This window comes from Leuciscus leuciscus (genome assembly GCF_965113295.1).
Source record: "Leuciscus leuciscus genome assembly, chromosome: 9".
Classification (NCBI taxonomy): domain Eukaryota; kingdom Metazoa; phylum Chordata; class Actinopteri; order Cypriniformes; family Leuciscidae; genus Leuciscus; species Leuciscus leuciscus.
The window spans coordinates 14,332,872-14,439,422 of record NC_138733.1 but is presented as its reverse complement, the minus strand read 5'-3'; the positions used below and the strand labels follow the sequence as shown (position 1 = coordinate 14,439,422).

The following is a 106,551-nucleotide window of genomic DNA, read 5'->3' as shown; positions in this document are numbered from 1 at the left end:
GTTTTTTCCTTAATTCAGTGTCTAAACAATATCAGTTCTGCAGTAGCCGACACTACACAACACAGTAAATTTAACTAGTAGCCTAGTTAAGGATCTTTTTTGCTACTTTTACTGAGTATCAAAGATATTGGCAACTTTTACTCTCTACTTGACTACATTTTTGAATAAGTATGCGTACTCTACTCCAATACATTTGTAACTCGTTACATTTTGCATGACACCCATAGACAGTATATGATGACACCCATGATGACACCTAACTTTTTCTGCAGCCGTTTATTTCTGCAACAGAAGTTGTATCGCCATCTACAGGCCATTGAAGGTACTGTATCTTGTGTGTTTTGACCACACTTGTCAACAAGGCTACTTTCCACGAATGTGAGTGCATTAGCGTGTAGTTGCCGAATTTCATAATATGAGATGAGGACGAAACCAGCACATCCAGTGCAAGTAGGCATTGACTATTTCATTTTACTTATTATTTTAATATTATTTTATTTATCCGTTGATATATTGAAGAGACCTTTTTGATGGATATTGGTTTACTTCTGCCCTTTTTGAGCACTTGAGCTTAACTGAGACTTGAGTGTTTGTAGAACTTTAAGAGGTGTTTAGTTTTATTTCTATTTTAGAAAATAAACATGTGATTGCTCTCTTCACAAATCAGCTGATTCTTGTTTTTTTCACTGGCATGTATCTTCGGTGTAGAAGACTAGTGCATATTTGAGCCTACATTCAGTATGAGTAAAACAATATTTAAAGTGTTAGTTCACCCGAAAAAAACCGCTGGAAATTCTGTCTTTAATTACTCACAATAACTTTCGTTCATCTTCAGAACACAAATTAAGATCTTTTTGAAGAAATCTGAGAGATTTCTGTCCCTCCATTGAGAGCAACACAACACACTTAGATACTTCACGAAGTTCATAAAGAGATCGTAAAACTAATTCATATGAATTGAGTGGTTTAGTACAAATTTTCGGAAGAGACTCGATCGCTTTATATATGATGAACAGATTGAATTTAGACTTTTTATAAACATTCATCAACTCATACATAAGTTACGATAAACGGAAGCTCAAGCATGTTTGCTTGATGTGAGAACCAATAAGGTTCATTCTCAGAAATATTTGAGCTTCTGCAAGAACCAATGAGGTTTATTCTCGTGTTACGCAGGACGTTTGAGCTTCCTCAAGAACCAATGAGGTTCATTCTCGTGTTGCAGGACGTTTGAGCTTCAGCAAGAACCAATGAGGTTCATTCTCGTGTGACGCAGGACGTTTGAGCTTCGGCAAGAACCAATGAGGTTCATTCTCGTGTTACGCAGCACGTTTGAGCTTCAGCAAGAACCAATGAGGTTCATTCTCGTGTTACGCAGGACGTTTGAGCTTCAGCAAGAACCAATGAGGTTAATTCTCGTGTGACGCAGGACGTTTGAGCTTCGGCAAGAACCAATGAGGTTCATTCTCGTGTTACGCAGCACGTTTGAGCTTCAGCAAGAACCAATGAGGTTCATTCTCGTGTTACGCAGGACGTTTGAGCTTCAGCAAGAACCAATGAGGTTCATTCTCGTGTTACGCAGGACGTTTGAGCTTCAGCAAGAACCAATGAGGTTAATTCTCGTGTTACGCAGCACGTTTGAGCTTCAGCAAGAACCAATGAGGTTCATTCTCGTGTTACGCAGGACGTTTGAGCTTCAGCAAGAACCAATGAGGTTAATTCTCGTGTGACGCAGGACGTTTGAGCTTCAGCAAGAACCAATGAGGTTCATTCTCGTGTTACGCAGCACGTTTGAGCTTCAGCAAGAACCAATGAGGTTCATTCTCGTGTTACGCAGGACGTTTGAGCTTCAGCAAGAACCAATGAGGTTCATTCTCGTGTTACGCAGGACGTTTGAGCTTCAGCAAGAACCAATGAGGTTAATTCTCGTGTGACGCAGGACGTTTGAGCTTCAGCAAGAACCAATGAGGTTCATTCTCGTGTTACGCAGCACGTTTGAGCTTCAGCAAGAACCAATGAGGTTCATTCTCGTGTTACGCAGGACGTTTGAGCTTCAGCAAGAACCAATGAGGTTAATTCTCGTGTTACGCAGCACGTTTGAGCTTCAGCAAGAACCAATGAGGTTCATTCTCGTGTGACGCAGGACGTTTGAGCTTCAGCAAGAACCAATGAGGTTCATTCTCGTGTTACGCAGCACGTTTGAGCTTCAGCAAGAACCAATGAGGTTCATTCTCGTGTTACGCAGGACGTTTGAGCTTCAGCAAGAACCAATGTGGTTTATATTTCGTGTCAAGCATGTTTGGTTGAGCTTCTGTTTATGTTTGCTGATTAATGTTTAAACGTGAATAAAAGACTAAATTCAATCTGTTCATCATATAAAGCGATCGAGTCTCTCCAGAAAATGTGGACTAAACCGCTAAATTCATTGACTTTTTGAAGTGGTTGTTGCGTAGCTGTCAATAAACAGAAGCCTCTTAGATCTCATCAAAAAGATCTTAATTCGTGCTCCGAAGATATATATATATATATCATTATTATTATTATTATTATTATTATTACACACTCTTCTACATCACGTACTGTAGATCATGCTGTATATCAAAGTCTTGGTCACTGCCTTTACGGAAGTAAGGAACTGCAGTTAGACCAACAGAAAGAAACGGAGAGCTGGAGAAGAGCCAGCGCTCAGGAAGTTTGAGGTATTGTTCTGCAAGATGACAAAGAGCATTAATCACCGCTCTAGGCCTGAGCTTAATTATGCTTGAATAAATAAGTCATTAAAGGCAGAGACAGGGCCTGTCAGGCGCACTCCTGAGCTGAAGCACTCTGCTATAGCGACACCTTCATCTTTCTCCTTCTCTTTCCCCTCTCTCATTCTCTGTCTTGTTTCTTTTTATATTTCATTAACACAAAAATGAACAGCATTGTTTGTCCTCATAATGGGTTTCCTTCAGAAAATTGTGTATGTGCATAAAGAGTTCAACATGTTTTTTTTAAAGTAATTTTAAGTATTCAAAGCATTAAAAGTATTTTTTTTTATAATTGATATAATTGTTTTTCATTATGCAAAAGTTAGTTCCAGTCCTCGAATCACCTTATTTATTTTATTTTATTCATATTTATATTGCCCTTTTATATGCTCTTCTATAACTTTAATTAATTATGAAATATATTGAGGTTTTATTTCCCAAAGGACAACTCAGGTGCTGCACACTTAAGAAAATTATACTTTTGGACCAATTTGTTACAGCCAAATTTAAATTATGTTCTCAAATTATATTTATGGTTTGGTTTAAGCCTTAAACTTTGACTTAATATTAATCAAAAATACTTCATCTCACCCCTCTCTCCCCTATGTAAACCGAAGCTGAAAACTGAGCAAAGCAGAATTTATGCATTTAGGCATAAAACCAGGCATTGATGTAGTTTAGACCCTTATGTTTTGTTGTTGGTTTGAGTATATTTTCAGGTCATTAGATATCAAGAATACAATAGACAATGAATAAGGTTATAATTAATATATATATATAAAATAATTTGGAAAAAAAATTATATTGAAGTTATCTTTCTTTTTTGCATTTGGAAATAGGATGAAGTATATTAACCTTGTGCTGTGGTGTTAATGTGATAAAAATCTCAATAAGCTTGCAGAATAAAGTGTAAATAGTGGTCTGCTTACAGGTGCACTTAATGGTGAGAGGGTCAGTACTGGTAGGTTCCCACACATGGAGAAGTGTTTAGGCCTGTAGGGTATACATGAGTGCACTGGGTCTTGTTGCAGTTGGTCAGCATTTTAACACCCCTGCTTAGAGCTTAAGGATATACTGGTTTAACTTGTCGTGAAAATAAATCCACTTGTTTGGCTTTGTTAATTTGAAGCTGGGGGTGACTGTAGCGTGGGAATCGAGATACAATCTGGACACACAGGTCTGGATGGAAACTTCAACTTAAGAACAGAACAAACAACATTGTACTGCAAAAGTGGACTAGAGTCTATCATCTTCATAGAAGAAATAAAATGAAGGTGAGTGAATAAATAATAGTATTATTTTGTGTAAACTCTTTTTTAACCCTTGTCTGCATTGTAAGATCTTCCCACTAGATGTCAGTAAGTATTCTAATTGATTCAAATGCACTGCATATCATTATCGCACTCTCATATACACACCCAAGTCCAGGGGAAAATATCATCCCGTTTTGACCTCATGAGCGTTTGAGAGAAATATTTCATTTTGTGATAGGATCATTTGGATTGAATTGAGTTACAAAAGATCATACACTATGTCATTTGTGGTCAGTCCGTACAAGCACTTATTCATTTAGAATGAAGAATTAATCAAGGTACAATCAGCTCATTCTCTGCTGATATATTTTAGTCTTTAGGAATACACAGTTTAATCATATATATTTATATATTCTTTAGAATTTATACAGCATATACATATATATATATATATATATATATATATACTGATACTTATCACATTTACATCCTTCTTAGCCCTTCACAGATTGCTTATCCATAAATTCCCTCCTTGTTTCACCTTTTCCCGACTTTTCTCCTCTCTCCAGTTCCTGCTCCACTGTTTCTTCCAACCATAATGGCGAGAGATTCTCATAAGATAAACACATGAAAAAAAAAAAAGAGGAAGATCAGGAGATGAGAGATTTGCAAAGCGAAACAACCAACCCCCCATTCCCCTCTTTTCCTCTCTCTCTTTCTTTTCCTCTCTCTTTCATTATCCTCCCCTGCTCATTTGAATAAATTAACACCCCCCTGACGTCTCGCTTCACCACCTTCCTCTTCCCCCCGATTTCTCCCCCCTCAACAGGCTGCAGGGAGAGCGAGAGCTCCAGAAATATCCTCCTGTTTCCACACACGTTCATTCACTTACTCCCTCATGCACATAGACACAATCACACCCACCCTCTAATACACCAAATTCATCCCGAAAGCTCGGGGTTCAACAGTCTCGTCTCCACTAACGCAAAACAAACCCCCTCCTCAGCCTTAAAAAAAAAACAAAAAAAAACATAAATTACGAAATAAAACATTTGGTCTTGTAAAAAAAACAGACTGGCGCACATGCGCAGACGCGGGTCCCTCCCTCAGCTGACTGACTTGGTGCAGCTCACTGACTCATTTGACTAATGCTGGCGAGCGTAACATGGCGTACAGTTCTGTATCAGGCTGGCTAATTAGCACCAGTGCAGCTCCAGCGAAACTGGGCAAGTCGTGCGCCGTCATGCTAAACCAAAGCACCATCTGGGCCTCCTCGGCCGCCATTTTGGATCTGCATGGCGCTAGTTTGCATAGAGCACTGTAATAAGCGGCCATACTGCAGGGGGAGCTGGGAGAAACGGTTAGCCACCATTACAGAAGGCTAGTTTTTAGTGCCCTCCCGTTACCTGCGTGTGGTTGAGGTGGGTAGGCACCAACCCTTGCTCCCTCGCTTCCACTCTGTTACCACCCTCTACCCTCAGTGACCTTGCAGGCATTTTGGTTGGGGAGGGGGGCTCTCTGCATTAATACCAGATACATTAGCGTTAATATGATTCTACCATGTAGCCATGGCCTGAGGGGGACTCTGATTGTCTGCGTATTAGCATTACCCTTCTCATTAGCCCACCCGCTTCTGCCTTCTCCGCTCTCTCTCCTTCCTTCTCCTCATTGGCGGACTCTGTCCCTCTCTCTCTGTCTCGTTCTTCGCTTTTCTCCAGGCAACAGATGAGAGAGAGTGATGCAGATGATTTGTATTAGCAATGATTTCAACAGTAGCTGCCTGCCTGCAAGTCAGTGGTCACTTCCTCTCTGATGCACATTGTTTAGATACATAGACAGTTCTAGATTTCTTTCAGCCAGCGTGGCTTGTACTTTCTTTCAGAGTGTTTGTGTGTCTCCATAAGTGTGTGGGAGGGTAAGGGTAGCATTCCATCTTCTATATTTCCACTTGTTACATAAGTGAGTTGAGAGGAGAGGAAGAGAGAGGCCTCTGTAGGAAACAAAGAGTCGGGCTGATCTGCTCAACTGCTCGTTTCTCTGCTTGTTCTTTTCCATAGAAACCACTGGAGGAAAACAAGTGTATCTGTATCAGAAATATTCAGGAGCTTACTGGTGGGATAATCCCTATGTGTGCGACCACTTCCACGTAATGGCCAAGTGTAGAGTCATAGTCGAGACCAGCTTATTATAGTCATAGTCTTGGTCCAGTCATGGACTCAGGAGCATGTTGACTGTCTTGACTTGGACTCGAACCTGTTCTGGTCTAGACCTTGACTTGGACTCAAATTAGCTGGTCTCGAATACAACACTGGCCAAGTGACCCCCTAAAGTTATCAGGGGTCATCCCCCTTGACACCAAAGAGTCATATGAATTTCACATCAGTGTGCCACTGTGCTTGACCCTATTGGTCATTCATTTCAAACTAGATTGGTTGCTCTTAGGGTGTGCTCACACTTGGCATGTTAATTTGATTAAAACAAACTCTGGTGAGATTGCTCTGAACCCTGGTGCGTACCAAACAAGTTGACAGAGACCACTGAAAAGAAGGGTCTATAGGTCTGCTTCCAAACGAACTCTGGTGCAGTTCGACTGAAATATGCAACACAGACCAAAGACATGTAAACGAACCAAAAAACAGGGTGTGACGTCACAAGATGCGACCCTTAAAAGACAGAATTCTCAAGCATACCTGATTTCTCTCATCATAGTCGTGACGTTGCCCATTAAAGTTTGGTACAGGCATCAGTACCGCTTCTCCTTGCAGCAGATCTTTTTTGTTTTGAATCTTCGGTGTTAAATATGACTTTGATGGCTAAGCGAACCAGGACTAAATGTATTGTTTTCTTTTCTTTTTTTGGTCTGGACCTACAAGAGTGAACACATCGTTAAGATTAACCCAACCCCAAACTAGGGCCGTTGTCAGGTGAGGACAATCAGGAACATTGTCCTAGACACATTACTCTCCGAAAAATGTTTAGCTTGTTACTAGGGCTGCACAATATATCGAAATTATCGAAATATTGCAAATGTATATATCGCGATATGCATATTGCAACGGCTTGCAATAACTGGGGTCATGAACAAAAGACAAAGAGAAAATTACTCACTGCTCTTGGCTAAATAACTTTTGTAGCTTTAATAAGAATCAGTATATATTTAATTCATACTGTGACAACTAGCAGTGTTGTATTTTAAAATTTGCTTATTCAGTTTCTGTTGTTAAATAAACCTGTTGTAGGCCTTCCTGAAACCCTAAAACCTGTGGTTTACACTGATGTTAAAGGTATAGCGGAGGATGTTTTACTTCCTGGTGGGTAACCTATACTATTGGTCCTCCTAATTGTCAATCATTCTGGTGAATCAATCAAACTTTTCAAAAAGTGGAGAGGGCGGGTCTTATCTAAAATTTGGAAAGATCCTCCGCTATACCTTTAAAATAACACTTCTTATGCTACAGTAAAACTCTGCTGTTCACTTTCAGAAGCTGTAGGGATATTTTCTTGTCACAAAAAGAATGTGAAACACGCATGTAGGTTATATCATTTTAAAGATATTTTAAAGATAATTAAAGTTTATTTTTACACACTTGAAGCATTATCGTATCGTATATCGAATATCGCATTATTTAATGAGTTATTGCATATCACAATTTTCTTCAATATCGTGCAGCCCTCCTTGTTACGGGGCAATATCTTGAAAAGTGCATCTTTGTTCTTTATCTACCCTAAAAGTTACATATTATTACATTATGGTACTCTTAAGGTACTAATATGAACCCTTTAAATGTGCTGCCCCATTGACAAGTGGTTCTACCCTTAAAAGGTAAAAAAAATAGCTTGGGATTTTTTTTTTTTTTACAGTGATAATGTTAGGGGCTTGCAAAGATCCCTTATGGTATAGTCAGTGCAATATTGTAGAAGGGGCTGACCCATAAAGATGTTATCTCAAGCCCTGGTAGCTTTTGCAGTGACACTGTCCCAAAGCAGACTGCAAGAATGTCAACGTGAGGTCTCTGGCTTTGTCCGGAAATTTACTGTCCTCTATCCATACCAAAAATGTATTAATTAATCCATTTTAATGCAGTGAATTGTTGCCGTTTTGTACTCTCTGAAATGCAAACTTGTCCCTTAATAGGGACACAAAACTTTGCAGAATTGGATTTAACGTGGTTAAACTAAGATGAAAATACTATACTCGTATTGGTTGCTGAAAGCATAACCTTAACCTAAATATTATTATCTAGAGTAGTCAGAATTTACATATAATGTAAATCAGGGATGGAGGATTCTGCTATGAACATAAATTCACTAATGATTATTCCATTGAAATGATCTGAAATGACATGACATGATATGAACTGGTGTGTTGCTGACTGTCCCAGCATTGTCTGGGGTTGGGTAAGGATACGTTGCTGTCAGCGTGTGTAGAATCACATGTCGGTGTGATGGATTTCTGTATCGGTTTATTCTCTGACAGGGCTGCACATAGCCTATAATCAATAGCAGTACAGCATGTTACAGATCAATAATTACCCGAAGAGAGAGTGTGTGTGGGAGTGTGAAGCCAGAGCGCTGGAGCGGAACCATCAAGCCAAACACTGTAACCATTGGTTGCAGACAATCACTTTACACATTGTTGTCATTTCTTAAGTTTTCCCGGGTGGGGAGGTAGTGTACCATACTGTAATTTTACACCCAGACATGCACTCTAGCATTGTTACATATCATTGTCAAGATATTCCATATCCATCACTGCTTTATTCTTTATATGCTGAAGATTTTGCCAATTTCCATAGAGGCTATAAAAACTGTCAAATAGATTTGTTGTTGTTGTTGTTGTTGCTTAATCTGAATTATAAGGGTTAAATAATGCTAATTACAACTCCCACTGTTTTATCAAATCTATTCATATAAATATTTGTTTTTTCAGATGTTGAAGGTGTAGAAAGACTCTATAGTCACCAGACGATAAAGCCAGGGTGGTCTGTGAGCATTATCCGCCACTCTAGACAATACACGATACGCCCTTCGCATGTCATTCCTCTCATTCTGAGCGCAGAACAATGCCGGCGATTCAGACACTCTTCGGTGCGCCTCTGAAGCACGCGTTCTCCCTCATTCACATACGTTAATGTATGGAGAGAGCGTGACCGGGTCTCGTGCTGTTTCTCTTAGGACGCACGCGTGCCACTCAACGATCAGTGACATAAAGAACGTACGCGGAGCGTTTTGCGCGCAACATTTACACGAACTTTACTTTAAAATGACTCTCAGTCCTGCCGGAAAAAAAACACATGCACACATGGTTTGATTTGCAAATCTTGAGTGGTTTAAGGTGGTCCCCCAGACTGGTCGTGCTGTTTTTTCCGTCCTGGTCAGTTGAAAAGTGCCTAAAACCAGCAAACAGGTCTGGCTGGGAGACCACACAAGGTTTAAGCTGTTTTTCTCGGCAGCGTTGCATCAATGCGAGATTTCTGACGATAAAAGATAAGCCGTTGACATCGCGAAAAGTGATCCGCCGTGCGTAAAAAAAGCAGTAATTTAGTTCCCAGGTGCGCCATGGTCACATTGAGTGCCACATAATGCCCCGGCTGACTCCAGCCACGTGGACCGCTCACAACAACAACAACAACATGATAAGTCCTGTCCTCTCTGATGCACTCAACCCACCCCCACCAACAAAACTCCGCGCGCCGTCCTCGCCGCGTCTCTCTCTGGCCCCGCACCAGCACCTCTCCATCTCGCCGTACCATTAGACTACCGAAGGAGGGGCCGTTCGGATGACGGTCCCGCGGAGGGGAGGGTACGAGAGGCGGGACCAAAGTCTTCCCCGCTTCTCGGCGCTGACGAGTACGGGACTAGGGCTGGAGAGATCGCCGGGGAGCATCGTCACCACTCCTGCACGGAGCCTCGCCTGGCCGAATACTGCACAGTGCACACGTCGGGATTGCAAAACATTCCTGAGAAATATACCTGCTATTTATGGCATGTGGCTGGTAACTTTACTCCTGCTGTATTCTTTTCAAGAAGGTATGTAGTCAGTTTATTTATTCATTGCTGCTTTTTTTTTTTTTTTTTTTTTTTTTTTTTACTTGCAGTGTGGAAAAATAACTGCACAATTAATTAAATTAAATTAAGTGGTAATTTGTTTGCACAAAAATTGCACTGTTCCAAGTTCAGTGGAGGGAGTTTCAACGTTATTTTATTGTGCGCTCACATATCTGGATTTTAGGAAGTTTCTTTCCCTCTAAAACTAATATACAACTTCGTGCAAAATGTGTTTAGTTGCTTAAAATGGGGAAAAGTGTTTCTCTAGTCGGCGATTAACGACGAACAGAAGATTGTGAGGCTGTAGGATCTGCATGTTCCCGTGCGCAAAGATGGGGGAGATAGCATGATTTGTATGCAAGATATGAATATGCTGTTGAGTTATGAATATGTAGAACGGGAGCAGATTTTTTGCATCGGTCGTGTGCATTTGCCATACACTTTTGGCCTTCTGTATGCTGCTTGTTGGGAAAAGTAGAGTTGGTCAGTGAGGTGTAATTTTTCTGCTTGTGATACTTTTTTTTTTTTTTTTTTTTTTACTGCGCTAGAATAAGAATGTTATTTTCTTGGATTTGAATAGGTCTGTTCGTTGTTTATAGTAACATGCTGTTTTATACCTTTAGGGAAAATAATAATTGGTATTTTGTAATAAAAGTGCATATGTCTGTGGTAGAGGGTGAATATATCTGCATAGATCATGTGAAAAATAGAATGGCTTATGCAGCCTCATTTCCAATTAGCACTGGTGCAATTAGTGGTCCTCCATTTTCTATGCCAACAGATTCCTGGTTTGACTGTGCTGATGGTGGGTTTGATATGGCACATATGAATTTGTATAAATGCAAAACGAAGATGTGGTTTATTTTGATCATAATTAAGGTTATTTATTTGCTCATTCAGTTAGTTTTACGCATCAATTTCTGTCATGATGTCTCCTCAACAATTTTGTTTTTGACACCTCACAGCATACATGCCCCTCCTTTCCTCACCCTCCAGCCTTGGAGATATGCTTTCAGTTTTTGCTCATATTTTTTCCCCCTAAAATTATCTTGCAAAATATTTTGGGATGAAACCACTTTTCAAAACGTCTGTTTTGAAGTGTTCTTTATCTGATATTCCATCGTCAAGTATGACTAAATATTTGCCCACAACCAATTCAAATGCGAATGCTTTACCTGGTTATACAGTACTTGAGTTTGGATGCTTTAGAATTGAAAATACATTTTGTTTTTATATTTTAATGTCATTTGATCGGGGATGTAAGGTCAGAATTATTCTGTTTCTCTTCCAGTGTGCGTGTGGGTTTGTGAAAGAGAACTGTAGTGTGTATTAATGTGTGTTTGTGTATGTTTGTGTGTGTTCTTGTATGGGGGAGGAAGGGTGCAGTAGGGCGTAAAGTGCGTAAAAACGGGATATGGAGGGCGCAAACAAACTTATTTTTGTCATGTTCTCTTTTTATTTAATAAGTCTCATAGTTTATATAGAGTTTTCTGTAATTCTCACAATATATATCTTATCATGTATCTTAAGCTCTGATGACACAGTCGATAGGAGATGTAAAACGCACATCAATTATCATACATGCATATGCATTAGGACTGCGTATTTTTCCGAGAGGGCCGCGCCTCCATCTTTTTCACTTTCAAGGAATGTAGAGACATTTCTCCTTAAAAAGCTTTTTTCCACCTTTCCAGAAATAATTGTATGTTATCATAAGAACACATTTTAGTCGTTTTTGTTTAGAAATCAGCAGCCATTTTAAATGTATTATTATGCATTATCGTGACCCGGGCAAGTTGTAACATATTACCCCCCTGCCTCACACCTGAACCCCGGGCTGGGAAACCGAATCCAGGGTAAATTGTCGTCTCGAGGGTCAGCTTGTCTTTTTATGGAAAGGCAACTAAATGAAATGGAAAAATGCACCGAGGGATGCTGCAGTATTGAAGGTTGAAATGTACTTTGTTATTTGCATGTGAGTTATAATTTGATAAAACATTATTAAAAATTATAATTATTATTATTATTATTATTATTATGAACAAAAATAATAGCAAATAGTATAACTATTATTATTAAACTAATTAATAAAGCCTTAGTTTATTGGAAGGATTTTTTAATTGTGTTAATAGGGTCTATAACATTTTAGAATTAATCCATGTTATTATCCAGATGTTGTATACTCTTTGTGATGGGTCTCAATTATTATTTTTTTTATATCAAACAAATGTTTTTTTTTTAGCTTTAATAATTTTTATTTATGACATATTTGCTTAGATATTAAATAATGAATAAAGGGATGTATAGACAGTGTGTGCTCGCTTGTGTGTATCTGTGTCTGTCCAATATTTATTTTAAGGATCAGCAGTCGTCAGGTCGTCAAATTTGTGTGGTGGCTGCGATATTATCCGGTCTGATCCGATTTTCTGAACATTTGCCTAAATTAAAATGTGATTGAAAGGAGCTTGCCATGCACGTCCAACACATCAGGCGCTTTCAGAGTCAGACATATTATTATTATTATTAATAATGGCCATGTGTATGTTTTACATCAGCCATAACAGAAATATCTGAACATTTACACACACAAAAAATGCCCACTTTCAAGAGATTTCACCTCCAAACTGCTCGCAATGTCAAACCGGCTCCTCACATCAGGACACCTCCATCCCACCCGGTCTCCCCCTCATAGAAATATGCAAAATTGGTTTCCTTTCTCTTTTCACCCCCATCAAATCCCCTGTTCTTCCCAGCTGCGCAATTAGTAGGAGATCTGCCGCATCCCCCACTCCAAAAGTAAATCAGGTCATTGGCCATAAGGACTCCATTTATTTCTCTCTCTCTCTCTCTCTCTCTCTCTCTCTCTCTCTCTCTCTCTCTCTCTCTCTCTATTTCGTTATACTCGTCATATAAACCTGTTCCTCTCTTCTTTCCATGACACTATGTTCATTATAATACGAAACTTCCTCTATAAAAATAAAGAGTAAAGCCATGTGTGACAGCAGCATGAGTCACATATAAACACGTTACTCCCATGAATTATGTAGTAATAGGCCTACTTGAACTTTTCTTCTTCTTGAAAATAAGATGTTTAGATTGAACAGGTTTGTCCCATCAGTGATTTTTTTTTTTTTTTTTTTTTACTCCCCATAGCACGAATTATGAATGTTCCGATTTTTTTTACATCCAAAATTATTCTCAGCTAAATCATTTGACTCACTAGATAGTGGAAACTGATTTTTTTTTCTCATAAAAAAAAAAAAAAGAAAGTAAAATAAATAAATAAATAAAAAAGTTAGTCAAAGAATGTGTTTTATTCCTGTAGCCGATGGGAAACATAGAGTTAAAAATTGCAATCAATAAAGTAACAATTTAATATGATCAGCTCTGGTCATGTGACTATTTACACCAGTCATGTAAAATATCCATTTAAAATCAAGACTCTGAACTCTGTGTAAAATGCACCATTGACTCTTTTTAGACCCTTCAAACTCAAAAGAAAACTGGTGTCACAAATGCAACCGGTGAGATTTACTGGGTTAAGCGCCGTGCTATTCTTCCCTCCACACACCCCGCCGCTCGACCTGCCATTTCAGCTGAAGTGCGGTCAAAATAAAAATCTTTGTGTCACTCTAGCGTTCCGCTTCGACAGGTGACCGCTGTTCTTCTTTCAGAGCTCGTGTGCCGGCGAGTTAAGCGCGTGAACAAACACTCCTCGCCTCCTGAGAGCACCTGCTGCTCGCGACACGTCGGGGCCACTTGTCCATCCAATCGGACACCGCGAGCAAAGCATCCGTTCTATCAAGAGTCGAATAATGTGACGTGCGGTATCAGGGCGCGAACTGTCTGTGAGGGTTTAACTCCGCTGTTTAAAGGGATAGTTCACCCAAAAAATGAAAATTCTGTCATAATTTACTTACTCTGAAGTTGTTCCAAACCTATATGAGTTTCTTCTGCTGAACACAAAATAAGATATTTTGAAGACATATGGGTTACCAAGCAGTAGATGGGCCCCATTGACTTCCATAGTATGTGGGGGGAAAAGTCAATGGGGTTTGGTTTTTAATACAGGTTACAACTTGAGGGTGAGTAAATTATGACAGAATTTTGGGGTTAACCGTCCATTTAAAGCTCGTCTTGAACCCTCCCAAAACACCCAATCAAATGGTTGGAGGAGGTTATAAAACGATGTAGGCAATTAATGTAATAGTCTAAGTATATTGTTTGTTTCAAAATCATTTTCAATCAAATCTTTAGTAACAATAAAAGTTACAGAATCAATTTGTCAGAGCACTAGTCGCTGAGGAACAGAAGTAGCGGTAACCATAGCAACAGTACGCTGCTCGCGCGCTTTCCATTATCTTACGATCAGTGGATGGGAAAACAAAACAACTGTCAATATTTTTTTATTATGATTTTAAATATCACAGATCATAATCACTAACACAAATAAATACTGCTTGTTTAAAACGTCTCTAATAGGAATAGCCTACAGGAACAGTAGGGTTTATGGGAAAGATAGTGTCAATATTCTGTTAAACGTCTTTCAGTTCGATAGAAGAAATGGGTTTGTTAGACCAACCTCTAGGGTGAGTAATGACAATGTTATTTTCTTCTTCCGTTCTTCTGTCAATCGTCTCTTTAGATGGCGGTTAGATAGTGGTGAGAGGTCCTCAACATATTTCGCCCTGAAAATGACTGTCAGACATGACTTTTTAAAAAGTCGACATCTCTGAAAGTTGTTGTTTATTTCGCGTAACGTTACATTCCAGTGCCACACTAACGTATCCTACACAAGTAGGCCTACATACGTGGGTCGTACGTAGCCTACATTAGATCAATTCGTCAAAGGTCAAACGTCTGGTAAGTTTCTGAGTTATAAGTTCGAAGTAGTTCACTGCAATGTTAAAAACCTGCTCCTCCTCATCTCTTAGGATTCCATTCGTTCGTCAAGCTGTTTGTGAACGCAAATGTGGAGTGTTGCCAGTCTCATTATTTATTTATTTATTTGTATTTTTTTGTGCTGTGTCTCAAACTTTGATATAATATGTTCATATCTAATTTACAAATTAAACTAGTTAGAATGTATTTTATAAAATAAACTTTAGATTTGACTAAGATTTTATAATGTCTGTCATATAGGCTTTTCCAGCATCCACTCCACTCCAGGATGATAGTGGCTATGCATTTCACTCATGTAACTTACTTCTTTCTACCTGATGGTGTTACTCACCTTGTGTTACAACACTCCTTGTTCTCCCCTATTGTACTTAGTAAATTATGAGTGGACATGATTTATCTCAGTTCCATCCAGAGAGAGGAATACCTTTTTACTGTGGGTTCATGTTGGTCATTTTAGTATCAAGACAACTTTAGAGCAGTTTAACAAAATAATGATGATACAAAATAAAGGGTTCCAAGTTTTTGCCAAAGAACATTTCAGTGAACAGTTCTTAAAATAAAGATTTTTTCGTAGTGTGAAGAACATTTGGGAAATCTAAAGAACTTTTTTTCTACTTTAAAGAACTTTTTGTGCAATGGAAAGGAACCATGGATGTTAAAGGTTCTTCATGGATCCATAGATGCCAATAAAGAACCTTTATTTTTTAGAATGACATGGGCCACAGAACTGCAGGTTTCTGTTGCTCCGGTTTAAGTTAAAGAGTGCCCAGAAAGGGGTCAGCTTATAAACTATACAAACTACAGTTTATAAACTACCTGAAACACAGGAGATTCAATACATTTTTCTATTGACTTGCATTGAGATGTCTGACACCCAACCTCCAAAAATCATCCCTTTGAAGTCTGAGCTACTTCGGCAAATGGTGTAAATGTTTTCTTTTTTCCCTGACGCTGCAGTACCGCGAAAATAAGGGGGTAGAGATCCCTTACCCAATTCAAAATCAAGATTATAAATGAAGAGACTCATCAGCCTCAGTCTCTTACATGACCACGATCATATCATATATTTGATTCTTTATATAATGTAAACAGGATAGATGAATGCAAACGGCTAATTATTTAAACAAATGTATATATATGCCTCACACTTTTTTCTCTTCCTCTTCTCAAAGAGACTGCCATGCAAATGTGGGAGGTTACATGTGACTGGTTTCCAATCTACTCTAGCTCACTCACGCAAAGCACTGAACAATCACAGGGGCAACAGTGGCAGGCAAGATTTACTCTAATATACCAGAACAAATGTAATCTAAACACCAAGTGTACATGTGTCCTCCTCAGCCTAGCTATGAAGAAATGCTTGACACACACACATACACACTCATTCTCGCTATCATAAACCCATTTATAACTGGATGCAACGTAGGGCTGACTTTAGATTCAGCTGGAAGTTACTCAGCACCTGTAGTATTGATTTTTCCTTGAATGCGCCGCGCATAAATGATTATCGGTTTGATAAGTGGCTTGTCTGAGGAAAGGTATAAAAACAAAGGAGGAAGAAAGTCAGCCTCTCTCTCTCTTAATCTCATGAGTCATTTTAATAGGTTAAAGAAAACATTATGACACTGGAAGCTGTTAAAAAATATTCAGCGTTGTAGCGCGATACAGACAGGCTTGACAGCGGAAATGGCCCTTGAACAATCTGCGAATAAATTAATTGGGAGGCTTGGAGGCAAATGGATGGTTGAATTGCGTTGTTGTCGAACAGTAGCGCGTCCCAAAAATATGTGTCTGCATTTAGACATGTTTATGTAGGTGAGACAGTGATCGGAAGAGAGATTTTGTGCAGATATCTTTGGGGACAGGGTGTGAAGATCTATGCGTGTGCATGCGAGAGAGTGTGTGTCTAAGCAAATGCAGATGAGCGACTGAGAGAGCTGCATTATGCATAGCGGCTCACCATTGGCAATTGCCTAGGATATCCGCAATACATATTCAAATGGCATTTTCATAGCGATTGAACAAAAAAAAGATATGTATGTATATGTTGTGCAAATGTGCAATGCTAGGAGGACCACACATAAAGGGGGAGTTAAGAAAGAGAAAAATGGAAGGCGATTAACAGGGAGAGATGGCGAGAAGGAGGGAAAAACAACATGAAATGATGAGCAAAGACATTTTTTAGCAGGAATTTTTTCGGTTGGAGGAAGTGGGTGGAGAATAACGCGTCCATCTTGAGAGTTAGACAGATAGATAGGGAAAATGGGCATCATTAATGGAGCGTTTCAGCATTCCCATGCAGCCCTTTCCCTCGTTTGGCATATGGCAACGGGAATAGCAAGGAGCTGCAGGGCTTCGTTAGCCCTCACACGGAAGTCATCTCAGAACAAAGAGAGAAGAAATTGGGTTATCCAATTGCCCTTTCTCTTTTCTCTCCTTAAGACTCTCCTAAATTACTGATCATCTACCCATGGACCATGATGGACATCCTTGGACATAGTGGTCAACCATTGTTGCATGCTTTGTGTGGGTACTGCTGTTGATGTGTTTCCATTTTGTTTCAATGCATAGCATCAACAAATCACCACACTAAATTGAATTACTTTGAATACACTGCTTTATGCTGAAACTACACCATTGGTTCTAAAACCCTTTTTCATTTATTTGGTGGCCATTCAAAATTGGCTAACATTTTTTCGTAAGCAACATTGCTAATATATTTCTTTTTAATATAGTGTAAGTTTTTCTAGTGATTTTATTTATTTGTTGGCTCTTAAAAGTGTGTAATTGACAGCTCAGTATAGAAGAGTTTGGGACTGTGCCTGTTTTTGTGGCAATCAGCCAATCAACATTTGCCATTTCCTGCGGCTTTAAAGAGTTAGGCTAGTTCACCCAAAAATGAAAATGACTCACCCTCATGTCGTTCCAAACCCGTAAGACATTCGTTCATCTTTGGAACACAAAAAAGATATTTTTAATGAAAACTGAGAGCTTTTTGTCCCTCCATTGACAGCTACGCAATTACCACTTTCAATCCCCAGAAAGCTAGTAAAGACATCATAAAAGTAATCCATGTGACTCCAGTGGTTTAACCTCCATTTTATGAAGTGTCGCGAGTGCTTTGTTTTGCGCATAAAAAAAACAAACAAATATATTTACAAAATATTCATCTCCAACGCACGTTCGTGCAACTACGTTGTGGTGCTCTCGTGAACGCATGCAGGAAGTTAGTAATTGTAAATAAAGTGCTAAATTATGTTGTTGTTTTTTTTTGCAAACAAAGCACTCGCGACACTTCATAAAATTGAGGTTAAACCACTGGAGACACATGGATTACTTTTATGATGTCTTTACTACCTTTCTGGGGCTTGAAAGTGGTAATTGCGTAGCTGTCAATGGAGGGACATAAAACACTCAGATTTTATTAAAAAGATCTTCATTTGTGTTCTGAAGATGAATGAAAGTCTTATGGGATTGGAACGACATGAGGGTGAGTAATTAATGACAGAACTTAAATTTGTGGGTGAACTAACTCTTTAAAGTTGCCAGCAATTAAAGCTGATTGGCTGATTGCCACAAAAACACTCAATTTCACACTTTTAAAGTGTGGTCACATCAGCAAATGTAGGCAAAGTTTTCCATTGTCAACTGTGTTGCGATCTATGAAGACCTGCTCACTCAGAAGTCACTTTAACCAAGCAGCTTTCTGTTGGTTGGCATGGCGAATTCACATGACCAACTTGAACATGAGCGAAATCTGCATAGGGGACTTTTTTGCCCTTTTAATGAAACTGCCGATCGCACTGATTCCTATCGAAATAATTGGAATTCCACACTTTTAGAGTAATTTATCACATGCCATTTACAGCTCAGCGTATTGGCTCAACAAGTTTTGTGGTCCCATGAGCAGAGGTGAATGCTTTCTCCAGGTAGAATTATATGATAGCATCCCAATAGTGACACCTGTTGATGGGGAGGTCAAACTGCAGCTGTCCTGGTCTCAGGCTTTTTCCTTTCCCCCTCCAATACTTTAGACCCAGACAGTGTGGGGGGATGTGGATATCCTCAGGCCCTCCCTTTTGGATCCACAACCCCTTACCCAGAACCCCACTGTGAGATTATAGATATTGCAATCTTTATTATGGGGGTTTATGCTTTAGGCTATAATCTGCAAAGGCATAAGGGGTGGGGGGGCAGGGGGACTAACCAGTTGACCTGTTTTTCATCCCATATCAGTACGACCATGACCATATTTCCCAGTGTTGCTGTGTTTTGTTCAGATCTACAGTGAACTGATGTGTTGTCATGCAGGCTTTCCGCTATTGTCTATATTTTCTGATGCCATGCGCAGGATAGCGTTTGCTCTTGTTTGTCCAATGATAAGCGAGAGATGTTTTTTTATATCTTTGAAAGAACTATTACAGATTAACAGATGTTTGTGTTTGCTTAGTTTTAAGTTGCATTTCTGCCGAGAGGAGATTGGCGCTGTCTATAGTGCTGAAATGTGTTTAGGGACCTTTCAGTCACTGTCCATGGTCCTGAAAAGAGCTCTCGGAATTATATTTGACACAGCTCAGAAACCAGGATAGAGTGCACTCTGCTCTCGTCCCAAATAGCACTTAAGGCTGACGGCAGCCAGGGACTGAGTCCATTTTGAGCATGTCAGGGATCTTTGCTGTTTAACTCTAATGTTGGATCCCAGAGGTTCTTTATACAAAAGCGTGGGTCAAAACATTTGCTTCAAACCCTAGATTTGTCAGTGCAACTGTGGCACTACATTAAGCGCTGACTTCGCATGCACAGCAAAGCTCAGTCTAGTCCAGCGGTTCTGAAATGGGGGGAGGGTCGTGAACATCTAAAGGGGCTAAAGCATTCTCTAATTATTTATAAATGAATCAATTAAATTAAAAAATAAATTAATTGTTTAAATAATTATAAATAAAATGAAATGTTTATTTGTTACATTTATTGAAATGCTACTGTGAAATTGACTGCACCACCGAGCTTTTTATTTATTGCAGCATATAACCTTGGCAAACAAAACTTTTTAATTCGTCCTCTCAAAAATGGACATCTATTGGATCACAATTGGATCTAAAACATTTGCATTTCCTCTTCTAAGAGATATATACTCATGCTGTCTTTCCTTCAAATGGTTATTAAACAGGTTAAACAGTTCTTTAAGACAGTTCATAACTTTTTTAAATCAGTTGCAAAAAAAACGTATATTTTACATGTATATTAAACGTTGTTTAATCTGATACCGAAAAGTAAGACTGATTACCCCTAACTAACTGCTAGTTGGTCGTACTTGTTCTTAAAGTGAAAGTTCACCCGCAAATGAAAATTCTGTTATCATTTACTCACCCGCAAGTTGTTTCAAACCTGTATGAATTTCTTTCTTCTGCTGAACACAAAAGGCAAACTTTCCTTTTTGAAGATACAAAAAAGAAGATATTTTGAACAGTTAATGGGATTCTGGGATTCTAGATTATGTTAAGAAAATAGTTCGAAAATAAAATACTTGTGTCAGTTTCATAGCTGTGACGGCAGTCTTTAAAAAAATAACCTTGACTGTAGGGGACTTTTGAGTAATAAAGGGGGAGAACTGCCAGTCTACACTAATGTAATCCAGCACATTTTTATTTCATGCGAAGCGTGAACAACGAAAAGCATTTTATTTCATTCCTTTGCAACCTGTGACTCTTGACTCCTCAAAACCATTCACTGCAGCCCCCCATCTAACCTACTCCTCTGCTCACTCTAGACCTGGTCCTGTCTGGACTCATGCCCCCTGGCTCGCACCCACCTCCATAATCTGCCCTCCCCACAGGGCAGAGTGAGAGGGGAAGCGATAGAGGCCCTCCACCGTGCTGCGATTATCAGGCCAGGAAGGCTCTGTGTGTGTTAAATGTGAAAGGAGATTATATGGATTTAACTCTCTGCGTCTGGCGTACAAATTCCAATCACATAACATATCCCTTCATGTTCTATGGGAATATAAAAAGAGAGGGAGAGAGAGTGATGGATGGAGAGAGAGAGAGAAAGAATCCAAACCCCCACCTTGCCCAGTAAAAGCTTTAGCTCTAATCTCAGCCTTTCAATTCTCTAGCACCACTTTTTTCATGTTTTTCATTCTATTTATGCTTTGCATGTTTTTTTCTTTTTCCTTATTCCAAATGGATATTATTATTGTCCTTTGTTTCTCGACACCGATAAAAGGAGTAGCCTATAACTGTCAAAAGTAACAATAACATAATTTAAGTCAGTAAAAGAATAGAATGTGATTATTTACAAACCTTTCATGTCTTTCCAAACCCTTTTAACTTACTTTTATTTATTTATTTTTGCATGGAGCACAAAAGAAGATATTTTATAGAATGTCCAAGCTGCTCGTTTCCATACAGTGAAAGTGAATGGGGACTTGGTACAGCCGTGGTTTCATTGCATTAAAAGAAGCAGCATTTACATTTTTAGGTGAACTAATCCTTTAATATTCAATTTTATTGGGTATAAATTCCAATTTCATATTCATTTTTATACATTTTGAGTTTTCTGTGCATGGAAGCTTACAGTTTACTTATCTATGGCACCCCATTGACTTTAATGGCATGGTAGCATGTCACCATTATTCTTTTGAACACAATGAGAATCACAAGAATGGGGGTTAATCCAGGCATTGTTGACATAAACCTGGTGGGGGGCATTAATTAAATGTAATTGCCTTAGAAGAAAAATCTCTTGCTTTGGGCTTGTGTCTCCCTTGGCTCGGAGCCAGAGCTGAGCTAAGCAATTTTCAGAATACAAAAAGATACAGAGCCATCCCACCAGAACCATGTAATCCGTAATAGAGCCTGCAGATAATAGAGACGCCGGAATGGTAAATCACTAAAACGCCGCCTTTGAAGGACATCATTAGCTACGCTGCTAAATTAACACGCGTTAATTTACGCAACCTTCTTTTTTTTCCTCTTTTCTCACAGTAGTCCGGGTTTGGTAATACACCAAGAGCGAATGATTGTCTGATCCAGATTAGCTGTCAGAGAGGTTTGTAGATACATAGCGGGGGTTCTATGACCTATTTATTCTCCTATCAGATGGCAGCATTCAGCATGGCTCACACCGCACACATATTAGATAAGTGATATTCTTTAATGCCTGCACTACGACTGCTTGTTATCACTGTCATTTGGGTTAAGGTTGGATAAGTAAGGTTCCTTTGGTAAGGAAGCATCTGCCAAGAACACATATACTATAAAAAGATGTGATTGGAGAGTAAAGATCCACTATTGCTGTGGACAAAGTCGTTTTTTGTTTGGAAGGCTTGCTGATGCCTGCATCTTGCTTTGTTCATTTACATCTGTGTTTGCTTCTGTGAAAATTGCAGCTTTTTCAGTTTTACAATGAGTCAATTTAAATGAATACTTTCTATTGATGCTAAAGGATCTGGGGTGTGCTTTCCAAAAGGCGTTAGCCAACTATGGTCACAAGTTCTGTCGTTAGCAATGATTTGGTGCTTCCCGAAACCTTAGTTTCACCAAACATTCGCAAGTTGTTTGGTTGGATCTACAGTTTTTGACCTGTGGTTAGAAGCATAGTTTCTTGTTAGTACGACATGTGAACATATAGATTGTGCTCTTGATCAAAATAACCAAGCTTACATGTAGTACATGTATCTCTTTCATTCCATATATATTAGTGCTGGGCAACGATTAATCGCGATTAATCGCATCCAAAATAAAAGTTTGTGTTTACATAATATATGTGTATGTACTGTGTATAATTATTTTGTTTATATAAATACACAATATTATGACACATGTATATATTTAAGAAAAATGTGCATGTATATACTGTATATATATTAATACATAATGTATATTATATATAAATATAAATATTTTATAATATTTTATATATAAATGACAAATTTTTCTTAAATATATACATGCATATGTGTATTTATATATACAAAATGATTATACACAGTGCACACTCACACATATATTATGTAAACACAAACTTTTAGTTTGAATGCGATTAATCGTTGCCCAGTACTAACCAAGTCAAGTCAAGTCAAGTTAAATCAAGTCACATTTATGTATATAGTGCTTTTTACAATACAGATTGTTTCAAAGCAGCCTTACAGAGATAACAGGAAAATAATGGGAAAAAAAAGTAATAAAAAAAAAAAAAAAGTTAATTTTCAAGATTGTGCATATATGCGAATGTGCACCAGACACCCAGGGAACCCAGGGATTTGCAGAATATGACGCAAGAGGAAACCCGTGATTGACGAAGAACAAAAATAGTGAAGTTGTCTTTAAATGCCATTTTTTTTAATTTACTGGCAATAATCTGACATTAATTCGATCTAAAACCGATTCATTAGCATAAGTTGGTACTCCACCATCTGCGCGTCGTCAATTGACTAGCTACAGTAGTTAATTTCTCTAACAGTGTGTCACACTATGGTACAGTAGTTATGCAGCTAGCTATATGTTGTTGTACAGGCAGTGCAAGCCTTAGCTTAGCCTTGTGCACTTGGAAAATGACAGACAAATAATCAGATAAAGGACAGTTTTTGGTTACATCATCTTCTCAATCCATTGATTGATTTCTAAATTTGAATCGAGTTGTGCTGACCCAATGGGAACGTCTCTGGGATAATCCAATCAGAGGACGGCAGGGCATGCACTTTACCAGATGTGATTGTGAGGTGGAAGTTTGCCAGAAGGACACACAGAGCTTATTTTATGATGTGCTGCTCATTTCAAAGTGCAGTAACCCAAAGGAACAAGTATGAGTTGGCCCCTTAACCTGTCCAGGTGTTGATTTGCTGAATAAAACTCTATGGTCACTTTGTGACTGACCATGTTGTCTCTCTTCCAGTGCACAGCGAGGATGTGGTCTCGACGCGGCTGTACTTTGTGAATGCTTCCCTGCAGAGAGTGACCTTCTCCAGCTCAGTGGGGGTGTCCCTGCCCTGTCCTGCGGGTGGCGCCCCCCATGCCGTCCTCCGCTGGTACCTGGCCACTGGCGACGACATCTACGACGTGCCACACATCCGCCACGTTCACGCCAACGGCACGCTGCAGCTCTACCCCTTCTCCCCCTCTGCCTTCAACAGCTTCATTCATGATAATGACTACTTCTGCACTGCCGAGAACCAGGCCGGCAAGATCCGCAGCCCTAGCATCCGTGTCAAAGCAGGTGAGACCTGATTCCATACATCTGTCGGCCTAGCTATCCATCTATCTACTGTATTTATATGGGGCTGCAGTGTTGTGTAAAGGTCAGGGTTGGCAACTGCAAAGTTGTTGGTTCAAGTCTCACAAGGACCTGGCCATAAGCTATCATTCTCATGTCCTTGAACATATGACCTTTGGATGAAAGTGTCTACTATAGCTTACCTGCCCATTATATATTAAACCGTGATCCTGTCAATGGCAAATGGACAGAGAATTTTTATAATGAATTTAAATAAATATATTTGTATAAACAATCATTCAAAAGATTTTTTCAAAGAAATTAATACTTTTATTCCGCAAGGTCTCACTTAATTAGTCACAAGTGAAAGACATTTATAATGTTACAAAACTATTTAAAGTAAAACTAAAACTATTTTTAAGTAAAAATCTACATTGACTGTTTTTAAATATTTCAAAATAGGCCTTGATGAGCATGAGAGGATTCTTTCAAAAACACTAAGAATATTTTTGTGTATCCTTAAAATAGAAATAAATATTTCTTACCAGCCATAAATATATAATATATAAATAAATAATACAAAATAAAAATTTAATAAAATAAATATGATTTTTTTAAATAAAAAATAATAATAATTAAATTGTCCACATAACAATATTAAAAAAATTAAATAAATACTCCCTTAAAAAATGTATAACAAATATTGCTGGCCATTGTGACATGATACATGGCATTGTGATTTTGTTCCTTATATTTTGAAATTCCTCACATTTGGATAGTTTAAAAAGAGGAATATTCCACATGTCACCACATGGGCTTTTGGATACATTTCTGATTTCACATTTTCTTTTGAAAAATGTCCTAATAATCATTCAAATCACTTACATCCTTGAGGGTCTGCTTAACATTCTTACATTCCGACATGCATTACATTGCAGTTCCTAATACATTTCAATTTACAGTACTTGTATTGTCACTTGACATGTTAATTTTGGATCTGTGTATACCCTTGCTATAATCTGCACACTTTTATCCTAAATGACTGCAATTGGTTTCCGTCAGCATCTTTTTACGGACTATATTGCCTGGAGAAAAGAGCCCAGTCAACGTAAGCACTGTGGCAGAGGGGGGCACGTGACGTTACAGGTGGAACATGAGTTCTTAGCTTAACATCTGCAGAAACAGCAGAAGTAGCGGCCGCCATATTGCTAACCTAAATAAGAATGTAAGTGCCAAATGGATGTCCCAGTGGCCGGCCTGTTGACCTGACTGCTTTAAAAAGCAGCGCACAGACGGGCACACTACGCTACAGACAGTTGGCGGACTGACCCTCCCACACGGTGCCAAGGTCAGCGCTCGTGAGTGGGGCTGGCCGCCCAGCAACAGCGAGGGATATCCATACACTTCCCTACACTCACACACACACGCACGTTCTTATGCCAGCCTGCGCAGTGCCAGTGTCCCTCCTGTCTCCCAGTCTCCATCTGTCCTCTAAGCTAGAGTTCCCATCTCACACACACACACACACACACACACACACACACACACACACGTACACGTTCACCTACTCTGAATTTCCCAGAAATAACCCCATAGAGTGACGGCGATCAAACACTATTATAAATAACATCAGCTTGAACGATTCTTCAAATGTAACCAGGCGAGTTCGGTCCACACTGCTTTTTCCACCTTACCCGCATTAACATTAAAGTCTCAGAGGATGGAATGAATTACCTACCAACTAGCGACAAGACGGGGGTGACTTTCGCCTCAAATAATTACACTAATTAATCAATTAAGTGCTGAGATGCAGCAAAACTGCTAGTGGACCTAGCAACCCACACAGAGCCCTGAGGAACCCAACACTGGGGCTCCCTCACCAGCCAATCAGATCCTGGCACTGAAGGGTTGCCATGGGTACGGTGAGGGGAGGGGCAGGGTGTGGCGCTGAATGTCTCAGGTGGCACTGGAGAATGATGACAGCTGACAGCTCACTGTATGACACCATCCCCCCCCATGCTTCTCTCTCTCTTTCTCTCCCTCCTCCTCTTTTCTCACCCACTCTCCTGCATGCTGATCCTGTGCCAATAATAGCACGGGCACCTGTGTGGATAGCTCTACATTTATGAAAATCTCCCTATGAGGACTTCATGTGAGTGTGTGTGTTCCTCCTTGCGCTCACTGTTCATTTTTCATTTAGCCTTTTATAGTGTCTCAACTTCAAGCATGTCAATTGTGTGTGTCCCTATATTCATATAGATAAAAGCTTCTATTTATCTATCTATCTATCTATCTATCTATCTATCTATCTATCTATCTATCTATCTATCTATCTATCTATCTATCTATCTATCTATCTATCTGTCTGTCTGTCTGTCTGTCTGTCTGTCTGTCTGTCTGTCTGTCTGTCTGTCTGTCTGTCTGTCTGTCTGTCTGTCTATCTATCTATCTATCTATCTATCTATCTATCTATCTGTCTGTCTGTCTGTCTGTCTGTCTGTCTGTCTGTCTGTCTGTCTGTCTGTCTGTCTGTCCACTCATCTATCTATATATCTATCTATCTATCTATCTATCTATCTATCTATCTATCTATCTATCTATCTATCTATCTATCTATCTATCTATCTATCTATCTATCTATCTATCTATCTATCTATCTATCTATCTATCTATCTATCTGTCTATCTATCTATCTATCTATCTGTCTGTCTGTCTATCTATCTGTCTATCTGTCTGTCTGTCTGTCTGTCCACTCATCTATCTATCTATCTATCTGTCCGTCCGTCCGTCCGTCCATCCATCCATCCATCCATCCATCCTACCATCCATCCAAAGTGAAGCATTGGCCAGATTATAAAAACAGAATACGGTCTTAAATAAAATGCAGAAATTGAATTATTCTTCAACTTAACTATACTCCAAAAATAGACTGTCCTGTCCTGCGTATTGAGTTTGTCTAAAGTCAGCATGAGGGTTAAACACAGACCTCGTGCGTTGAGCGTGACAGGTGCACTGTGACACAAGCTCACACTTTCTTTCTTTCTTTCTTTCTTTCTTTCTTTCTTTCTTTCTTTCTTTCTTTCTTTCTTTCTTTCTTTCTTTCTTTCTTTCTTTCTTTCTTTCTTTCTTTCTTTCTTTCTTTCTTTCTTTCTTTCTTTCAGCCCTTTGTTTCTTTGGCTTCCTGCCTCCTGATAGGTCATGCTCATTTTTCTTTTTTACCTTTACGTTAATGAGCACCATTCACCACCTCATTCTTATTCAGTTTAGTTCTTTTCCCCTTTTTATAAGTCTGGCGTCATGAATAAGTAAATGCGGTGTTTGGTTTCTCTCAAGTTAATTATTTAAACGATAGTGATACAGGACTCAGTCCTCCTGGTGTGCAGAAAGAGAGCACCAGCCCGTGTGTCAGTCCGTTTCCAAGCAACCGATGAGTATAGTCAGGCATCAGTAACATTCTAATGATGCCGCACATGAAGACGGAGAGTCATTTGCCCATAGAAAATGCTATCTGCTATTGTTGTCGGAGAATTCGTCTGTGAATTTTACGCATGCATTATTGAAGCCTTAGAGATGTTTTGGCTTGTTTACGCTCTTTTGACTGCTGTAAAACAACATTCCACAGCCAGGTGTAGCGCGATCCGAGTTGAGGGGAAAATAAAACTAGCTAATAGGGCCGGTTTGAGTTAGTTTATCTTTAGAAATTCAATAAGGCCTGAGACTCGCAGTCAATCAATGACTGAATAAATGATTATTTGTAGACTATGGAGTCCTGAGTGTAATAGGGAGTTCTATTGATTTGTTCTATTGATTCAAATCTCATCTGCATCAGTAAGAAGCTTATTAGTTAACAGTGGGCAAATATACACAGTCTGCTTTAACTTACTTAAACATCTTTCATTTACATATTTTGATAAACTGATTAAATATTAAGAAAGAAAGAAAGAAAGAAAGAAAGAAAGAAAGAAAGAAAGAAAGAAAGAAAGAAAGAAAGAAAGAAAGAAAGAAAGAAAGAAAGAAAGAAAGAGAAAGAAATATAATCGCTGGACTCAGCGATTCATGACTTAACCATCAGACAAGGACACTGAATCGTCTTGCTCTGGGTGATACTGGCACCTGGCAGAAACTGTTATTAATGACCAAGGAAATTCACCCGCAAGCCAGGCGTTAATTATATATAGAAGGAAAGGTAGTGAGTGAAAGCGAGACAGGAGGGGGTGGCCTCAGAGTTTGGTTGTGGGTGATTGCCATGAATTCTCATGATCGGTCTCTTTTCTGATGGGGTGAAAAAGCTGCGTAGTTGAATTGGTCTTGAATCCAATTGCAATACCCACAGATTTCTCTGATGCCCTCGCTCTGCGTCTTGCGTTACTTCCCCAAAGAAACGAGGGGGAAATTAAAATCCGTAAGTAAATAGATGTTGATGAAAGACACAAAGCAAATTGAGTCCCTGAAATTAAAATGAAATTCAGCGCCTCCTTTAATCTGTTCGCACTCCCTCGTTGCCCTTTACCGTAGGAGGATCTCCTCGCCCATAAATAACATCTTCATACCCAGCTTGCTTTGTGTGTTCTTCTCGTCTATTGATTTTTCGTCCAGGTTCCGGTTGTCAGGTGCAGAGAGGGTCCCTTTAGCGGGGGCAAATGTTTCTGACAGCTCCAGAGGCTCTGCACCGGCGTCCACTCAACGCCGTCTGCATGCATTGCCAGGGTGATTTATAAAAAGGCCACTTCTTGAACTCTTCAACACCTCTTGACAAAAAAAAAAAAAAAAAAAGATTCAGTCTCCATCTCAAAAATCCAGTAATATATGCTCTAAATTGTTTGATAAAATGAATGCATTTGTCCCAGATCAGGTCTTTTTGGATTCACAGAAAAGGATACCTCGCCTCCATTCATAAAAAAAAAAAAAAAAGTAATATTTTACATTCAAAATGTAACTAAAATTTAAAATAAAATAAAAATGAATAAATAAATATTTCATTAGCATTAAATATAATTAATAGTTTATTTAATTATGATGAATCGGTTTGACCACTAATAATTAAATAAAAAAAATATATATTTACTAATAATTTTTTTAAATTAAATAATTAAAAAAAATATATTTATATTATTGTATAATTACTTAATAATAATGTATTGTTTAATAATGATCTATTTAATAATACATTTCAACATCTGTTTCTTCTCTGCCTCATCATGAACAGTGTTCAGGGAACCTTACACGGTTCGCGTGGCGGACCAAAGGTCCATGCGGGGCAACGTGGCCGTCTTCAAGTGCCTCATCCCCTCTGCTGTGCAGGAGTACGTCAGTGTGGTGTCCTGGGAGAAGGACACTGTCTCCATCGTCCCAGGTAAGACATTCCTCGCACTGTTGGGTTGTTTAAAGTAACCGCTGATTTGAAATATGTCGTTTTCATACATTTTGGACTTGCAACAAATCCAAAATTCTGTACAGGAAGGTACGTTGCACATGTGATTTTGTGTCAGTTTGGTTTATTTGTTCCCTGTCATTAAAAGGGCGGGATTGTCATTCTGGTTTCAACGTGTGGAGAACAACGGATGTTATTTGAGAGTCCAAATAGGGTCAGGGGTCACAACCTTAGGCATGTGTAAACATTGTCAAGAACAGATTTTATTATATTTAAATACATTCCACACACAGAATTCTCTCTGAAATTCAGCACAGAAAATGAATAAGACCACAGATTTCATATGGTCTGGGTTATAAACTGCATGGAAAGCCAGCAATTCAGAAGTTGGACGAAACTATGGATGCGCTTTGCACTATTCCGCGGATTGTGCATTTAATTTGGTTAGCACAGTCTTGCAAGTTGTGCAGTGGCCTTTTGCTCTTAAAAATATGTTGTAAATGATACAGTAATGTTATTATATTCGAAATGTATTATACTGGATATAATTCAATGCCTAAAAGGTTTGTGACCTTCTTATTGGCTGCATAAGGAAGTTTGTATTCATCACTAAGGTGAAAAACAGGCCTAATTTTCAAAATAGATTTTGGATTTAATTTGGTGTTTTTTCCTTGAACATTCATCTGAGATGTTGAAATGAAAATAAAAACAGCCTGGCTGGGAGACCTTCATATTCTCAATATGGTCTTGGGCAACCCTGTTAATCAGTCCAAATTCATTTTGGCCTTTCTTAATGTCTCCCATTTTGTCTGGATGGAGTATAAACTGAAAAATAGGACAGATCAACAAAATGGAGCTGAATAAAGACACGTAATGCCCTGTACTGTCAGCACGAATGATTTTCACTCATTTCCAATATTATCTAACATGGTATGCGTGCAGCATTACACAGAGATTTTCATAGGGGTCATGTTCGTGGAGGTTTGTCTGAGTAATAGGGTTGCAAATTTAGCCTAATTTAAGCAATGAGTCAGTATGACCAACTAGTTTGGGACCAAATGCTGGTTTGTAGTTATCGATAAACATATATCAGAAAAATGACAGGAAAAAAATGTTTGATTGTTTAGTAACTTAGCTACTTTTCTTACTAGGTAAGTTTTATAATAACAGTGGTTTATGTAACATATCAAATTGTTAGATATTGTTAAATGTAGTTGTTAGGATTTTGGTCTCTATTGCAGTGCTATTTTTGTATAATTTCCTCTTGTATTTTACTAGTTTTTTTAATTAGTTTTTAGATTTTTGTTTCAATTTGAGTCATTTTGTTATGTGCTTGTCTTTTTATTACTTTTTGTTTTGTAATATTTCTATATAGCTTTAATTTATTTTAGTTTCAGTTTCAGTAAATTTAGTAACTTAAATGGGCTGTATGTAGAATTCAGAAACACTTGTTATTAGCGACACCGGTGGCCGTTAAAGAATTGCAGCCAGTGACTTACTGCGGGTGTTCATGCACACGTAACGTGATTCAAGGCCCCGACATACTCACGGAGAAGTTATTTTTGTTATTTCCTCTCAATAACAAAAGAACAAAATAAACGCACAACAAAAATGAAATTAGCAGTTAAGAAAGCATCTGATCATAGCGATGTGGATATGTTTGCACAAGCTCTGTGATTCACCGGCATTATGTCGTCAGATGAAGTAATTAAAATTACACTGTTGAGATAAGTTTGATTATTAAGTATACTTTGCTTACTTTGCATGACACATTGACATTACAGTACAGAGTAGCTCTTTCGGCATCAACCGGCCCGTCACATAAAAATCATTCTGCTTTCATAGACAACCTAAGACGTTGCAGAGAGTCTCGTTGTGTTCAAAAAGCAATACAAAAAGCGATTAAAGATTCTTACATATACCCCTTAAAGTCCACATGGACATTTCTAATTTAAAATGTCCATGTAATATTTATATTTTATTTTAATTGGGGTTTTTAGACCTCCTCTATAACTCACACCCCATGTATGTGTGTTTGTATGTGTGAAAAATCCAGTCTGATAGTGGACAAAAGCTTTCCCACTTTATCAAATTCACTCTTAAGGGAGCAAAATGATTCTGCCAAGAGTGCTTTGTGTGTGTGTTCAAACAAGGTAGCGGTTTTCTTGAGTAGCGGACTTCCTAGCTCAAGTGGCAGTGTGTGTGTGTACGTTTGTGTGAACCCTGGCCTTGTAGTTGATTGGAAAATCAATAGGTGCTGCTTACACCGGCCAAGTCAGATGGAATCAGTGACTAGAGTCTCTCTCTTTCTCTCTTTGCTCAGCTCATCTTTCTCAATGGAGGTGTGCGTCTCCCTGCCCTTCGCACCGGAGCGCTCATTGATCCGCTTTAGCCGCTGTGTCAATGTGTATCAGTATAAGGGGTTCAGAGGTTTCCAGCAAGTATTGATTGATTACATGCTTGGATTCCCCTCTCTCTCTGGTCACAGATGCGGACGTTTGAGTGGTAATCCACACGACTCGGGGGATTGTGGGAAAACGTCCATGTGGATGTACAGCTTGGCGGAGTGTGTGTGTGTGTGTGTGTGTGATCCCATGGGCAGAACTTTTGTTGTTTTCTCCTGTATCTGTTGTGTAGCATTGTTGCTGTTGACCGTGACTTCCAGCTTAATTGATTAACCAGTCGCTTTAATAGATTAACAGAAGGTCACACTTCCAGCTCTAGCAAACTGACTCTGACACTCTTTGCTTAAAGATTACCAAGTGCATCAATCGAGCTAAAAAAAAAATTCTAATGATTTGCTACAACATGAGCAAAGCTAACATTTTGCGCAGTGGTTTATCTTGATAAACGTAATGGACTTTAGTTTTTCTGTGGAATAAAGGAAGGCCGCTCAAAAGGATGCTTTTTCAATATAATGAAAGTGAATGTTGACTAGAAATGACTAGTGTTGTCAAGCTTAACAAATATAAAATAAAATAAAAACACCTTAAAAGTGATCTATATGATGTTTGCACTATATTCTGAGTCTTCTGAATGCATGTGAAAGCAATATATGAGCAACAGACCAAATTTAAAGTGTAATTTACTGAAAATCTTGATGTCATTGACGTCACCGAGAGCTAGCCTATATATATATTATATTACAAAATAGTAATAGATTAAGTTTTTATTGATCAAAGAATCTTGTGAAAGGTGTATCACAGTTTCCACTAAAATATTAAGCAGCACAACTGTTTCTGAAGGATCATGTGACATTGAAGTCTGGGGAAATGGAATAAATCACAGGAATAAATTACATATTCAAATATATTCAAATAGAAAACAGTTGTTTTAAAATGTATATTTCACAACGTCTTTTTTTTTTTGTTTCTTTCAAAAACAAGCAAAAAAAAAAAATAATAATAAAAAATAAAAAATAAATATATATATATATAGGCTATATATATATATATATATATCTTGCCAACCCCAAATGTTTTAATGGTAACATTTGTATATGATAGAAGAATCTGAGACACATAGGGCTCACACCAGGTACTATGGCTTTTTTGGAGAGCTTTCAGTTACTGTAAGTGTACCACGGTGTTACCATGACAAATGTTCAAAAGAAAGAAAAACTGGTTTTACGATGGTACTTTTTATTAATGGTGTAATAGCGGTAGGGTTCACTTGTGGATGTAGGAGGGCTGGAGAGAGTGTGTGTGTGAAGCAGTAAGCTGATTTCTGCTGCGTGACTCATGTTTAAGATGGCAAGATGTGTAAGAGGATCAGAGAGAGCAGTGAGGAGTTAGAGCAGGATTTACAGGTTCAATTACACTGCCTGTCATTAGTCTACCCTTGTTTTAGCTGGGAGGGGAAGAAAACCTTACACCCCACCAAAACACATTTCCCTCACCGTCTCAATTTGGCCTTTCCATTGTCTTCTATTGTTCCTAAATAAGCCGATTATTATTATTATAGACTAATCCTGAACTAAACCCTGACCTTAAATGTGAATTTGGTGGTGAAATAATTTCTTGTATTTTGCTCAACATGTCATTTTGAGCTGCAAATGTTGTAGAAATTACACTCTTCACTTTTGACCCTAAAATACAACTGGCATACATAGACCTGAAAAAAGTGCTCTCATTGTGGTTAATTTTTTTTCCTTTAAGGATGTCCTCAAAAGGATTTTTTTTTATACAGTCTCTGCAATTGACCTCAAAAGCTGACACATACAGTAATGTGTGGTTGATCTTGGGGTCTCCCTCCACCTCAGCCCTTTTTGAATGTGCCATTTAGCCATTTTGCTCCAAATCTATTCCCCACCCCTCCATTCATGACGCTGGAATGAGGCTCATAACATCCAGGCAATTCCCTGTGTGAATTTAATGAAATGCAAAAAAGATGGAGGGATGCTAAATTATTGATCTGAAATGGAAAAGAAATAAAGAAATAAGCACGTCAGCATGTGTGATGTGGAATCATTATGCTGATAGGACTATTTATATGAAGGGCGCGGAAAAACTGCATCTTGTTTGCAGTAAATCTCAAATAGTGGTGCAGTTTGTGAACGTGAGCGTGTATGTGTGTGGCTGTAGTTCTACATCAGCCTGACACTTCAAGGAAAACCAAGCAAAACTGAAATAATGGGCAAAAAGCTCTCATTTTTAGTGATAAAATATCTTTTAGCAGTAAAATGAAGTCCATGCTTTTGTTTAACGGTCTCGCTTCCTATTCGGTGCGTTGTTAGCAGTCTGATCTCACTCAATATACTTTTCCTTTACAATCCAGTAAAAACATTGCTGATCTAAAATAATCCAGCTCTCCACATCCAATCGCCCCCTTGTCCTCCATTTGTTTTTCTTTTATAGTCCTCTGTTAGTTTAACATCATTGGTATGTTCCAGCAGCAGATATTTTGCATATTAACACTATATTTCCATGCACTATTAAACTCTATGAATGACAGAAAGTGGCCATGCTACTGCTCTCTCATGTGTCCAAGTCCAAGACTGTAACACTTAGATAGAAACTGTGAGAGAATGACTAATCCGGTGAATATAAGAAAAGGTGAATATTTTAATATCCAAGTTTTAATATAATGAAATTCAGCAAAAAGACAGCAAAAGCCTAGGCGTTTATGCGAGTTGCCATTGTCTATTTTGGAGTGATTGTAATGTATCCTAAATCCATCCTATCCATCTGACTGATCAATGAATCAGTGATTTGAACTTTTTTGTAAACCAATTTTGTAAACTGAATCAGCAGAATTTTTTTTGTCAAAATTTTCAGTGAATAACAACTTAAAGGGTTAGTTTACTGAAAACTCTGTCATCATTTAAACCAGTAAAAATTCATTTGATTCATATGGATTACTTTTACGATCTCTTCATGAACTTTTTGAAGCGTCAAAGTTTTGGTTGCTTGGACTTTCAATGGAGGGACAAGATTGTCTCAGGTTCCATTAAATATATCTTTATTTGTGTTTTGGAGTTGAACAAAAGAGTTATGGGTTTGGAACAACATCAGGGTGAGGAAATGATGGCAGAGTTTTCTTATTTGGGTGAACTAACCAACCCGTTATATTTTGGCCTTTTCTTCACACAAAGGTATCATATGACTTCTGAAGACTTTGAATATTGTATACGACTATTGTATGGACTACTTTTCTGTAATTTTTTGGTACATTTTTGGGGGGTTTGTTACAACATGAAGGTGAGTAATAGAGAATTTTTGGATGAACTTTCACTTTAAAGTGTTCCTCATTTGCCATCAGTGCCAGTTTGTCTGGAATAGTGTGAAATGTATGCACCAGTGCGTGTGTAAGAGTTTTCATCAAGCAGTTTTGTTCAGATCGTTCTCCTCCTTTTCTGTAAGCCCAAAACAGTGTGAGTTTTATCTTATCTCCATGGCAACGAGTATGAAACGACGGTCGGAATGAGGAAGGTGTGAGGATGCATCGCAGTGTGATGGTTTTTTTTGTGTGTTTTTTTTATTAGCGTACCACCATGGCGCCACACACATATACAGTCCAGTGCTTTCACAGTTTTGCGCATGCCACAAACACATTCCGAATGGCTGACAGATTCCTGCTGAGAGGGGCATAAACTCCAACCTGGACAGACTTCCTTGAACCAAACACTTCTACAGAGAAAGCTCAGAGGAAAAACACTGAATGAGAGAGCAGATTCAGAGAGAAGAGAGTCAGTAGATCCGTATTCATTGTTAAGATGCGTCCATATTTATACATTTAGGGTACATTTACACAACAACAATGTACTAAAAAACGGAAAAGTTTTTTCGGTGTTTTTCGCGTACAGACGACAACGTTGCAAACACTATGCATTGCACATAAAAACTGAACACGTAATACGCATGTGCACAATGTCGCCGATATTTCACAAATTGCACTTTTGTAGTTTGCATGGAGATGATATCGTTTTCAAAAAACATGCACTTTGAAACCTGTTTTCAAACACTTGCGTTTTCAGGCCCCCAAAACGTTGTTGTCATGTAAATGAACGGCCAAAACACACACAAAAAAATGTTGCCATTTGTATGTCGTGTAAACGGCCCCATTATGTATAACTTTATTCTAGCACTACTTTACACCAGTGTTGTTTTAGGTTTATTATTTGTGACCCTGGATCACAAAACCAGTCACAAGTCGCACGGGTATATCTGTGGCAATAGCCAACAATACATTGTATGGGTCAAAATTATTGATTTTTCTTTTATGCCAAAAATCATTAGGATATTAAGTAAAGATCATGTTCCATGAAGATATTTTGTACATTTCCTACCATAAATATATAGACCATTTATTTTTGTGAGTGAATGCAGCACAATCACAAACATAAATGGACGACTTTAAAGGCGATTTTCTCAATGTTTCGATTTTTTTGCACCCTCAGATTCCAGATTTTCAAATAGTCATATCTCGGCCAAATATTGTCCTATCCTAACAAACCATACATCAATGGAAAGTTTATTTATTCACCTTTCAGGTGATGTCAAAAATGTTTGAATCAAATGTTACATAAAAAATTTACCCATGTGACTGGTTTTGTAGTCCAGGGTCACATTTATAGATTTTTATAGTATTTATTAATATTTATTATTTACTTTGAATTAGCATTTATTTTATATTTCTGTTTCTATATAGCTTTGATTAATTTTTTTATTTCAGTTTTTGTCATTCTAGTATCTTATTTATTTCATTTAGTCGCCCAGGAAACATTTTTTCGTTTAAGGTTTTATGTTTTCTAATATTATAATTTTTTTAGTTTATTTCAATAACCAAAGATTTTTAATACTAAATCTAAAACAATATTTTTGATTTACGTTTAGTAACAATAACTGCACTGCATTACACCCAAACATATTTGTCCAAAAAAAAAAAATTGTCATCATGTAGACATGTACTTACTGTAACTTCATGTTCTTCTTAACCAGGTTTGTAAAGATTATTATTATTTATTTTTTTGTAGAACCTATAAGAAGACTTTTAGCAGAATGTTCACACTGCTCTTTTCCCATTCAATTATTAATGCGCACTAACAAAGTAAATAGGGTCAATTTTGATTTCATGACGACTTTAATAGTGGCGCTCAGTTTTGGAGCTCAACAGTCATTTAAAGCGATCCATATGACTCATGCACTATATCGCAAGGCTTCTGAAGCACTCAAGCTCATATATGGAATGCTTTTATAACACTTTCCAGAACTTGACAGTCCAAGTCCCCATTCAGTTTCATTGTATTGAAAAGTTTAAAGCTGGTTTAAAATTAGACCTGCCAGTGATGGTAAGGTGAGGTCACATTGTTCCAGTTCCATTAATGATCAATCACCTCATTTGTGTGTATTCTAGTGTGTAGTGTGAGCCTGTAAATTGTTCATGTAATGTGTGTTTGTGGGTGAGAGAGAGCAGTTGGTCATGTCCTAACATGCCCCTCACATGTCACGAGTTACAATAATACACACGCACACTCATGCATTATGGAATAGCTTTACACAAATTGTCCTCTAAAGTGGGTCTGAAAAGTAAATCAATAGTCTGAGCAGTGAATGGAGTGTATGGGTTTTTATTTGGAGGTGCTGAAGGAGCGTGTGACGGATGAGGGAAGAGGGCACTGAACTCCAGTGGGGACTCGCTCGCTAAAGAGGAATTACACCACACTGATTTGACTGGACGTTTCTGTCCTGCAGTGTATTTCTACAGTCACATTTCTTTAGTCACTGTTCAAATACATAGATTTGTTTGACCTTTTTACGTATTACGTGTTTCAACGTATTACAGTGTATGTTTACCATATTTTTGGACATTTATCATGGCAATATCATGGTTTTCTTTGTATCTTCAGTACTATTCATATTCATGGCATATGAATATTGTAATCATTCAGTACCATGTTACTAGTCCACAGCTCAGCCAAAATATGAACAAGGCCCGTTCACACCAAGAATGATAGCTATAACGATAACTATACGATACCCAGCAAGTAATTTTGCATTTAAAAGATGTCTAATAGCCGTCCAAACACAGCCCTGACATCTAGGCTAAAACAAGGCAAAATTTGGGCTGTCAGTGAAAATGTAACAGATGTCTAAGCATATTGCAAGAATAGACGTCAAAGAAATGAAACCAAACTCCTTGTAATCTCTGTTGGCTTTGCTTACATGATGGACTATCATACCTCTTTCAAGTTATTTTGGCAAAAACGACATGTAACCAAATTCAAGTTTATTTTGACTAGAAGTGGGTTACTCATAGCCGGACTATATTGGGTCTATAGTTAACCGAGACTGTGAAATTATGGCTATTGCTTGCTGGGTATTGTTCTGTTTATTCTTCGCACACGCTGCAGTTTTGTCGTCTGCCACTTTAAATGCTCGAGCTCTTTAAAGTAGAAAGATTCTGATTGGCTGTCAATGTTTTTATAGTTCTTCAGCTTGAACAGAAATCATTCTGAAAGTGATTCCAACAATATAGTTTCTCTGTGCCGTTATTGTTATAGTTGTGGTGTGGATTCTGATATTCGTTTATGTTTAGAGCGATTATCTATATATTTGTCGTTATCATTATAGTTATCGTCCTTGGTGTGAACGGGGAAAAACCATTGTCAGTAAAATATCATTGTAGCAGAATCAGACATATAAAATTATGAATGAATGATTGAATGATTGAAATATAGCCTATATTTCCTTTTTTAATGCAAATGAGAAGCTGGCAAACTTAGAATTCTAGACATAATCTGTGTGTGTGTGTGTGTGTGTGTGTGTGTGTGTGTGTGTGTGTGTGTGTGTGTGTGTGTGTGTGTGTGTGTGTGAGTGTGTGTGTGTGAATGAATGAATAAACGAATGAATTGAGTACTCTGAGTTTGTCCATTTTTGAGTTGCGTCCCCACAAAATGAATACATTTGACAACTCTGACATTTTGTTGTACATAAAATGTATTATTAGTAGTATTTGTAGTAGTAGTATTTTAAATTTATGTACAATAACATTTCAGAGTTCAGTCAAATTTATACTTTTTGTGGGGATGCAGCTCAAAAAAATTGGACAAACTGAAAGGCCTAGACTTCACCAGCAAACGTGTGTGTGTGTTTGTGTGTGTGAAAGTAGATCCTGATTTGCCTATAAAGGTACATGTAAAATGCCTCAATGCATTGCAGTGAGACTCAGCTGATCACACACGGGCCTCTGTGTCTGCCAGCTACAGCCATTTTCTACCAATCTGCATATTCAGCCCCTAGAATCTCTACAGCACACAGAGAGAGGGAGAGAGAGGTGAAGATGGAGAGCTGCTCTGTGAGCGTTAGTAATCAGCGCTCTCTTTAGTGGAGCGTGCCTCCACTCCAGCTGCTACCTCAAACAACCACACCATTTCCTCTCTCTCTGTCTGTCAGTCTGTCTCAGGGTTAGAGAATGAGTGACAATATCCCTTCAGAAAGTGGCACAACAAAAATAAAGAAAGAAGGGACAAAGTAAAAGACAGAAAGAGAGGCAGGTGCTGAATTATGCAGACAGGGAAAGAGTGATGAAAGCTGTGGTCGGGCCGGACAGATGGACACAGAGAGAGAGAGAGAGAGAGGTGTGCGCTTTTAAGTCCCAGAGTCGCCACAGCCTCTGGGGAAAGAAGGGCTGATGGCCGTGTGAGCGCCCATTAAAGACGCCCTATCTGTCCCTTATTTATTTATCCCGGTCTCTGTATCTCCATTAAAGAGCAAGGTGCTAAAGGGAAGAAGCTGTAGAGGCATCCTACCTGCTGTGTGTGTGTGTGTATTTGTGTGAGTGTATGTGTGTGTGCAGGGGGAGATGAGGGAAATGGAGGCGTTTACTTATTGATGTGTGTTTACGGGGTCAGTGGTGGTTTGAGCAGAGGGTTGGAAGACTGGGCTTGTTTATTCACAACCGTGTTTGGATGTTTTACAGGGAGAGCAGGTGCAAAGCATCGCCGCGTGTTTAAGAAGAGACACCAACGTCCCATTGCCCACAGAGAGAGAGAGAGAAAGGAAAAGAGATGGAGTTAAACATTAAAACATGCCTCAGGATGGATAGATAGATAGATAGATAGATAGATAGATAGATAGATAGATAGATAGATAGATAGATAGATAGATAGATAGATAGATAGATAGATAGATAGATAGATAGATAGATAGATAAACAAACAGATTGATAGACAGACAGACAGACAGATAGATAGACAGATAGATAGATAGATAGATAGATAGATAGATAGATAGATAGATAGATAGATAGATAGATAGATAGATAGATAGATAGATAGATAGATAGATAGATAGATAGATAAACAAACAGATTGATAGACAGACAGACAGACAGATAGATAGACAGATAGATAGATAGATAGATAGATAGATAGATAGATAGATAGATAGATAGATAGATAGATAGATAGATAGATAGATAGATAGATGATAGATAGATAGATAGATAGATAGATAGATAGATAGATAGATAGATAGATAGATAGATAGATAGATAGATAGATAGATAGATAGATAGATAGATAGATAGATAGATAGATAGATAAAGAAACAGATAGATAGATAGATAGATAGATAGATAGATAGATAGATAGATAGATAGATAAAGAAACAGATAGATAGATAGATAGATAGATAGATAGATAGATAGATAGATAGATAGATAGATAGATAGATAGATAGATAGATAGATAGATAGATAGATAAAGAAACAGATAGATAGATAGATAGATAGATAGATAGATAGATAGATAGATAGATAGATAGATAGATAGATAGATAGATAGATAGATAAACAAACAGATTGATAGACAGACAGACAGATAGATAGATAGATAGATAGATAGATAGATAGATAGATAGATAGATAGATAGATAGATAGATAGATAGATAGATAGATAGATAGATAGATAGATAGATAGATAGATAGATAGTTAAAGAAATAGACAGATTGATAGACAGACAAAGATACAGATAGATAGATAGATAGATAGATAGATAGATAGATAGATAGATAGATAGATAGATAGATAGATAGATAGATAGATAGATAGATAGATAGATAAAGAAACAGATAGATAGATAGATAGATAGATAGATAGATAGATAAAGAAACAGATAGATAGATAGATAGATAGATAGATAGATAGATAGATAGATAGATAGATAGATAGATAGATAGATAGATAGATAGATAGATAGATAGATAAAGAAACAGATAGATAGATAGATATATAGATAAAGAAACAGATAGATAGATAGATAGATAGATAGATAGATAGATAGATAGATAGATAGATAGATAGATAGATAGATAGATAGATAGATAGATAGATAGATAGATAGATAGATAGATAGATAAAGAAACAGATAGATAGATAGATAGATAGATAGATAGATAGATAGATAGATAGATAGATAGATAGATAGATAGATAGATAGATAGATAGATAGATAGATAGATCTGGTGAGAAGGAGATAGAGAGAAGGAACGACAGATAGGAAGCTAAGAGAGGAAGGAGTGCAGTGCGAGAGGAGAATTTCAATGGCACTCCAATCATCCAGCCAGGCTCGTTAGCCTGGGGAACATTTGCATAGAGCCTCAGTGAATTCATTTGGCGCTACCCAGAGAAGATGGCTTCCTCTCTACGCGCTTAGTTATGCAGCAAACCCCACACTGCGCCATCCGCGCGCCGCATGCACGCTTGTGCCAGCGTTTTGTCATCTTTGCGAATATGCTATGTATGTTTGGGCATAATATTTCCTTAAATTTGATGTTCAAGCTAGATCCAAAAATAGCTTTCTTTCATAGCAGTGAAAACATAAATGCAAATGTACAGACAGAAATGAGACCTGCTTGACCAACAGTACTAATTAGCTCTGCCGTTATCTGTAATGAGGACCCCGGCCTTGATGTTAACCTGATTTATGCCTGAATACATGTCAGTCCGGTTCATGCTTAGGAAGGGTAGGCAGTGGAGATGTTATGCATAATTAGAAATGCGGTGGATGTGTTATTTGAATTATTTCATAGGTCCCAGAACGGAGATTAATGCTGTTTGACTGCAGAAATGATGACTTAGTGTTGTGTGTAAATAAGATCTGGAACTGACATTGGCAAGGAGAGAAAGATTTTGCCTTTGAGAAAATGATTCCATGAAAGGCTTCTGTGCTCCTGAATGTTATTGTGGTTGTACTGTTGTGCTGAATATCAGCACGGCTGTGCACTGGCCGTAAGCATGAGGATGCATGCCGAGAGCCCGTCTTAATGCCTCTGTCTCTCTCTCTGTCTTTCTGGAGGTATGATTGAGTACTGGTGGGGGAGATGGCTTCTCAATGCGTCATTAATGGCTAATCAATGGCCTCTGTGTTATATAGTGAGCGTCCTGGGACTCCCACAAGTCTTTAATCTGGACATCATCTCACTGGCCTCCCAGAATGCCTGCACACACTTACGCTTTTACGGTGGATCAATGTTTCAGAGAGAAAGTGGAGTCAGTATCTGTAATGTATTTTGCACTTGCTTTATAGCTGCATAATTTGTAATTTGTGCATTGTTGCTTTCTAAAGGGGGCGTTCACACTGACATATTTCTGCAGCGACAGCCAGAACTCATTCATTTTCAATGATAGAGCGACAGTGCCTGTCGGCGACGCGATCTGGGAGTGTTTTCTGCGATGTGGCAAAGTTGTGAATCTTCATTTTATGCAAATGAGCTGCACCAATGGTAGGGAAGAAACTATTTCAGTGTTTGCAAGACAGATTAAATGTTTATGTTACTGTGAGTAATCTTATTTTCTATGTTATTTGTTTCTGTCCATATACAGCGATTATGCAGAAAAAAACTGTATTAATGATTGGATCTGAAAGGGTTTGATTCATGTATAGATAATTGTTTGTATTGTTCAAGAAGTATTATGCACTTGTGCTTTTTATAGACACACATTTCCCTTGCAGGATAATGTTAATTCCTAGGAAACTTATTCAGGCAATACATTTGATTTGTGATCAGATTTGTGATAAAACAGCATTCCTATTCATAGAATGGGGCATCATACCTTGACTATAACTATATCAACAGTTACGAAGTATTCTGTATAAGGCTTGCTTTTATTTTCTATGTTGGGGTCTGATAGGTTGAGGCACAGCTTTATATCTGTTTGAGAAGTGTCTTCCAACCTGTTTCCCTCTGAGCATAGTTATTTATGAGTTAAGAGCGTGTTTGAGTGTGAGTGAATACATGTTTTTACCTCTTCTCTTGACTTCCACCTCCTCAGGCTCTCCTTTCCCTCCACTCAATATTCATCCTTTGTTTCTCTCTCTTAAGAACATTTCAGGTGCACCTGATCCCCCTCTCCTGCTCAGAATCGTTATTTCTCTCCTCCTGCTCATCTAACTAGCTTCCCCATCCATCTCCTCTCTCTCATCCCTTCTGTCTCCCCTCTCTTTTTCTCAATGCCCCCGCTGAAGTGTCAGGCAGTATGCATTTCTGTTGCTCTCTGCCCAGTTAAAGTCCGGCAGCTTTGGTCCAGTACCCACGCTTTGCACTGCCTTGGGCTTGTAATGCTTTTTTTCCTTTCTTTTTGTCTTTTAACATTTTGAGAAGACAATTTTTTGCAAACACACTTGACTACACTGACTGTATATTGAAACTCTTCAGCTAATTTGTACTGAGTTGTTTCCCTTTAAGAGTTTTTGCTTTTGGTTTAAGTTGTTGCGTATTGTTTTGCGCTCATACTGTGGTGTGTACCTCAGGGTTCGATCTTTGGCCCTATTTGCTTCTCTTCCTCTTATGCTCTAAAAGATATTGTTCATGATCTTTTTTTTCTTCATGAAAGATTCATATTTTCCAGCTTTTCAAGATGAGAAAATATTTTATGTTAACATAGAACCGTAACTTATTGACCCTTTTTACTGTCTAAACACTGGTTTTCAAACTGTGGGCCGCGACCCATTTGTGGGAAAAGGTGGGTCGCGAAAATCACTTGGCTGCAGCTAAACTTTTGTTTCAGTGAATGACACACACACACACACACACACACACACACACATATCTAAATCGTGAGGTTGCTAAGTGCGATTTTCGATTTAATTATATTAATATATGCGCTGCGTGTTTCAAATTGAAGCTTGCGCTTGCAACTTGTAATAAGTGTTTTCAGGGTCTCCGAGCAGCTCGGTTCATTATAAAGCAGCTTGGAGCACATTATTAATGAGAAGCAACTTGTTCACTCCAATCACTGCGCTGTATTCTTCATGAGATTGCATTACACCGGATAATTCAAATGTCACGAATGGCTGTTTTAGGTCTGTTCCTTCATTTCTGTCATCTGTTCAACTCAGCGCTGTTGTCTTTTAGAGAAATGGTATGTTGTTTGCGTTTCCTCGCGTGCATTTGGCTACCTACCAACACATAAGGAAAAAATTTCTGTAAAAAGCATTTCACATGTACAGTACACACATGCAAAGAGCATGAGAGTGTTTTCTGCACTGAACACTGCGATGAGTTTAACAACACTCGCAGTGCGGATTACCGAAGCGATATCAAATTAAAATGCAAATGTTAGTATTGAAATTGTACAGTTGTACTTTAAAATAAAATGATATTTATATATAATATTATTTGTATTAAATATTCGATAATAACTTATTTCCTCTTGTTAAATATAGCCTGCTGTTTCACTCATTTTTATGTAGAACACTGCTAATAACTTTTGGCTAAGCACAGAATGCTTAAACGTAAGCATCCTATGCTTCTAGGGCATCTGGAGGTCATTGAGCAGTCCAAATTATTCCAAAAAGTTCACCAGAGTGGCCTTTATCACACCTGTTTAACTGAAAGTGTCTTAGTCCAATCACTACAATACAATGTCTCAGTGTTTTGAAACATGTCAACAGCATGTAGCTGTTTTTAGCTTTCTCCTTGGCTAGAGAAGTTATAAGGGAAAACAGAGAAGGGAGGGAATGTTTCTGAGCCTGAAGCTGACTAAGAATCCCAGAAGACAAAGAGGAAGAGAAGGAAAGAGAGAGCGGAGGGAGGAGGGGTGGAGAAAAGAGAAGAGCAGGCATGTAATTTGAATCTCATATACATTTCAGTTGAAAACCAGCCTAGCCTTGATACAAACCCTCTGGAGACCACCACAAACCCCCTCCACCTCCTCAAACACACACAGGCACACACAAACATCTCTTCTGCAGTCACCATACCTTTAATACAAGGCCTAGGGCATCAGAGCATGACCGCTTACCATGCACAACAAACACACAAAACACACATACACACACACACACGCACACACACGCTGACTGGTACACAGTTAGTCTTTCTGCGTGCATTGGAACAGATTGTTCTTGATGAATTTGCTGAACAGCTGAATGCTCACAGTCTTGCTAGCGTAAAGCAAGAGTCGGATGCTGAAACATGCAAGATGCAAGAGTATGTTTACACATATGTGCATGCACATGCGTTATTGTTCACGTTTTGGTTGACACCTCTCAACTAGTCTCACACAATTCTTTATCAGACTGGCAGGAGGTTGTGTTTACAAGGTACAAGGTGTAATGGCAGGTTTTAAAGACAAATTAATCAATGGATTTGTAATTTATAAAAAAATGTAAGCACTAAGTTAACTAGTTATCTGCAGCATAACTTCAATATAGTTGAATCTGTGAAATAATCAGTATTTTTAAAGTTTTTTGTATATATACAAATGCTAATGCTATTATTTTTCATGCATGACTTTTAATGTAAACCTGACCCTAAACCACACATAAAAATTAAACTGACTGTTATTGGTCGCTTTATAAACCAATCAGATGGCTCGTCGTGTCTAAGTGGGCGGTGCTTGGCCAAAATAAGCTGTGATGTGGACCAGACCTTTTGTCTTTTAGTCAAAGCTCTGGCTGCGTAACGCTACCAGCTTTCATTTATCTTTTTGGTTGCACTTTTTTAAGGTGTCCTTGTAACTTGCATGTAATTATGCATCATTTATAGTTATTACCATAGTAACATGTAACGTGTAACAAAAACATTAAAATAAAGTGTTTCCATCTTTTCTTCTCTTATGTGCATTCTGTATGTGCACACTCATTAGTTTGTGTTTGTCTCGTTCTCTCTCTCTTCCTGCAGAGCCCCATCCTCCTTTACCTCTCCTCTCCTCCTTTCACCTCATGACCTTCTCTGTCTTTCTCTCCATCTCTCTGTTTATTCAGTTGCACCCACCTCAGTGTTTTTGAATGCCCATGTATTTTTTTCCCCATCTCTACACACTGTGTGCATTCTATCTCTCTCTCTCTCTCCCTCTAATTCTCTGATAGACAAGAGCTAGCCTTGTTTATTTGAGAGGAAAACAGACTCACATTCATCCGCTCCTTGTATCTCTTTCTCTCCCTCTTCCCTTCACTCCTATCTGTCTTTTTGAGACCCTCTCTTGCTGAGGTTATGTTTATGATGTTCCTGTCCCTTCCTGTCTCTATGAGATCACAGCGTATACGTACGCCCATGATTATGAGGCTTTAGCTTGAAGGGTTTAATTTGTAGTAGTTTGTTTGTGATTGATTTCAAATGCTACAGCAGATCTCTTTAATATCTCAACTGTTTCTCCTAGGCAAGAATGAGAAATCCTGAGGTAAAAATAAAAGACCTCCTGTGGTAGTAATTATACATTATCCTCTAGAGTTTCTGAAGAAATCTCCTTAATGTCTCAGACTGTGCTCAGATTTGCCAAGAGAGCAGACTTCCCAATTAAACATCAGCTATTTTAATATGAACTCTAAGATTATTTTATGACCTATAATTATGATGTTTGTGTTAATTTATTAGTCTTAGTGGATTTAAAATAACCTAATTTGTTTCTTTTTTTGTTCTTTTTTTTTTGAGACATTTCACAAGAAACATTGGAGATAAAGCTGATACTTCAATGAATTTTAACTGAGACTGTGATTATGTTTTCTTAGCTATGGAAGAAGAGAGATCTCTGAACAATACATCTCCTAGACAACAACATTGAGATACAGTTGAGAAGAAATTTAGAGCCAGATTTACAATTAGCGAGAGAGCGCAATTCCAAAAAAGCACAGATGGGAGTGGAAAGTTCTGTGTGTGATCTACTGACAATGCGCAAATTAAAGAACACACACGCAATCTACCTAGAGAAAATTAGCATCTGGTTTAAAGGGATAGTTCACCCAAAAATTAAGCCCATGATTTACTCATCCTCAAGTCATTCTAGGTGTATATGACATTCTTCTTTCAGACGAATACAGTCGGGAGTTATATTAAAAAATGTCCTGGCTCTTCGAAGCTTTATAATGGCAGCTTCTGTTTTGAAGCCCATAAAAGCGATGTGCAAGAAAATATCCATATTTAAAACTTTATAAAGTAAAACAACTAGCTTTCGGCCAAACGAACAAATGGATTCCACTTAAGTGTAAAGCGCAACTTATGCGAGTAATGCGATGTACTGCTGATATTTACGCTACGCCATGACGCACTACGCTACTTCTGACGTCACAAGTTGCGTAAGTTGCGCTTTAGGCGTAAGTGGAATCCATATGTTCGTTTGGGCGTAAGCTAGTTATTTATAAAGTTTTAAATGACTGAAATCTCCTCTCATGAGCTATAAAAGTAAGTACAACGTCTTGGTTCGATTTGTATATGTAGATTGTGGTGTGAATGGTTGTGTTTGTGTGTGTGAGTGGGGACGTGCAGAGGTGTAAGTGTATATTTATCTAGTAAAGTGCATGCTCTGTTCTCACGGCGTCTTGCTGTTTCATTTCCTGACCTGACCCATGTCTGCTCACTCATGTGAATCACTGGGTCTCTTTCACTTCCCTGTATCTTTCCATCGATCCCTCTGTTTCTCTTCGTTTCAGCTTGGGAATGAGTTTTATTGATGTGACAAGAATTTGGCAACACCCAAGGAGCTCCTTCATTTTTACCTTCTACTGATTTTCCCTGTCCATCCATCCATCCATCCATCCATCCATCCCTTTTGTCTTTCTCATCCACCCCTTTGGTCTGTTCCAGTGTTCCATGTGAAGGCGGGTGTGTGTGGTCTACGTCAACCATGGCTTCAATTACAATTCATCTCCATTAACCTAATTTGGGTCTTTGTGGGAGCGTGTTGATGTTGTGTGTGAGTCTAGTTTCTGCTCTAGTCTTTCTGGTTGCTTTGTAGCCCATTTGCATTTACATTTACTGTTGTGTCTCTAAGCGAAGGGAAATAAGGTGAAAGGAGAGAGAGAAAAAAAGAGAAATGTGGGCAATGGGGTAAAAACAGCCCTAGGTTCTGCCAGATGGTGGAATAACTGCCCTCAATCCCCCTCATCACCACCACATGCACTTTTTTTGTTCTCTCCATCATGATGGGTGGAGGGAGACAGGATGTATATTACGTACTCAGGTAAGGACACCACAAACCAGCTTTTAGATTGCGTTGCTGAGTCAGTGTGTTCTTACATAAATGGATGGCACATTTAAAGGGATAGTTCACCCAAAAATGAAAATTATTTCATCATTTACTCACCCTCATGTCATTCCAAACCTGTATAACTTTCTTTATTCTGTGGAACACAAATGGAGATGTTTTGAAGAATATCCAAGCTGCTCTTTTCCATACTATGAAAGCATATTGTAACCACAGGCTGCAAAGCTCCAAAAACGAACCATAAATGTAGTCCATGTATTTCTAAGTGTTTTGAAGCCATACAGCAGCTTTTGAGGAACAGATCGAATATTAAGTTGCTGTTTACAGAAAATCATGAAATATTAGTGTTAATTTTGTCCTTTTCCAATGTTTGTGCAATAAATCAAGACTGGGCTAAGTTAAAACATAGAAATGTGTGGCCTTTATCAAATAGAAATTATTAATGACATATTTAGAAACGTTTTTATTATTATTACATTATACCAAATAATGTAATAAAAAAAGATTCCTTTGTGAAAAGGAAGTGGACTTAAGTATACTTTAGCATAAAAGAGAGCTTGTTATATTTAGTTCACACTTGAGGATATTCTTTTAAAGTATGTTTTCGGAGACTTAACTGCAAATAAATTAAAATGTATTATTGTTTAAATTTATATTAAATGCAATCATTTGAAATTTAGAGTGCATTTGTACTCTAATTTGTATTATTTTTTTAATGTAATTTTATAATTACTTCTATTGTCTTTAAAATATGGGTAAAATATACCGATAAGCATTTATGGTCTCTAACTGGAAAATATACTTTAATCACATTTCTATTGAAAATTGCATGTCATGTATTTACAAATTTGTAATTACATAGTTGTAATGAAGTTGCAATTTAGTACATCATAATATATTAAACTTAATATTTAAAATTATAATCGAGTACTTTACATGTACTTGGGTGGTGGTGGCGCAATGGATAAGACACATGCCTTTGGTGTGAGAGACCCGGGTTCGAATCCACTGTGAGACACCAATGTGTGCCTGAGCAAGACACTTAACCCCTAGTTGCTCCAGAGGCGTGCGACCTCTGACATATATAGCAATTGTAAGTCGCTTTGGATAAAAGCGTCAGCTAAATGAATAAATGTAAATGTAAATGTACTTTAGTATGTTTTGTATGTGAACAATTCAAAGTAAGTGTGCATCTTTATAGAATGACAAAAGATTATTAAAACATAATAATTTCAAATGTACTTAAAAGTAAACCTTAATCTGACATTACAAAGTGCCCTTTTTAAAAATGTACTTCATGCTTCAAGCAGTTATGAAAGTGTAGTCTTTTTAAGTAAACTTAAGTGACCTTATTTCATTAATTTTATATTATCCGCAATTATTTTTCAAAAATATATACTTTTAAGATTTGATGTACACTACAAGTGCGCATTCAATACAATTGAGCAGACTTCTTTTTCACATTGGTTTATATGCTCCAAAGTCTGCAACCCATAGCCATACCCGACACAGACAGAGGAAAAATAAGTGTTGTTTGGCGTTGTTGATGATCTTGTGCAACACATCTTGATACAACAATTTTTATTATGCATGTTCACAAATGACATTCGAGAGCAACGATTTTCAGTCAATGATGATGTCAATTTCAATCTGTTCTTAATACAAACCAATCAAATGGCTTCATAAGAAGAGAGATTATTGATGATGATTGATATCAAATATTTTTTTATTATACATATTCAAAGTTTTCAATCAAATCTGTTCACTTTTGTGCAAGCAGTTTTTCTCCCCAAATGCGTTTCAGTAGCAAAGCATTATTTCAGAAACAGCTGAGATCATTAAAACCTGCAGTAGTGTGGGTATTAATGCAAAGCTTAGCACTGCAAACAGTCAGATCTGAATAACCCAGTTTTATTTTAAGACTAACAGCAGCCACATCACACATATGGTCCGGGTGCCATAGCAACTCTGACAGTATGTTGGGATGTCTGTGCAGTGTGTATGTGTGCCATGGAGGTGTGTTTGTCCTGTGTTGGTTGATTTGGTATGTGTGTGTGTGTGCACGGATCAGTTTGTGTACTTTTGATATTGATTTGTAGGTTTGTTTTAGGGGTGGGTGGCAGGGTTGTGTCATGTCTCATGCTCAGAATAGTAATCTGTGCACGATATGACATCTTTCTGATAGCAGCATATCTGCCATTAAAATCAATAATCCTCTCATGGGACCGACCCTGCGGTCAGTGCGCTAATGCACCGAGCTACATACACACACACACACACACATACATAAACATATCACAATGATATTTACATAATCTTGCATTGATATTTACGTATGGACAAACACTGTGCTTGTTCATATAAATAAAGCTTTGTGTCAGAGGCACATTAGCATCTATTTCTCTTTAGAGGTGTTTAGTAAGGGTCTGTGTTTTAAGCCGTTCTCTTGTCCTCTTTTTTCGTGTTGCGTAAAGGTTAAACCTGATGTGACCCATAACCCAGACAGCCAGAACGCTGCGCTGTCTAAATGAGTGTGTGTGCCTGGCTCTCCATCTCAACCCTGCCATCCCAATCATTCAAATGAACACCTAGGAAATTGGAATTGATTCGGCCCCTTTTTGTGTGCGTATGTGTGTCCCTGGCTCTTAAATAGGATAGATTGTCACCATTATGCAGGAAAACGCACATTCACACACACATTGTTTTTGGTTTTTCTATCATAATGTGGACTTTTGATTGACATTTATTGTTTTGTATTCTGAACCAATAATATTTTCTATCCTCTACTCCTAACCCTCTAAGTCTAAACTAACCCTCACGCCATTGGCTGGTTGGTCGATTTTAGGTTTTACTGTTACATTTGGTCCCCTCAACGTAAGAAAAACCTGACACACATACAGTTTGAAGACTAGGCAGTGAGCTTATAACTGGAGCGTTAACATGTAATGCCAGGGAGATTAAATGTATGTTTTTTTTTCTGCTCTTGATAAGTCAACAGCGCGTACCAGCGCTCAGCTGATAGGAAGACTGCTTGTACACACACGCACCGTGTTGCCAAGCAGACGCTGCTGGCTCTAATGCTGGCATGCACGTTTGTGTACATGCATAAATACGAGGGGCGCTAATGATTCTGCATATCCCGTGCCGTAATGTCAGATGTACCCTCGCCACGTACACATCTGGGGCCTGCGTAATCTATAGAAAAAATGCCATTTAGGACAAAAAAAATGGAAGAAAAGTGAATGGTGGGATCAAGAATATATATAGAGAAGGAGATAGCCTATAGCGAAAAGAGGGGGTAAATGGAAGTAGAGGAAGTATATGGGCCACCAAATGCATGTTTAAATTTTGAGCAGGCACTTAAGGGGACAGCACAGAAATGCATATTTCTGGAAAGACATGGAAAAACAGCTTTAAGTGTGCACGTGCTGCCAGGGCAGCAGTTTTTAATGGGAGCGTGTGAGGTGTGCAGAGGAGAGGAGTGAGGGGAAGAGAGGAGAGAATGGAAGCCTTAATGGATTCATTTTTGCTTCACTAATTTTAGGGCCTTTTAACAGCATGTGCCTTCTCCCCTTTCTCTGCCTCCCTCTCTTTCCTTTTCTCTGCATCTCCAGTTAATTTAATGAAGAGTCGCCCGATTGCTTTTAGCATTAATATTCCAATATGGAGTGGTGTAAATAATAAATGCTTCTCTCTCTTTCCCTCCCTCCCTCTCTCTCTCTCTCTCTCTCTCTCTCTCTCTCTCTCTCTCTCTTATGGATGATGTTGAGTCCCATCTGTTGTGTCTTTGGTGCTACTGACTGACTGAGCACTCCCTCTGCATAGAGAGAAAGAGAGAGATAAAAAGTAGACATAGCAACAGTATTGGTGAAATAGAAAGGTGTGTCTGTTAGCAAATATGGAGTTTCGGCTTTCTGGTGTTCGTTGTACCAAGGATACCAAGAACAGCGGATGCAGTGCGGAATTATACAAAGACTGCCAGGGGGTCAACATTTTTAAAGTGTATAACTTTTGTATTTACCTCACAAAGCTATCATATGGCTACAGAATACATGCCTTATGTACTACGGCTGTGGACTTTGACAGCCCATTCAGCATGAACATCCTGTCTAAAGGGCCACTCACTCCAAGGTCAATAACTATAACAATAACTATTACTATCAAGTTTTCAGAATCGTTCTAATTATTTGAGAACAAGGAAGTCCGCACAATAGCTACAGTATAATGATACAGAGAAACAAAATACAGTAGTTGGAATCACTTTCAGAATGATTTTTTTCCAGCTGATGAATGATAAAAACATTGACAGCCAATCAGACTCCAAGAGACTTTAAAGAACTTGATAATTTAAAAAGGCTTGATGATTGAGATAAGCAAAGAGGGAGATCTCTGCTTGTGTCCACAGACTGTTTCATCAAAGCTAGAGGCCCCTTGCAAAATTGTAATGAGTTCAGCTAATTAATTTAGACCATGTCAACAGATGGCTAAAGCCACATGGCTACCGCAATGAAAGGTTCGCTTTCCCTCTGCCCATCTTTACCACATGCACAGACACACACTTTATACACCTAGCAAACACGATCATCCTCCATTTAGTCACTGACAGAGACCTTTAAGTGTAGTTGTGAACAAAATTTTGCCAAGAAGTTAGCTTGTGCTTAGTTCCTCTTGTGCTTATTTTACTCTCAATTTCATTGGCTGTTGTTCATTGCTTCATTTGCAAGGCCGGATCAGGGTGGGACAATGCACATAGCTGACAACTAGTCAACTAGATTTTAGTTTGAAATCTGTCTTTGCATCTGTGACTGAACGAGGGACATGTTTTGCATTTTCTGGCTGTAATTTGTGTCTTTTTCAAATTAATCTTTGTTATATAATTATATTTATATAACAGCAATATAAGTTTTTGTTATGTCCCCTTTTTATGTAAATGTGTGTGTGCATAATAGAGAGTGTCAGTTTTAGGCAGAAAGGCTAATCAATCTCCTTTTCTTTGCTCTGCTCCTCTGGAATCATAATGGGCCCAGAGCAGACCCCTGGGGTACGCCTGTGTGTTCTCAGCCTATTAAACAATTACACACACATGTGTGGCACTCACCTCTATCCTGATACACAGTTACACACTAACACTCTCATTTCCCCTCCGTAACCTCCCCAGTATTGAAGCCCAAAGTATACTTCAGTTTTGATGTGAATGCTTAGCCTTTCAAAGTATAGGCTACTCCATTTGATAGCATGCATGAACACAGGCACTTGACACTAGAAATATTTAATCTTTATTTAGTGTATGTGCTGGTTCGTTCCGGAAGTTATGAGTGATTAAAGTGTCTTTGTATTGTCTTTGTACTCATCAAAATTAAAGTTGCGTGTATCTCTTACACCCTCACACAAGCGCTCATCAGCTCGGGTATCTATTGTAGTCTTGAGTAGTTTGTTGTTGTTGTTCTGTTCCTTTTTTATTGTTGTTGTGGTTTTTTTTTTTTTACTTTAAAACAACGGGTCAGTTCGGTGTTTCCACATTATTGACAAACGAAATAGTGTAAAAAAAGAGTTCAAGGCATATGTGCAAGCTGAGAGCAGAAATGGGCTGTACAGTAGGCGCATACTATGCCGATTATGAAATGTAATCAAATGTAATCAACTCATACCATAGCGTACGCATAAAAAACATATATAGCATCAAATTTGTCCCTGACATTTAAAGTCCAGGTACAGGAAAAACAATATGAAAGGAAGTACCAGAGTGGTTTCAGCAGGTGTGTGTTTTAGGGGCATCTCTGAGAGTGTGTGGAGTGTGGTGAGCGCAGTCAATCTGTCAAGGACAGGTTGGGCGTAGGGGGTGGGTGTAGTTTTAAAGAAAACTACAAAAATAGAGACACAGAGAGAGAGATAGACCACATTAATGGCTACATTTGTCTGCATGCACGTGCAGTCATGTAAACACAGCCATGAAAGAGAATTGTTCCATTCTTCCACTTAACCTTCCTTCTCCCCCCCACCCCAACTCCTCTTTTGCTCTGTCTCTCCTCGTATGGCCTCTCCACTAGTGCCGTCACAGCCATTTCACAGCTAGTTTTGGTCTGAGTATCCAAACAGAAGCTGCCCATTAAAGATTAACTGTTAAGGGACAGCACATTCAGTGCTGCCCCCCTCCCCCTGGTGTATGAAAGAGGTCACAGTACTCTAAAAAGGGGTGTTCTAGTTTTAAGCGACATTTGCCATTCTGCAAAGATCTGACAAATCAGCATTTACAGCGACCCCACCCAGGTCAGGTCAAAAATTGCTTCAAGATGTGACCACGATACACTTTTAGCTGCCGGACTTAAATTAAGGACACTAGACGACACAGTCTTGGGCTTTCTCGTGCACTCAGCTCACTCAATAGAGACAGACAGGGTACACTTTGTTATAGTGTATTTTTATTACTAAACTCTTAAGTACTAAAGCATTGTTAGAGAAAACTATGAAGAGAATCTGTATTTGTGCATGCATCCATATTTTGGAGGTCATGCCGTCTCTTGTGTGTATGCATGTGAGCATCTCAGGGCGCGTGCGTCTTTGTGTGCCTGTCAGTTTGTGTGTGTCTGGTGCACAATAGTGGTAATTATGTTGGCTGTGGGGGCTCAAGGGGAGTGTGTGAGGCTGTGTGTGTGAGCCAGAGCGAGGGGCAGCAGTCAAACAATAATATAATCTGGGGCTTTTGTGTGCGTAGGGCAGAGGGCAAGACGGTGTCAGCTGTTATTGAGTACTTATCCTTGTAACAGACCATTCATCACACACGCACACTTAAAGCTGCGCACACGTCTCACAAACACAATAGCACCCTCACCATAGGCATATCTCAAAAGCCACAATTTACTAAAAAATACTCAGCAAATATACAAAGAAACAAAACAAGCACACTCTCAGTTGGCACACAATGGCTCAATGACAAAGAGTGGAGCTTGTTAAGGTATGAAAGACTTTTATTGTATTGAACCGCTCTTGAAGCCAAACAGCAAATCGCCACAGAAACAGCTTGTGGTACAGCGTTTGTCTCAGAGGTGACCGGAGTTAATCTCTAACTGTTTACTGTTCAATCTCACACATGATAAAGGAAGCTCTGGTGGAGCGTTTGATGGATTGGTGTAAGATCTGTTTTGAGGGTATGGAAAGAGTATAGCGCTGTCCTTAATAGTCATTTTAATAGGAATCCACACGATTGGGTATTTCAGGTGAAGGCAAAAAATTTCCCCTTCCAGATTTCACGTTGACCAACAGAAAGCTGCTTGGATAAAAGTGACTTCTGTGTGAGCTGTGCTTCATTCATACATTGCTACACTATTGACAATAAACAATGGACCTTTTTTGTCAGTGAAATGTTGCCGAAATTTTGCTAATGTGACCACATGTTGTATAGATGAGGTAGTAGTCCACTGTGGAGTCTGCATTAGTCTAGGCTTTGCAAACTTTGCAGTACTTTTCTTGAACCTAATTTACAAATAGGACACCATATGGTTTTGTGAACTTCCCAGACACGCGACGACCATCGCAAGACCGCAAGGAAAAGTGCAGCAATTGAAACCAAGCATCTTTAATTGTCTGTGGTCAAAGTTCATTGCAGCAAAAGTTACACATTTTTGTGTTTCTCTTTAACAAACATGTTTTTTTTGTGTGTGTTTTTTTCAATGTCCTTGTGATGCACATATGCAGATTTGTGAATACAGATACTTGTAGCTGCTTAATTTCATTTGTTGTTGTGTTTTGGAAACGTATCAGAATTATGCAACTAACCACATGGGGTACAATAGCGATTATTAGCATTAAAGGGAGGGTTCTCATCATGATTTTCTCATCCTCATGTCTTTACGAACATCTTGTTTGACATTTTTTCTTTTATGGAACACATAATCAGATATTTTGAAAGTCATTGGGGTTCAAACAACATTGGACCCTATTGACATTGGACCCTTTCTTCATCTTTTATGTTCGGCAGGAGAAAGATAAACAGAACTTTTGGAATGACATGACGGTGAACTATCGTTTTAACTGTCTGTTGTCACGTTCCTCATGTCATTGTGGAGCTATAGTTTGCAAAGAATCTTGATGAGAAAGTTAGTTAAATTTGGTTAGCACGTTTATCGCTAACTACCTAAATAATAACACACACGATTATGTTGAGGTTAGTTACTGCAAAAAATAATGCAAAAACTTATATCTGTACAAAGGAATTGTGCTTTCGTAGTGTGTTGACTAAGCATTTGCTCCTGCAATGACGTACGTTCGTATGTTTCAGGTATACAATTAAGGGGCATTCACGAAACTTGTAATAACAGCCAACATGGCATGTGGGGGGAGCAGGGGGTTATGGGATTGCAGTAAGTGCTCTTTATATGGTCTCTCTGGGCTTATCCATGACCTTCTCTTTGCCGCAGATCAGCTCTGAGCCTGGCAGGGGGTTGAACTTGATTTTGAACTATATGACTCTCGGCTCTTTGATTCCCCCATCTCTCTCTCTCTCTCTCTCTCTCTCTCAGGACTGTGTCCGGGATGATAAATAAATGTTTCGCTTTGTCTTGTCATCAATAATGCATTATTCCTTTAAGTGCTGATGTGAGCTCTTCCATTCTTTCTCTCCCTCTCTTATTCATTCAATTTATTCTATCCTTCAACTAAAGGTAGACGAGTGAACTAAGAGATTGAAACAGCGAAAATCACTTAAAGGGTATTGTTGTGGATCGGCGTTTGGGGACGAGTGTGTTTATGTGTGTTGAACAGCTCAGAGAGAGAGAGAGAGTTCAACAGGATTCTCTGGTATCTTCATATCAACTGTTGCTGTATGGGTTTTGCTTGCTGTTTGCTTGAAATGTACTTCATCTTTTTATTACCTTGACACAGATCCCCCCCATTCATTATATTTTTATGTCGTTTTGGTTTGAAATTCAGTCCCCCCCCCCCCCCCCCCCCCCCCCCCCCTTTGGATATAACAGGGAAAGAATCTGTAGTCCATACTAAATCTAGCCTATTACATTATTGAGCATTACTTTCAATCAAAATTCACCATGTATAAAAGTAAAATAGAGAAAGAACGAGAAATATTCCTCTTTAGCCGAGAGATCACAACTATTTCAAAACGGTAAAATAGTGTTTTGTCAGGTAACCAAAGAATGTGCTTCATGTGGTCAATGTTAATCTAAATGAACAGGCTTTATTCAAATAATAATAAAAAAATATTATTTCAAGGAATGTGCCAGGTTCATTTAAATCAGGCTAGGCATTCCAAAAGGGTTTAAAAGCTGAATATTCAGCTCATATTTGCCAAAGCACTTATATTAATTCTTCTGTACAAAAATGTTGATATTTCAGCAGTAAAGGTGTCTTAGCTAGTTTTGTGATGGGAGGTAGTTACATCATGTTTATATTTTGGTATCAATGCATGTATAAAGTTTGCAGCCTTTACATGATCATGATAGGAGGGATTCTAATTTTGCACAGACAAGGTTATTAAATGACCGGTAAGTGACTGCTCATTTTCAGTTAGGGGCACAAAAGAAGACAAATAATAATAATAAAAAAATGTTTTCTTCTTGATTTTTAGCTGTTTCAGCTTATGTTAAATCAAGTATTCCTGTGGCCCTCTTGGAAATGTGCTAAGGCGCTCTAGTGGGTCCCAGCCCCCTGGTTGAGAAACACTGCTCTGGTCTCATGTGAACTTCTTGTGGTTATACCTTAAAAAATTTGCTCTGGGGAGGCAAAAAAAAAAAAAACCTTTGTGCCTGGTGCAACACCTTGCCTAATAGACTTCCATTGTGTGTGTGTGTTACTGCAAATTAAGGAATGTGATATGAAGAGTGTGCAAAGTAACATATTTGAGCAACTTTGAGCACATAAGAGGCACAATACCAGTATAAACATGAATATCTATCGGTACAATATGCGTCACGTGACTAAACATGCGTCATCGTTTTGAAATACCTCTGTATTCACAGTCCACACTATGATGTGAAAAAGCTTCGTTTTTGTTAATAAAAACGCCTTCTCAGTGTGGACGGAAGGCCAAAACAGAGAGAAAAATATGCTTTTTCAAATGAAAACGCATTAGTGGACAACACCTAATTAGATTTTTATTTAATAAAAAAATGTTTTACCATATTTATCAACATGTTTTTATCTAGTCTAATAAAGTAGATTAACTACTGAATATTTCCAACTTTCATACTTTAAATAGCCATTAGCTGATATTAGCGTCCCAAAATTCTGATTTGGGATCTTTATGTTCCAGAAACGGGAAAGGAGAAAACAGATGGAAGGAGTGCTGGAGTTAAGGAGAGATGGGCGGAGCAAAGAGAGGGGCCCAGAAAGATGGAGAGATCAGGGGAAATATGGAATATGAAGGGGGGCGGGGGTGACCTAATTGTGGAAGGGCAAGGCAGGGTGACCGCCAGTAATCAGCTTACTGTAGCACTCCACTCCTCAATCTGGGACACTACCTCCCCCTGTATGCATGTTTTCAACCATCTCTAAGCGCGTGTTGATCATGGGCTTGGTGCTTTGTATGGGATATGACTTATATCTTATATTTTGATAAGAATTGACAATATACTAAGGAAAGACACTAAATATACTTTTGTACAAAAATGTACCTGACTGTAATTCATAGCACAATGCAAACCTATGTTGCATGCTTGGCATTGCCACAAGGGGCACTATAGTAACTCCTCTTAGATTTTTGAGCCAAGTGGGTGCAATGCAGTTTAAAAAGATACATAAAGATTTATCTATATGTTTTTTTTTTTTCCTTATTTTTAATTTAATTAAAATTTTGACCTTGAAATGTTTAATTGAAATGTCATCACTCTCATTTTCCAGTGAAACTACAGATTTCTTTCTGGTGATGTACAGTATGCCAGACTTCTCCAATCATTTAGTCAGCTTAAACCCCACCCCTTTATTAAAATTGACCTCAAGCTTATATTCAGATCTGCCTCCATCAAATCAACAATCGATGAATAGAACCAAGTCCCCACCCTACTTTTTTCAATAGTCCGTTTCATTTGGATGTATGTTACAATACGGGAAAAAAAGTTTTGCTAATACGTCCGATTCTTTGCGACTTCCGATTGACCGTGAAAAGAAATCATCCGTTCACAATCGAGCGGTACCCTCCGCATATGTCTTACATTTATTTGTCTCAAATGTCTTGAGGAACCCAAAATAAGTTAAAATGTCAAAGTTGCGTGTTTCCATATAACGAAAATGCACTGTAAATGTTGCTTTATTTAAATTATATATATTTTTTATTGTAGAATATGTTCATCGCTATGTGCGATAAGCATATGCTCCGTGACAGTGTGAAGTACAGTATGTGTGGATGGCTGTAGGCAGCATGAGACAGACTCCACTGGATCACTGTCACTCAGAAACAAGCACGCAGACGCTGATGGTACATCACAATGACACAGATCTGGACCTCTGTCTATTTCTCTTACCCCTGTCCGTGTGTGTGTGTGTGCTCTCTCACATCAAATCAAAGGATGGCACATAAACTTTAGCCACCAGCCTTGCACCTCCCTTCCCCCCGCCACTGTCTCTCTCTCTGTCTGTGTGGATATGTGCCTGGTAGTGGCTGCTGCCACACTGCCTAATTGGGGCTGTCATAGGCTGTTACGTCCAGGGCAGAGAGAGAGAGAGAGAGGGATGAGGAATGGTATGTCTCTCTGTCGCCTCGCTCTTGGTTGCATGCTACAATTTGGCTGGGTTAGAGGGTCAAACAGGACACGAAATGTCAACAAGGACCATGACCTCTGGGTAAATACATTGTCACAAGCCATCGTGAAGCGTACAGGGTTTCCAGTGACACAGAGGAACAAACAACACTCAATTACACTAAGAATATATTGTACCCGCTGATAACATTGTTTATTTGAAACATGCAATCTGCGTTGTTTTATCACCTAATTCACAAAATAAATTATGTGAAATTATTAATTGGATTTGATTCAAATTTTTCATTTGATTTGATTCTTTTCTGATTTTGGATTTTGTTTAAAGTCAGTCTGATTGGTTCTGATTGGTAGAGAATGCAGCGATGCCAGTGAACTTCTATGATCTACAAAATGTACAAAAAAGACCTCAGTTTTAAATAGGGCTGGGTATCGATACAGATTTCCTGATTCAATTTAATTTCAATTCATAAGTTATTGACTTGATTTGATTAGATCCCATTTGATTCGCTTCTGATGTTGGATTTTGATTGAATTCAATGCCCCATCTTGCATTTTGCTTCTGATTGCTAGGTTGTAGAGCATGCAGCAAATCTTTCATGATCTACAAAATGTACTGATATGTCGATTTTAAATAAGGCTGAGTCTCGATACAGATGTCCTTATTCAATTTAATTTAAATTAACAAGCGTATTGATTTGATTAAATTTGAGTTGATCCAGATTCCATTGATTCTGATTTTTATTGTGTTAAATTTGATGTGTGATAAAGTTGGTTTGATTAATTTCTAATTTATTTGGGTATTTTTGCACTTAATGTTTCTTAAATATGAAATAATTTCTCACTCTGTTAATAATGTAAATTATACAGACCAGTGTTTCAGACTATTTCAAACTAGTAACCTATCTTTAAGAACCGGGTCATAGGAGTCATTTATTTGTTTTGTTTTTTGCATGCAGCCAATGAGGACAACTCAATAGAAAGATGTTTCTTATCGTTCTTTAAAACAAATTTTTGTTTAGTCTGCTTTTTAATTTATCATCTGAATTCCCATTCCTCCACCATTGAGATAAATGCAAACACTTACTTACACTTACTTACTTTTTTTAGTTTTTTGGGGGTTTTGTTTTATTCATTCCTTAGAAGAATTCTGCAGATTTTCTCGCAAAATCAGTGCAGAAAATGTGAAAACAGTCTGTGTTACCATCTAGGCCTGTAGATCTCCCACACACTTCATCTCTGTCAATCAAAACATACACTCAGTAGCGTCTTTATGTAGCATTTGAACAACAACAACATGAACTAGCATGCTAGCACAAATGCACCACACACACAGAGGTTCTGTCAGCTCTTCTTGTAATCCCTCAGACAAATTACAAGATCTTCTTCTCCTCCTTTACTCGTTCTCCTTCTTCCAGCAGCAATTGGATTTGGATAAAGATGGCTTTTCCTTTTCTCCTCTGTTTTTGCTTCGTTTGGCTAAAGACGGATTTGCCCAGGGAGATTACAGTCAGCGGAGGAGAGAAATCGCATTTGAGGAAAAACGTCTTTACTAACCCCAAACAACAATCCCCCAGTCCATCCATCCATCCATCCATCCCTCCCTCCCTTCCTTTCTTTTTCTTTCTGTATGTGCAGCTTTTTTGCTCGGAGCAGGATGAGAGAAAAGCGAGATTGAGACTATAATCCTTCTCGTGATGTTAGGGCAGATAGACAAGGAAAGACACAAAGGGTCAGCAGCCGCTCTCTATCTCTGTCTGTATGTTTCTGAATAAACACTGGTCTGGCCGGCGTAGTTAGTGGCATTAGCGCCGAGGCTAACATTAGGGCTAAGTGCTGAATGGACTGGGAGTGTCAGAAGGCCAGGCTAAATGAGAGCTTAGCTGCTGCTCTTTGGCAGCTTAGCGTGTTAAGAAACTAGCCTGGATGTTGTCACCAGATGAGGCTTAAGCAGAGAAATGAAGTGGCCAGCAGCGATTCAGACACTTACAGTCTGAAAGTGCTGCTGTGGCCGTACCATGGTACAGTGATGATATCATATGGTAATATCATGATACTCAATAGGTATTGAATGATTACAGTGTCATGGGAATAGCATGGTACATATCCAAAAGAAACATGGTACTGCCAAAAACCAAGGTACAGCATTGATACATACAGTGGTACTGAATGGTTTGTATATCCATATGTCTTGGTATTACCATGGTACATGTCCAAAAAATCTTGCTACACGTCCATACATAGTATTTTTATGGTAACATGGTACTGAATGGTTTGTATATTTATGTTCTGTGATATTACCTTGGTACATTTCTAAAAACCTTTCATATTAATGTCAAAAACCCATAGTACCTGTCCAAAAAAGTGGTATTATGTCCAAAATACATGACATTACCATTGTACATGAAGCATTGTGGTAAGATCACTTTTATCTGAATGAATGAATTATAGTGTTTATTAGAATTTTCGAGAGGGAGAAAGAGAAATGTGAAAAGCGTGCTTGAATTACCTGCGTCTGTGCGGCGTCTCTCACTATAAACAATTAAGCTGTGTGTTTATTTCCTTCAAAAACAGAGATGTTACCCCCTCGTTGCTGATCAGGAACTACCTGTGCATTAAACGGTTTTATTGCACACTTTCCATCCAATCAGAATTGACTATTCAGAGAGACCATGGTATAATATTGTTTGTTCATAGAACATACGTGTTTCCATGTGTTTGGTCCATGACATACGTCCCAATCAAGAGTTGTGTGTGCATCACGTTGTGTGTCCTACAGTATATCTAATGTCTGCTGTGTGTGTGTGTGTGTGTGTGTGTGTGTGTGTGTGTGTGTGTGTGTGTGTGTGTGTGTGTGTGTGTGTGTGTGTGTGTGTGTGTGTGTGTGTGTGTGTGTGTGTGTGTGTGTGTGTGTGTGTGTGGGTTGGTGGACAGACGTTAGGCAGGGTGAATAATTAAACAATGCGGGCGGCAGAAGGTCTTTAACCCAGAACCTCAAGACAACACAACCAATCAATAATGCAACTTGAAGACATGATACAGACAGACTCAATACCACATTGGCACTCAACTGTTATTTCTGCATACTGTGCATTATGTCTATTCTTTCTTAGCCCTTCTGGTACAACATCAAGGTTACAGGCTTGAAAAACATAAAGCTTGAATTTACCGCAAGTTTCTTCTGCCAAATGAACATAAATGTTCTTTTTCAGCACTTTTGAGTGTAATGCATGCATTATAATTAAGACTGGTTTTCATGAGGGAGAATTCTTTGCGGAGGATCTTATTCTTCGGAGAAAAAGAAAGTATATGTTTGGTGTGTGTGAGCACGTCCCACGTGGTGCGGTTGTCAGGCTGAGACAGGCCGCCGTGTGCTGGGCGGCTGCATGTGTCTGTGTGTGTATGTGTGTAGTTGTCAGGCCGCTGTGTGCAGTGTGTGCCACCAGCGCGGGTAATGGGGATGGACCTGTCAGCTCACTTAATGCAGCTAATGTGTGCTAGAGCCGGGGGATATGAATCCACACACACACACACACACACACACACACACACACAGTGCTCCCCTCTCCTCGCCTCGTCACTGCTCTGTCAAATTCTTTCGCTTCCTCTAGCCTATGCCTATTTATTTCCCTCTTATACCTTATTTCTATCTCTCTACACTTCTTACTGTAAAACAAAATTGTTCAGTATATGTAGAACTTAAAAAATGAAGACAACAGTTTTCAAGTTAAGTTCATTTATGGATAAATGTCTCATAATCTGCAAAACTTGAGCATTTCATACTTGTTAATTGAATTTTTTAAAAGTCACGATGAAATCATAAATTGACAGTTCTTTCATTCGTTTTTTAATTAATGGGCTCATAATCGACCAATAGCAAACCACAACCATCCAATCAATTCCCCATGGACAAAATCAAGTCCCACCCTAAATTTTTTCGTGCTCAGGAAACTTTAGGAAACTAGTCTTCAAGAAAAGACTATTGCAACTTCCGTTACATGCCAACATTAAATTGTAAACATAAACTTATCTATTTCCCCTGCTCATATTTTACCTTGGGTTGCCACATTTTGAGATTTAATTGTCTGTACATTGTTAACCCTGGATTGATGTTCTCATTTACATATTTATGAGGTCAGTGTATTGCCTGGGTGAATACAGCTTACTTAAAGGTGCAGTAAGCAATTTCTGAAAAAACACTGTTGAAAGTAGATCAGGCCGAGCGCCACAAACGGTAGCCAATCAGCAGTAGGGGGCGTGTCCACTCATGGTGGGGGAGGAGAGAGAGACAGAGAGCAAGAGGGAGATTTGAAGAAAGACTGTAGAAAGAGAGATGGCTGAGAGACATTACAAAAGAGAAAAGAGAGACTATCACTGGAAAAAGAAGGGTTATGTTCAGGCAAGAGCTTTATAATACACATTAATATTAGAAAAGCATTCCAGCGCTGGAGAGACAGAAGCGGGAAGCCCTGAAAAACGGATGCAGAGGTTGCGCTGTTTCTGCTCCATACATGAAAACATTGGTTTTGCTATGTTTCACAGAACCAATATATGCTGTTGTTGTAATGTCAGCTAACAGGACAGTTTTGAGTGTCATTGTTTGTCTGGAGCTGGTGTGCTGATGGCGACTCGTGTGTACAGTATGTTTTTTGTTCGTCCTTTTCATTTGTTCGCGATCTCCACTTTATTTTTTGCGAAACTTTATTTTGCTTTGCTTCAGCTATGATAAAGAGACATCCACTCTTGCATTGCATGTTTGAGTATGTTGGGGTCAGAGCAATGAAGGGAGGGGTGTGTTTTTTGGGGTTGATTTCAAATATCAACAGTGTTTCTTAGAAATCAAATAACTGCACATAAATCCACTCTGACTGTATTAAGTATTTTAAAGCGGTGTCAGTTAACACGTTTGGTGTCCCTTTTTGACATTTTTAATTGTTTCCCTCAGATGCTCTAACTAAACAGCATGTGAAAGTTTCTGTACAAGCAACTTTACTAAATCACATGAATATTTAATGAGATAAGCACTGAGGCAGTTTATGATGCTCTTTTGCTAAACAACTCGCTGTAATGTTTAGTACTGCATAATTTTACTCTGCCGGCTATAGCGTTGACACCGCAATTCACCCGCAAAAGTTTCCCAAGTTTAAAAACAAAGCACCCACTTTCAAAATTATTAGTGTAAAATATTTCATACCCCACAGTGAGATGGCTGAGAGACATTACAAAAGACTTATTTTGACTCATTTTGACATCACAAAGCAACAAGTTACTAAAATGTGAAAATGAAGTGTTATAATTAAGTGTTAAATTAAGCTAGTGTTATTTTAGTATAATTTATGTACTATTGTAGATTTTATTAATACTTTGAATTACCTTTTATTTTCATATTTTCAGCTTTCAGTTTAATTTATTTCCAGTGAGTAATTTTTAGCATGGCAAGCCAGACCTACATCAAGATGTTAGGTCTGGCAACTCACCATTGGCACGGCTCAATCCGAGGGGCGGGATAAACGGTTGTCTCTCAAAATCCCTCTGCACGCAATAGGATAGCGCTACAACCAATCAGAGCAACGAAGAAGGCTAGTTGGTATATTAAACTTTTGCCGTATCCAGTCAGCAAAAATTCCGAACACATCTTCTTTTTTTAAAAATGACTTAAGTGCCGTTCTTTGCTCTTTTCTCAAAGAAAAGCTTAACTCCATGTCCTCCAGAGTCGCGGCCAAAGCCGATTCGAAAGACCGCTGTTCGCCAGCAGCAGCCGCCATTCTTTGTTTTCAAGTAGCAGGGAACCGTCGCAACTCTGTCGTCATTATGTTAAGCCCGCCCCGCCTACTCTATACACGATGTGATTGGCCTGACCTGAGTTTGTTTTTTCCAGCTCGAAAGTCAACGGAGAGTTGCTAGACCACACTGGCTGCAAAATAAAAAAATTGCTGCCGCTAGGGTGCGTCTAGATTTCTAGGCTAAGTAATTTTACTCCTTAAACTTAGTTATTTGCCAAGGCAACATTTATAACTTTCATTTAGTTTAAGTTTTTCATCTAAAATGTATATTTTATGTTATTTCATCTTTATTTCAATGAACAATTTTGTTTAAATAGATTTTGTTTTAGTTAACTATATCATAACCCTGGTGTCAGCCTAAAAAAACCCCATTATTTCTGCTTACCTGGTCTGCTTATTGGTTTGACTTAAAATGTCAGAGAATGTCGTAATAGAAAAGCTGTATTTAGATACATCATTTGTGTTCCTGGAAGTTGTTAGAATTTTGAAATGCATGTCCTTTTCAGCATTATTATCTTCTTTTAAGAATATGTTTTAAAGTGTAGCTTCTTCTCCCTGTCATCACTTCTCCTCTGTCTTTATGCTATTTTTATGCCGGCACACTAAACTCTTGGGTCCTCAGTATGCTAGAGTGTGGATAGGTCAGAAATCTTGCCCTTCAGTAGAGGTCCCGGTGCTCTGGTAATGATTATCTGTTGACAAATGTGATGAATGCTGGAAGTGCCTGAACCCAAACAACCGTGAGGAAGAATGCGAGAGAAAAATCCAATATGTCCAAGGAGAGAAACCTCATAAAGAAGGAGTGGCATATGGAGATGGAGATATTCCCTCTGCCACCCCCTCCCTCCATCTCTCCCGCCTTTTTTCCATGCCTGTCGCTCTGATGAATATCATCCATGTTCAGATCCACTGCAATCTTTCTTTCCCTCATTCCCTTGCTGCATCACCTGACCTCACCTCCAACTGTTCATTGTCCATCCATTCTCCATTGTTAGAGTTCTAAACTCAGTGACCATGATTTTGCCAAATAGGACATGTTCCTGGATCAACATTCCTCTGAATGAAAAATCAGACATGTCAGTCCAAACAAATGATAATAACTACTAAATTAGAGAAAAATGAGGCAGCTCATGAAATTGTGTCAGTTTTGGTGTAATATTTACTAAAATATGAACTTTTAATCTTGTTTTAACACTATTGTGTGCAGAAAACCACATAATGACCTCAAGAAGAGAAAAATATCAGATTTTGAATATATAAGCACTATATAAGCTGTACCCTACAGTCTATTATAGACAAGTGCATGTGTGCAATCTGTTCAAGAATGGAAACACTCTTTATTAATGAGCTTTTATCCATTAAGGACATACATTTCTAGCTGGGTTGCCAGGTTTGCGTAACAAAACCAGCCCAATTGCTATTCAGAACCCACCCAATCTCGACCAAAACTAGCACAATAATAATCGGGTAAAAATAAATTTGGTACTTGAAATTTTGGTGTAAATATAGTTGGTAAAAATGTTGTTCATGCACCAACCCGAGCCCAAAGGCTATCCATATCCCTCAACAAAACCCTAATATCTAATTGGTTGATGTTGATCCAAAAAAGCATCCTACTTGGCAAAATCACAGTCTTTTAGTTCAAGCATATGCTGCATCACGGATGCCATTTTAGCTTGTCTCACACCAGCATCTCACAACAGACCTCATAGTAAACCATCCCAGTTCTGTCTTCAATCTGGCTCTGAAATAACAGAATGCTTTAAGAAAAAGCTCAAAAAGCTGATAACGATAGTATGGCTTTACTTGTGTTCTGACAGTACGGTGATCAAGAGAGATGTGTTACACTACACTCGTTGTTATAGTTAGGTTTCCTCTAATTTATGCCTATTCACAGCTCTCACCTGCTAAGGCAGAAATGTTGTAATCAGTGCATAAAAAGGAGATTGGCCTCCAGTTCTGAAAGGATTTTTGATTAGGGCTGTTATGCGACATGGTGTTGCCAGAGAAACGCATCATCAGACAGGCCGTGAACGCTTGAAGGGGGCTCACATGCAAACCATCAACACTCAGCTGCTTAACAGACACAACTGTCAATGTGCTCATCGCAACTCAACTTCTGTTCTCAAAATTGAGGATTTAGTTAAGTGTGTTTTTTTCGCAATCTCAGCAGAAATGTTTTAAATAAATAAATGTTCAAAAAGAAGGCTAAAGGACCAACGCATTATCAGGGCAATTCGTAACTATTTTACGTTTTGGCTAATTGGTTGTACGATCTCATTTTCGTACGATCCATTACCGGTTGGGTGTAAGTGTGGACATTAACATCAAAGTCCCCATTCAGTCAATACTTTTATCCCTTAAAAGTCATCCCTGATGATCAAAATGTCATGCCATAAAATAGCTTGAATGCAACTCTACAGCCTTTCTTCATTTAGTACACGTGGAATCATGAATATGCTAATTAGTCCACTCAATCACAGCAGCTTGGACTACCTGCTCCACTCTGTCAACTGTAAACGCGACACATTTTACAACGCAAATATTGGTTAAATTCAGCCATATATGTTTGAACATATATGTTCATTTTTAAAACATTCAGATTACTCTGTTAGTTCATGTTAACTAATGTTAACAAATTGAACCTTATTGTAAAATGTTACCCATTTAATAGTCTTTCAGTAATTGATAATTGGCATATAGATAGTAGATGATTGGAATTTGAATTTGTTTTTGGATCTTTCTCTCAAGAATTGTTTTTTGTTTTTTGTTTTTTGTTTTTTGTTTTTTGTTTTTTGTTTTTTGTTTTTGGAATCCCAAAACATGAACACGCATCACTGGAAACAATCCAGCTGCATGTTTTCCAAAGGCATTGTTCTTCTCAAGTGAATGCACTTAGCTGTTCTTGGACGGTCATGTGTTTGCTGTGGTGCACATGAACTGATGTTTAAATGGATAGTCTATGCATTTTGAATGCTACGCATTTTGCTTCTTGTAGAGCAAGTGATTTTTGTATTTATAGTGTATGTAAAAGTGTGTGTGGTGTGTATGTTTGCATCCCAGTAAAGGGATGGAGGACACACATTAGCTGTGCCATAGCAGATGTCACCAGGCACATGGTGCATGGCTCATAAATTATAAAGTCACCCCTCTCTCCCTCCCCCATTACATTTGCCTCATCTCATCTCTTTCCCCTTTTTTCACTCCTCCATCTCCCCTCCTCAAATCTCTTCTTCTCTCTGTTTCTTGCCACCAGGGTCATGTTCATTTGCCTGTTGGTCGGTCTAGTATTCAGGTTTCTTAGAGTGAGTAAATTTTTACGTTGACTGCTATTTTGCACACTTTCTGTCCTAAATAGTAATAATAAAAATGTTTTATTATTTAGGACAGAAAGTGTGCAAATTGTTTTATTTTTTTTTACAGTTTTCCATGGAAACATAACATGGATTTTTGTACACTACCGTTTAAAAGTTTGGGTTTGGCAATATTTTTCATGTTTTAAAAGTCTCTCATGCTCACCAAGGCGGCATTTATTTGATTAATAATACAGTAAAACTATAAAGTTAAATATTATTACAATTTAAAATGACTTTTCTAAGTACTTTTAAATATATTTTAAAATGTAAGGTAAATAAATAAAAAAATCTTAAAAGAAAGGAAGCGCTGAAAAAAATAACAATGTACCAAAATTCCCTCACAGCCTTTACCTTTTGCATAAAGCTAAATATAGCTGAGAGACTTTTACCTGAATGTCAGTGCTTTTATTTTTTATTTTCCACATGACTTCTTTCTCCATCTTTTTCTTTGTCATCTTCTGTTTCTGCTTTCCTTCGCAGAAGCTTTAGCCAAACTTCCCCATGGAGTCACTGTCAAGAAAAACTCTTCTGCATATTAAAGTAGTTATGAAGAATATGTAAAGTTATGATTTATAGCTCCCCTTTCTTTCCTCCTTTAATTCTTTCATTCTTTCTTTATCTTTCTTGTGTTTTCTCTATCCCATCCCCCTGTGTTGTATGCTGTTTACTGATTATAGTGGCATTGGTTAAATTGGGGCAGAGCATGAGGCATCGATGCAGAAGAGACAGTGATGCAGACAGGATTCTGCCACACTGACTCTCTCTCTCTCTCTCTCTCTCTCTCTCTCTCTCTCTCTCTCTCTCTCTCTCTCTCTCTCTCTCTCTCTCTCTCTCGCACACACACACGCAGACTGTTCTGCTCTTTCTCTCTCTCTGTGTCATGTGCAATCTTTTGGCCCCTGGGCCTTAGCTGAGGGGACACCAAGTGCCTCACTACAACATCTGTTGCCAGAGTGCCTAAAACATAAACTCCCTTTCTCTTTTTTATTTGTTTCTGTTTTTCCTTTACTATCTTTTGATACAGTGGCCCCAGAAGTTGTGGCCAGTGTTCTCACAGTCATGAAAAACCTGGAAATATTTGGAAATTTAGGGATTTCTTTTTTTTGGGGGGGGGGGGGGGGGGGGGGGGGGGAGTCATGGTAGTTAATACTTTCCGTAGTGAATAATATACATTTTAGTTGCTTTCATTTTTATTTAATTACATGTTTTTATTTATTTTTTGCCTTCATCAAAAAGGTTAGGAAACATAATAATGTACAAAAGTCACAAAGCTAGTGGCATTTAGTTTAACAAACGTTTTTTTGTTTGAATTTCTGGCAACCACAGCTGCCAGTTTTTCTTCTTCTGTATTTTAAAGTATTTGGACAGACTTTTCAAATAAAAAATAAATAAATAAAAAATCACAAAATGAAGTTGGTTAGCTTTCTAAAAACAAAACAACTACTATTCTTATTATTTTTATTATATTAGTATTATTATATCCTTGAGAACTTGTCAGACTCTGTGGAACATGTTTTATTGTTAATATCATGAACTGTGCTTACTCTTCTAAGACATCTGTGTAAACTTGAGGTGAGCTGACCTTTATACATCCACTAAAAATTACCTTGAGACCAGAACATTTCTAGAGTAATTTATTTTCAATGTAATTGTTTTATTATGTATGTGTGATTTAAGTGTCTGAATACGTTTTAGGCTGGTGTTTGTGGAAGAATGCACATAAGCAAATGTGAAAAAGCAGTCATACACCTGTTTAGAGGTTTTACTCAATTTAAAACATCTTTTAAATCTTAAATAAATAAAAAATCAGCAAACGTAATCACAAACCTAAGGAAGAAGCAGTGCAGTTCTCCGTGAGTGATGTTTTGGCGCTCTTGCCTCAGTGTAGGAGTCACAGCCAGGCCAAACTTTCCTTGGCGAGACTCTGTATTGATTTGTGTGGGAATGGCCAGTGTGTAATGTGTGTATGTGCGTGTGTGTTTATGCCTTGTATTCTGCACATTCAGCCTACAGATTTAAGTCAACCTCACCGACAATTCCTACATCAATCATTGTCTGTTACACACATGCACCTTACAGCTTCATCTCATCTTGAGTGCAACAGGCCTGGTTAGTTTATTAATAATTGATTTTCTGGCAAGATATTTAACAGCAAACACAGATGCGTTTTTTTGCTTTTGCCTGGTTTGCTCATTCTTTCCTCCAGACTGCAGATAATCTGCTCATGTTTGGTAGTGTTAGTTCTCTTTGGTGATGTTCATTAGATATGAATTTCTTATTTCTGCTTCTTAAGGCCCGTGTCCATATCAATTATCAATGAGCCTTAATTATTAAACGAGGAGACTCACAAAAGGACTGCAAATGTGTTTGGATTTTGTCAACCGTTTTTACGTGTGTGTTTGAAGACATGACAGCATGGAAGAAGAATAACACAAGATCTCTTTAATATCTCAATGGTTTAATATCTCCAAGACAACAATGACATTAAATGGAGAGAAAAAGGAGAAGTCTCTGTAGGGGGGGAAAAAGGAACCTCACATGTCTCCTCTACACTTTAAAAAAAAATAAAAGGTACTTTTTTGACATTGATGGTTCCATAAAGAACATTTAACATCCATGGAAACTTTCCATTGTACAAAAGGTTGTTTATAGAGGGAAATGTTTCTTTAGATTTTCAAATTGTTCTTCAGACTAAGATAAAATGGTAAAAGGTTCTTTGGAGAACCCAAAAATTGTTCTATGGCATTGCTGTCACCCTTTCAGAAAATATCTCAAACTGTGCTCAAAATATTAGGAGACCTCTAACTGAGACCTATATAAAAGAGCAACCTACAGGGATGGATAATACAATTTAGCACATAAAAAAAAAAAAAAATCCCATTTTCTTCTCTCAGTTTCATTCTCTCTTGTCTTTTTTTCCTAGTCTTTTGGCATCTACTTCCTCCAGTGGTGGTGTTCCTGTTAAGGCCTCTCTTGTTGTCCTTCCCCTTCCTTTTTTGCTCCTTTCTTTCACATTGTGCCCCTTGAATATTTATTCTAATTAGGCTGCTGAGTATGGGAGAGGCTTTAACCAGCACCGGCAGAGAGAGAGAATGAATGTATATATACATTCTGTGTGTGTGTGTGTGTGTGTGTGTGTGTGTGTGTGTGTGTGTGTGTGTGTGTGTGTGTGTGTGTGTGTGTGTGTGTGTGTGTGTGTGTGTGTGTGTGTGTGTGTGTGTGTGTGTGTGTGTGTGTGTGTGTGTGTGTGTGTGTGTGTGTGTGTATGTCTGTGTGTGTGTGTTGACTTATTATTTTCAGACATAAGCGGTGGTTGAGGTTGAACATGGGTTTCACAATTTCCCACTGTATGAAACTAAGAGAGAGAGGGATAGAAGGAGGAGGGAAAAGAGCGGCAGCTGGCATTTGACGGTGAAGCATGCCTTTTTAATGAGCATATTAGTCCTCCACAAACCCACTCTCCTCCAACCATTGCACAGAGAAAGAGAGAGAGAGATCGAGGGGAGGGAATGTAAGAAGGGTGTGGTGGAAAATAATATAGTGAAGTGAAGGGTCAAGAGGTGGAAGTCTGTTGGAAATGAGGAGGGTTTGGAAAAAGGAGAAAATAAGAGAAAACCCAAAATGTACCTGTAGAATGAAGAATCACTGCAATCACTTTAATAATATTGTGTAAGGTAAATGGAAACTTTTGCTTCAGTTGAAACGTAAATGGAAAATTCACCCCAACATTTTTATTTTGTCTTTCCTAATATGTTTAAAAACTTTAATGTTCCACAGAAAGAAAGAAAATAATGCAGATTTGAAATTAGATGTGGGTGAGTAAATGATAGGCTTTCAATTTTGGGGTGAAATTGTCCTTTAAGAAGCTGAAATCTCCCATACAGGTGCGTTTCTTGAACAGTAAGATGTTCTTCTTGGAACCTTACACAGTTGCAACCTCCAACCTCATAGAGAGGTGGAGACCGGTAATTCTGTAGCTTCATGAGCTGGCCTTTAGATATGACAAACATCCTCACAACCTTACATCAAGCATCCCAGACACAACTTTTGCATTGTCATTGAGAGCCTGCAAGGTGTCAGGCGTCTTTTATCAAACTATGCTTCTATTATTACAAGACACTTCAGGCTGCTTGTTCTCTCTGCTTTGAATGTGAATAGAGCTGAAATGAAGGAGAGATATCATTCATAAGTGTAGATAGTGAAAGGGGGGCCACTGAAGGAATGAGTGGCTATTGTCGGAGGGTGTAGATGTCCTATTGTCAGGCGCTGAGTAATTCTTTTGCGGCCAAGAGAAAGCAGAAGAAAAGAAATGATGGTGGCGGTGAGAGGTGGAGCAGAAGAAAGTGAGAGCGAGGGGGGTATTGATTCTGCCGGAGCTCTGTTCATTCCCATTCATGCTCCAGTCAGATACTTCAGTTAATACAGGCCTTAAGATTTATCAGGATGGGTGTTTTATTGCAGTTCAATCTTAATTACTTCCTCAACAACACACACACACACCACACTCTGGGCAAATGTTCATTAATGTGCATGGCTACACTGCAGTGTGTGGTAATTTTGTGTTTGCAGATGTGAAGAGACGATAGATAGATAGATAGATAGATAGATAGATAGATAGATAGATAGATAGATAGATAGATAGATAGATAGATAGATAGATAGATAGATAGATAGATAGATAGATAGATAGATAGATAGATAGATGGATGGATGGATGGATGGATGGATGGATGGATGGATGGATGGATGGATGGATGGATGGATGGATGGATGACAGGCAGATATAGTATCACAGATTCCACCTCCATTTCCCTCTTCCCTCTTGCTTTATGACTTAGCAGGTAGCTGTTTTTGTCCTCTGCAGTTAGTAAATGTTTGTGTCACTGTTGCTGGGTTGGGTTTTGCGGCCATGTACCATATGTCACATTACTATTTAATTTGTTCTGTGCGTATCCACAGCGACCCTTTGGGCATCTCCATGGCCTGGTGTAACATGATGTGGCATTGTGAGGTTGGGATTTGTGCGGTGTTGTATTTTGTTGGCGTATACCTCCGTTCTGTTGTTTCTATGTAAAAGGGATTGTGTTGTGGACAGCCGCACTTTCGGAAACTGTCCAAGGTGCTGGTCTGGAGCAGCTGTGTTAGATACACTACTAGCAGTTCTAAAGTTGTGAGTGTGTGTCGGTGCTGTCCTTGGTGCTGAAATTATTTGACACTATATAAATACTCTCTCCTCACATGGCTCATTTTTGTAAAGTTACCCTGACCATCTCCTGTTTCCACTAATTTAAGCCTTTATTCTTCATGAATCAGGCTGAAGACAGATTTGAAGGTTACATCGCAGTTTGTAAGTCACCAAAATGCAATTAGATCGCCCACACTTAGCCAGTCATACACGATTATTTACACTCCTTTTGTGGCGGTGTATGTGCGTATGCATGTGTAATTATGTATGTGTGAACAGCATTGATATCAAAAGCAAATTAGGTTTATCGGGGTGACTCCGCTCTGACCTTGGCGATGCAATGATGGCGGAATCGTACACACACACACTCTCACACACATGTTGTGGCCAGAAGAACACATGTTTATAGTTGAACTCTCCACACTCAGCAATGTTTTATGCCTGCCCCCCGTGTCCTGTCATTAGGACGAACCAGGACGGAGTAGGCACTCGGATGAATACTAACATGCATGCATGGATTACATGGGGGACATCTGGCTCTTTATTTGACATTTTGACCTTTCTGATTCTCAGAAAGTGAATTCAAAAGTCTGTCTTAGTATTTTATGTAATCTAGTAAGGCTTTGTTGTGTTTCACATTAAAACAATTGGGTTTTGTGTTGTTTAATGTTATCAGTGCTGTAAAATAGAAGGATTTAATAGGTGACTTCTCGGAGATGTACATATTCCACTATAGATCATAGAGGTCTTCAAGTCACAATCCAGATCAGCAGCCCTAAAACTGCTACAAACACATTTAATACCCTTGAGGAACATTTTGTTTATGTCTGTTTTCAAAGAATGCATTTTGAGTTGCACACAGACTTGCATGAACACATACTGTCAGGACAGAGAATGTGGGACAACTTATATCAGATAGCTAAAGTTTTTAAAAGAGAGGCTGCATTCAATCTGTCAGTGTTTGGGATTGACAACTGCATTTACATACAGACGTGAGTAACAAAATATCCTGTTAACACAAAAGCTCACAATATGTCTCAAACACTATATGTATAATTGGAAGTCAAGTGTTTTATTTGTGGCGACATCCATAAAACGGCAAAGTCTTAAAACAGATGACATGACAAGAGTCCAATCAAATCTTAATTAACCAACTGCAGGGTCAGATCTCAAAACTGATGCGACCTTCTGATAAAACCTTCAAATGACATACAACTTGTGTATATGTCTCTATAAGACTGTATGATATAAGAATGTTGCTCAGTCTGTTTCCGTCCACACAAAAAACGTTGGTCCCCCGAAAAAAACATTTGCTGAAAATTTACAAGTGTGAGTTTGGTTATAGAATGCTGATATCACTCAACCGTAAATACCTGAACTGTGTGTGAACACAACTGTATTAAGGATTCAAATACAGGAATGATAATCGTATTCGTGCTGCTGTGTGAACATGGCCATAGAGATCACCCACACAGATGTAATTGAGGTTCTCAAGAAGAGTGAGCCGGAACGTTGGAGTATGGAGACGAGGAGAACAGCGGGAGCCAGTGCAACTACAGAACTCAGGCTGAAGTTGGACAAGAGTGGGTGGGAAGGAAAGAGTGACAGCAGGGAAGTGGAAGAAGTAGGTGAAGGAAAAGGCACAATAAATGTGTGGTGCATTGGTTGAAGAAATATGCTTCCTTATCTAAATGTAACTGCAAGTTCTTTGAGCACACTATATGTGAATAAAGTCAGAGCTACTGGGCTTTAGGCATGACATGCAGTGGAGCATCTGCAGCCCCTTCGGTCATGACTATATTTATAATGTAGTACACCTGTAGTGCCTTTACTGCATTGCTAAAATGATACCCTCACAACATAAATAAAATAAGGGCACATCTGAAAAATCTTTAAGTGCTGCCCTTCCACTAGAAGATATACAGTATGTAAACTAAAGTTAATAGTTTGCCTCTAACTCTGTGTCTAAACCAGGCGCAACAGCTCGAGGCTGTCTACACTCAAAAGTTCCAAATCCATTGGTTCTGTTGTCAAAAGTAGCGCAAAAGCTTGGAGTATGTCAGAAATATGGTGAAGATATGGTGTAAGGGTGCTGTTAAGCAGGTGTTTCACATTAACGATGTTTGACCAATCAACATCCATGTTCAGAACTGTCCATTGTATTATAACTGAGCTTGACACTTGACATTACATATATCCAGCATTAGGGTCCATCAGGTGTATAAAGGGTGCTTTGTTGTAAGACAAGGGCAGGCGAGCAGGAACTAGTGTCATCTTTGGAAACACCATATCGTGTCAAGGAAGATTTGGTTGAGGCTTTCTTACTAAATCAGCAGTGCAGTGCGTTTTTGAGCGTGACTGTTTCTGTGGAAGGAAGAAAAAAGAGTCAACAGCAGAATTTTTTTCGCTTCATCTTTCCTTCTCTGTCCCATCACCAACTGTCTTCCTTCACTTGGTGACATTGTTTTTAATCTTTGATTCCCTCTAGCTCTCTCAGCTCTCTTGATTTTTGTCAGCTCTCCTTCGTTAACCATATTCTGCATCGAAATGACGTTGAGTCCCGCCCGCGGCCAATCAGAGCCCTGGCTGGCCTGTCTCTCCGTGTGCCAGGCTCTCCGTGCGTGCCCTGGTAGCCCGTTTGTGGCTTAACGAACAAACGAATGTTAGCATCCCCACCGTTTACTCCCCTCCTCGCCAGCCTTCCCATCATCCCTCCCTCCTTCTCTCGCTATGTTTTTGCACATGCCACCGCAGCGCCCCCTAACCCACGTCACGTGAGCGCAGGGGCCCTAGCAACAGTGAGAGAGAGAGAGAGAGAGAGAGAGGGAAAAGTGGAGCGAGAGAGGGAAAGAGGGAGGGGGAAGAGACGCAGAGCATTAATAAGTAATGGGCCGAACAGTTTGAAACCCGGTCCTCGTTAGCATTGCAGCGGCGCCATCATTTGCATGGGAGCTCCTAGAGCAAATTCAACAACAGCCCACACCCCTCTTTTTTTCTCTCTCCCTCCATCTTCATGTGTCTATCGTTCTGTCATCATGCATTCTCCTTCTGTCGCTCTCTCTCGATCTCTTTTTATTTGTGATATTTTGGTATTGCTTTCCTCTCATCTCGTGCGCGTCTTCTTCCTCTTTTCCCTTCTGTTGTCGTTCTGTCGTTCTCCGCCTCTACCTCAGAGTACCCTGGCATTCGTGCATTTCAATTGTATTTTTTGTTGTTGTTCTATTTTCCACACTATTGTGTATTTCACATTACTATTCATATCCCATCATACTCTGTTTCTTTTTACCTTGAAAAGGATGGCAGGAAAATGGCGGCTTTACTTCCGGTAGGGTTTTATTTTTAGACCGGATCTTTCTCAGCTGCACTGTGCTGAGAGAGCGAGAGAGTTTTCCTGCCCTCCTGACATCCCGTAACAAAAAATACACATTTTCCAACATGTATACAAACCTCTTTTCTCTTTATGTGTGTGTGCGTGTGTTTCTCTGGCCTTTGGGAGTCTGTGTAGAGTGAGATGTAACTGGAAGGTTGCCATGCTCCACACATAAATCCAATTCCACAATTTTTTTTCTTCTTTCGGTCTGACATGATGCCCCAGGCTGCCCACGCTACACACTCCAGCACTACCACAGAACCGTGTATGTGTGTGGTACACTCAAGCCCTTGTTTTAGACAGACCTTACATGCCCCCCCTCTAATCCTTCATACACACACACACCTCAAGGCGAAGGAAGACTAGACAAGAATTGATCCGCACTCCCAAACAGAACTGATCGCAAGGAGACGTGGGACTAATATGTGCATAACTCTGTCTGTCTCTCTTTTAATCCATCAATCTCCATTTTTTATTCTGTACACCCAACGGGTCACTTCTTGCGTGAAAACAAATGTCTTATGTAAAGTCACACACACATGCACGACATACACAGGTTTTCTTTAAAGCATAAATCAATACTCAAATAAAGGAATCCACTTATTTTAAGTAGCAGATGTGCAACTGTGGTGCTCATATGGGAAATGTGGGTTTGAATATGGCTTGCAACATTTCCCTCCTCAGCCCCCCCAAAAATTAAGATATGGTGAAAAAGAGATATGGAGAAAATGAGTGGAAGAAAATAAAAATGGAGGGAGTATGGAGTGATTTTACCATCACGTCATTTAAAACCTTGATGACACCTAACCCAAATTAAAGGTGATGTTTTCTGAAAATATTTGTTGTACGTTGATCTGAAATCTCAAATTTTGAGACCTCAAGGTGGCAATTTCGTACAATACGATAAAATAATAATAATTTAAAAAAAACATGAAGTTCCACCCCTAAACCTAACCCTCAGTGGGACAGATCGTACAAAAATTTACAAAAAGAGATTGTATGAATTCTTATGAATTTGCTACCGTTTGCCTAAATGTACAATAGTTATGATAGTTGCCATGAAACAGTGTTGACTGATCATCACACAAATCTATAGTTAAAGTTTGTGAAGTGAAATGTAGCACATCATGTGGAAAACTTTGTTTTGTTTTTTGTTTTTGTTTTTTGGTATAGAAAAGAGCAGTTTGTATAGAATAGAACAGTGTGAACTTTACTCAAAATATCTCCTTTTGTGTTCTTCAGAAGAAACCAGTGGACAACATAAGTAAATGATGACAGAATTTACATTTTTGGGTGAAATAACTGTTTAATATTTCACTTCATTTGTGCAAATTATACAGCTAAGGGGTAAAAAAAAAAAAAATGAAGGCAGAGTGAAAAAGAAAAATTGCGAGAAAGGGAGACCTTGTATCCCTGGTTGCTGATATTTAATTTACCAGTCTTCACAATGAGAAAGATCCAAGTGACTGCGATTAAACCAAAATTACTCACTGACTACCTCTCTTTCTCTCGCTCTCTCTCCCTCCCTGGTCTCTCGCTCTGGGTGAAATGTTGTGACAGCGTTGCGCTGATGTTGTAGGGGGTTAAAGTCACCAAGTGCATATTATCCTGTAAGGCTTAATATGCAGGTTGGAGCGCGAGGGCCGACTCTTAAATTACAGTTTGCTGGGCCTAGCACTCAGCGTGACAACAATACCTACACAGACACTGTGTCTATTCACACGTACAGTATGCTTGTGCTTAGCTGTCATACAAATATTCATTCAGCAATACATTTTTGTGACGCAAATAATCACACATCTATACACACACACACACAATTTTGAGCACACATACTTCATTTTATTGCCTTATCACATGGCCATGACATTCACACAGACACACGCTGAATTTATCTTTGTTTCCAGCCATTGTCTTTGTTTGTCTCTAGCTACTATCTGCATGTCTGTGTGTGTGTGTGTGTGTGAGCTGCTTGTTATAGTGATGGAGTGTGTGTGTGGGCTGCCGAGTCAAGCCTGTCCTCTCCGCTTTCATAAATCTGCGTTGGATGAAGCTCTCGAGCCATAAAACGCATCGATCGCCATCCTTCACACACACACATGCTCTTCCCACTGGGTAATCCTGCTTTCTGTAGGAACGTTGTGTCTTGTTGAGTGAGTTTTGAATGCACAAGTTTGTCATAATATAAATGGATAAACAAGATAGTCAACTAATGATACCTCAGCATAAATATATATAGTCTAAACACATCTTCATGTTTTTTAATGAGTCACAGTGTGGATATGACTCCAGATGTTGACCTATAGCTGAAGGTGTGGTCTTAAAGTGTGCTTATATATGTGTTTGTGTCAGACTTGTGTTTTGTGAGTTTTACATTTCCAGTCCAGTTAGTTTTCTCATAACGGAGCGGTTGGCCTAATCCACATGCCTTGCCTGCCTGGAGAAAGTAGGACACACACAGGGACTGACTGACTGTTCTCACACACTGACATACTTTACTGTTGTTATTGTGACCAGTGATGTGCAGTTTAGCAGAACACAGACAAACTCTTCTTTTTTTCTTTTTTTTTTTTTACTCTACGCATACACATTTTATTGCTCGTAGGTTGCTCTTTCATAGCTCATGGGACTTCTCAGTTATGTTTCAATTATTAACTTAGGTGTTTAGATGTTTCTGAGGATGTTGCCCTCCGTGAGAAACAATATAGATACAGATCTCTATATAGTGTCCATAAAAATTCTGCCTAACTATGAAATCACACACAATGACCACAAAAAAACACATATCATCAAACATCTTATTTGATTTGAATAAGAAGGACTGAAAAGGAAGGAGAAACATTTATCAACCACTTCTGGCTTCTGGGTGAGTGCTGCAATGTAAAATATGGCCTTCATGGATGTATAGATAAATCAGAGTGGAGTCAGGCCTCACTGATGTGAAATGAACGTGACAGTAATATACTGTTACAATAACATACACATCAAATATTTGAATCTTAGTCTGTAATGAATGACTTGTTGTCTCCTTCAAAAATTCTTTCATGCATGCTCGTTAGGTTTTGTATGTGGTAACTGGAGACATATTTCTGGACGAATTTGTATCTCAGTGAGCAAGTATTCTTACCAATTATAACGTTGGGATTTTTTTTATAAAATCTGTGACTGACTGAATTCAATTCCTGTGGTTGAAGATTTGCACATAAAGTTGGTACTGAAGGGACTTTTTGAATCATGTGGCTTCAGTGTTTTCTATTAATTTGTGGGGCAGTGAAATTCATGTGCACATGTTTATATCTCCTCTTCTCTGTCTTCAGGTAACAGGTTTTTCCTGACATCATATGGGGCCCTCTACATATCTGACGTTCAGAAAGAGGACGCCCTCTCTACATACCGCTGCATCACCAAGCACAAATACAGCGGAGAAACCAGGCAGAGCAATGGGGCTCGTCTCTCTGTGCTGGGTGAGTATGAGGGTTTGTGTGGGTGTGTTGGGCAATTGACATCTTTGTCATTTTTGTCAATCATAGTCTACGAACCATATTTTCGTAAATGGTTTTGTTACTGTCTTAAATGTGATTCTTTGAGAAGTAACATTAAGATTCTAATTTATGTCATTGGTATTTAAAGGGATTATATTCTACATTTTTAATTGTATATTTTTTCCCTCAAGGCCGCTTATGATTTAAGTTAAGGGATTTTGCAGAAAAAAATGTTGTAATTTGTTCAAACATGAGCATTTTCTACTTTTACTCAGACCATTAGAATTAATCAGGCAGTTTTGCTACTGTACCCTTAAGATGTATGTTTGTAAATTGTTGTTGTAATTAGATATTATTGCTTTCTCTCTTTCCTTAGACCCCACTGAATCCCCGCCTTCTGTGATGGACAGTTTCCAGTCAGGAGAGGTACAAGTGGGGCGCAGCATAGAGTTGCCCTGCATCGCCTCCGGGTACCCCAACCCTACCATCCGCTGGCTGAAGGATGGGAGGCCGCTTCCTGCTGACTCCCGCTGGACGCGGCGACTGACCGGCCTCACAATCAGCGATCTCCGCCTGGAAGACTCCGGAAACTACATCTGTGAAGTCACCAACAGCTTTGGCTCCAAAGAGGTCACAGGACACCTTAATGTCATCGGTAAGGAAATAAAATAGGAAATAAAGGGAAAGAGGGGAGTGACAAAAAGGACTAGTGGTAGGGCAGGAGTAAATTACATAAAACATCACCATTATACTTTTGTTGAGGGAAAAATGCAAGTTTTTAAAAAGTTACAAGCTATCTTCACCCTTTAATTTTTAGATATGTTCTTGGATCAACATCCTTGTTCGTCCTGGAACCACGTTCCTGAACTTGGATTTTATGGTTAGGCATAGGGATAGGGCTGTGGTTGGAGCTTCAACACCATTCTTATGAGCCTGGGGTTAGGGATTATGTTCGTTTGACGAGAATGTTCTTTCAACATGTACAGTATACTTGGCAAAATCTTATCATCCTTTTCACTGGTTTCATCAAAAAGGACATGTTTCTGAATCAACTTGTTGGTCCTTGGACAACATTCCTATCAAACAGTCATAATTATGCATAGGGATAGAGCTGTGGTTAGGCTTAGTAAGAGTAGGATTAGAACTATGTTTGTTTAACTGAAATGTTGTTCCAAAACTAACAGAAGATATAGGAACGTGCAACTTCAAAGTAATAGCCCACCTACTCTATTCCCCAAAGCAGAAACCAAAACCCTGTAGCAGGTGTCCTCATCCTTGGTTCTGGAGATCAACCTTCCTACAGAAAGATCAGTTCTGACATTGCTTTCAATTAACCTGCCTGTGATTTTCAACTGAATCCAATGAACTTGATTTGCTGGCTTAGGTGTGTTGGAGTTGGAACTATAGGAACATGAGGAGTTGAGGACTCTTGCCCCAGAGTTTTGGTTGCCCTATCGAAGTACTCACCATTTGAAGTAGAAGGGTTAACCCAATCATGAAAAAAACCAGGGCCAGTGGATCTGGGTCACTGGTTGGGTGTCAGTTTATGGAGTGATTTATTCGTCCATCTCTTACAAAGTCCTGGAATAGCCAAAACCTTTCATTCAAAGGAGAGGGTCCAGGTCAAGTAGGTGCAACACCATGCCATCGAACCAATCTAATGCCCCTTATCTCCTGTGCAACTGTGTTATAGGGAGAAAGAGATATCGAACAGATTATAGCAGGGAGTGAGTAAGCAAGAAGCACATTTGTGTTTAAGTGATTTTGGCACACTGATAGGCCTCTGCCACCTTCTCTGTGACTTTCAGAGAAAGCAATATGAGAGGACAGGAAGACTGTTGTGGCCTCTCCAGTCTGACCCCTGTTTTACCAGAAATGGGTGTATGTGCAGACATGGGGAGGGATCTTAGACCAGTGGGGTGGTATTAGCTGGAGTCTTAATGTGAAAAGAAGAGGGGAATAAAAGAATGGGAGGTGGGGTGGACATTTGGACTTTTAGCCAGTGGGCACATCACACCAGTGTGCTCACACAGATTCTGACAGGACAGGAGGAGAGGAGGGCACACACAAATACATACATACCCCCACACACACACACACACACACACACCATCATGCACAAAGGCCTCCAGCACATAACACCAGCTGCCTTATTGCTCACTGACATTTTCTCTCGCTCTCTCCATCCATCTATCTATCTATCTATCTATCTATCTATCTATCTATCTATCTATCTATCTATCTATCTATCTATCTATCTATCTATCTATCTATCTATCTATCTATCTATCTATCTATCTATCTATCTATCTATCTATCTAATCTATCTGTCACAAAAACATAGGACTGATGAGGCACAACATCATTTTAACTTTTGCTCTAAAAGAATATATATTTATTCAAAACTGAACCCTCAGACTCAAAAACCTCTCTCTCTCTCTTTCTCCACAGAGCCTCTGAGAGTCACTTTATCCCCCAAGAACCTGAAAACAGGCATCAGCAGCACAGTGATTCTTTCATGTGCTGTTCAGGGCTCGCCCCACTTTACCGTCTCCTGGTTCCGCAACACAGAACCCATCGTGCCCGACCAGCACTTCTCCATCCAGGGTGCCCACAACGAGACACTCTTCATCACGGCAGCCCAGAAAAGACACTCAGGGGCATATCAGTGCTTTGCCACCCGCAAGGGTCAGACCGCACAGGACTTCTCCATCATATTGCTTGAGGGTGAGTGGATAATGGGACGGCGCTGAAGGTTGTGGTTCGGATTCTAACTCTGCATTGGTTAAATACATTTTTTTGCATCAAAGTTCCAAAATTAGATTACTATTATTTTTATAATAGTCCTACACAGGCATGACACGACAAGTTTCCAGTAACAGGAACTTTTGCTGTTCAAAATGAACATGAAATACTGCACAACACAAATGCATAACAGTTTATCAGAATATATTTGGTTTTTAATTTACAGAAACAGAAAGGAACCAAGCATCTGGAAAAATTAAGAGCAGATCCCTAGTGATCTGTAAAAATCTGGATCAAGTAAACTTGCATTTTACGGTTTTAAAATTTAAATTTATTGAATGCATTTAAATTTGGTTCAGCATCAAAATTCTGTTTAAAATGATTTGAACAAATTTACTTGCTTTTTTCAGTGTCGTATCTGGTTAGGACACAGTTTTCATAGTGCAATACAGCATTAGTGACATAAAATTTACCGTTTTTGAATCACTCTTGAAAAATGTAGCTGTCCGTATGAAATTTTTCAGCAGTGTGCGTTTCAAAGATTATGAAGTCTTCTATCTGTATTGCTCTCTCTTTTTCCTGTCAGACGGCACGCCACGGATCGTCTCGTCTTTCAGTGAGCGCGTGGTAGCCCCTGGCGAGCCATTCTCTCTCATGTGTGCAGCCAAAGGCGCCCCTCCCCCCACCATCACCTGGACGCTGGACGACGAGCCGGTAGCGCGGGACTCGGCGCACCGGGCCAGCCAGTACACGCTCTCCGACGGCTCCACTGTCTCGCACGTGAATGTCACCAACCCCCAGATCCGCGATGGGGGCGTGTACCGCTGCGCCGCACGCAACTCGGCCGGTAGCGCCGAGTACCAAGCGCGCATAAACGTAAGAGGTGCCTGTCTACTTTTCAATCTCAGACGTTTAGGGTTATAACCCGCCACCTCCCCGACCCCTGACCCCTGAACTCCTTCACCTCATCTCAAGTCCAGATGTCATCGCTTCTGATCAACTCAAATGTCACTGTGTGTGTGTGTGGGTGGGGGGGTATGTGTGTGGGTGGAGAGTCTTATGTTGTTTGTTCATCGCAACACTGTCACCTGTGCATTTTCTCATCTTGAACAGCATTCTTTCTACTGTCAGATCATCTGTTTGTGTTCTCTGTATCTTTCCACTTCTCCTGTTCGTCTCTCCATCTGCTGAGTCTTTGTTCCTCTCTTTCACACATACACGGTGTCTCTGTCTCAATGTCGCCGGCTGGCTGGCACACGTGTGGTGTCCTGGCTGTTCTGGGACAGAGTGGAGAGCTGGCAACAGGGAGACGCCATCACGCCAAAGAGAAAAGAGACACGTCAGCTAAGAAACCAGACTGAGAGGAGAAATGGTAGAGAAGGGTAGAAGCGAGGGAAAATACTTTGATTAGAAAAGATAAGAGAAGACAAAAGTGGAGAAAAGAAGAGGCAAAAACTTAAAGAAGAAATGAAGAGGATAGAATCTCAGAGGATAGGAGAGAAGTGGAGCAAAGACAAGATGAGAGGAGAGAAACAACTCAGAGAAGGGGAGGGAAAGGAGAAAAATTACAGGGTATTAGAGGAGCAGAGCAGAGAGCAGTGGAGAAGGAGAGGAGTGTAGAGGTGAGCGGAGAAGTGGAGATAAATTAAGATTAGTGGACAATTTTTTAGATTATATCATAATAAAAGACTAGTTTGGAAAAAAAATTAAGTAGGAATGGAAAACAGAAGTAGTGACAGATTTTTTTTTCATATTATGACGTATTGGGATTTCAATGGACCATAGTCAGGATAACGCCATATCAAACAAGGCTGTGAGGGATAGAATACAGTGTGTTCAATGGATTGTGCTGTTGTTTAACAATAATCTGATTGATCAGCTGAAGAAACGTCTTTCCAAACAAAACGAGAGAAAATTTCCCAAGAAGAGAGAAATAACAGGCCTCAGCTCTGAATATCTTTTTAAAGATCTGATGCCACTTACCTGAAAATTCCAGTAATTATTTCATCCTCAGTTGTGCTTGTTTTGTCAACCCAATACCTTGTAAACAAAGACTTTGTGTCCAGGCAGACAAATAAAACCCAGTGCACCAATCAGATTAGGTTTGCCAGATCGAGACAGTTTTGTGCATAATATGCATCAGACGGTTGGTGAACTGTCTGTGGGCGGTCGGTGGGCGTGCCGTCTGAGTGAGATTGAGTCGTGTTGACAGGCCTGTTGAATTCACCCTCTCTTCCTCTCTCTATCTCTCTGAAATGTTCAGTTATGACATATCTGTCTGCTTTAAGGAGACATGCCAGAACAATCATTGCAGTGAGAATGAGACCCCGTGCCAGGAAGCCACAGTTAGTGCACACACACACTGAATGATCCCAATGCTCATGGACACACTCATATAGTCTTAAAACACCACTGCCTGACTAATACACTCTGACCGCAGTGCGCTCATGAAAACTGACAGCATTGACTTTACCACATACTCTTATCCATCTCACGCACACACATTTATTTTTGAGATGATAGTTTCGCAACACAGTATTTAACAAACACAGACACCCGTGAGCAATAAGGCCCATTCTTCCTGCGAACGTTACAATAGAGTTGCTCAGTTACTGTCTGGATCCTTATCTAAGTTCATACATTCATATATTATGTTTGAGAACAAAAGAAAAATAGAGAAATAGAAAGACAGCCAGAGAATAACTGTGAAGAAGAGAGAAGAGGGATACTGTGCGACAGTCTTCTTGAATAATACATCAGGGTTGACTTGTCAGAGCGGTGACTTCAAAGCACAACGCACGCTGAGCTGAGAGAAAGGGAGAGAGAGCAACAGAAGAAGAGAGATATACGAGGTTGAGGAGTGGGCTGTTAGAGAGGATGAGAATATTTGTGTGCATAAAATCTCCATATGCCCCATCGACGATTTATAAGCCGATCCGCCCTCCATTTTGAGGGAAACAAAATGTCCTTCTACGTCTTCGTACGTCCTTCTACGTCTTCGTACCTTGTGCTTTTGGTTCCTCTTTTTTACACCTAAGCCACCTTGTCTGCTTTTTTCTTTCTGCATCCTCAGGCATTGGCCATTCAAACCTTCATAGTGTTTCACCATCCATTCGTTCGTATACCCCTCCATCCTCGTGTGTGATCTGAGAGCAGAGTCCTGAAGAAAGTCAGCCATGTCTCTTTCCCAAAACAAAGAAAAGAAAACAAACACGAATTGGTCATTATTAACCTTTTCAAATTCGGCGATGACTGTTCTTGCTAGCAAGAACCAGAAGCTGTTAGCATATGCTAATCACATGAAAGGGCATTCGCACTGACAGTGTTTTGCAGCGACAGAGCAAGTTTAGCGATTGTTGGTGATTTGAGGTTACTAGAGAAAAAAATTGTGACAAATTTGAGCAAACTTTATGCAAATGCACAGTGACTACCTGATAGTGGAGCTCACATTATCCATTTCATGAAACTGAAGTCGAGCAGGAACACGTACTAGCAATCAACAGCCTGCTAAAAAATTGCATAAACAAGCCTAAGGTGTTTTTTTGCTGGCCATCAAAACCATCAAAACTGACCAGCTTTAAAACAATCTAACAGCTTAGGCTTATTTAAGCTGTTTTTTCATTAGGTCAGTGCAGTGACTTGGGAAACTCCAACGATTAAATCGATGTCAGTGTGAATGCCGCCTCAGACTTCTACTGACCAGTTCCAATAAAAAGCACAAAAACAGTGTAGAATTACTTTTCAAATTCAGTAGCTATTTAGCATTTAGCTCATCAAACTTATCTGATTTAGCTATTAGCAGACTAACATGGCACAGTTTCATTAAAATAATTCTAAGGCCTCTGCTCTCGCAGTCCTCAATCCTTTAAATGTGTATTTTGGGACGTTGCTATGAAATGTAATGTTGTATTTTCACTCTGCCTACACAAACACATTAGGTTAGTATTTTATTGTTAAGATTACGCCGCACATAGCCTTACCATTAAATCCATTAACTTGGCATATTAATGTAACTGCAGAAACACACCTCATTCAGTTGCTGAATTTATAAAGGCATGGTTTGTGCCTTTGTGCCAAGCTCTGATCAAGGATACGGTACAAGCCACATTGAAACTTTAGATCCACACACCTATTACACCACAATCTGTGCTGTGAAGACCAAGGGCATTCTAACCCCCCTCCTCCCCCTCCACCACTCGCTCTTCTGCTTTCTTCCTCCCACATTTCTCCCTTCTTTACCCAAAATGTCCATGAAAAACCTGGTCTTCCATCTCCCACTCTTTCTCAAATCCTTTTCTTTTACCCTTTTCTATCCGCCACATTCTCCCTCTTTTTTGTCTTCCTTCCTTCCTTCCTTCCTTCCTTCCTTCCTTCCTTCCTTCCTTCCTTCCTTCCTTCCTTCCTTCCTTCCTTCCTTCCTTCCTTCCTTCCTTCCTCTCTCTCTCTCTCTCTCTCTCTCTCTCTCTCTCTCTCTCTTTCTTGCTCTCGCTTTTCTCTCTCTTGCAGGTCCTCCAAGTATCCGGGCCATGCGGAACATCACGGCCGTGGCGGGTCGCAACACTTTTATTAACTGTCGTGTGATTGGTTACCCCTATTACTCCATCAAGTGGTATAAAGATATAGTGCCATTGCCAGACAACCATCGTCAGGTGGTGTACGAGAATGGCACGCTGAAGTTGAGCGATGTGCAGAAGGGAATGGATGAGGGGGCGTATCAGTGCAGTGTGCTCATCCAACCCCAGCTCTCCATCAGCCAGACTGTCTACGTCACAGTCAAAGGTTAGTGCTTACTACCAATTATTTTGGGTACGTTTATGGCCCCTTAAAAAAAAGTCAAAAGGGCAATCTACATTTGATTAAGGACCTATTTATTTACAGGTTTTTAAGTGTAAAAAATTAAAAAAACTTCATAAATATGTTATATCTTTGTTTTGTTTTTTAAGATTTAGTGTGAACTCTTAAATATATTTTAAATATATAGGCTATAACTTTGTGTTTATTAGACATTTTGGATTTAGTATAAAATCCTTCACACAAAATTATTATTATTATTATTATTATTATTATTTATTTTTTTTTTACTTCAGGTATCTTAACTTTGGATATAATTCCCAATGGGCACAAGCACTGTAAAGACCAAACAAATTAATTCTCTAAAACACTAAGTCACTTAAGGCTAATATGGCTATTTATGCAAGCAAAACCACCATCTACTGTAGAGCATCTTTTTTACATAGAGCACATTTTTACATTCACATTTTTTAAAATATAAATCCCATAAAAATTATAACACTTTGCAATAACTCTTTTAGCAGAACAGAGATGCCTCATTAGCGGATGTTTCTATGGGCCGCTATACAGTACGTAAGCCGTCTGCCATATTGGAGCGGTCAAAGCCGGTTCGTGAACATAAAAGAGCAAGTTGACTGTGTGTCTGCAACCATAATTAGACACATGTATGATTATCTATATCTGCAATAGATTTCTGCAGATAATGTTGCTATATCAACACAATACAAGACAAAGGCGTCAGATAACATGACATTAAAAAGTTATCATTGTAAAAGTTGTAAAAACCTGTAATATTGAGTTAATACATAAAAACACAAACTAACACATTCTCACCTGTGAAAGATTTATTCTCACCTCCCATTTATTTGGGAATTTAAATGTCTGCGGTTTCACAACCAGAAGCTGCGCAATTTTGTGGCATTATTGATTCTTACTGTGAGTGACGACACGCTGACAGTTCCAAGATGGCGGGTGCGCCGACGTGTCTTGAGTGGTCGAATGCATCATCTACGCATACACATCTATGGTATGCACCTTCAAGTGGGTTTGCCATCTGCCATTAATGAAAAAAAGAGGAAGCTCAAATGTGCATGTGTGACGCGTGAGAACCAATGAAGACATGTTCTAGCGCGTCACTCTCACACGTTTAGCATATTTGATGCACACTTTTTTTTACTGTTTATTTTTTATCTTCCGTCAGACTATCTGACTTCGTTGCAATGGGTTGCGACTTGCTTCGGACTTGACTGACAGATTGGCATTCTGACACCGTGAGCTTCATGCTTTCTAACCTTAAATCCACTTTTTTTTTTCTTTTGGTTGCAATTATTCTGCTGATTGTACATATAAAATACAATAAGTTTTTATCAGTAGACCCATATTCATAATTGTTACCACACAGTCTGTTTACAATGTCTACCATTGTAACAGATGTTCACATCTACCAATATCTGTGTACAGTGTGTGAATATATATATATATATATATATTGAGAGAGAAAGAGTATCTTATTAGAATATATTAGAATATATTACTAATTACTATAATAATTGCTATATTGGATATTATAGGGATAGTTGCTCCTTTTTTACATTTGAGGCCCAAGTATTGGATCAGAACTCAGTATTGGCAGATACTCGATATTCAATGACTCAGATTGGATCGGTTGATTGGGACATCCCTAATTTTTTGTATGTGCATCAAGTATGATGCATTAATGTCCATTAGTCAGATTGGATTTATTGTAAGCTTCACACCAATTCTTAAACATCTATTTTCTTTTTCCAGCTATCCAAACTTTTTTTAAAGAGCTTTGAGACGCATTAGATTTAGTTTAACTAATGTGCCTAGACAATGTGCTCGCACTAAGTCTGAAATATTGTACTGTATTTATGCATTTTCGTTCTGTTTTATTTATTTCATTTTGTAGGTCCTTTTTTTTTTATTGTTCATATGCTTAATGATTCATTTAGGTGTCCATAGAGAATGAAAAAAAACAAAAAAAACAGCTAAGGACTTGGTGTAAAATGTTTTAGTGTGAAACTTTATTTTTAATGTCATTTAGTAACATTGAATTTGGTGTGAAGAGACTGCCCTGAGAGGATTTTTGGACTTGAGCCTAGTCAGCAGGGTATCTTGATTTTTTTGGAGAATTTCCAAAAAAAACAAACAACAAATCACCAACCTCCGTTTGAGGTTTGCCATTTCTTGATAACATGCTTCTTCAATGAAAGGATGCCCATTGTACAGTTATTCATCTTTCACATTTCTTCAGAAAGTGTAGTAGTTTACTGTGGCGGAATGAGTGTATTTTGGTGAACGGAGTGTGTTTTGCATTAGAATTAGTGTATATTTAAGCTGTAGGCGGTTGGTGAAGGTTGGGATGGTCTCTCCCATCCGCTGGCACAAAGACCCTGAGAGAAAGCACACCACTAATAGCCTCTGATTAACAGGATTACAGGCCTTCTGCAGCATTACAACCATTCATCAATTACCCAGTGTTCTTAGCATGTGTGTATGTGTGGGGGTGTTATTTCTAGTATGTTAAATCTAAATAAAAGTGAGGTCGCCCTGATGTTGGGTTTTGAATCTTCACTTCACCATGTGTGTCCATACAAGGGGCTACAGCTCCTGGTGCAAAGACAGCGAGGTCTAGTGTGTGCGTTTGCATGAGTGTGTGTACCGGTACAACCGAACACTGACTCCAGTGTGAAGTCAGTATAGTGTGCTGCTTGTCTTGTCATGTCTCTGATTTAATTAGCTGAATTTTAACGAGCCCCAGATTAAATCCCCCAGATGTCTCTGATGGAGCCCCCCACCTCTGTTTCCATGGCAATGCCATTATTCCCCATGCCAATTGGGCTCTAATTAGAGCAGCTATTATGGGCTGGAGGGGTGGGATGTGTGTGAGCGTGTATGTGCGTGTGCATTTTTGGAGGGTGATGGGGTCAGTGTTACATTGCAGACCATGAAGGGTTTGAATTTTGATAGATCTCTCGCTTGTTCTCTTCCTCCATCAGTTCCTCCCCTCATCCAGCCCTTTGACTTCCCTCCCACCTCCATTGGTAAGCTGATGTACATAGCGTGCGTGGTGTCCTCCGGAGACATGCCAATCCGGATCACCTGGAGGAAGGATGGGCAGGAGATCGTGTCGGGAACATCAGGAGTCACCATCGAAACCAAGGAGTTCATGAGTTCCCTTCAGATCTCCAAAGTTTCGCTCGAGCACAACGGAAACTACACCTGTATTGCAAGCAACGACGCAGCAACTGTCAGTTCAGAGAGACAGCTCATTGTAACAGGTGAGCAAGAGTTAATGGGGAATGTAGTGGGATAAGATTTCACCAATTAGAAAATTGTTCTGGCCCAGGATTACTTGGTTAGGGTTGGTGTTATGGTTAGGACAATGTTTGTTTGACCAAATGTTGTTCCAGGACCATAAACCAATCTATTGGTATCTCCTTTCCTGAAATATATGTTCTTCATTGTAGTTCCCCCTGGTTTTCTGGTTCAGCCCAATAACCAGGATGGGATCTATGGCAAGTCAGAGGTTCTGAACTGCTCTGTGAAAGGGTACCCTCCTCCCAAAGTTGTCTGGAAGCATGCCAAAGGTAACATCTTTTTCACCAAGATTTCATGAGCTGATGATGAGCCACAATCAAAACTGTCTTCATCTTGATTCTGAAGGTATAGGGAACCCCCAGCAGTACCACCCAGTTCCACTGACGGGTCGCATCCAGATCCTGTCCAATGGTTCTCTGCTGATCCGCCACGTTCTAGAGGAAGACCGGGGATACTACCTGTGTCAGGCCAGCAACGGAGTGGGGTCCGACATCAGCAAGAGCATGATGCTCACCGTTAAAAGTGCGTCTGACCACTCATATACAGTACATCTTTACACATAATGACATTAGCTCTTTTCAAAAACCTTGTGAGCTACCTCAATATCTACAAAGGCATCTATCTTCTAAAGATACATCTTAACCATCATGGAACCTAACAAGTTATGGTTTTGAAACACTATTCATTGGCTATTACTCTTTTAATCGCTTATGCAAACAGCGATCCTCACATGAGGCATGCAAAGTGCCTAGTTTGAGTTTATTACAATAGAGTGCAACAGACCACACACTTTTTTAGTAGCCTTGGTACCAGAAGTAATTTTCCCATTTATTTTTTCTATTGGAGTTCTTCAATAAAGAGTTGTAAGCCATGAACCAAAGTAAAGTTTAGAAATAATTCACAATATTTCTACACTGATTGAATGCAGAAATGTACAGTATATATGGACAAAAGGACAAGTTTAAATTAACAAAAGACAAAAGTGCAAGGATGTGTACTTAAATACATTTATGAAGAAATTAACTACTCATCCCATGAAACATTGTGAATGAACCAAAACAACAGTATGATTTAAAACTATAGGAAAGTAGAAAGAAAGTCCGGTAAACGGTAAAACTGTTACGATAATTAATATAACATGATAACAAATACCAGTTTCAATATCAAGTAGATATTCAAGTAGCTGTACAACTTTTTTGTACAGCTAAAATAACTGGAAACTACTGATAGTGGAAGTCTTGCACATTCAAGGTACAAATGGCTCTTCCCACTTTTACATAAAAAATATAGAGTTTAATGTTGACATGTTGCTAAGCTCAAGCCTTGATACTCTGTAAAGTTTCAAAAATATATATCACTCATATTGAAAGACATTCAAGAGCTTAAAAGTGTTTAGTTGGAATTAGCAATACTTTTCCTTGATTAGCATTTTCCTTGATTCCATCTAACATCTTGAATAAAAATTCTGAGAATACCTCGCTTGTGAAGACACATACAGCACTGCTTTTGATTTTGAGCTAAACAAGTTTATTTTATTGCCTAATTTTTGACTGACATCACCAGCTCATCAGGTTTCAGGGCATGGCTGTAGAATCCTTTGCTAGAATCTTTTAATATCAGAAAATGTACTAATAGTTAAATCTTTTATGAAACCATGGCATAAAAATAAAGCCATATTTTGGATTCTCGTCACACTAGATTTGTGGAAATTTGAATGTGATTTGACCTGCAGTCTTCGGGGTGGTTTGCCGTGGTGTGTGTTTGAGGTCTTTGTTTAAGAACGGCCCTCAGATGGGCTTTCACGTCTCAGACTGATGCCTGCGGGAAGGGTTTGGAATGCTTGAGTGGACACACTCACACACAACACTCCACCTCTACACACACACATACAGAGATACACATACACCTGCATCTGTCACACTTTGTCACTCAAACTAATGACCCAGGTTATGATATATCAGTCACACTAAGGCAAGAAATACAAGAAGCCTTTGACTTTTTTATATAGTAGCTAGAATTGCCAGGAGTTACGGTTTGTGTGTGTGTGTGTGTGTGTGTGTGTGTGTGTGTGTGTGTGTGTGTGTGTGTGTGTGTGTGTGTGTGTGTGTGTGTGTGTGTGTGTGTGTGTGTGTGTGGGTGTGTGTGTGGGTGTGTGTGCGTATGTGTGTGTATTTGTGCGTGTGTGTGTGTGTGTGTGTCTGTGAACGGCTCATAATAAGAGCAAGAGTACCAAAACAACAGATTCAAGTGTAGCCAGCTCATTTAGATTAATAGAACATTACAATGGAATCCGTAAGGTCATCTCATGACTGATCGTTAGTTCGGACACACGATCTGTTCTGTCCACATCCATATTATTGATCCTTCACATAATGTAGAGTGCGGAAAACTCCCATCCACGCAACACTGCCCTAGGCTTCACTTACAGTCCTGACCACATTTAAACAAACCTCATCCACCGGTGTATTCTTTAACACTCAGCCAGAACATTCTACCCCGTTGAATCCTATGAAGAAATGTCCAGGTGGTATTTCACCTTATAATCAAAAAAATAAAATAAAAAAAATAAGAAATTAGAGTATATATTTTCCATAAAGATTATGGAGGTTTTTTTTAGGTTTTTTTTTAGGTTTTTTTTACACTGAATATTCATATATACCCCAAATACTCAAGTTATTCTCATTGATATTATCATGTCCTCGAAATATTATTTTATTAACATTATTCTAATTGAATTTCAATATATAGAGTATGCTTACAACTGTACTTTACTAATGTACTCTTTAATGGGCATAATGTTTAATGCAATATAAATATTTCTCATTACTGTTATACAAAAAAAAAGATTTATACAATAACTACTACCATGATGTATGGCGTACATTCACAATTGTACTTTTAGTAGTACAGTTAGTTAGATTTTTTTTGCATTAGGCTACTAACTATTTAAGCAAAAATCTATGCTACAAATTTATTTATGCAAAATAGTATTTTTATTATTATTATTTTGGGATAAAATGTCAACTTTATGAAAATAGATTTAATTTTTTTAAATAAATGAAGGCTTTCTTGAGTATTAAATTATCTCAGTGAAAAGGATAAAAAATGCCATAAATAAGGTAGGATTGGAAGGATACGTTTACTCTAACGTGAGATAGTATACAAATGATTTGTAAATTTTCATGTGGATATCATGCAGCTCTTTGTTTGTGGCATCCAACTTTTTATCAGTGAATTCGTCTCTCTCTCTCTCTCTCTCTCTCTCTCTCTCTCTCTCTCTCTCTCTCTCTCTGATTCAGTGTTGGTGTTATTGATTGAATCGTTCCTCTGTTCTGCCTCCCTCAATTCTATCCGTTTCACTCGTTGGAAGGGAGGGAATGAATAAGTGATGAAAACAAAACAGCGGAACCCTCCTCAGATCGATATTGTGTTTTTGTGTGTGTGTGTGTGTGTGTGTGTGTGTGTGTGTGTGTGTGTGTGTGTGTGTGTGTGTGTGTGTGTGTGTGTGTGAGGCAGCACTAGAGAAGAGTTACTCGGGAGGATTGAGTGAGCGAGAGAGTGTGAAAAAGTGATTGAGGAGTTGGAGAAATGCAAACACTAACGCTCACTGCCATAAGAACACCAGGTGTCTGGTTAAAGTCATACTGACCTTTGCCTCTTTTTAAATTCACTCTTTCCTTCACATATATTTACCTCCTGTCCTCCTATCTTTTTATACAGTTCCAGCTATGATCACATCCCACCCAAACACCACCATGGCCATAAAAGGGCAGAACAAGGAGTTAAACTGCACCGCCCGGGGTGAGTACCCCATCATCATCCGCTGGGAGCGAGGCGACACTGTTATTGACCCTGACCGCAACCCTCGATACTCCATTACCACCAGCCCCAACGAGAAAAGCGATGAAGTTATCTCCACACTGAAGGTGAGACATACACACATACATGTATGATGTCAGTGAAGGAGTACCGTGTATGTTGAAAGGCAGAGTCTTGCCTTAATGTTTCCAGACAGGTTTCCTAGTAGACCTTTTACATAATTATTTATTGATTTACTTTGCTCTTGATGTTTGGTGAGCCCATAGGTCCCACCCATAAATTACGCCCATGTTACCAACCAAACAAAAGCACATTCTTTCCATGAGTGTCCTCGCGAGTCGCGCTCTCAGTGATATCTGATTATCAGTTGCGGTTCAGTAAATAAAATAATTCAATAAATACCTATTTACAATAAGCACTTAACTCAAAAATAACTATTAAATAATAAAATAACTTGAGAACTGGTTGACTAAAATCAGCTTGAAAATGCTATCTCATGAAATAAATCCGTAATTTATTTAGAATTTAAAGGTACACATTGTTATTTCATCAGTCAATCGTGAAAGTCTAGTGGTTGAAAGCTTCTGGCAACATTAAATCCAGGAGAGAAGACCATTCTAGAGAAAAAGCAAGTAGAGAGTTTGAGTTTGAGCGCGCACACGTTATATCTGAGCAAGAGCAGACAAGAGCCATGAAGACTGTATATTTGAGAACGCGCAACCAGTTTTGTGCGAGAGTGAAGGAAATCCGCCTGCGAGTTGAGAGATTTGTGCTCGCGCATTACTTGGATGCGCTCTTGACATTTGTCATTAAAGTAACGCCGTAGAAAGGGCCTCAAATAAACTATAAAAAAGGTGAAGATAATCGTGTCTGAAAGCTGCAATCGATTTTTTATAGGTTAAAATCAATGGAGAATATCTCGTATTTTTCCGTGGTGCACCCACGGGATCGGCGCCTATATTCTGACATGAGAAGCACATTGGGCTGCGTTTATTTATTTAGTCTATAAATGGTTTTATATTCTTACCAGTGAAGCACATTGGGCCTCTTTATTTTTAATTGTATGTTTTTATATATTATTATTATAAAAATGTCGATAAATGGTTTTATATTCTGACCTGCAAATTACTTAAATCTGCATTTTATGTATGAAAGGTTCTTTTATTATTATTATTATTATTATTATTGTCAGTTGTAGTAGTAGTAGTAGTAGTATTGATGTTATCACTTACAGTTAGGCACATTGGGATAAGAGATAAGTATTTTAACTTTGAAAACACTTTTACATTGTTCAACAATACATGAAGTGGGCCTCAAAATGAGCAAAAAATCTAAACAAGTTCATCCCTCTCAAACACTTTCTCTCTTTCTTCAGCTGAAGCCAGCGGAGCGCGGGGATTCCGTCTTTTTCTCCTGTCACGCCATCAACTCATACGGCGAGGGCAGAGGGCTCATCCAGCTGACGGTGCAAGGCAAGACAATCAGCCATGAACAACATGCTCACATCTTACATGATACTCTTTATCTAGAGACACAAAATCAATAATTTACCTCCGGGCCCCAAGCCACCTCTTACTCTTCAGCCTCTCTCTCTCTCTCTCTTTCTCTCTCTCTCTCTTTGTCTCAATCTCCTCCATCTGTTTGAAGTCTATTTCCACTTGTTTGGTTCGCAGAACCCCCTGACCCCCCAGAGCTGGAGGTTCGAGAGGTCAAAGATCGGAGTATGAACCTAAGGTGGACGCAGCGGTTTGACGGCAATAGCATCATCACCAGCTACGACATTGAGTACAAGAACAAATCCGGTGCGGGATTGCTTTGTTTCCATTTCAAGCTTGGATGAATAACATTGTGAACGTGCATTAAATATGTATTTGTATGTCAGAAGAATATGTAGCGAATAAGCTCAGACTGTGAGAAGATGAATGGGATGTGAACGGATTTCTGCGACGTTGCGACTCGAGTGTATTGCCTTATTTTGCTGTTTGTACATCTGCGTCATCCTAGTTTTCCATGCATCGCTTGTTTTTCATATCCGTATGATTTGACCTGTAAACAGTCCTTTTTGCATGCTAACAAACATAATGTTCTAGAACAGCCTGGATGGAGGTGTGATGTAGTAATGTATCCGTGTTATTTTGTCCTTGTCGTAGACCCGTGGGAGCTGAAACATGCCACCCGTAAGATCTCGCCAACCAACAACCAGGCCAACATAGTGGAGCTCCACCCGGCGTCTGTGTACAGCATTCGCATGTACTCCTACAACAAGATTGGACGCAGTCAAGCCAGCAAAGAGCTGACCATCAGCACAGAGGAAGCACGTACGTCTACCGCCCCTGATGTACACACAAGCTCATATTCGTAAAGCATAAAACACTTTAATTAAAACAATAATTCTCTAAAACAAAGAAATCTGGGATCATCACTCACCCTCCTACATGCTGTTCCAAACCTGTACTTCCTTCTTTCTGTGGAACACAAAAGATGCATTTTGAAGAATTTCCTGGCCATTCTTTTCCATACTGTTCACAAAATCTGAATGATTGACTCATTGATCCAATCACAATGGTTAAAAGCTCACTGGAGGGGAAGATCAGTGAATTACAACTTCAGACACCATATGGCTTGTACTTGGAATTTTGCGCCTATTTCATACAGGACACTTTTATTATACTTTTATGGTGCTTTTGCACCATTTTTTAAGCTTAAAAGTACAAGTACCCTGTCATTGTAGTTACATAAAAAGGTTTCCGGGGTGTTATTCAAAATTTCTCCCATTGTGTTTCACAGAAAAAAGAAAGTCATCCAGGTTTGGAATGACTTCAAGGTGACAGAATTTTTTATTCCTTTAATAATCTTGTGAGGTCACATGATTCTCTTCTCACAGCTCCTGATGGGCCACCCATGGAGGTGATTTTACAGCCAATGACTTCTCAAAGTATCCGTGTCACCTGGAAGGTAGGCCTGCAACTTCTAAACTTGCCGTTTTGGGGATTTTAGAGTTTTAGATTTACGTCTCTCTCCTGTTCTTTTCACTCCACTCAGGCACCTAAGAAAGAGCTCCAAAATGGAGTCATCCGTGGCTATCAGATCGGTTATAGGGAGAATGGACCGGGCAGTAATGGACAATACAGTATAGTGGAGATGAAAGCCACAGGTGACAGTGAGGTGTACACACTGGATAACTTGAAGAAGTTTGCTCAGTACGGCGTGGTGGTCCAGGCGTTCAACCGAGCCGGAACCGGACCTTCCAGTTCTGAGATCAATGCCACAACACTTGAAGATGGTAATGAAACTATCCATCCATCCATTCATCCATCCATCCATCATGCTCTAGGGATTTCTCTTTCGTGTGATTGCGCACGAGTCATCTGTACGGGGCGACTTTGGCCCGTGGTCCTCATCTACATGCGTGTCACTGTCATTGTGGCGACAGTGATATTGATGCTGTTAAGGATAATAGTAATAACAACAAGCATAGGAAAAATAATTATAATTAGCCTGTCTGCCGAGGCCCCTCTCCCTGATCCGCTGCTTTTCCTCCCAGTCTAATTATCTGCAGCTGAGCGCATTGTCTCCCCCTCTCTCTTTTCATCTTTCCTCCAGATCCCTCTCTCCGGCTTTCAACTCCCCTCCTCTCCGCTCCCACTCCTCTCTCACTCTCTCTCAAAACACCTTTCATTTATCTCTCCCTCCATCTCCCAACTTCCCCTTCCACCCCTCCGCCCACTTCTGTCCCGCTGTATTTCTTCTCCATTCTTATTTTTGGAAAGCTCCTGGGTTGTTTTTGTGCCACTGTTGAGTTCTTCCATCACTTTTTCCCTGATGACTTTGTTTTTACCTCCATCAGTGGTTTTCTTGTCAAGTTTGTTTCTTTTCTAAAATTTCCAACCTGAAAATTCAAAACATTTTCCAACTCAACCAAGACGGTTTACCAGATTGAAATCAGGTCTACTTGCTGGTAGTCCAGCCAATTGACAAACTAAACCAACTTTGACCAGCTAATGATCATGAAATTGTACCATCTGGAAACCATGTAAAAGCAGCTACCTCTCTAGGGTGTTTTCACTTGCATACTCTATAATACAGGGGTGTCCAATCCTGCGCCTGTAGGGCCACTGTCCTGCAGAGTTCAGCTCCAACCCCAATTAAACACACCTGAACCAGCTAATCAAGGTCATACTAGGTATTCTAGTAACTTCCAGGCAGGTGTGTTGAGGCAAGTTGGACCTAAACTCTGCTGGACAGTGGCCCTCCGGGACCGAGTTTGAACACCCCAGCTATAAAACAATCAAACTCAGACCTAGAATGAAAGTGAACCAATGGCCAATGTCGGGCTATTGTTGAGGGTCTGTCAGTCTAGTTTTTGTTGTGTATTCCATACCTTTCGCACTAGTCGGTGGCTAGTGCCCTTCGGTGGCTTTTTGACCGTTTGAGCATGTTGAATCAGCGACGGAGCCCATCGGTGAGAGAGATTACTCTGATTGGCTGTTCAGCTTAGCAAACCAATGCATGAGAAGATCAAATTGATGATAGCAAACAAACAACAAAGTCAAGAGGGCACATGGGCTCTTCTCATTTTATAACAACAGTCCTAGCTTATCCAGTTTCCCTTTTTAAATGATGAATATGGACTACTGCCACATGCTGCTATAGAGAGTTATTTCCTCTCATTCAGGCGCAGAATGGTTAGGCTAGATGGCTGTAGTCTTTGCTGTGTTTTCAAGCTCAAATTTTTGTCCCAGACGCAGGCGACATGAGGTGACACCACGGTCTAGGTCGCTAGCTCTTTGATGTCCATTCATTGTGTCAAGGCGTCATTGAAATGGGCTCCAAAAATGGAGGGTTTGGTTTGCTTCACAGAGGCCTCTTTGGAATGATTCATTGAAAAGATCTGACTCAAGCGAATGATTTGTTCATGAATCAGACATGGCTACTTCTTTAATGAATGTGCTAAGAAGATCTAGGGTGGGTGTCATGATTTTCAATGCATCATGACTTAAATTTAGTCTGTCACATACAGTAAACCTATTGAATGACTTCAGGAAATATATAGTGCACAAATTATATAGATAACTTTCCTGACACTTTTATGGTACTGAGCTCATTCACTTTCATTATATTGACAATAGGGTATTTCGCACTGGGTAGTTCTAGGAACTTAGTTCTAGGAACTAGCCACCAGGGTGCTTCCCCAAGAACTAATGGTTGCCTTAGGAAAAAATTTCTGGTTGCATTTTCACCGCCAGTAGGAACTCTAAAGTGACGTAAGCCGCGCTTGTTGTTGTGACTTTTATTTTGACGGCGCTGAGAATGCCAGAGCCTGAGTTCACAGTGCTCGCATTCTTCGTGTTCATTAGTTTAACAGTCCTGTCTAATACGTTATTACATTTACATTTACATTTACATTTATGCATTTGGCAGACGCTTTTATCCAAAGTGACTTACATTGCATTTCAAGGTACACATTTACTATGAGTTATTAGAGTATGCCGTGTGGTTGATATCCAGTGTCGCCAGCTGAGCAGAAATACATAATCATATTTGGATTGGTCCCCTCAAAGTTGCGTTGGATTTTCTTCTTAGCGTAAAGGTTAAGAGGTCCATCTATCACTGTTTTCCGTTTTCGTGGAATTGGAGTAAATATAAAGGCTATAATCTGTGTTTACACAGGTTTTAAAAAAATGGCGGGTGCTGGTGTTTCGCGTGCGTTCGGCCAAATCAGCGTACACACTAACGTCACTGGTAGTTCCTATAGTGCTAGTTTAGACCCTACTCTGAACTAGGAGCTAAATTAGTTCCTCCAAAAGGAGTCACTAGAACTAAAATCGTTCCTAGTTCCTGCGGTGCAAACACGCCAAAATCCGGGAACTTCTGCCAATAGTTCTAGGAACTATGAAAAGGTTCCTCCGGTACGAAAGCCCCTAATAGCAGCCAAGGAAAAAAAAGAAAGTTGTTCTGGTTTGAAACCACATGAGTGTGAGTTAATAATTATAGCTGGGAGGAAAGTAAGATGCCAATATACCCGTAAGATGCCAATATACCTGTTTAGTGCATCAAATCCAGAAAGTGTGTGAGAGACTGGGCTTTGCAGGCAGGGTTGAAGAGTTATAGCGAGTTGTGCTTGTGAGCGCTCTGTCAAGCCACTCTACTCTAAATGGCAGTTTTAGTGTGGTCCACCAGGGCCAGACAGAGTCGGACCCTAAGGCCTCTTCAAACAAATACCATCATTTCTCCTCTGCTCTCTCTCCCTCCCTCCTCTCACCGTCTCCTTTACTCGCTCCTCTTCCTGCGCCAGCTGCAGCTGCTCCCTCATTGAGCCAAGCCAGCTTTATCCCTCCTCTATCCCTCCTTTCATCCTGTCGTCCGCACATGCTTTTTCCCTCCCAGCAAGTCACACAGACAGGCTCTGTGTCCCCTCAATAGTGGCATTATTTATTCAGGGACGCAATTTGGCACATCACCACCACCACATTTGCAGCGCATCCGGAAAAAAAGCAAACGCATTTAGTAGGTGAAACAGCTCAAGATCGAGATAACAGTAACGTTTCACTTCTCTTCAGCTTCAGGATGTGATTGTTCTGTCCTTTTTGAGTGCAGTTACAAGGTTGTTGATGCTCTTGGGCCTCACCAAGTGCTCCAATTGCAGTATATTACTGTCATTTTACTATATCACTGTAATTGTGCTCTTTCACTGCAATTTTTGGTTTCCACTTCACCTATTGTATCTTGTTTCCATTGGTGCCTGAATTATTTTCCCGCTGCTTCCTTTCCCTTTTATGTGAACGTCTCTCGTTTTCTTTTCCTCTCGCAGTTCCCAGCCAGCCACCCCAAAATGTGCGGGCCATCACGGTGACATCGGACGAGGCGGTGATCACGTGGTCGGAGCCCCCGAGGATGACCCTGAATGGGGTTCTGAAGGGCTACCGTGTGGTGTTCTGGTCCCTCTACCCCGATGGAGGTGGGTGCTGTGGGGGCCAGACACTGGGGCTCAACCAGAGTAATTATACGCTACTACTGTTACTCCCTCACTAGTCGCAGTCCCTGTAGAGCGCCCCCTACTGTCCACCCGTGTATCTGTATCCCAGCCAGTCCAAACCACAGACGATGTACATTTGTGGGTGGACGGGTGTATGTGTGTGTGTCGTCTTTTACATCTAACAGGAAAATGTGAGGAAAATGCAGATTTAAAAAAAATGCTAAAAGTCTGAAAAAAATGTATTGCTGTGAAATTCCTGAAAAATGTCCACACAAATATTGTACAATTTACACTACCGTTCAAAGGTTTGGGAGAGATACGATTTTTAAATGTTTTTGAATGGTCACTAGGGCTAAATTTATTCGATCAAAAAATACAGTAAAAACTGTTTATACAGTATACAGTATAATATGTAAATTATTCCTGTCATTCAAAGCTGAATTTCTGGCATCATTATCAGTCTTCAATGACACATGATCCTTCAGAAATCGTTATTATATGCTGCTGTTATTATATTTATTGCTCAAGAAACATTTCGGTCACACTATAAATTAGGGTCCAATTCTCACTATTAACTAACTATTAATTACGACTTTTGTCTCAATAAATGCGTATTTACTGCGTATTAATAGTTAGGAAGGTATTTGTTGTGTTTAGGTATTGGGTAGGATTAGGAATGTAGAATATGGTCATGCCGAATAAGGCATTAATATGTGCTTTTTAAGTACTAATAAACAACCCATATCCTAATAATATGCATGCTAATACGCAACTAGTTATAGTGAGATTTGGACCCTAAACTAAAGTGTTACCAACATTTCTTACATTTACATTTGGCAGACGTTTTTATCTAAAGCGACTTACACTGCATTATCCTATACATTTATACATAGGTATGTGCAATCCCCTGGGATCGAACCCACAACCTTGCGTTGTTAACGCATTGCTCTTACCACTGAGCTACAGGAAAGCTGTTTCTTATGAATAGAAAGTTCAAAAGAGCAGCATTTATTTGAAATAGGGAGCTTTTGTAACATAAATGTTTTCATAAATGTGTCCTTACTGAATGAAAGTATTAATTTCTTTCAACAAAAAAAATCTTACTGATGGTAGTAAAACTTTTGAACGGTATTATACTTCAACCAATTTGTTGGGACAGTAAAAATGGTTCATAAATGAGCCGAATAATGTCTTACAAGGTAAAGGGTATGTTATTTATAACTAACTGAAATGCAAGAACAATATGTATTTTTGTTGTTGTTGTTGTTGTTTATTCGGCTGTGTGTCACTTACAAAAAAAGTACTGTAGTGCTGTAAAGTAACATGGTACAGTGATGACATCAGATGGTAATATATACCATGCACTGAATCTTATTCAGTAGGAATCAAGTTTCTTCAAAGAATAGCATGGCATTACCATCGTACAGGAATAAATGCTATTTTAATGCTTTTTTGTTTGTTTTGCACTTGGACATAAATATCATTGTCTGCTAAATATAGCTTTACAGTAGCAGTGACAAGCAACCTTTTGTCCAGCAAAATAGACTATTTTAGTCTCCCGTTGAATAATACCATGGTACTTTTTTTGCGAGTGGAATGTGTGCAGAAATGGTTCTCCTGTGTTCCCTTGTGTGATGTGTTCTAATTACACTGATGTTATTAGTGAATATATGAGCATGCAGAAAGAGAGTCATTCAGTATTTTTCACGTCTCTCAGAATGGGGAGAGATGCAGAACATCACTACCACTCGTGAGCAGGTGGAGCTGAAGGGTTTGGAGAAGTTCACAAACTACAGCATTCAGGTCCTGGCCTACACACAGGCAGGAGATGGCGTCCGCAGCAACGTGCTCTACATTCAAACCCGAGAAGACCGTGAGTTCACACACATGTACACACGTGTCCATATGTCGGTCTGTGTACTTGAATACATGTACACATACTGTAAAAAAACAATAAACCTTTTCCAAAACCTATTGAGCTACCTTATGGCTTGCTGCCTACAGGGGCAGGTTTCTAAGGCACTCTCATGAAACATCATTTGAGACTCATCACATAAAGTGCGCATGAAACTAATCCACTCTTGATTCCAATAGAGTCTTTAAAGACAAACCTACTGTGAGCTATGAGGTTGTAATTGATTGTACATGCTTTTGTTGAAGCCGTCAGCCCACATTATTTCAACTTATCTTTTGTTTAACAGTAGAGTTCCTGTTGAAAAACAAAAACAAATCCCTCGCTAAAGCCACAGTATTTCAAATCAAAATACTTTTGATTCAAATCTAATTTTGTAATTTTGTGATTTACTCATAGCTGGTTGGATTGCTTCATGACTAAACATGCTTCAAGTTTACACGACACCATCTTCGACTAAAAACGGAAAACTTTTTATGCGTTTTGGCCGTTTATTTACACGCCAATGGCGTGTGGGCGGCCTGAAAACGCAAGCTTTTGAAATCGTGTTTCAAAGTGCAAGTATTTGAAAACTATACCGTTATAGTATCCACGTAAACAACAAAAACGCGACGTCATGCGTATTACATGTCCAGCCTATAGGCGTGTAGTGTGTCTTTACAAAGTGACATCGCTAACTACTGGCCTGGCATGAATAAAACAGCGTTTTTTGACGTTTTCGTGGATCCTTGTGAGCGGGGATCATTTTGACAACGTTGTCGTCTGTATACTTAAAAAAGTACAATGTTAGTACAATGTTGTTGTGTAAACATACCCTTAAAGTCTTTTTGAGAATCCTTAGGGGGAAAATGAATGGGAATTTACTTCCGGATCCAAGGGCGCTGAAAAAATGGGCTGGGACTGTTGCAATTCATAAAAATAAAAATACACAGCATACCAAAATTCTGGGTAAAATTACACTGAACTATATTTATTGATTACTTTCAGTTTTAAGGAACTATATGCACATTTATAATCAACATTTCTCTGTATCTTCTGATTTATTTTTTTACTGAGCTTGCTGTAATGCATTCTGAGATTGACTTTGCTATGAACGATCCAGTCTTAGAATGTGGCCCATTAAGGGATCTTAAAAGACAAATTACTGTTACTGCTTACTATTGAGCATATTTATGATACCCTAAAATTCACCCTGAATAGGCAGATTATTAGGCTTTGGACCACATAAAAGGTAAAACAAAAATATATAGTCTTTTATTTGTGACAGATAATTGTGACCCTCCAGTGCGCTTTCAACCCAGACAGTGGAGAACCGGTGTTCAAACACACAGCCACATTATGTGCAATCCACTTCCCCTTTACCCCGACTCTATTCAAGCTCTAGGGTGTGTGTGTGTGTGTGTCTGGGTGGGGGGAGGTTGTGGGGCAGAAAATCTTGCCACAAAAACCACATTAGCTGGAGGCAAGTGCTGCATGGTCCCAGTCCAGATGATGCTGGATTGCTTGATTGCTGGATGCGGTCGCCGTGGCGACAATTAGGCTCTGAAATAGCATTAGCACACTTAATGAGAATTAAGACACTGAAGGAGGGGGGTCTGTAAAGCTGGTATATGTCTCAAAGCAGATCT

General features: G+C 39.1%; 1 protein-coding gene across 1 annotated transcript; it reads left to right on the top strand.

Annotated features, from left to right (window-relative positions):
- Positions 1 to 9,705: 9,705 nt before the first annotated feature.
- dscaml1 (Down syndrome cell adhesion molecule like 1) lies at positions 9,706 to 88,815 on the top strand. The gene is made up of 8 exons (XM_082181179.1): positions 9,706 to 10,033; positions 23,846 to 24,166; positions 29,370 to 29,516; positions 81,174 to 81,320; positions 81,715 to 81,993; positions 83,790 to 84,065; positions 84,670 to 84,959; positions 88,590 to 88,815. Exons 1-8 carry the CDS (start codon positions 9,784 to 9,786, stop codon positions 88,662 to 88,664), a joined length of 1,785 nt encoding a protein of 594 aa, XP_082037305.1. The 5' UTR covers positions 9,706 to 9,783; the 3' UTR covers positions 88,665 to 88,815.
- The last annotated feature ends 17,736 nt before the right edge of the window (positions 88,816 to 106,551 follow it).

What these genes read in the sequence shown, in the direction of transcription:
- dscaml1 (XM_082181179.1), top strand. Translation starts at nt 9,784, where the DNA reads ATGACGGTCCCGCGGAGGGGAGGGTACGAGAGGCGGGACCAAAGTCTT. An exon ending in TAGCATCCGTGTCAAAGCAG is followed by an intron (nt 24,167 to 29,369) that starts GTGAGACCTGAT and finishes CATCATGAACAG; the next exon opens with TGTTCAGGGAACCTTACACG. An exon ending in AGGACACCTTAATGTCATCG is followed by an intron (nt 81,994 to 83,789) that starts GTAAGGAAATAA and finishes CTTTCTCCACAG; the next exon opens with AGCCTCTGAGAGTCACTTTA.